General features: G+C 44.6%; 1 protein-coding gene across 3 annotated transcripts; it reads left to right on the top strand.

Moving 5' to 3' along the window:
* The first annotated feature begins 338 nt into the window (after positions 1 to 338).
* Positions 339 to 74,165, top strand: Papola (poly(A) polymerase alpha). 3 transcript variants are annotated; one of them, XM_045153884.1, is made up of 22 exons: positions 339 to 537; positions 15,200 to 15,373; positions 15,953 to 16,019; positions 23,251 to 23,332; positions 25,516 to 25,625; positions 26,732 to 26,785; positions 28,020 to 28,131; positions 29,412 to 29,501; positions 29,593 to 29,731; positions 31,231 to 31,303; positions 32,558 to 32,678; positions 33,728 to 33,812; positions 40,267 to 40,320; positions 40,848 to 40,967; positions 42,821 to 42,930; positions 49,595 to 49,716; positions 57,255 to 57,397; positions 60,126 to 60,226; positions 62,671 to 62,885; positions 64,970 to 65,032; positions 68,586 to 68,660; positions 72,017 to 74,165. In XM_045153884.1, exons 1-22 carry the CDS (start codon positions 530 to 532, stop codon positions 72,110 to 72,112), a joined length of 2,214 nt encoding a protein of 737 aa, XP_045009819.1. In that variant the 5' UTR covers positions 339 to 529; the 3' UTR covers positions 72,113 to 74,165. The 3 variants fall into 3 exon arrangements, with proteins under 3 accessions (XP_045009819.1, XP_045009818.1, XP_045009821.1); XM_045153883.1 differs by lacking the exon at positions 339 to 537 and adding an exon at positions 3,317 to 3,357; XM_045153886.1 differs by lacking the exons at positions 339 to 537; positions 68,586 to 68,660 and adding an exon at positions 3,317 to 3,357.
* Positions 74,166 to 121,896: the final 47,731 nt, after the last annotated feature.

Genomic DNA, 121,896 nt, shown 5'->3' with positions numbered 1-121,896 from the left:
GCGCGCCCCGCGGCGGCCGGGAAGGCGGGGCTTCGCTCGCGCGCCGGAAGCGGCGCCTAGCGGACCCGGGGTCCTAGGGCCGCCGGGGCTGCGTCGCCCTCCTCGGCCACGAGCGAGCACCCGCCCCGGAGCCAACCCGTCGCCCGGGCCCGCCCTCGACGGAAGCCACTTCCACCCCGGAAGCGTGAGCTCACAGTGGAAGTCGCCGGCACGAAGTCGCTCGGCGAACTACGTTTCCCGTGAGGCCGCGCGGCCGCCGCGGAGGCCAGCGCGCAGGCGCGCGCGCGGCGTGCGTGGCGGCATCATCGGTTCTAGAACGTTGCTGTGGTAGCGCTCGGGCGCCATGTTAGGACGAAGGGGAAGGAGGAGAAGCGCTTAAAGCGGCGGGAGCGGGTGCGGGACTGGGGCTGGACCCAGGGCTGAGGCAGGCCGCCCCCCTCCCTCCCGCCTCAGTGGATCATGCCCAGGGCGGCGGCGGCGGCGGCGGTTGCGGGGGGGAAGTGACTGGGCGGTGCCGGCGCCGGAGACGATGCCGTTGTAAGTGATGTGTGTGTGTGTGGTGTGGCACGCCGGCGGGCCTCGGGGGCGGCGCGGAGGGGCGCGAGCCGGCCCGGCCGCGTCCTGCGGCCCTTCCGTGCGCCCGGCGCCGCCGCGCTGCGCTTCCTGCCCGCCCGCCCGCGCCCCCGGCCCGGCCCGGCCCCGCGGCCCCCGCGCTGCGGTGCGTCCGCCGGGCCCGGAACAAAGCGGCGCGGCGCGGCGCAGGCAGGCCCGGCTCCGGCTCCGGCCCCGGCCGCGGCCCGGCGCGCTTCTCGCTCGCTCGCTCGCGGCCCGTCGTCGCTCGGCCGCTCTGTGGCCATTTCCAGCGCGGCGCGGCCCCACTTCCGCTCTCCTCGCCCGAGCCCCGGAGAAAGTCAACTTTGGAGCGCGGCGCCCCCTTCCTTCTCCCGCCCCAGGCCGTCCCGCCGTCCGGGAAGCGGGGCCCTGGCGGCCCGGCCCCGCACGCAGCGCGGGATCGCCTTCCCCGCTTTGTGTTGATGGCTTACCTGGCTGCTTCCTTCTCGGAACAGCACCCCTCATTCAAGCTTACAGCTAATAACTCGCTCTATTTTAGACGCTCGTTGCCTTAGGTTTTTATTTTTAATTCTGTTACATTTCCAACTCACCCTTTTTCCTACTAAGAAGGCTCATTCATAGATGAGATCAAAAAGTAGATTATCGCAGGGCGTGGTGGCGCACGCCTTTAATCCCAGCCCTCGGGAAGACAGAGGTAGGAGGATCCCTGTGAGTTCGAGGCCAGCCGGAGAATACAGAGTGAATTCCAGCTCAGCCTGGGCTACAGGCTGAAAAGCCAAACCCAAAGGAAAAGTAGATTTATATTTGTTCTCCTGCTTATGCATCTGTGTCGAGACCTGCATTTTTGAAGTTTAACATGTAGAGGTCTTGAAAAGACACATGCAGTTGACGACAAGGTTTTGCTAAAACTAAAATCCAAGGTACAGATCTGTTTTGTAGGCATGGAACTATAAACTTGATTTGTTTTAAACTGCCATTTAGTTAAAGAATTTATTTACCTTTATATTATATATACTTTTATTGACAACTGGTATACTTACAACAAACCATGGTATTTCCTCCCCTCCCCCCACCTTCTCCTTCATAGCTTTGCTTTCCGTCATATCCCCTTCCTCTGTCCATTAATCTCTTTTAATTTGATGTCATCTTTTTCTCCGATTATGACGGTCTTGTGTGGGTATTGCTAGGCACTGTGAGGTCTTGGATATCGAGGCCAAATAGTTAAACAATTTATTTTGCACTAGCATACAACGAATTAGGTTTCATTAGGGCGCTTTTCAAACATTACATAATTTTAAAACATTTCATGGCTCCTGCCTTCTCATGCCCGGCCTCACCCTCAACATTTTGTTCAGGGGCCTGTCAAACTATTTCTGTAATGAGAACGTTTGTCAGGCTTAATTAGCTGTGGTGTACTGATAGAAAGTCAAGCTCTGTAAAGTCCTGTTAGTTGATTCCTTCTTTAATGGAATGGGAGAAGAAGCACAAGGCGAACCTAGTCTAAACATGATCTTTCTGTTTTTCAGTTCATTGGGAACTCAGGTTTAAATGAAGTGGTGTCATGTGATGACTTTTTGTTAGCACATGTATTGCTGAGTTTGGAAACAGACTTTTCTTTCTGATGCTCACCTTAGTGATAGGAAAGGAACACTCAAAGCTCTAATTTAGAAAAATGTTGAGTAGCTTGTGTCTTCTGGAAATAAAAGTGTGAAGTAAGTTATAAATTAACATTGGGTTTTCACTTTACCAGCAAATACTAAAACTGCAATGATTCTGAGGTTAACATGGCCATTGTTTAAGGATGAAAGTGAGATTTTGTTTTGTTTTTCAAGGTAGGGTCTCACTCTATCCCAGTTCTGAGGGCTTTCCTTACCTTGCTGCTTCTGGTGTCACAGTGCCTTTGATTTTTATTTCTTTGGCTTGTTGATTATGAATTTCCCAGATAGTTTGTGTTTGCCTTACAGTTTGAGGTTTGTTTTTTCCAGTTTGATTTTTGGTGTGGCTGGTTCAGCTCAATTTAGGTAGGTGAATGTTGTTTGAGATGATGTGATCAAATGTCTTTTTTTTTTTTTTTTTGATTTTTCAAGGTAGGGTCTCACTGGTCCAGGCTGACCTGGAATTAACTATGTAGTCTTAGGGTGGCCTTGAACTCTTGGCGATCCTCCTACCTCTGCCTCCTGAGTGCTGGGATTAAAGGTGTTCGCCACCACACCCGGCCTAAATGTCTACTTTTTTAAAAAACTTTGTATAAAACGACATACCCAGTTTGAAAAATGGTAGAATATTTTGAGAACCACAGTAGTGAAGCTTTCAAAAAATATGGGGGAAGTTAGGTTGGCAAGGTGGTGCTCACTGTAGTCCCAACACTAAGGAGGTGAAGTGTGATGATGGCCCTGAGTTCCTGGTCAGCTTGGGCTGGAGTGAGATCCTGCCTTAAAAAAACAAAAATAAATAAGTTCTGGAGGAAAGCCATGTGGTGGTGCACTCCTAGAGGCTGGGGTAGCATTGTCAATTTGAGGCCAGCCTGCACTGTAGAGTGAATTTCAGGTAAGCTTGGGTTATAGTAAGACCCTACCTCAAAAAAAAAAAAAGTTACGGAAGAAACAAACAAAATAACACTTTAAGAAGTTAACAGAAGTAAGCGCTAGTGCCATTTATGCTACATAATTCCTGACACGGGCCTTTCCTTTCTTTCTGGGGCTTTAACAGCGCCGTGGCTTCTACCTACTGGATGCCAGAAGTCCCCAGAAATGTCCCCATGCTTTTCCAGCTGTACTCTGGGATGTAAAGTTTGCAGATTGAGAACTACTATGTCAGTGAAAACCACAGAAATGATAGTGTATTGTTGCCTGTTACACTGCTGGTAGATCTTTATTTGTGTCAGCCCATTTATAACTGTTACACTTGAAATAAAAAGTAAGAAAGGACAGTAACCAGTATTGGTGACAGCACCCATGCTCAGTACTTTCATATACTTCTAACAAGTAAAGTGGGTCTTGCTGATATAGTGATAGCAGTGGTTCAATGTGAGTTGCGGGTGCTTGAAGGAGATCCTTTTGGAGGACATGCAAGATCCAGATTGTGAGTACACTGATGTTTGCACTGATGGTGTGAAAGGAGTGGTGGTGAACACTAGCATCCACCTGCCCATATTGTACATAAGGTGTGTGATCTCGAGCCTCTGCAAGGGGGTACACACGTGTAATACCAGCACTCTAGAAACAGAGGCAAGATTTCAAGTTTCGAGGCCAGCCTGGGCTATGTATGAGCCCCTGTCTCAAAGACAAAAGTTCTGTACACAATAATGATTTGTTTTTATCATCGCTTTCAGTGTGCTGTGATCATATTTATCCCCACCCAACCATCTCTTGTCTCTCCTCTCTGGTCCCTCCCCAAAGAGGCATCATTTTACTTTCCATCCTCTTTCCTTTTCTTTTCCCTCCCTTTCCTTCCCCTCTCTTCCCCTCCTTTTATTTCTCCTTCCTTCCTTCCCTCCTTTCCTTTTTCTTTTTCCTTTCCTCTTCCTTTTCCTTTTCTTTCCATGTAGTCTCAGGGTGATCCTCCCACCTCTGTCTCCCAAGTGCTGTCATTAAAGGCTTGGGCCAGCATACCTGGCGCTAGCCTCCACGCCCATTTGTTTAGCCAAGATCTCACTGTAGTCTCACTCCAGGATCCCATGCTGACCTTGAACGCCCAGTGATTCTCCTTTCATGCCCAGCTTCTTTCTGATGCTTTGACAAGGTTTAACAATGTAGTTCCAGGCCCAGGTTGACTTGGAACTTGCTGTGTAGCCCACCTGGCTGCTAACTCAAATCTTCCTTCTTCAGCCTCACAAGTACTGGGCATGCACCACTTCTCCCAGCTGGAAAAGGTCTTTAACCATAAATGTTAATTGCAGCTAGGATAATTGCCCAGTGGTAGAGGGTTTGCTTAGCTTGAATGAAGCCCCCAAACAAAATACAAGATAGGCCCATTCTTTATTTTATTTATTTATATATTTTTTTGCATGTGTGTGCACGTGTGTGTTTGGAGGACAGAGATCAATTGCAGGCATCTTCCTTGTTGCTCCCCACCCTATTTATCGAGATAGGATTTCTCACTGAACCCCGAGCCCACTAATTCAACTAGTCTGGCTAGCCAGCTTGCACCAGGGATCTGTCTGTCTCCACCTTCTTGAGTGCTGGGATTATGTGTCATCCCACGCCGTGCAACGTTTACGTGAGTGCGGGGCGTCCAAACTGCGCTCCTCTCAAGCACAAGTGCAGTGACTGAGCAGGCTCCCCAGTCCCCAGGCCTGATGGGCGTGCAGCAGTATGAAGTGTTTGATGAGTGAGAGTCCGCGCTGCTGTTGTAACTAATCTTGAGGAAACGGCCATGTGCATTTTAGTGTACTGTCAAGAAAGCTGTCCAGTTATTTGAAACAGCTATTTTTTTTTGTCATTATAAAGCAGGTATGATACCGTGTTACCTTCCTGTGCGTCCACCAGAACATTGTAATGAAACAGATTGAATGCAGAATTAGGTAGAACCCAGCTGTGCTTTGTTTATTTAGCCAGATTTGAAATTTGCAAAATTTTATGCCATTCTTACTTTTGTTTGTTTGGGGGAAATATTTTTCTATTTCCTTTCTCTTTCAAAGTTAGCTAGCATGTTATGCACTCCTTGTTATTAAATGAATATTTTCAGTTATTTCCAATGCCGTAAATGTTGGTAGACATAGCTCATTCATGTACGAGCTTTTGGGTGTTGAGTGAATTTTACAAGTTAAGAGATAGGACAAAAAGCTTCAGAGGGGGCCTGGAGAGATGGCTTAGCAGTTAAGGCACTTTCCTCCGAAGCCTAAGGTTTGATTCTGCAGGTCCCACATAAGCCAGATGCACAAGGTGGCACATGCATCTGGAGTCAGTTTGCAGTGGCTAGAGGCCCTGGTGTGGCCATTCTCTCTCTAATAAAAATAAATATTAAAAAAAAAAGTTTGAAGCCAGGCGTGGTGGTGCACACCACGACTCTGTCTGGGCTTACCTTCACAAGTGGGATGTGTGTGGACAGGTGCTCCCAAAATGTGCTTGGTGTCTCAGAGCTGGTTCACAACCCTGAGCACAGGTACTGAGCACCTACTGTATACCAGGGCTGTAAATTCCTTAGGCCAGAAGCAGATCCCCTGCAGGAGTCTTGCTCTACACCTTCACTCAATCCATCCGTCACCAGAAGCTGGCCCTTTAAAAAATACTTTCATTTTGATGCATACCTTTAATCCCAGCACTCGGGAGGAAGAGGTAGGATTGTTGTGAGTTCGAGGCCACCCTGAGACTACATAGTGAATTCCAGGTCATTCTGAGCTAGACTGAGACCCTACCTGGGGGAAAAAAAAGAGCTTGAGAGAGAGCTAATAATAGCTGCTTAGACAAATATGTTTCCAGAGGTGCACCTGTGTTCTCCTTTCAATGTGTCTGATGGCATGTGATCTCTGTGCAGCATGTCTGATGACATATGTTCTTCATGCAGTGTGCCTGATGGCATGTGTTCTCTGTGCAGCGTGTCTGGTGCCCTGTGTTTTCTGTGCAGCATGTCTGATGAGTTAGGTTTTTATTTTATTTATTTACTTTGTGTGTGTGTGTGTGTGTGTGTGTGTGTGTGTGTGTGTGTGTGTCAGTCAGAGAGAGAGAGAGACAGACAGAGAATAGGTGCACCAGGGTCTCTAGCCACTGCAAAAGAACTCCAGATGCATTTGCCACCATGTGCATCTGGTGTGCTTTTGGTTTACATGGGTTCTGGGAATTGAACCTGAGTACTTAGGCTTCACAGGCAAGTGCCTTAACTGCTAAGCTATCTCTCCAGCCCAGATTTTTAAAAAAATATATTTATTTCAGAGAAAGCAAGAGATAAATTGAGAGGGAGAATGGGTGTGCCAGGGCCTCCAGCCATTGCATATGAACTCCATATGCATGTGCCCCCATGTGTATCTGGCTTACCTGGGTCCTGGAGAGTCGAACGGGAATCTTTTGGCTTTGCAGCCAGACACCTTAACCACTAAGCCATCTTTCCAGGTCCCCCCTTCTTTTTTTCCCTTGAGGAAAGGTCTCACTAGTTCAGGCTGACCTGGAACTCACTCTGTAGCCCATGCTGACCTAGAGGTCACAGCAATCCTACCTCAGTCTTCCTAGTGCAGGGTTTAAAAGCATAATCTAAATGGATAGAAAAACATAATTTCAAGACTTTTTTTTACAGTGGGTTTTAAAAAAATTATGTATTTGAGAGAAAGGTAAAGAGAGAGAATAGGCACACCAGGGCCTTTAGCCACTGCAAACAAACTCCAGACCCATGTGTCACTTAGTGCATCTAGCTTTATGTGGTTCTGGGCAATTGAACCTGGGTCCTTTGGCTTTGCCAGTAAGAGCCTTAACCTAGTGCCATCTCTCCAGCCCCACACTGGGTTTTTAAATATATGTGTGTTGATGTATATGTGTGCTTGTATGCGTGGGGGTGCATATTGAGGCTCCATGTTGACTTAATATCTTTGATCACTTTCCTCTTGATTTTCAGGTGAGACCGAGTCTTACTAGAGCAAGCACAGAGCTCCCTGAGACAGCTAGTCTCGCTACTGACTCATGGATCTAGCCTCTGACCTCTGAGAGCTGGGATTACAGCTGCCATGTCCACCTGGCAGTTCATTGGCTGCTGGGAGACTCCAGTCTTCTCAGCAGCTTTACCTACTGAACCCTGAGCCGCCTCCTTAGTGCGCGGTGATTTTATTTTTCTGTAAAGCTGCAACTGCAGCACATTTCCTATGTCTTTAAAAGAAATACAGCAAAATAATAAGGCATTGTCAGAGATCAAAAGTAGATCAATAAAATTGAAATGTTATTGCTGGGAGTGCCGGCACACACCTTTAGTCCCACAACTCCTGAGGCTGAGGTAAGAGAATTGACATGAATTCAAGGTCAGTTTGGGGCCACATAGTGAGTTTTAGGTCAACCTGGGCTAGAGTGGGACTTTGCCTCAAACAAACAAAACAAAATAGAGATTTTTCAAATGAAGAACAAGCTGGTAGATAGATAGCTTTTGAGAAAAGTAGCTGGAGAACATGACTCATTCAGAGTTGGAGGCTTGTGTGGTGTGAGGATTGCTAGTTGCACAGTAAATGTTGGATATGGTTTGTGTAGTCCACTGTTTTATCATGGTTATGGGCATAGGTATGTCCATTCTCTTTCTCCTCTCCTTGCAAATAAAGAATATTTTAAAAACAGAATTTGGGCTGGAGAGATGGCTTAGTGGTTAAGGCTCTTGCCTGCCAAGCCTGAGGGACCCAAGTTAGATTCCCCAGCCCTTAACCACTATGCCACCTCTCTATCCCCCAAGGTAATCCTTTTTTTGGGGGGGGTTCGAGGTACGGTCTTTCTGTAGCCCAGGCTGACCTGGAATTCACTCGGTAGCCTCAGTGAGGCCTTGAACTCATGGCGATTCTCCTACCTCTGCTTTCCAGGTGCTGGTATTAAAGACATGTGCCACCACGCCTGGCGAAGGTTAATCTTTTTGAGACACGGTCTCACTGTATAACCCTGGCTAGAACTAACTGTAGCACTTGAACATAATTTATCTCTTTAAAATGTTAGCATAAACAGCTTATTTTTTCCTTTTCTTAATTGTTTTTGGATGTAACCCAGACTGATCCGGAATTTACTATGTAGTCTCAGGGTGCCCTTGAATTCATGAGGATCCTTCTATCTCTGCCTCCCAAGTTCTGGGATTAAAGGTGTGTGCCACCATGCCTGGCTCCTTTAGTGTTTTTTTTTTTTTTTAATATTCATTTGCTTATTTTGAGAGAGAGAGCTTGGCTGTGCCAGGGCCTCCAGCCACTGCACTTGAACTCCAGACTAATGTGGCAACCTGTCCATTTTTTGTTTTTTGCATTTGTGGTTACTGGGGAATTGAACCTGGGTCTTTGGGCTTCGTAGGCAAGCACCTTAGCTGGTAAGCTATCCCTCCAGCACTGCTTTTGGGTTTTTGAGGTTGCGTCTCCTGTAGCGCAGGCTGACCTCAGACTTGATATGTTGCCATCATTTGATATGAATGCCTGATCCTTCTGTCTCAACTTCCCAAATTGGGAGGCAGAGGTAGGAGGATCACCGTAAGTTTGAGGCCACCCTGAGACTACATAGTGAATTTCAGGTCAGCCTGAGCTACAGTGAGACCCTACCTCGAAAAACAAAACAAAACAAACAAAAAAACCAAACAACCCACTTATGAAGCCACATGTGGTGGTGCATGCCTTTATTTCTAGAATACAAGAGGCAGAGGTTGGAGGATTGCTGTGAGTTCCAGGCCACCCTGAGACTACATGGTGAATTTCAGGTCAGCCTGGGCTAGAGTAAGACCCTACCTCGAAAAAACAAAACAGAACCAAACAAACCTAAATCAATTTTAAAAACAAATAATACCACTTAGAGCTAGATGTGGTGGCACATTCTTGCATTCTCAGTGTTCAGAGGCTGGGACAGAATGATCCCAAGTTGCAGGAGCATGGGCATAACAAGACCCTGTTTCAAACAATCATTTATGAAAAGTATTCATAAAACCAGCATAATCACGGAAGGCTGTAGTTTACTTGGAGAAATTCCATGAAGCAGTATTGCAGTTAGGTTCGCGTCACTGGCAGAAAACACCCGGCCCAAGGGCAGCTTGTGGGAAGAAGGGTTTATTTCGGCTTATAGAGTAGAGGGGAAACTCCATGATGGAAGGGGGACATGGTGGCATGAGCAGAGGTAGGACATTGCCTCCTGGCCAACATTAGGTGGACAAAAGCAACAGGAGACTTGTGCCAAGCACTGGCAAGGGGAAACTGGCTATAACACTGGTAAGCCTGCCCTAACAATACACTGCCTCCAGGATGCAGTCATTTCCAAATTGCTGTCAGCTAGGCACCTAATAGTCAGCCTATCTAAGTATATGGGGGACAGCTGCATCAAATCACTACATGCTGATTCACACAAAGTGTAATTGTAAGCCCGGTGTGATGTGTATGGTGTTAAGTGTGTGGTGGCTCACACTTAACATCCCAGCACTGGAGAAGATGAGGTAGGATTGCTGTGAGTACAGGGCCAAAAAACAACAGGGGACTGGAGAGATGGTTTAGCAGTTAAGGCATTCACCTGTGAAGCCAAAGGACCTAGGTTTGATTTCCCAGGACCCACATAAACCAGATGCGCAAGGTGGCACATGTGTCTGGAGTTCGTTTACAGTGGCTGAAGGCCCTGGCACACCAATTCTATCTATATGCCTCTTTCTGGCAAATAAGTCAAATAACTATTCGGGAAAAATAACTCCATATATGGTGGATAGAGAGATGTCTGAGTAGGTGTTTGTATCCAAAGCCTGGTGACCTGAGTTTGATTCCTCAGTACCCACGGAAAGCCAGCTGCAAAAAGGGACACCTGTCTGGAGTTCATTTTCAGTGGCTACAGGTCCTGGCATGTCCATTCTCTTTGCCTGCCTGTCTGTCTGATTCTCTCAAATATATATATAATTTTAAACTCACAATTGTGCTAGGATATGTAGTAAGTCAGCGTTATAACATTTAAGTACTTTGGGGAACTTTTGGAGAAGATGGTTTGAGTCTACTATGTAACTGTCCTTGAATTCATTATCCTCCTGCCTTAGCCCTTTACAGTGTTGGTGTGCTTTCTGAGTAATGATGTACCATCACATCCCACTTTAAATATATTAATAATAAAGGTGCCATACTTTAAACATTTTAGAGTTCTCTTGGGCTGGAGAGGTGGATTAGTGGTTAAGGCATTTGCCAGCAAAGCCTAAGGACCTAGGTTCGACTCCCTAGAATCCATGTATGTCAGATGCACATGGTGCCACATATATCTGGAGTTCATTTTCAGTGGCTAGAGGCCCTGGGGTGTCCACCCCCCCCCCAGAGTAAATAAATAGGGCTAGAGAGATGCCTTAGCAGTTAAGGCACCTGTGAAGCCTAAGAACTCATGTTCAAATCTCCAGGTCCCACATGGCCAGACACAGTAGTGAAGCACACAGTGTCAAACATAAGTTCTCATGTTAATTACTCTTGCTACCACAAAACAGGAAAAGCAAGGACACTAGGAAACTCAATGGGTGTGTTTACTACCTTGTCTACCAAATCATACACTTTTCATTATTCTGATACAGTAATTACATCCAAATGAAGATAGAAAAAGCCACTACCATTAGAACATAATACTTTTTCTGAGACTTACTAGATACAGTGAGAGAGAGAGAGTATTCTCATTTGGTTAGGAGGTGGTGGTGGTGTTTGAGACAGGGTCTCATGCAGCCCAGGCTGTCCTTCAGTATGTAGCTGAGTATGGCTGGCCTTGAATTCCTCCTGATTCTCATGTCTCTGATTCCTGAGTGCTTGGATTGTAAGTGTATACCACCATTCCCAGCATGGTCAGGCAATTTGAGGATTACATTATGGCATTAGGTTTTTGTTTATTTGTTTTTGTTTTTCAAGGTAGGGTCTCATCTAGCCCAGGCTGACCTGGAATTCACTATATTTTCAGGGAGGCCTTGAACTCAGGTTGGTCCTCCTACCTCTGCCTCATGAGTGCTAGGATTAAAGGTGCACCCGTGGCATCAGTTTTGAAGAGCTCTGATAACTTAATAACTTTGCTAGTTAATGGTAAGGGACCTTTAGTGCTCAAGACATTATGAGTTCAGTTAACAAGGATATTTCAATCATAGTAGGTTCTGTGTAATAGTAAAAAAAAATTTGCCAGGCGTGGTGGCCTACGCCTTAAAACCCAGGTAGAGGTAGGAGGGTCACTGTGAGTTCAAGGCCACCCTGAGACGACAGAGTGAATTCCAGGTCAGCCTGGACTAGTGTGAGACCCTACCTCGAAAAACCAAAAAAAAAAATTTTTTTTAAAGTGCTTGAGCCAGATGTGGTGTGACACATGCTTTTAATCCCAGTGCTGGGTCTAGGGGGAGTAGAGGTGGTAGGATCACTGTGAGTTTGAGGCCTGCTTGGGACTACAGAGTGAGTTGCAGGTCATCTTGGACTGATATGAAATCCTACCTTGAAAGAAGAAACAAGAAAAAGCTTGAGTATTATTTTGGTCTGAGTAGAAGTGGAAATAGCACATGGATCTGGAAACACTTATTAGAAGATAGCCAGCATAGGGCTGGAGAGATGGCTTAGTGGTTAAACGCTTGTCTGTGAAGCCTAAGGACCCTGGTTCGAGGCTCAATTCCCCAGTACCCACGTTAGCCAGATGCACAAGGGGCGCATGCGTCTGGAGATTGTAGTGGCTGGAAGCCCTGGCACGCCCATTCTCTCTCTCTCTCTCTCTCTCTCTCTCTCTCTCTCTCTCTCTCTCTCTCTCTCTCTCTCTCTGTCTGTCACTCTCAAATAAATAAATAAAAATAAAAATAATTTTTTAAAAAAGAAGATAGCCAGCATACATCTCACTGGCTACTAACAAGCTGTATGGGTCAGCAGAAGACATACAGACCTCACACAGCATAGAGTAGAACCCAGTGGGGTGTGTGTGTGTGTGTGTGTGTGTGTAAATGTGTAAATGTGTTAGGCACTTAAATAATTTTGTTGAACTACAAATCTTGATAAAATAAGTAAGAATCTTGGTATGACTATAATTCCCTTCATAATGTGTGTAGGCATACACTATTTTGTGCCCTTGAGAATGTGCATGTGGAGGCTAGAGGTTGATGTTGAGTGTCTTCCTTGATAACGCTCCTCTTTATTTACTGAGAGGCTATGTCTCACTTGAACCGCTCATCAGTCCTGCCATTCTAGCCAGCCAGCTTGCCCCTGGGATCGCTTGTGTCTGTCTCCCAAGTATTGGGATTACAGGTGGCCACAGCCACCACCTGGCATTTGTGTGGGTAGTTGAGATGCTTTTTAGAGAAAGAGAAAATGGGCACTGCAAACTCCAGGTGCACATTCCACATTGTGCATCTGGCTTATGTGGGTACTGGGTCTTAGGGATTCACAGCCAAGTGCCTTAACTGCTAGGCCATCTCTCAAGTCCTAGAGCTGCTGCCTATGCTTGCATTTTTGAAGCTTTATCTTTTTAAAATTTCTTATTCTACTTATTTATTTGAGAGAGAGAATGGGCACACCAGGGCTTTCCAGCCACTGCAGATAAACTCCAGACACATGAGCCACCTGTTGTATCTGGCTTAGGAGGGTCCTCGGGAGTCAAACCTGGGTCCACTAAGCCATCTCTCCAGCCTAGCAAGGACTTACTGAGCCATTTTACCAGCCCTCAAGTTGCCTTTGTGCCATAGGTTCCACTATGTGTGAGCTTGTTCATTGAGCCTAACTGCTATTGGGGAGTGTCTTATGTCTTTCACTGTAGGGTCTCACTCTAGCCCAGGCTGAACTGGAATTCACTGGTCTCAGGCTGGCTTTGAACTCACAGTGTGTCTCATACTCTGCCCCCCAAGTGCTGGGATTAAAGGTGTGTGCCACCATGCCCGGCTCACATTAGTGCATTTTTGCAGTTTGTCAATGCTTTAGAGATAACAGTGAGAGTCTGCCCTCCCCTTACAGAGGTATTTATAACCTTATAGTGGTGAGCTGTTTTCTGGTTCAGGTGAAACAGAGGGACAGCTGGTTGGTTAGGGTTAGGGGCTGTCTCAGGAAGAGGTTAGCCCTCACACCAAGTTCCGAGGGCTGAACTTGAGCATCCACAATGTTTAAATCCTGTGAAAGACTTCCTTCTCAGGAGTGGTCCCTGGCTCTTGGAAAAGCAAGCCTTTACAAGCTCCATTTATTTTTATTTTTATTTTTTTATTGACAACTTCCATAATTGTAAACAATATCCCATGGTAATTCCCTCCCTCCCCCACTTTCCCCTTTGAAACTCCACTCTCCATCATATCCCCTCCCCCTCTCAATCAGTCTCTCTCTTATTTTGATGTCATCATCTTTTCTTCCTATTATGTGGGTCTTGTGTAGGTAGTGTCAGGCACTGTGGGGTCATGGATAGCCAGGCCATTTTGTGTCTGGAGGAGCACCTTGTAAGGATTCCTATCCTTCCTTTGGCTCTTACATTCTTCTTGTTACCTCTTCCGCAATGGACCCTGAGCCTCAGAAGGTGTGATAGATTTCAGTGCTGAGCACTCCTGTCACATCTTCCCAGCACTGTGGTGCCTTCTGAGTCATCCCAAGGCCATTCTTTTTTCTTTTCTTCCCTCCCTCCCTCCCTCCCTCCCTCCCTCCCTCCCTCCCTCCCTCCCTCCCTCCCTCCCCCCTCTTTCTCCCTTCCTTCAGGTAGGATTTCAGTCTAGCCCAGACTGACCTGGAATTTAACTCTATAATCCCAGACTGGCCTCAAACTCATGGTGATCCTCCTACCTCTGTCTCTACGTATTGTGCTGCCATACCTAGCCATGCTCTTTTTTTTTTTATTTTTATTAACATTTTCCACGATTATAAAATATATCCCATGGTAATTCCCTCCCTCCCCACCCCCACACTTTCCCACTTGAAATTCCATTCTCCATCATATTACCTCCCTATTACAATCATTGTAATTACATATATACAATATCAACCTATTAAGTATCCTCCCCTCTTCCTTTCTCTACCCTTTATGTCTCCTTTTTAACTTACTGCCTAGCCATGCTCTTAATTCCAGCACTTGAGAGGCCAAGGTAGGAGGATCCTTGTGAATTTGAGGACAGCCTGAGACAAATTCCAGGTTAGCCTGGGCTAGAACAAGACCCTAACTTGAAAAGACCCCCCAAAAAAGAAGTAGTAACAATTTTAAAGATTTTTAATTTCTAAAATATTTTATACATTGCATTTTGTTTAGCTTTTCTTTTTTTGCTTTTTCCAAGTCTCACTGTAGCTTAGGCTGACCTGGAATTCACTATGTAGTCTCAGGGCGGCCTTGAACTCAAGGTGATCCTCCTATCTCTGCTGGGATTAAAGGTGTGCCCCACATGCCCAGCTCTAGCAATATATTTGATCTGAAATCTTATGCTTATTTAAATGTTTAGGTAGTGAAATTAAAATTCTTGAGGGAGTAGACATCACTTTTTTTTTCTAAATTTATTTATTTATTTATTTATTTGAGAGCGACAGACACAGAGAGAAAGACAGATAGAGGGAGAGAGAGAGAATGGGCGCGCCAGGGCTTCCAGCCTCTGCAAACGAACTCCAGACGCGTGCGCCCCCTTGTGCATCTGGCTAACGTGGGACCTGGGGAACCGAGCCTCGAACTGGGGTCCTTAGGCTTCACAGGCAAGCGCTTAACCGCTAAGCCATCTCTCCAGCCCAGACATCACTTTTTTGGTCACTTGCTTTCAGTTACTTTTTTTAAGTTTCTAGATAGGACAAATGTCTTTTGAAAGTAAAAATTTAAAAGGGGGCATGGTGAGATGTGCCTGTAATCCCAGCACTCTGGACAAGGTGAAGCTGGAGGATGATGAGTTTGAGGCCAGTCTGGGATATAGTGTGTGATCTTGTCTAAAAAGAGAGGCATGGTTTGGATTGCATGGCAGAGAACCACCTGTTTTCAGTGTGTTTCACTAACAGTATTTCTAGCATGTTGATTAGTTTCGAGTCAGAGAAATTTTTTTCAGTAAAGTAAATCTCCAATTTCATTTTCAGTCCAGTTACAACACAGGGATCACAACAAACCCAGCCGCCACAGAAGCACTATGGCATCACATCTCCTATCAGCTTAGCAGCCCCCAAGGAGACTGACTGCCTGCTGACACAGAAACTCATTGAGACTCTGAAGCCCTATGGGGTGTTCGAAGAGGAAGAGGAATTGCAGCGCAGGTAAGTTAGCTGTGTGTTCTCTGATTATAATGTCATGTTGAAGTCACTCACTGAGGAAGTCAGGTTATTCCAGACCTGTGTGCATGCTTGCCTTGCCGACACATGATACCTGAGTAAGGTAGCTTCCATTTTTCTTCTTCATAGAGGTCTATTTCCATAACTTGGACTTTTCTTAGGGGGAGGGGTGATCCTGGGGCCTGCATGTTTTAGGCAAGTACCACAGCTACCCTAATCCAATTTTAAGTTTTGCTGCCTTTTGGTTATAGTGCATAATTGTCAGGAGAATGAGGACTGTTTTACCCAGTGTGACAGTGCCAGTATGTAACTAAGTGTCTGGTAACTTGAAATGTGAATTTTAAAGCTGAGTATGGCAGCACATGCTTGTAATCTCAATGCTTTCAAGGCTGAAGAAGGAGGATCATGAATTCAAGGCCAACTTGTGCTACATAGCATGAGACTCCCATGAAAACAAAAGAAAACAAAAAAAGTTAAATTCAGAAAGCCACCTGTTTTTCTCTTGACTTTGTCAATAATGATGTGGAACTGCAACTTGATGGGTGATAATTGCTCTGTCAACAGGATTTTAATTTTGGGAAAATTAAATAACCTGGTGAAAGAGTGGATTCGGGAAATCAGTGAAAGCAAGGTAAGGTAACTGTTTTGTTTATGAAATATTTTTCCTATAATCTAACTTCACTTAGCAGTGACTATCATTTGGTCTTTCTTTTTTTCTTAATATTTTTTAAAATTTTTTATTTGAGAGCAACAGACACAGAGAGAAAGACAGGTAGAGGGAGAGAGAGAGAATGGGCGTGCCAGGGCTTCCAGCCTCTGCAAACGAACTCCAGACGCGAGCGCCCCCTTGTGCATCTGGCTAACGTGGGACCTGGGGAACCGAGCCTCGAACTGGGGTCCTTAGGCTTCACAGGCAAGCGCTTAACCACTAAGCCATTTCTCCAGCCCTCATTTGGTCTTTCTTAAATGAGTTTCAAGTCTTCAATGTGAAGTTCATTTTAGTTTACTGAGGGATTACATTTTGCTTCTATTATTTAATTTTAAAATATTTATTTGTAAATAGACAGCTAAGTGAGAGAGACAGAATGGCTGTGCCAGGGCCCACCTCACTGCTGCAAACAAACTCCAGATGCATGTGTCATTTTGTGCATCTGGCTTTGTATGGATAATGGGGAATCAAACATGAGCCATCTCCCCAGTCCTATTTAAATTTTAAAACACTTTTAAAGTAATTATTTTCAGAGGGAGAGAATAGGTGTATTTTCCCCTGCCAACAAGCTGTAGGTGCCACTTTGTGCATCTGGCTTTATGTAAGTACTGGATTCTTAATACCAGGCTTGCAGGCTTTGCATGCACATGCCTTTAACTGCTGAGCCCTTTTTCTAGCCCACATTTTGCTTCTTTTTATCTTGAAGGAAAAACTGAATTTAGTGATTTTTTTTTTAATTGCATTCTGTGGTTAAGACATTTCAAGTAGGGCTCAGTAATTGTGAATTGTTTCCTACTCTTGAGAGAAGCAATACATATTTTCCTAATTAAGGTGGACATGGGCCGGCTTTCGTTGTAATCTTAGCATTTGAGAAGTGGAGACAGAAGGATATAGGCCAGCCTGGGCTACATGAAGTCATGTCTCTAAAAAAATCAAACATCAAAAGTGGTTTTAAAGTGTTTACTATAAGCTGGATGTTATGGTGCATGCCTTTAGTCCTAGCACTTGGGATGCTGAGGTAGGAGGATCTTTGTGAGTTCGACATCCATGTGGGGTTACAAAGTGAGCTGCAGGTTAGCGTGGGCTAAAGTGAGACCCAGCCTCGAAAAAATAAAAATGAATAAATGGTTCACTATATTCATATCATGTGCAGTGTCCTAGATTGGATCCTCAGCACTGTCTACATACACAAGTGTTTACTATATTTAAGTATTTTAACTGTCCTTTAAGAAATCCTCTTAACAGCTGGGGTGTGGTAGTGCATGCCTTTAATCCCATCACTTGGGAGGCAGGCAGTGGTAGGAGGTTTGCTATGAGTTCAAGGCCACTCTGAGACTATAGAGTGAATTCCAGGTCAGTGTGGACTAGAGTGAGACCCTACCTCAAAAAACAAAACAAACAGACAAAACAGCCTGTAGCAGCTGTTTTTAATAAATATAGATGTATACATGTATGCATGTATACACACATATATTTACAGTTGTATGTACTTTCTGCACGTTTGTGGACAGGTGTTACCTTCAGGGAAATTGTCCTCAGTGGCCATATCTGCCATTTTGTTATGTGGGTACTGGGAATTGAATTTGTTCCTTTAGATTTGTGAGGTAGGCACTTTACCTACTCAGCTATCTTCCTACCCGGCAAATGTTTTCACTATTAGACTTTCATACAGAAGATCATTATTCACTCTGTAATGTTCTCTGAGTTGAATGAATGCTTGTCACACAACTAAGGAATCCATGGATAGGCTTCTGTAGAAAGAAATGTGTTTTTAGAGTTATGTGGAATTATTTCACCCTTTTTTTTTTGGTTTTTTGAGAAAGGGTCTCACTCTAGCTCAGGCTGACCCGGAATTCACTATGTAGTCTCAGGATGGCCTTGAATTCAAGGCAGTCCTCCTCCTACCTCTGCCTCCTGAGTGCTGGGATTTAAGGCATGCGCCACCACGCGCGGCCCCATTTGACCAATTATTTTTTTCTTGGTCATTTTTCCCCCCACTTTTATTGCCAAGTTCCAATTTACAAAGAAATTACAGTTTTCATTTCCACCCTTGGGTTCAGTCCCTAAGAAGCATGAGTCACAGTGGCCAAAACAGGTACTTCCCGAGGCTGGAAAGAAACGCCGGGCTTCCTGGCCCCCACTCCTCTCTGCTGGGAGGAGAGAAGGCGCGCCATGTGTTCTGCCCATCACGGCCACAGGAGAGCTCTCGTTTACGTATTGCATCTGGACAAGATAAGTGGACTCCCCGTGAATTTACAGCCATGCTTCTCAGAGGCCGGAGAAAGCCAGTGCTGCCCTCAGGAGGGGCGCTGTCACCCAGCCCCGTGGCATCTGGCACTGCAAATGTCTGGGTGGACATTTGACCAATTTTAAAATATGCTGTAAGTAGTAATTTTTCTACTATAGTAGAAAATGCAAGTGCATTTTGGTGCAGGACTGAGGGCAGAAGGACACCTCATTGGACAAGGAGAGAGGAGAGGGTTATTAGAAAAAAGGTAAGAGTTTTAGTTACATTTATAATGATTTCTTAAGACAGTGTATGTGTATGTGTATATATATATATATATATATATATATATTTGAAACAACTGGATGAAACTTAAGAACTGGAGTTTCCAAATGAAGAGCTTTGTACTGAGGATCTATTAAAAATAGTTTCTGATAGAAACTTACTTTTTTTGGAAAGATAACTAAGTAATAATTTTTTGGTATGTTTGATGTTAATATTCTATATGAAACACAGATTTACTTTAAGAGCTTTTTAAAGAAAAAATGTATTTATTTGAGAGAGAAAGAGGCAGAGGGGAGAGTGCATGTGCGTGCACCAGGGCCTCCAGCCACTGCATTCGAACTCCAGATAATATGCACCACCTTGTGCATCTGGCTTTAAATGGGTACTGGGGAATTGAACTTGGGTCCTTTGGCTTTGCAGGAAAGTGCCTTGACTGATAAAACATCTCTACAGCCCAAGAGCTTTTTTATTTTTAAAATAATTTTAAAAAATGTTTATTTACTTGAGAGAGAGAATAGACATGCTAGGACCGCTGTCACCTTCTCTCTCCCTCCCCTTCTACTTAACATATCTGCTCTACACTCAAGCCTTCTCCTCTTTCCCTCTCCTCTTCTCCCTCCCTCATAGTCCCTTCCTAGCTTCCTCAACTCACATACAAATCCAAACATTTTTTTGACAGATATTTTATTTTTATTTATTTATTTGAGAGAAAGAGAATGGGCATTCCAAGGCCTGTAGCCACTGCAAACAAACTCCAGACATATGTGCCCCTTTGTGTATCTGGTTTACATGGGTACTGGGGAGTTGAACCTGGTTCCTTAGGCTTCACAAGCAAGCACCTTAACTGCTGAGCCATCTCTCTCTCCAGCCCTATGTTTTTTTTTATGGATTTAAAAAATATTTATTTATCTGAGACACATACAAATGAACAAATGAGAGTAGAAATTAATGGGCAGGCCATTACCTCTTTTAAACTTTTTTTTTTTATTATTAGTTTATTATTTATTTTAGTTTTTTTGATATAGGGTCTCACTGTAGTGTAGGCTGGCCTTGAACTCTCAGCAATCTTCCTATCTACCTCCCTAGAGCTAGTATTAGAGGTGTGTCCCACTTTGCCAGATGACATCTCTTATATGTTGGTGCTGAGCGATTGAATCCAGGCCAGCATGCTTTGCAAACAAGCACCTTTAACTGCTCTCCCCAGCCCTGTGTTTTTGTTTTTTTAATTTTTATTTATTTATTTTGCTTTTTGAGGTAGGGTCTCACTCTAGCCCAGGCTGACCTGGAATTCACTATGTAGTCTCAGGGTGGCCTTGAACTCGTGGCGGTCCTCCTACCTCTGCCTCCCAAGTGCTGGGACTAAAGGCATGTGCCAGCACGTCTGGCTTGCCAGTCCTATATATACACTTTCATTCTATTGATTGCTGATCATTGTTTATTTTTTAAAATATTTATTTGAGAGACAGAATGGGCAGGCCAGGGCCTCCAGCCCCTGCAACAAACTCTAGATGTGTGCACCCCTTGTCCATCTGGTTTACATGAGTCCTGGGGAATTAAATCTGGGTTCTTTGGCACTGCAGGCAAGTTCTTTAAATGCTGAGCCATCTCTCTAGCTCTGGTCATTGTTTTTGTTTGTTTGAGACAGGCTCTTACATAGTCAGGCTTACCTTGAACTCCCTATATAGCATGGGATAACCTTGAATGCTGAGATTACAGTTATGTTTTATGCAGTGCTGTGTATCAAACTCAGGGCTTTGTGCATGCTAGGCAAGCAGTCTTAACAACTGAGCTGTACCCTCAGCCCCTGATAACCCTTTCCTTTGTGGGTGCTGTTCTTGGGTTATTGGGTGCTAGGCAGAAAACTCAGCCTTTCCTTTCCATTTAGATACATGTTCATTCCCTTGACCCTCTCCCCCATGTTTGACAGCCAAATATTTCTTCTGACATTGTCATATATTTCACAGCAGAAGAATCATTTCTTGCCAGGAAATAGTGATTTAATATATAGCTAGAAGAATGTATAATATTCTGAGGGAAAATTACCTCCCCCCCCTTATGTATGTACGTATGTATATATACATATGCATTAATATAACCATCTGCTAATCAGACTTGAAATTGCAATTAAAAATGTTTTTTCTTAGTTGGGTGTGGTGGCGCACACTTGGTTGGTATAGCTTTTTTTTTTTTTTTCCCTTCCTTCAAGGTAGGGTCTCCTGCTAGCTCAGGCTGACCTAGAATTCACTATGTAGTCTCAGGGTGGCCTCGAACTCAGGTTGATCCTCCTACCTATGCCTCCCGAGTGCTGGAATTAAAGGCATGCGCCACCACCCCTGGCTTGTATGGCTTTTTTTTTTCCCCTTAAGTTACCTAGTTAGAAAGAGTGAGTGCATGTGTGCTCCAGGCTCTTGATGCTGCAGATAAACTCAAGACACATGTGCTCACTACTTTGTATGAGTACTGGGGAATCGAACCCAGGCTTTGCAAGGAAGCACCTTTAACCACTGAGCCATTTCCCTAGCACATTTTTATTCTAATTTATTTTTCCCCAGTGCTGGACTCAAACCCTGACTTCAGTTCTGTGACTGTGGTAGACAAATGCTGTTATCACAATAGCTTTATTGTAAAAAGTTTGTTTTTTTTCTGTGGCCTGAATTATGTTATCTTCTGTCTTGGCTGCAATGATTTTGGCAAGTCTTAGCAGCAATATCTGGAGGTGTAGTAACGTAGCTGCCTGTGGCCTGCCTGTGGCTATTTAAATAAAACTAACTGTAAAATTAAACTTCGCTCAGTTACACTACTCACGTATCAGGTGCTCAGCAATGATAAGTGTAGTGGCTACTACATTGCATGGTGCAGGTACAGAGTGCTTACATACCTCCAGAAAAATTCTATTGTTGACTGCCCAACGATTTGGGTAGTCTTTCTGGAGAAATACACAGATTAGCATTTTAATGTACTTTCCCCTTTGTTGGCTTGTTTTCTCATACATCTTGCTGTCTCCTTTAAATAAATAGCAGGGCTTCCTCCAGTTGTTTTTTCTAAATACAAGAAAATCAGTGGCTTTGCTTTTTAAATAATTGAACAACTACATGTCATTTGTTGATTTTACATTGTGATTATTAAACTCATTCTAAAAAAACAAGGAAATCCCTGAATTTTGCCCCCCTTTTTTTTTTTTTTTAAGGTAGGGTCTCACTCTAGCTCAGGCTGACCTGGAATTCACTGTGTAGTCTCAGGGTAGCTTTGAACTCACAGCGATCCTCCTACTTCTGCCTCCCCAGTGCTGGGGTTAAAGGCGTGCACCACCACTCCTGGCTCAGTATTTCTTGGATTTTTATTAAAGGTCTTAGTTGGCCTTATTTTCTCTAGAATTCGGCAACACCTCATACTGTGTAATAGAGTTAGTATTCTTTTTAAAAAGGTTTTGGAACGTGAAGTACATCACATACATCATATATGTTTTTGTATTAGAACATCTTTTCTATGTTCTGGTATTGACTAGAAGCTTCTAAGAAATGAGAAGGGTAGTGGGTCATGTGGCGCATGCCTTTAATCCCATCACTAGGGAGGCAGGGGTAGGAGGATTACCGTGAGTTTGAGGTGAGCCTGGGTTGCAGTGAGACCCTATCTCAAAAAACTAAAAAAGAAAAAGAACAAAAGAAATGAGAAGGCTAAAAGGAAGAAAAAAAGTGAGACAAAATATCTGTCCTACCACTCATTCAAACTGTTTTGTTGGAACAGATGCTATTTTCATGACCAGGCTTATAAGCACTCAGTGTAATAGTCTAACTGCTAGGAGTGCTTAGGGATGTCCTGAAATTAAAGGGATTCCAGCAGTAGACCCATCACAGGATCTCCTAGAAGTATTTTTGTATTGCTTTCCAGAATTGTGACAAATACTTAGGAGAATTTGAGTCTTCACCAAAGAATATTTTATTGAAAGTTGAAAAGATGGCTTTGATTTCAAATTACATTGCTTGATGAAGGGCTGATATTTTTCTTCATCATATTTGTTTTCATTCATCAGCACTGTTAGATGTTGGTATGTTTTTAATACTTACAAATCTGTGATTGAGTATTTCCTACATATATGTACACTGTAATCTTTTGTTTGTTTGTTTTGAGACAGGGTCTGGTTATGTTATCTAAGCAGCTCCTGCTCACGTGATCCTTCTAGCTTGGATTCCCACTTGTGCCCCTTTGTATAGTATCAAAAGCAAATTTATAATCCCAGCACTTGGGAGGCTGAGGCAGTAGGATTATGAGTTTGATACCAGTATGGGATACATAGTAACACCCTGTGTCAGTATGTGAGGGCAATCTGACTGTGACATCTGTCATCCCATTGATTGCCAGGGTTGATTTGGCTGATCTGGCTGGCTAGGCCAGTGTCCCCTTCCTTCCTTACCACTCCATGTGCGTCCCTCTTGAAGCTGCATGCTTGGTCAAAGAGGACACTGTTCCCTGAGTAGAGGAGGAGGAGCAGTCTCTGGTGAAGGGTGTACAAGTAGCTGCGCTCCCCTGCTAGAACCTCCAGACAAGCTCTCAAGACCCCGTGTCAAGTAAATGAAGGTGCAGTGTGCTATTTGAAGTCACTTCCCAGGTGCTGTGCTGACAGCCATTGCTTTGTTCCAACAGAATCTTCCACAATCTGTAATTGAAAATGTTGGAGGAAAAATTTTTACCTTTGGATCTTACAGATTAGGAGTACATACAAAAGGTAAATATTTATCTTGAAAATAGTACCTCTTATTTCTTTAAAATAATATTTTATTGTGACTCTCAAACTTCTAGCATGGTAGAGGGTGCTTAGAGGAGTCTAAGTAATTAATAAAAAGGTTGTATAATGGTGCTTTCAATCCTTGAAGTAAAATAAATAGTTCATCATATATTGCAAGCAAGCACCTTTAACTACTGAGCCAGCCATCTCTGCAGCCACAGTTTATCTGTTGAATACTCGTGTATCTACTGGCAACTACATAGGAAACTTCAGAGCTAGAGTATTTCCATTGCAGAGTGTTTTTATACAGTGGTTATCTTTGCGTACCATTTCCTCCCTCCTGAACAATATTACTCTGGAAATTAAAACCAAAATAAGTTAAGGCTTTAAGCAAATCTTGTGATACTATTTTTCTCAGAACTTTAAAAGATAATTATAAATTGCAGCTTGGCAAAACCAAACCGTTGAATATCTTTTACCACTGATGATAATGTTGGATATTTTATTTACATTTTTTTCCTATGGAAAGAAATCAAAATAAGAATGCTACCATGACAAAGAACATTTTTTGAAGTATTTCCTTACCAAGTTGTGAACTAAGTTCTTAATTTTCACCTTACTTACTTCTTTTTTTAAAAAATAGTTTTATTTATTTATTTGCAAGAAGAAAGAAGAGAGACAGAGAATGGGCACACCAGGGTCTCCTGCCATTGTGAGCAAATTCCAGATGCATGTGCCTCTTTGTACATCTGGTTTTACATGGGTACTAGGGAATTGAACCCAGGTCATTAGGCCTTGTAGGCAAGCACCTTAACTGCTGAGCCATCTCTCTGGCTCTTATTTATTTCTTAAAAGTAAGAAATACCTTTTTTTTTTTTTTACCTTCATACGTTTGAATTGGAGACTTTTTAAATAAGAGGGTTAAGTCAACATCATAAAAAGGAACAGATCTATGTGGTCTACATAGTCATGTTTCAAAAAAATGAGATGCAGGGACTCTCCTGTGAAAACTGCTAATTTCATTCAAGAAAGCTGGTTATGGGCCAGGTGTGGGGGTGCACACTTTTAATCCCAGCACTGAGAGACTGGTCGGAGGATCGCTGTAAGTTTGAGGTCAGCCTGGGCTAGAGAAACCCTACCTTGGAAAACAGACAGACAGACATATACACACCATGAATTAACAAACACTTAACCCAGTTGACTGTGAATATTTGCTAAGAGGGAAGAAAATTTTTAGAGCTTGACAGTATTCTGTTAAACACATTATTTTTAAAAAATACATATTTTGAGGGCTACAAAGATAGATGGGTTACCAGTTAAGTTACTTGCCTGCAAAGCCAGAGGTGCCAGGTTTGGTTCTCTAGTTCCTACATATAGCCAGATGCACAAGGTGGCACATGTGTGTAGAGTTGGTTTCCAGTGGCTAAAGGCCCTGACGTGCCCATTCGCTCTCTATCTGCTCCCCTCTCTCAGGTAAATACTTAAAAGAAAATACTATTTTGGGGGCTGGAGAGATGGCTTAGCAGTTAAGATCCCATGTAGCCAAGCGCACAAGGAGGAACATGTGTCTGGAGTTCGTTCACAGCAGCTGAAAGGCTCTGACATGCCTGTTTTCTCCCTGTCTTTCTCCTTCTCTCAAAGATAAAATAATAAGAATATATATTTTGTGCTAGAGCGATGGCTGAGCAGTTAGAGTGCTTGCCTGTGAAGCTAAAGGACCCAGGTTCAGCTCCCCAGTACCCATGTCAGCTAGGTGATGCATATGTCTGTAGTTTCTTTGCACTTACTAGAGGCCTTGCCTCACCCATTTTTTTCTCTCTTGTCCATCTCTCCTCTCTTTAGTAAATAAATAAATAAAAATATTTTAAAAAGAAATTTCTAATATGTACATAATTAATTCTTGGTAAGCAGATAAGAGAATATAGGTATACCAGAGCTTGTTGCTGCTACAAAAACTCCAGATGCATGCATGTGCCACTCTGTGTATCTGCCTTTATATGGGTTCTTGGAAATTGAACCTAAGCCATCAGGCATTGCAAACAAGTGCCTTTAACCTCTGAGACATTGCTCCATTCCTCCATGCCCCCCCCCCACATATTCTTAACATGAAGATCTTGCCCTGATAAGATCCAAAAGAATTTTCTCATAATTGACTGTTTGATGGGATTGATTTTTTTTTTAAGGTGCTGATATAGATGCGTTGTGTGTTGCACCAAGACATGTTGATCGAAGTGACTTTTTCACATCTTTCTACGATAAGTTGAAATCACAAGAAGAAGTAAAAGACTTAAGAGTATGTAATTGTTGGGGGTGAGAGGGAAGGAGTTACAAAAATTCATTTAATCCCAGACTCAGGAGTCAGAGGTAGGAGGATTGCTGTGAGTTTGAGGACAGCCTGAGGCTACACAGTGAGTTCCAGGTTACCTGGGCTATAGCAAGATGCTACCTCAAAAAACAAAACAAAACAAAAAAATTAATCTACGGCTGGGCATCATGGTGACACATGCCTTTAGTCCCAGCACTTGGGAGGCAGAGGTAGGAGAAGGACTGTGAGTACGAGGCCAGCCAGCCTAGGACCACAGAGTGACTTACAGGTCAGTGTGGCTAGAAAAACAAAAACAATCATTCAGTGAATTTTGTGGTAGATCCCTCGTTTATTGAGCTGTTGTAATGTGCCAGGTGCTTCTAAACACTTGATGTGTATTTCACAGAAAACATAAAATCACAAATCTAGCCTGGTGTGGTAGTGTACACCTTCATTTAATTCAAGCTCTTAGAGGCAGAGGTTAGGATCACAGTGCATTTGAGGCCACCATGAGACTACATAGTAAACTCTAGGTCAGCCTGGGTTCCAGTGAAACCCTACCTTGAAAAAACAAACAAACAAAAAAATAACAAATTTTTGAACTTGCATATTAGGAAATTGAAAGAAGCAAAATGTGCTAGTAGCTGGGTCTGGTGGCGCATGCCTTTAATCCCAGCACTCACTGTGAGTTCAAGGCCACTCTGAGACTGCATAGTGAGTTCTAGATCAGCCTGGGCTAGAATGAGACCCTACCTTGAAAAAAAAAAATTTCTAGTAGTCTAGCCTAAGGTTTTAAATTCTTGAAAAGCTGGTTGGCTAAGAACTTACTTGGTGTTTGGTGTTACGCTAAATTATGTTGAAACAATTTCAGGTATTACATTTGATAGTAATAAAAGCAGAGCATAGTGCACCTTTGTAATCCCAGCACTTGGTAGATGGAGGAGAGACCATCAGAAATTCAAGGTTACCTTCAGCTATGTGTAGTTCCAGCCTGGGCTACATGAGAGCCTGTTTCAAAAAAAAATCAAAAAGGAAAAGTACTTGTCATGAACGTATGTGAGTTTCATAAACTAAACTTTTTACTTTTCTTGCAGGCTGTTGAAGAGGCATTTGTGCCAGTTATCAAACTGTGTTTTGATGGGATAGAGGTAAGGGTTAGTTCAAGTGTACAGTGTTTAGAGCAGTGGAAGTAAAAGATTTTATTTAAACTCATACTCAGCTACTCAGTTGGTTATAAATAGAACTTTGTAGATTATGGTGTTTTTTTTTTTTAAATGCCAACTGAAAGTGGAAGCTCTACCATAGAAGCAGTGAAATGTCATACTGAATCCAGCTATGAGATAGTCTTTGGACATTTGTTCTCAGAGTTAATGTTTTAATCTCACTATGACATGAAGCCAGGTCTTTTTGCAAATAGCAGTTTGCTTTTATAATGTATAGTGAAAGCAATTGGAACAGAATTGATATTGAGACAAGTTTAATTTTTTAAACTTTTTAGTTTTTTTGAGGTAGGGTCTCACTGTAGCCCAGGCTGACCTGGAATTCTCTGTGTAGTCTCAGGGTGGCTTTGAACTCATGGCAATCACCCTACCTCTACCTCCTGAGTGCTGGGATTAAAGGTGTGCACCATCACACTGGCAAATTTTAAAGAAATGATAGCTGGGCATGGTGGCACATGCCTTTAATATTACTCGCCACTTGGGAGGCTGAGGTGGGAATTTGAGGCCACTCTGAAATTACAGAGTGAATTCCAGGTCAGCATGGGCTACAGTGAGACCCTACAAAAAAGAAGAAGAGGTACTAGAGGGCTGGGGGAATGGCTTAGAGGTGCTTTTACCTACCAAGTCTAAGGGACCCACTTTTGACTCCCCAGAACCCACAGAAGCCAGACGCATAGGGTGGCCCATGTCTGGAGTTCATTTGTAGTGGTTTATAGTCCCTGGCACGCCCATATTCGTTCATTCTCTCTCATAAGTAAGTAAGTAGGGCTGGAGAGATGGCTTAGCAGTTAAGGCATTTGCCTGCAAAGTGAAAGAATCCTGGTTCAGTTCTCTAGGACCCATGTAGGACAGCTGCACAAAGTGGCACATGCATCTGGAATTTGTTTGCAATGGCTGGAGGCCCTGGTGTTCCCATTCTCTCCCTGTCTTACCTCTTTCTCAAATACATAAAATATATTCTAAAAAAAGAAGAAAAAATAAGTAGGTAAATAAATAAATAGATAAATAAAATTAAAAAAAAAAAAACCCTTTCTGGGCATGGTGGCACATGCCTTTAGTCCCAGCATTCAGGAGGTCCTTCTACTAAGTAGAATTGTTTTGTAGAAATGTCTTAATATGTAATTTGACATATATGGAATGTTAAGTTTTGTTTTTGTTTTAGATTGATATTTTGTTTGCAAGATTAGCACTGCAGACTATTCCAGAAGATTTGGACCTACGAGATGACAGTCTCCTTAAAAATTTAGATATACGATGCATAAGAAGTCTTAATGGTATGTCAAGAGCCTGCTTCCTTTTGTGCGTAGTTAGTGTTTTTCATCATATTTTGTAATGAAGATTTATGTAGCAATTTTGCTAAGGAATATAATAAAATACATGTTATACCTAGTAGACTACTGAGAAGTGTCTGGTAGTATATTATACTTATTGACACCTATATTTTTTTTCATTCTTATTAACATGGTGTGCTTTATGCATCTTGGCTTTATGTTGGGTACCTAGTTTGTCAGGCTTTCCAAGCTAGTGCCTTTAAGTGCTGAGCTCATGGTATGCCCCAGCCCATGGTGTGCTTTTCAGAGAAAAAGGCTTGACATTTGTTTTCTGTTGCTACTGAGTAGTTTTAATTGTGTAGCCTTAGTTAATTGTGATCTTGATAATTCTATCAGTTAAGTTGACATAGGCTTTTAAAAAATCTAAACAAAACAGCTTTTGTGTTGGGTTTATCTTTACTATCCATGCGGTTGGACAATTCTTGGGAAACTTGCTTTAGAATTTATATTTGTTGCCCATTTATTGTAATCACATTACTCATTATACCATATATATATTTATTTATTTATTCAAAAAAAATTTTTAAATTTTTATTAACATTTTCCATGATTATAAAATATATCCCATGTAACTTCCCTACCTCCCCACCCCCCACTTTCCCATTTGAAATTCCATTCTCCATCATACTACCTCCCCATTACAATCATTGTAATTACATATATACAATATCAACCTATTAAGTATCCTCCTCCCTTCCTTTCTCTTCCCTTTATGTCTCCTTTTTAACTTACTGGCCTCTGCTACTAAGTATTTTCGTTCTCACGCAGAAGCCCAATCATCTGTAGCTAGGATCCACATATGAGAGAGAACATGTGGCGCTTGGCTTTCTGGGCCTGGGTTACCTCACTTAGTATAATCCTTTCCAGGTCCATCCATTTTTCTGCAAATTTCATAACTTCATTTTTCTTTACCGCTGAGTAGAACTCCATTGTATAAATGTGCCACATCTTCATTATCCACTCATCAGTTGAGGGACATCTAGGCTGGTTCCATTTCCCAGCTATTATAAATTGAGCAGCAATAAACATGGTTGAGCACGTACTTCTAAGGAAATGAGATGAGTCCTTTGGATATATGCCTAGGAGTGCTATATATACCATATTTTTAATTTGATGTCAGTCTGAGAAAATTTAGTAGTATTGTTGTTACACATTTTTTTCTTTTTTTTTTTGTCATACTTTTAATAATGTAATACTCTGTTTCTTTCACTCCTATTGGTCAGGTTGCAGGGTAACTGATGAAATCTTACACCTAGTACCAAACATTGACAACTTCAGGTTAACTCTGAGAGCTATCAAACTGTGGGCCAAACGTGAGTTCAGAATTTGTTTCCTAGCTTATTAAACACATTTAAATGTTTTTTTCAACACTGACTGAACTTTCTGCTTTTCCCTTATCAACAGGGCACAACATCTATTCCAATATATTAGGTTTCCTCGGTGGTGTTTCCTGGGCAATGCTAGTAGCAAGAACTTGCCAGCTTTATCCAAATGCAATAGCATCAACTCTTGTACATAAATTTTTCTTGGTATTTTCTAAATGGTATGTTTTTAGATTATATTACAATAAACTTGGTTGTAGACACTGAAGTTTAGTCTTATTTCTATGACATTTCTGCAGCTGGTTTCAGATTCAAGTTTTAGTTTGTGGGTATAGCTCAGTGGTAGAATGCTTGCCTAGCATGCATGAGTCCTTGGGTTCAATCTACAGTACCACCAAAAAAGAAATACAAAATACTAACAACAAAGAAAACCTGACTAACTACCTTACCTCAGGATATAGCCACTTAATATTGAGATATCACAGTGAAGAAGATGGCAGACCTAAGTCCAGGTCTTTCCCTAGCTAGGCCAGTTTCAATAGGCAGACTTTGCTTGTGCTGACCTGCATCACCCTGTCCTCTAATAAACTTTAAATTCTAGCTACTGTAATGTTTGTTAGAATCCAGTTTATTAAATGTTTGGGCATATCAGTTACTTTTGGATAAAGTTTATATACACTACCACTTTCACTCTTAAACTGCTTCTCATAGGCCTTTATTCCTGTGGTTGTTTTTTGCCTTTTGCTTTTGCCTTTCCAATTTTCCTTGGCAAAATATTTAAAATGTCACTTTTGTAAAATGTTTTTAAAGTTATTAAGTGACTGAATGAGTATAGTTGCCAGGTCTTTTGAGATCAGTCACTAACCCATGAAAAAAGATTTGCTAATGTCTTCATTTCAAGATGTCTACCTTTGTTAGTCTTACTTTCTTTTAAGCAGAGTTCAAGATTACTGGTGTTCCATGATAGTTGTCTAGACCTCAAGAGTTCCAAGGGTTAATCTTCCTTGTTCTTACCTACTCTTTTCCTTCTACCAGCAACAACAACAACAAAAAGTTCTTTTCTAATAATTTTATGAAAGAGTTACTGGATACAATTTATAGCCCTGACACCCTTTACAATACATATTCTGCTAAATTGCAATATGATAGCACATTTTTAGTTATATAATAAGGTGTGGTATAATTAAAGAACATCAGAATTTCTCTGAAGGCAACACATAAAAAAACAAATAATGTTTTTATTAAGAAAACATGATTAGTTGGCTGGTCACAACTTTTGTTTCTAATCTCCATTACTGACAGAAATAACAGAAGTCATGCAATGCAGAAAATTTATCCTAATTGATCTTTATATTTATTCTTAGCGCTGCGACTATTCTCATATGTCTTTGGATGGAACTAGTGTGAAGATAGGATTTTTCTCTGTAAAGGGCATTTATCCTGTTCAAGGCTGAAAACATGTTAGATGTCTTGATGGTGCTTCTTAGTGCTTTGAGCAGCAGAGAAGATTTTGGCGTCAGTTTGATAAAGCTATCAAAGGGTTGGAGTTTATGGAGGAAAGATCATTCCAGTAGTCTTACATCAGCAGACAGGAATGAGAGGTTATGTATGCCAAAGTGAACAAAGAAGCATCACATTCACAATTGCTGTATGTTGTAAGAAGTTCGTATAGATGGTGATATCCAGTAGTCTTATCAAGTGCTACACTCTTTTTAAACAGGGAATGGCCAAATCCAGTGCTTTTGAAACAGCCTGAAGAATGCAATCTTAATTTGCCTGTATGGGACCCAAGGGTTAGTGTATTATTTTTTCCCCTACAAATTCACACTGTAAATAACGAGTAAAGGTCATCTGTATAAGCTCCAAGGAGACTTCCCAGTTTTTCACAGATGAGTGGGACAAAGCTGTGTTGCACTCTCTTCTAGCTAACCTCATCTATAATCATCTGATGTGAGAAGCATAATGATGTGTCCTGTAAACCACATTTAATTGTACACAGTTAATACAAATTTCACTAAGACTTTAATTCTATATAGAACTACCTTGTAAGTCCTCAGTTGTGTGGGCATTTGTTCTTAACAAAATAAAAGGATACTAAAAATCCCTGTTTTTTTTTTATTTGATTTAAATATTGTTAAAATTGGATTGTTGTAGAGAAGCTGTGACTTAGTGTCTGTATGTGACAGGTAGCTTCTAAGCAGTGTCATTCTAGTAACCATGATGTGTTGCAAAAATTGGTTTAGTTACTTCAGAGAGGACAAAAACATGGGTGAGTTCAAGAAGAGCTTCCATTTCATTTCTTGGAAGTTAAGACATTTATTGTTTATGCTTTTTAGATGTTAGGACTAAGAACTTTAGTAACTGAGAAAAGAAATTAAGATTTGAGCAAGACTTTTTCTAGGGTTGTAAATTGAAATTTTCCTAAATTAAGTCATTGTATTACAATACTGAAAGCTTCTATTGAACCCTGCATCAAGGTGTGATTTTTCGTTTTCTAAGTGTTTCCAAGTATTTAAGGGAAGGAAGGTGTGAGTTTACTGTTTTTCTTGGTGGAAATTAGACAGTATGCAGTTTAATATCTTAAATCATTTCTTTATCACTTAAAATGACATCAATTTAGCAAATATAGTTTCATCATATATTAATAAACTTTGAACTTTTTATAAGTTGAAGGTTGAAAAATTGAATATGACAATTCTTTGAAGTATAATTGTGTGGGCATCCCTGTCTCTGCCTGTCTTGGATAAAGAAAAATGTAGATTTCTACAGAGCTTTTCTCCTTTGTCTCTTGCTCATCAGGTACACATAGTAAGATTGTCAAATAACCATACCCAAAATCATTCAAGACAGACTGGCAGATTAGACTAGGTCTTTGGTTCTGTAAAGAAGTCTATGAACACAATTATCTCCTTACATAATTTTTCTTTCTCAACTCCAGCTATGAATGAAATAAAATTTAATCATTGGTTCGGTTAACAAGGGGTAAAAAGTCCAAGTGTCTATTGCATATGTACTTGAAGAAACTGATTGGCTGTTGTTGTATGTAGGTAAACCCCAGTGATAGGTACCATCTTATGCCTATAATTACACCAGCATACCCACAACAGAACTCCACGTACAATGTGTCCGTTTCCACACGGATGGTCATGGTTGAGGAGTTTAAACAAGGTAAGTGTTCATGCTTATGCTCTCCTTTATACAGGAAGGATTGCCTACTGTTGTACACTCCCCGTTAGCTAGCCATGGGAGTTCATTGATGAAGCAGTTCTCAAAAGTGAGATTTGCCCTGCTTTATTTGATATTTGGGAGTTGACTAAAAATTTCTTTTAAGGCAATTTATTTTTGTGTGTATGTTGGAAGATTAGCCAGCACTCAAAAGTAGGCCTTTCTGAGATGTTTTAGTGCAATGCCTGTTTTCCGCTGGGTAACAAAGAGGGGTGTTCAGCAGGCTTGGTGCTCCTACTAAAGGACGTTAAGCAGGACTGGAACCAAGCTCTTTATTTGAGATCTTTGATGTTGCACCCCAGTTTGATCATAAACTTAATAGTATTGCTACTGCCATTTGGTCTTTGAGGAATGTTGGTTTTTGGGGGGCTTTTTTTGTTTGTTTTGTTTTTTGAGGTAGGGTCTCACTCTAGCACAGGCTGACCTGGAATTCACTATGTAGTCTCAGGGTGGCCTCGAACTCATGGTGATCCTCCTGCCTCTGCCTCCCGAGTGCTGGGATTAAAGGCGTGTGCCACCACACCTGGCTCTTGAAGGAATGTTGGAATAGGCTTGATGTGGCTGGAAGCCATCCAGGACACTAAGAAAAGCTTTTCTTTTATGCAAAAGGACATGCTTTAGAAATAGCTGCTAATTTGATTTGAGAAAAACAAGAAAGGAAGCATGTGGGAATTTTTCTTTATTAATTAACCACAGAGCTTCAGGTGTTTTTTTTTTTTTCTTGTTTTTGAGCTTCAGTTTTGAACAAGGTTTCTAAACATGACATTGTATAATAATGGCACTTTACCAGAAAGTGTGGCTCTCAAGGAATTGCCTGCTTTTTTGAAATGAGTGTATATACAAATATGCTCTAAGGCTATGAACTAAAGTTTCTTTGTAAAAGGTACTATTTTAGGAATATAGTGAATGCATGTGGTATGTGTTTAAGATTATTTAAAACTCTACATTGCTGGGCAGAAGTATACAAACACTCTACTGTGTTTTTAATTTAGGTCTTGCTATCACAGATGAAATTTTGCTGAGTAAGGCAGAGTGGTCCAAACTTTTTGAAGCTCCAAACTTCTTTCAGAAGTACAAGTATGTATTTAAGGCATGTCAGACCTGTTGCTCTTAAGTGGTGGTTTAACAGTAGTGCATATGACGTCCTTTCGCAAGTACAACTATGTATTTTAGGCATGTCAGACATGATGCTCTCAGTTGATGGTTTAACAGTAATGTGTATTACACCTTTTCTTGATAGATTAGTGCAGCTTTGCATTTCCCCTTCAGAGTGTAGAATGTTACTTCCTCTCACCAAGGAATTAACAATTTTAGTGACCCTCACCCCACACTTGAGATGCTTGACCTACCTGAACTCTGTCTGCGGCAGCATCAGTCCTAGTCAGAGTCTGTCATTTCTGATCAGAGCAGCAAATGTGTAGACCTGATCAAGTGGGTCAGTTGTTAAAAATCTGTAGTTAAGATTTTCTGCTAAAAATCCTAATTACATGCAATTCCAAAAGCTCAAGATCCTTTTGAAAGCATAAGTAAGGCGAATAAAATGTCACTGATAAGATGTTTTCAATAATTACAGCACATTATTGATCTACCATTTATGCCATTGTTAAGCCCCTTGAAATATTTTTGTAGTTTTCTTGGGATTTAAGTGGATATAATGATTTTGATTAATGGTTTTAATATAATGGTTTAGTACCTTAGTAGAGGTCAAAAGCCTTATTAATTGTGTTGGTTTGATGAAAAATGTAAGTTATAATAAATCTTAATTAAAAAATAAAACATGGACTCGAACTTTTATTTGCCCTGGGCTGAAAATTTACTAAAGTCCTACTTAAATTTTTTTCTTTAATGCTTGAAACTTTCCTGACCATTTGCTCTTGTGTTGGATTGTGTTTTGTTATAATAATATAAGCAAGATTACTTCATGGTTTCCCCCCTGATTAAAAGTAAGAATGGTGACCTCCATGGTGTCTCTGTGTTTTGTTTCTGCATGTTGCATGAGGAGGTGGTGACGGAGCGGCTTCAGCGTGTGCTCCAGGAGGACTCTTGTTAGCACAAGTTTAAGTAGCATAGTCTTGGAATGCTTTTGTTTTATTACTTATTCCCCATAAATTTGCTTTCTGTTTGATAATTCTGTATTTCGATACACTTAATAAACATATATATACTGCTACGTTAAACCTGCCCTATATGAGACATAATAAGGGAAAGAATAAAGGTTTTAATGAAACATACCAACATCCTCAATTCTTGAGTTTTTTTCTTTTCCCTAGATGTCCTTGGTGGTGGACATGAAAAGAAAGGCTGTTTGAAGTGTTAGGAAGAGGGTGTAGGAACTGAATAGACCTTCCTACAGCCGTTTCATCTGAATATATTGACATTAGAACTTTGTTGTTTGAAGGCATGTTTATGATTTTTTAAATGTTTTCATACTTCAGTCTTTGCTAGATTGTACGTACAAGGTCTTTGGCTGGCAAAAAGATAACTGATATTTTTTCTGAGTCTTGAAGCAGTCAGATCTAAGTGTTCTGGAAAAACTTAAGATTTAACTGTTCTGCAAAAATGTCCCTTTTTTAAAATTAATATTAATTTATTTATTTGAGAGCGACAGAGAGAGAAAGCGGCAGATAGATAGAGAATGGGCACGCCAGGGCCTCCAGCCACTGCAAATGAACTCCAGATTCATGCCCCGCCTTGTGCATCTGGCTTACATGGGACCTGGGGAATTGAGACTCGAACTGGGGTCCTTTGGCCTCATAGGCAAGTGCTTAACCGCTAAGCCATCTCTCCAGCCCCCCAAAATGTCCCTTTTAAAGGTACAGTAATAACACTTGTTGGGCATTTGAAGCTATTCATAAATTTGAAGTTTTTTTTTTTCCTTTTTCCCCAAGATAGGGTCTCCCTCTAGCCCAGGCTGACCTAGAATTCACTCTGTAGTCTCAAGGTGGCCTCAAACTCATGGCCGTCCTCCATGTCTCTGCCTTCTGAGCACTGGGATTAAAAGTTTGCCACCATACCCGGCTATCTTCTTTTTAACTTAAAAATACATGAAATACCTGCAAAGATTGGATGTACAATTGAATTGGAATTCACAGTTTTCTTGTAAGCATGTCCTGAAAACATTTTAATTTGCTATATTTAAAGTTGTGAGAAATACACTTGCCATTCTTGGAAATCATTCAGGAAATTTCATTTGTCTGAATATCAAACTCAAGGTCCAAAGGACAGTGTCATTTCACCTTGTGAGAGGAATAGTATTGTTCTGTCAATTTTTTAAAAAGTGTTTTTATTTATTTGAGAAAGAGGGAGAGAGAGAGAGAGAGAGAATGGGTACATCAGGGCCTTCAGCAACTGCAAATGAACTCCAGACACATGTACCACTTTGTGTATCTGGCTTATGTGGGTTGTGAGGAGTTGAACCTGGGTCCTGTGGCTTTGTAGGCAAACACCTTGACCACAAAACCATCTCTTCATCCCTGCTCTGTCAAATTTTTACTTCAAAGGAGTTATTCTTTCTCCCTTTAAGATTTTTTACTCAAGTGAGTAAATTAGTAATGGGTGATTGACATTAGAAAATGTAATACTCACTCTAGGCATTACCTTTCACTAGGAAATGAAATGAAATGGGAAGTTGAAATGTAAGATATTAAATTGAAATGTAAGATATTAAATAAGGGGCATAACAGCTTAGCCTTAAAATGCTGTGGCAAAACATGCCTGCAGTCCTAGGATCTCAAGGTCAGCCTCAGCCACATAGTGAATGAGAGGCCAGCCTGGGCTACATGAGACTTAATCTCAGAAGATCTTTTAAAAAATTTAAATAGTTAACTAACTCATTTATTTATTTGAGAAAAAGAGAGGCAGATAGAATGGGCTTGCCAGGGCCTCCAGCTGCTGCAAACAGACTCCGGACACATGAGCCACCTTGTACATCTGCATTACCTGGGACCTGGGGAATTGAACCTAGGTCCTTTGGCTTTGCAGACAAATGTCTTAACCACTAAGCCATCTCCAGCCCTCTTTATTTTTATAAATAAGAGGTTCCTCCCATAATTGCTTTATCTAAGCTGTGATCTCTCCAGAGAAAGTCTTGAGGATCTAATGGCTAGGAAACCTATATGTAAATGCATTTTCTCTTCCTTCCTTTCTGTAGTAACCAAATTGAAGTGTTCTTAGGACTTGAGATTTTAATTCTTTCAGTATATATCATAAATTTGAAGCTTGCCTGTGCTAGTCTAAGTTTGGGGAAAAGGTAATGACAAATTGCATTAACTTGAGTCTCGGAGTTGTTGAGTCAGCTGATGCATGGCAGCTGTGAAATGGGGAGCCCATAATTTTATTTAAGCAGAGTCATCTACAAACATTCATGTTTGCTGTGCTGATAGTGGCCTTGGAAATTGAATACCAATTCTGTTTTTTTTTTTTTTTTCTTCCTCTTGTTTTTTGAGGTAGGATCTCACTGGCCCACTGGAATTCACTATGTAGACTCAGGGTGGCTTCAAACTCACAGTGATCCTCCTATCTCTGCCTCCTGAGTGCTGGGATTAAAGATGTGCGCCGCCACGCCCGGCTCAATTCTGGTTGGTTGGTTTTTTTTTTTTTATAATGCCAATATTTAGGTGATGAAGGTAGGGTTTTTAAATTCTTGAATGTCTTTGTTTTTCTAATGACTCACAAAACATTTTGGCTTGTTTCTATTAAACTTAATTGTTACATCAAATTTGCCTAAATGTGTTTGCATAAAAATTTTATCCTCACTGTAAATACTTGTATAAGCCCCATTAAATATGTAGATACACGCAGTTGTGCATCAACACTATGCAGAGAAGAGACTTAAAGTGAAAAAGAAATGCTGGATTTCTTTAAGAATCAAATTTGATCTGTGGGCTTCAAAAATTTAAGTTTGAATTGCCAACAGAATCATGTTGAGGTATTTCTTGTCTTTGTAGTGAGAAGTCTTGTGCTGAATTTCTTTGTGAAAGCTCAGGCTGTTATTACAGATTCACATTTGTAGCTAGAGAGACAGCTCCATGCATGGAGCCTTCATTAAAATGTCATGCCATGGTGTTGTGTACCTGTGATTCCTGGAGCTTGCTGGCCACCAGCCACTCTGGTGAGCGCTCAGCAAGTGAGAGGCCCCAAAACTAAAGGAGGTTGTTCTCCGAATTCCACACATGCATACAGGAGACAGTATCAGTTTTATGGGGAAGAAGGGAATCTAATACTTTGTTGTGGCCGGGCTTGGTAATACATACCTATAATCCTGCACTTGAGGGGGAGACAGGAGGATCAAGGGTTTGGCCAGTCTGGGCTATAAAGTGAAAGACCGGATCACAGCAATAATTTGGGAAGTGTTTTGTTTGTTTGCTTTTTCAAGGTAGTATCTTGCTCTAGCCCAGGCTGACCTAGAATTCACTGTGTAGTAGGAATTCATGGCAGTCCTTATACCTCTGCCTCCCAAATGCTGGGATTAAAGACATGCACCCACCACACCTGGCTAAAAATACATTTGAACAATGTGATGAAAAGTTTTCAATGCTGTGTTGTATAAAGCCCAGACAGTGTGGCATTTGCATGCTTGGTTGTCTGCTGTCAGAGTTCGGTCTCATCTCTTTTTATTTCATGTTTCAAAATTAGTTTGCCTTTTTTTTTTTAAAAAAAAAAACGTGGCTCAGTTACCTAGGAGTCAAGTTATTGAGTATATTGAGTTAAGGTTTTTAATTTAATTTAGGGCACCTAGTATGAGTACATAAGCTGCATGAACTTTTAGTGTTTTTATGTGATGATTAGTCTGTACATTTGGCTTCTTTTAGCTAATGCTGAACAAATGGGAAAGAAAGTATATGTTTCTTTGGATTTGGACTACATGTTTTGTGTAGGTGTTTCCATGTTTTCACATATATACACCACAGACCACATTTATACAGTTAGATAAATCATGCTTTTTTGTATACTTTCCTCTGCTTAATTTTAGAAATACAGCTTTTGGAAGTTAACTTTGTTAAGTACTTGAAATACTTCTGCCAGCAAGAAAAGTACTCTTTCATTTTAAGAGGGAATGAGACTTAGTTGCTGAGGTATTAAGAATTATAACTTTTAAATTGGGGGACTTTTTTTTAAAGGAGTATGATTTAAAAGATGCTTAAATTTGTTAGATTTTCATTAACCTTTTTAAAAATAGCCTAGATAAATCTTTTTTTTTAATTTTTTTTGTTCATTTTTATTTATTTATTTGAGAGTGACAGAGAAAGAGGCAAATAGAGAGAGAGAGAGAGAGAATGGGCGCGCCAGGGCTTCCAGCCACTGCAAATAAACTCCAGACGCGTGCGCCCCTTGTGCATCTGGCTAACATGGGACCTGGGGAATCAAGCCTCGAACCCGGGTCCTTAGGCTTCATAGGCAAGCGCTTAACCACTAAGCCATCTCTCCAGCCCTAGATAAATCTTTTAAGTGGAAGGATGTTAGGGGAATCTGTGATTGTATTTTTTAATGCATCAATTGCACAATATAAGAGAGATCTGAAAGCTTTCAAACTTCAGGAAGAGTAAGATGTTAATTATAATGTCACTTTCCAAACTAGTATGTGTACTAGGTAATGATGCTGGTTTGCCTTTTAAGGTAAAGTTCCTCTTATGAAGTTAGGATTAGTATTTGGAAAGATCTGTTCCACTAGACTCGTATTAGTGTGAGAACAATGAATTATGTAGCAGGTTTTTTATGTGTAGTCATTTTTAGATACACAGAAATAGATATTTCATTAGGATGCAATTTTCTGAAGTAAAAATTTTTCTCTATTTTGTATGAGATTGAATTCTGAATAGAAATTACATTTCCTTCCCCCCTCCCTCCAGGTAGGTTCTCACTCTAGCCTAGGCTGACCTGGATTTCACTGTGTAGTCTCAAGGTGGTCTTGAATCCTCAGCAATCCTACCTGTGCCTCCCGAGTGCTAGGATTAAAGGCATGCGCTACTATGCCCGGCAGGCATTAAATTTCTTTAACCCAGAATAATAATGTCTCTGTTTCAGAAATTTATCCTATCTTTGCTGGGGTATAGGCTCTGACATCAGCATTTAATTTAGTTGTCAGTCTCACTTAGTAATAACCTCAAAGCACAACATGTTTAACGTTTGATCTTAGTTGTCATACATGTGTTAATGATCTTGTTTATCTCCTATTAAAAGACTTTTTTTTTGCTAGATATTTCCTTGAGACTCTCTTTAATTTTAGAGGTTGAATATGCCAGTGGAGTGTTGAATAAAATTATCAGTTCATGCTTGCTCAGCCTTTTTGCATTTAGCTGCTTTTTCCACAAATCTTCATAGTCCCCCCCAAACTCCCACTTGCTAGTAGTCGGGAGCAGGCAGATCTTAGTTCCTGTGACAGGGTGGCATAGGTGTGTACGGGCTCACAGCTCAACTTCCTAGATTAATGCTGGTCTATAGCTTGATGTTGGTGAATCTTGTTACATTATGGTTTAATATCCAGCACAGCCAAGTAAATAAAATAAATAGCATGTTGTCTTTATCTTCCAAGGCATTATATTGTACTTCTAGCAAGTGCACCAACGGAAAAACAACGCCTAGAATGGTGAGTAGTAAAATCAGATTTTATCAAAGTTCACTTCCAAATGAATCAGATAGCCACAATACAGAAGGAAACGGGAAGATGTGCTTAAAATACCCACTATGCTGTGACTTGTTTCTAAATGGAACTTGTTTTCTAGTGATGGAAGAAGCGCTTGGGAATCTGTCCAGTTACCATTCTGTGTTTGCTTTATAATGATCCACATCATTTATTGACTGTGTGTTTAGAGTTGTTTGGATTTATTACGTTGTTAATTTCTCTTTTAAATATGTTGGGATATGTTTTATACGCTTCCTGTTTGGATGAAGTATGCCTTAGTTAGTTCTCTTTTTCCCCTAGTTCACTCTTTTTGGGTAGATCATAAACCTTTTGATTTTACTGTGGAGAAGTAGGCCAGTCAGTTGAACTTTCTTGGTATGTGTTTTAAATTATATGATATTTACATTACCTTTTTACTATAAAATTTGATTTGCACATGAGTTTTTTAATACTTTCAGAATTTTCATTAATATTAAATGGCATTTGTTCAGGGTGGGCTTGGTGGAATCAAAAATTCGCATTCTGGTTGGAAGCTTGGAGAAGAATGAATTCATTACATTGGCTCATGTGAATCCCCAGTCATTTCCTGCACCCAAAGAAAATCCTGACAAGTAAGCATTTTCATTTACTCTTAATTTTCTGTAGACTTTCAGTTTTACTCATAGACGCTCTTACGGGCAGGTTGCTAGCTTTCTTAAGAGACAGAGTGAGTATGGATACACCAGGGCCTCCTAGTGCTGCAAAAGAACTCCAGGTGCATGCACCACTGTGCGCATCTGGCTTTATGTGGGTACTGGGGAATTGAATGTCAGCTGTCAGGCTGTGCAAGCAAGTGCCTTTAACTGCTCAGTCATCTACAGCATGCATGGCAGGTTGCTTTTGAGACAGGGTGTCTGTATGTAGCCCAGGCTGTCCCGGAATGAGGATCCTTTTGCTTCACCCTCTTGTTTGCTGGGATTACAGGTGTGTGCTGCCATACAAGGGTTCTTGTTCGATTTTGTACTTTTTAAGGAATAATTTTATTAACAGGGAAAGAGAGGGAGAGAGTATAGGCACACCAGGGCCTCCTTCAACTGCAGAGGAACTTCAGATGCATGTAGTAGTCTTATTTGCTTGGTGGGTACTGGGAGATCAAATCTGGGCCATCAAGTTTTGTAAGCATTTTAACCAGTGAGCCATCTTCCATATCCAGATATTTTTTATTCGTACATTTTGAGGTAGGGTTTCCCTGTATCCCAGGCTGACCTGCAACTCTAGCTCCAGGCTGCCCTTGAACTCACAACAGTCCTCCTATCTCACCCTCTCAAGGGTTGGGATTAAAGGTGTATGCCATCATTTCAGCTAGACCCAGGGTCTCTGTCTCTCATGTATGGGACTAAAAGTGTGTGCCACCATGCCCAGCCAGACCCAGATTTTTGTATTTAGAAAACCCTTCTTTTTCTTGTCTCAGAAATTTTTTTTTAAAAAGGATTATTCTTTCCCCCTTACTAGTCTGAACCCCCTCTTTTTTCCCCCAATTAAGTACATTTATTACTTTAGCATCATTATAAAAACAGTAGAAAAAGTAATCTGTAGAGATGGCTCAGTGTATAAAGTGTTTGCCATGTAATTCTTGAAAGAGTACCTGAGTCTTATCCTTAGACCCCCACATAAAATCCAGAAGCTGTGGTGGGTCTCCGTGATCCCAGAGTGCCTACTGTGAGAAGGAAGATGGAGTCAAGAGAATTTTTCTGAAGTAAATAGGGCACTGGTGAATGAAGTATTACCTGAAAATAAGTGGAAGCTATGACCAACCCAGAAGTTGTCTCTGACCTCTAGGCAAGCGAACACACCAGAAATTAAAACAAAAAAAGAATAAGTAGAATGAAAAAAGAGCCAGGCATGGTAGGCCTTTGATCCCAGCACTCGGGAGGCGCAGAGGTAGGAGGAATGCTATGAGTTCGAGGCTGCCTTTAGAATATAGAGTGAATTCCAAGTCAGCCTGGGCTAGGAGTAAGACCCTACCTCAAAAAATAAAATAATAAAATAAAAGATAAATTGGACAGGAGGGATACCTTAGTGGTTAAGGTGTTTGCCTGCAAAGCCAAAGGACCCAGGTTCGATTCCCCACGACCCACGTTAGCCAGATGCCCAAAGGGGCGCATACGTCTGGAGTTCATTTGCAGTGGCTGGAGCCCCTGGCGCCATCTCTCTCCCTCCCGCCTGCTTGCTCTCTCTCTCTCTCTCTCTCTCTCTCCCCCCCCCTTCTCTGTCAAATAAATATAACAAACAACAATAATAAAACATACAGAAAGTCAAAGTACATTGTTTTGGAAGTCTATTTTAGGAGTCTAGATGACAGATGTGGGTAAAGGTGTTGGTTTCAGAACTGGTTTGCTTCTAGTTTAGCATTACAGATTTCCTCCATAGCCCAACAATCACTCTCCTGAATCCTGATGTGTTGTGGTAATGCTCTTCTTTGCAGGGAAGATTTTCGCACGATGTGGGTAATTGGGTTAGTGTTTAAAAAAACAGAAAACTCCGAAAATCTGAGTGTTGATCTCACCTGTGACATTCAGTCTTTCACAGATACAGGTATGTTTTCACTGGTTAATCACAACAGTTGAACTTGCCTTGTCGTACACACAGTATTTGCAGGGTTTTTAGTAACTGAATTTCTTGGTCTTTTGAACAATAATTAAACTATATAAGTGACTTCTGTTGTAAATTAAGAGCCATTTATATTTGAGTTGTCCAGTTATTTTTGAATTAGAAAAATGATTACTAGAGTTCCGTGTATTACTGCGTCTGTTTCTATTCACTTTAATCATCTTGATCTTTAGAAATCAGCAAAGCTAACATTCTGATAAAAGGATTTGAGTTATTAACAGGGTGATTAGTATCCTTCTGTGTAGTGGATTTGTATCTTTAGGTTAAAGGTAGTATGTTTTATTTATGTATTTATTATTGTTTTAATGTTTGGTTTTTTAAGGCAGGGTCTCACTCTAGCCCAGGCTGACCTGAAATTCACTATGTAGTCTCAGGGTGGCCTTGAACTCATGGTGATCCCCCTACCTCTGCCTCCCGAGTGCTGGGATTAAAGGCGTGCACCACCACACCTGCCCTTTTAATTAATTAATTTATTTATTTTAGTATGTTTTAATTAGACCTAAATGGTGGGTGTAGTGTCAAAATTCAAGACTACCATGTTGCTATACCACATTTCAAGGAACTGGTAAATGGTATGAGGACAACTACACCTTCCTTAAGGACTAATTTATCATTTCAGACATTGGCCAGGTCCCACTAATTTAACCTTTTTATTAAAGAGGAAAAGTGACAGTTTGCTAAAGTATTATACACTTAATTGTAATGTAGAAGAGAAATACAGATATTGTATTTTCCCCTGTTCTTTTGATTTGTTTTCTAAAGTTTTGGTTATGCAAGGTCAGTTCAATCTGTAAAAAGTAAATGGAAAATCCCAAAAGTAAATTATCAATTATAAATTGTATGTTAGTAGTCTCATTAGACCTTGTGCTGTACCGTTCCGATCTGCCTACCAGGAGAGTTGTCCCTTAATCTAGTTTAGCTGCAGCTTATTCTTTACCTGTTATCGCTTAGTCGCCTGGTTATTTGGCAGCCATCTCTGTCATGTGAGATTAGGCCTGTGGTGCAGGTGGTAGAGAGTTCTGAAGGCACAAACACTACTGAAGTGCACTCTTAAGAAAGCAGACAGCAAGTTGCCAGAAAGGGGACCTTGATGTTGAGAAGGAGAAGTGATTTGTCCTATCATCACTAGATGTCTGTGAAGGCCTATGTCTGAGATTACAGGCAGACCTCTTGTTTTCCTTTTAAGTAGTAAGACACCATGTGTCTTTGGGGTTAGGCTCCAGATGTGTATGTTAAGATAGCATGGGCCAGGTTCTAGATAGTCACACCTGATGGTTAAAAGTGTGAGAATTTTGCTTTTGCTTTTTGGTGTGTACAGCATAGGTTATCAGACTGCTCTAATACTGCAGTGCTCATGTTGGAATAACCATTACATGGTAGCCAGTGCAACACGAGTATGTCTGGATCATTCACCGTAGGTCATTTTGCCACATAGGTATTATATTGTCTTAAATTCCCACAAGTATAGGAAAATAGGATATATTGAGTGAATCCACATTTCATATAGCTTTTAATCCCAGCAGTTGGGAGGCAGAGGTTGGAGGGGTTGCCATGAGTTCGAGGCTACCCTGAGACTAATTCCAAATCAGCCTGGGCTCCAGTGAGACCTTACCTCGAAAAAAAAAGATGATGAGTTTGACCAGTAGTGGGAGCAGAGAGCCGACCCCAGAGAGCCCTGAGGAGCCCCACCACCGCTGCCGCCACCTCCCGCCTAGTTACCATCACACTCCAGGGGGAACCGCAGCCCACCCAGTCTCCATTACTGCAACCACAAACAACTATGTCGAGACTTGGCAGCTGCCCTCAGCACTGCTGGCACCAAGCCTGGCACCAGGGCAGTGGCAACCCAGGCGGCCTGCTGGTGGGGACAAGAAGGTCATTACAGTGAAGATTTTGAGAACAGTAAAATGGTTCAGTGTGTGGAATGGATATGGTTTCATCAACAGGAATGACACTAAGGAAGACATATATGTACACCAGACTGCCATGAAGAAGAACCCAGGAAGCACCTACTCAGCGTAGGGGATGGCGAGACTATGGAGTTTGATGTTAAAGGAGAAAAGGGTGTGGAGGCCACAGATGTTACAGGCCCTAGTGGAGTTCCAGTTCAAGGCAGTACATATGCAGCAGACCGTAATCATTATAGACACTATCCACATCGTAGGGTCCTCCACAGAATTACCAGAATAGTGAGAGAGGGAGAAAGAACAAAGATAGAGGAGTGCTCCTGAAAGCCGGGCCCTGCAACGCTGGCCCTACCACAGGTGACGGTTTCCACCTTAAGGCATGAGGAAGCCCTATGGGTGTCGACCACAGTATTCTACCCCTTGGGTACAGAGAGACATGATGGACATGCAAGAGAGCAAGGTTGACCAGTGAGACAGAATATGTATCTGGGTTATAGACCATGATTCTGCAGGGGTCCTTCTTGCCAAAGACAGCTCAGGGAGGATGGCAATGATGAGGACAAGGAAAATCAAGATGACACCCATGGTCAGCAGCCACCTCAACATCGTCACTGCTGCGACTTCACTTACCAACGCAGATGCTCGGGGAATTCTAAACCACAAGATGGCAAAGAGATAAAAGCAGCCCATCTACCAGCTGAAAATTTGTCTGCTCCTGAGGCTTTGCAGGCAAGCGCCTTGACTTCTAAACCATCTCTCCAGCCCCATATATATATATTTATTTGCAGGCAGGCAGACAAGATGACACATCAGGCCCCCTAGCTGCTACCAGGTGCACGTACCACTTAGTACATCTGGCTTTACATAGATAGTAGAGAAATCAAACCTGGGTGGTCAGGCTTTGCAGGCAAGCGTCTTAACCACTGAGCCGTCTCTCCAGCCCCTCACATAGCTTTTGATAAGTTTATACTGGTTGGTGTTGTTTTTGTTCCCCCAACAGGCTGTCATGCTGTGTATCCCTTGAGGGTAAGCAGTGACTGTTAATGTGCATTTCAGTATGTAAATGGGTAGCGTAGAGTGACGTGGAAGATGCACACAAAGTGGAGTGAAGCAGTCTACATTTTAGGTCCCAGCCCTTAGGAGGTACAGTCAAATGCATTTCTGGTTTCCAGGCCAGCCTGGGCTGTATGTAGGTCAGGTTACACTGCTTCACATAATGATACCCTGACTTAAAGGTAAAAAATTGAGAAAAACAATACCAAGTGATGGTACATCTGTTAATTCTGATTGGGGTAGGTGTTATTAATACACTGAATGCCATCAACATTGTTGCCTACATTCACATGGTTAAAACAAAAGTTGCAAAAGAAAATAAAACCCTATAACCCAAAAGGTTAAAAAAAAAGTGTTTTTTATTTATTTATTCGAGGGGAGAGGGAGAGGGAGAGGGAGAAAGAGGTAGATAGAGAGAATGGGCAGGCCAGGGCCTTCAGCCATTGCAAATGAACTCCAGACATACGTGCCACCTTATGCATCTGGCTTACATGGGTCCTGGGGAATTGAACCTTGGTTCTTTGGCTTTGCAGGCCTGTGCCTTAACTGCTATGCCATACCTCCAGCCCTTATTTTGTTTTGATATACATGGTAGTTTAGATTTTTTTTAAATTTATTTATTAGAGAGAGAGAGAATGGATGCGTCAGGGCCTCTAGCTTCTGTAAAACTCCAGATGTATACGCCACCATGTGCATCTGGCTTATGTGGGACCTGGAGATTCGAACCTGGTCCTTAGGCTTCTTTGGCAAGCACCTTAACTACTAAGCCATCTCTTCAGCCCGAGGTTTTTTTTTTTTTTTTTTTAATGTAAAATGAATTTCTTTTTGGTCTAAATGGTTACTAAATAAATTTTTGTCTTTGGGTTGTAGGTTGCACATGCACAGTTCCATTGGTGGACCTGTGCACATTTACAGATAACCCTTAATCATTGTCAGAACAAAAGCATCCTATAGATTTTTTTGTTTTGTTTTTCAAGGTAGGATCTCGCTCTAGTCCAGGCTGACCTGGAATTAATTCACTATGTAGTTTTAGGGTGGCTTTGAACTCATGGCGGTCTTCCTACCTCTGCCTCCTGAGTGCTGGGATTAAAGGCGTGTCCCACCACCCCCAGCTTCCTATAGTTTTTTTAAAATGCTATCTACAGAGTAGTGCCCCTTCTTCTGAGTATCTCTGGAAGGAAGCTTCTATTATCAGCTTACTCTGCTTCATTATAAACAGATAAACCATGGAGAGATGTTTGTTGTAGAAATCAAGTGAGTGTTGTAGGTTAAGCTCTGTGTTAAAGATTGTGCTAATGAATCAGCAGAACTTTCTGGAATCTTCTAGGGATTTGGGGAAGGAAATAGGTAGTTTCTGTATCATGAAACGTTTCAATGGAATACTATGTGGTTTGTTCATACAGCAGATAGGATATTTTGGTAACATAATACAGTCCCTTCTAGTAGCTTAGAAACCTTGATATGTGATTCACATTTTCCCCTGGTTGTCATTGATCTACTTTGGAGTTGTTTTTCTCTTCTTTCAGAGTACATTGAGATTCTGCTTTTTTATTTCTGCTGATAGCTCATGCCATTCATACTGGTGTATTGGGTTTCTGCCCTTGCTTACTTTACCTTAAGCATCCAGATGGCATTTATAAACTAAACCATGTGTTGTGCATGTCACACAGAAGAAAAGTCCAAATTCTCATTGTGATTTGCAAACCCCACAGCCCCATTGTCCATACGTTTTTGGACTAGAGTGCTATCAGGAAGTAATACACCCAGCAAGCTTACTGGAGCAGCAGCATTTGGTAATTACATAGCATTTTGTGGAAAACCATTCATACTTGAGTAGCAAAGGGTAAAGGCCAAATAGCTACTAATAGTTAAGATCAGGATTTTTATTTTGTTAGGTCACTTTTTTTTTAAATTTTTTTTTTTGTTGTTGTTCATTTTTATTTATTGAGAGTGACAGAGAGGGAGAGAGGGAGAGAGAATGGGCGCGCCAGGGCTTCTAGCCACTGCAGATGAACTCCAGATGCGTGCGCCCCCTTGTGCATCTGGCTAACGTGGGTCCTGGGGAATCGAGCCTCGAACCAGGGTCCTTAGGCTTCACAGGCAAGCGCTTAACTGCTAAGCCATCTCTCCAGCCCTTGTTAGGTCACTTTTGATGCCAGTCTTAGAAAAAAACCTTGTGCTAAAAGTTGGGTGTGGTAGAACATTCTTTTAAGCCCAGGCTGAGGCCTGAGGACCACCATGAGTTCAAGGCCAGCCTGGGGTGGTACAGAGAGTAAGTTACAGGTCAATGAGGTGTAGAGTGAAACCTTACCTCCAAATACCAGCCAACCAAGCAACAATGACAAAAAACCCTACTGTTAGAAGTTCAAGGACTTTCAGAGTTGCAGAAGGAAGAGTGTGAGTTTGTGCTATGGCAGGGTTGTAGCTCTTGGCCTCAGACTCGGGATCCTCCTGTCCCAGCTCCCACATGTAAATCTTCAGACAAGTGCTAACTAATCTTCCAGGCTGCCCTTCCTGGCTGGTCCCTTACTCATTTTCCTCATAGTAGTTAATCACTGTCTTTTTTTCCACTATAGTGTGTAGCTCTTTTGTGCTCCTTAATTTTCTGCTGTATCTCTTAGTTTCTACATTGTGAATGCATTTTCAATATAGTATAGTTCAAATGATATTTTTAATGGCTAGACTGAATTTCTCCCTGTTGGTTTTTTTAGTCTTTTATAGCTCAGGCTGGTGATAGATCACATTGCTGTGGCTGAGGATGACTTTAGTTCCTGATCCTCCTGCTACCTCCCAAGTGCCAAGATCCTAGACATGGGCCACTAAGCCTGGCTTGAGTTTCCTATATTGAGGCTCTGCGAAATGTAACTCACTTGGTAGGGTACTTTCTTAGCATGCACAAGCCCTGGGTTTGATCCTCGACACTGCATAAAACAGTTGTCTTGGCATATGTCTCTTATTCCAGCCAACACTTGGGAGGTAGAGGTAGGAGTTCAAGGCCAGCATGGGGTATGTGTGACCCTGTCTTTTTTTATTCTTAAGTACTTGTTATTTGTAGTATTTTCTTTTTATGCCTTGTGATCTCTGTTCAAAATTACTTTTTGTAGTTGAAAGTGTATCACTTATTATCTTAGTTTATCTTACAGAGCCTTACATCTTTAGGTGTAATTTAATGTTTGGCTTTTATGTTGCATGTGTTACATATTGGGTACAAAAATCTTTAGTCATACTGCCAGTGTAGATACAGGTTTAAGAATTCCACTTCTAATTCTAGTGTTTCCTAAAGAGTTACTTGTTAATTTTGGTGCTTTAGGCCCTGTCCTGTCTGGCCTTTGAAGGTCTTTGATGGGTTTGGCCTGGTTAGTGTCTGTATGTATGGGAGGAGCTACATAAAAAGTTACTACAATCAAAGATTCAATGTACTTTGTCTGTTTTTCATTACATGCACCTTGTGGGCAGTTTGCTTTGGCAATGTATTGCATCTGGTTAGGGATAGGTCCTGATCTGATAAAGTTACAATTATACAGAATTGATGGAAGAAGGATCCCTATTTAGAATATTTCTCCTCAGTGAGTTTAAACGTGCTTTTATTAAAATGTTTCTATTTCTTGTAACAATTTCTAATTGTGTAGTTTATAGGCAAGCAATAAACAGCAAGATGTTTGAGTTGGATATGAAAATTGCTGCAATGCATGTAAAAAGAAAGCAACTCCATCAACTGCTACCTAATCATGTGCTTCAGAAAAAGAAAAAGGTAAACTTGGAAAGTACTTAACCAGCATCACTAACAGCGCCCTGTGAGCTTGCGTCAGTGTGGCAGGACGGAGGTCCGGAGAGTGCTCGGTGTGAAAATGCTGGCGTGGTTCGTCATGTGTTGTGGAGCGGTTCTGCTCGGAGAGATCGTGCTCTGTTTCCTTTTTGCATTCACTTGCCTCCAGATGTAGAGAGTGGTGATGCTTCATGTCCTTACTTTTTACACACCCACATTTTCTTTTGTTAAAAGGCCACTTAAATCTAAATTGCTTTCCTATAAAGAGAAAAAAAAGTGCCGGGCGTGGTGGCGCACGCCTTTAATCCCAGCACTCGGGAGGCAGAGGTAGGAGGATCGCCGTGAGTTCAAGGCCACCCTGAGACTACAGAGTTAATTCCAGGTCAGCCTGGACCTGAGTGAGACCCTACCTCAAAAAATCAAAAAATTAAAAAAAAAAAAAATAAGAGAAAAAAAGTAAATTGCACATTAAATGAATGATTTTTGTTGAGGGTTGGGAAATATATATGTATATTAAATAACTAAAAGTTAAGCCGGGCGTGGTGGCACACGCCTTTAATCCCAGCACCGGGAGGCAGAGGTAGGAGGATCACCGCAAGGTCGAGGCCACCCTGAGACTCCATAGTGAATTCCAAGTCAGCCTGGACCAGAGTGAAACCCTACATTGAAAAAACCTTAAAAAAAAAAAATACTAAACTAAAAGTTAAAGCCAGTTGTGGTGGCACACACCTTTAATTCTAGCACTCAGGAAGCAGAGGTAGGAGGATCACTGAATTCAAGGCCACCCTGAGAACTACATAGTAAATTCCAGGTCAGCCTGAGCTTAAAAAAAAAAAGTTACTGGGCTCAGGACCAGGGATGTACCTCCATTGATAAGTGTGCTTGTCTAGCATGCACAAGGCCTTGGGTTCCTGAGCACCATGTAACTGTTAGGGTAGTAAACACCTATGATCTCAGCACCAAGGAGATGAGGACAGGGTCTGAAGTTTAAGGTCATTCTCCATTATGTAATGAGTTTGAGTTAGCCTCCAACTCAAACATGTTTTGATTGCTTGTCTCAAAAGGTACTGTGCCCAGCGTGGTTGTGCACTCTGGTTTCTCAGCACTTAGAAGAGGTAAGGAAGATTGGGAGTTTGAGGCCAATTCTTCGAGCGGCTAGTGGCCAGTCTCAGCTACAAGAGACCCTTGATCAATTAAAAAAATAAAAATAAATGTAAGACAAAGGAGATAACTCTGTGCCACCAGAGGAACAGTTTCGTTTATTGTTCTGGTGTTCCTGCTTTTCAATCTGCAAGCATTTTTACCTTCTTGGAATTTATAGCAGGTATGCAAGAATTTCATTAGGTGGTGATTTAATTTTTTTTAAGTGGCTTTAAAAATAGGTGGTGTATTCCTACACTAGAATACCGTAATATACATAGTGAATAGTATATGAATGAGAGTTTCAAGTGCTAAGAAATAGGAGAGTATGAAATAGCATATGCTAGAGAATGATGAGCACCGTGTTCAAGAGAACGGTTTCTGGGTCTGGGATTGGGAGGAGAAGAATGAAACAGTACACAAGCATGCATTATCCTCAGCCTTCCAATGGCCAGGATTACAGCAGGGTTCCATCTTGCCCAGTGATAGTGTCTCTCTTTTTTAATGGTTTGTATGCATGTGTATGTTGGCACACTAATACCAGGTTCTCTTGCCACTGCAAAGAAATGCGAAGCACATGTGCCACTTTTGTGTTGCTTTACATGGGTCCTGGGGTGTTGAAGTGTAGCCAGCAGGCTTTGCAAATAAGCCCTTTCCACTACGGAGCCATCTCCCCAAGCGTTAGTGTCTTGACTAGCATGTATTAGGGCACAAAGACACTGACGTTTAACACAGGGATTATGGAGAAGACTGGTTCAGAGTCAGGTTCTGCAGCTGTGTCTTTGTACTTTGGTTACATTAAGTAACAAATGTCTTTTCTTGATTTCTCTTATTGCTCAATAATGGCGTTTTTACCTTCCTTTGGTATTTCATAAGAATTAATGAGTGAATTCATGTGAAGACTAGCTTAGCTTTTTGCCTATCACATAGGCGGTGCTCATGCTAGCTTTAACCGTTATTAACACTGTCATCATTTACAGTTTAGGGATAGGCACACAGATTTTTTTTAAGTTTTTATTTATTTGAGAGCAACAGACACAGAGAGAAAGACAGATAGAGGGAGAGTGAGAATGGGCGCGCTAGGGCTTCCAGCCTCTGCAAACGAACTCCAGACGCGTGCGCCCCCTTGTGCATCTGGCTAACGTGGGACCTGGGGAACCGAGCCTCGAACCGGGGTCCTTAGGCTTCACAGGCAAGCGCTAAACCACTAAGCCATCTCTCCAGCCCCAGATTTTTTTTTTAATAGAATAGGTTTTCAGATAACATAATGTAAACTAAGGATGGCCTCAGCCTTCCTAGAACTGAGACTCCAGTGTGCAGTACCACGTCTGCCCCTAACATGGTCACGTTAAGTGCTTGAAAATGATGGCACCTGTTTTTGTTTGCTTTTATCAGTGCTGGGGATCAATTTGGGATATAATGTGTGCTAAGTAGGTCCTCTATCACTTTACAGTCCTGATATTATTAATGGGTCATCATAATTGTACCTGTATGTAAATTTACTAAAAAATATAAAAGCCTAAAAAGCATTACGTATTTTTAGAAGAGAATTTAGATTATGTTCTTTAAGGCGTAGCTATTTCCATTTTTCTACACTTATCATTAAAATATTTAACAGATTATTAGGTTTTCCATAGTTATAGATTCATATTTTCTTTTATACTGTTACTCTTAATGACAGTATTGATATTGGACCAACTAGCATAAAGCATAAATGAATTTTACAATGCTTTGTTTCTATTTTACTTGTTAAGGTAATGTTTCCTTAGATATAGGCAACTCTCTAAAATATAAAGAGGAGTTGACTATTTAGTTCATTAATTTTATTTATCCAGTGAAGTCTTATATTTGTTGATCTTTTTAAATTTTAAAGTATTTTTTATTTATTTATGTATTTAGAGAGAGAGAGAGAAAGAAAGAGAGAGAGAGGGGGCATGCCAGGGCCTCCAGCCACTGCAGAGGAATTCCAGACACGTGTGCCCCCTTGTGCATCTGAAATTTGTTTGCAGTACAAGATGCTCTACATAATACCCATTCTTTCTCTTCTGTCCCTCTCCCTTTCTTTCACAAATAAATAATACTTTTCATTTTTAGAAGAACCATCCCAGTAGTGTGAATTGTGCTTTGGCTTGACTGAAAAGTGTGTTTGTTTTTCATTTAGTATGTTCTTTGTATTTATAGTTTTACTAGGAAGATTTGGCAAGGCTAAGGAGGTGGCTCAGCAGTTAAAGGTGCTTGTTTGCATTGCCTGCTGGCTTAGGTTGTCTCTCAACCACGCGCACAAAGCCAGATGCCAAAAGTAGTGCAAGTAGCTGGCATTGGTTTGCAGTGGCAGGAGACCCACGTTGTTCCCATACACAGACTGCATGGAAGTAAAATTAAAATGTAAAGGAAAAGTTGTACGGTATTCTCTGATTCTAGGGTTCTTGCTGTCAGACTGATAAGAGACAGAACCAAAAGGTGTAAAGTAGCTTAGTGTGGTATTTTGTGTCCAGACCAATTAATTAAAATCTTCACGTTCGCAGATTGTGGTAGTGGCCTCACAAGTGTTTGAGTACCTGATCAGGGTGGTAATTATACAGAATTGAATATAATTGAGTTAAATATAATTTAATTCCTGTAAAAATCCCCTTTTAAATTTGTTTTTTATTTATTTATATTTATTTATTTGACAGAGAAAAGGGAGGAGGAGAGAATAGGTGCTCCAGGCCGTCTAGCCACTGCAAACGAACTCCACACGTGTGTGCCCCCTTGTGCATGTGGCTCACGTAGGTCCTGGGGAATCGAATATGTCTCTTTCGGCTCCACAGGCAAATGCCTTAACTGCTAAGCCATCCTTCTAGCTCTGTTTTTTATTTTTTGGGGAGAGAATTGGTGCCCCATTGCTTCTCAGCACTACAATCAAACTCCATATACACTACGCCACTTGTGTGCATATGTTACCTTGTGCACATGGCTTATGTGAGTCCTGGGGAATAAGGTTTGATTGACAGGCAAGCGTCTTAACTGCTAAGCCATCTCTGGATCTGTTTTTTTTTTTTTTTTGCATATTTGGTCAGTTGGGACAGCTGGAGAGCAGAGGATGCACATCAGAGATATTTGTAATGGATCTTTTGTCAGCAGTTAATTTTCATGAAAATTTTCTATTGAAGCTGGCCACGCACAGTTCATTTTAGAATGCTTGCCTAGTATGTGAGACCCTTGGTTTGATTCCTAGTACAGCGGAAACAATATAAAAAACACCAACTCCAAAGTTTCTGTAGATTGTGAACACTGAGGCTGAAGATATTTGGCCAAACAAAAACAAAACCTGAATCAGTATTCTATGGTAGTAGCACTTAAAATTGCCATTTAGGGCTGGAGAGATGGCTTACGTTTAAGACACTTCCCTACGAAGCCTAAGAACCCATTTTCAACTTCATAACTCTGACGTAAGCCAGATGCACATGGTGATACAGATGTATAACGTTGCACATGCACTCATGGTGGCACAAATGTTAGGAGTTCAGTTGCAGTGGCTGGAGGCTCTGGCCTGCCAAATCTCTTCCCTTCACTTCTATGCACATGCTTTGCCTCTCATTTAAAAAAAAAAAAAAAAAAAACCTGGCCAGGCGTGGTGGCATATGCCTTTGATCCCAGCACTCAGGAGGCAGAGGTAGGAGGATCACCATGAGTCATTTAGGTAGCAGTTTTAATCCTGTACATCCATTACAATTGCAGTGAGATTTCCACAGATCTCTTGCTTTTGAAGATTTTTTTTTTACAATAAAGCAGGATTGTTTTCTGTTTTCTCGAGGTAGGGTCTCACTCTAGCCCAGGTTGACCTGCAGTTCACTATGTAGTCTCAGGGTGGCCTTGAACTTGCAGTGATCCTTCTACATCTGCCTCCCAAGAGCTGAAATTAAAGGTGTGCACCACCACGCACAATTTGTTCTTGTTTTTGAGACTGATTTTTTCTAAATAACAGCATGGCCCGATCTGGCCTTTAACTCAAAATCTATCTGCCTCAACCTAGTGAATGGCGGAATTACAGGTTTGCCTAGCTTTTTTAGCTTTTCTTTTTTCTTTTTTTCTTTCTGCTTAACGTGTGCTTGTGTCTGCACATGTGTGTGTGTATAGGTGAGTGTGCAGGTGCGTGACTGCAAGAGGTTGCAATTGCACATCTTCCTTGGTCGTGCCATACCTTACCTGGGGGCCTGGCAGTGAACCTAGAGCTCACTCAATCTGTTAAGACATGGTAGCTAGCAAGCCCTATGGATTCCTCTGTTTCTGCCTCCTCGGTGTTAGATTATAGGCACATACAACCATTCCTAGCTCTTGTGTGGGTGCTGTGGATCTAAACTTGGGTCCTCATGTTTCTCATGCTTGGTGCCAAGCATTTTACCCACTGATCTGTCTCCCTAGGCCATCCCCTTTTTGTTTTTGAAATACTCATTTGAGAATAAGAGGGAGGAGAGAGAGAAAATGGGTAAACCAGGGCCTCCAAACCATGCAAATGAACTCCAGGCATGTACGCCACTTTGTGCAACTGCCTTTTATGTAGCTACTGGAGAATCTGATATGGGTTATCAGGCTTTGTAAGCAAAGGACCTTTTAATTGCTAAGCCCTTGCTCACTTCTGTCCCCACTTCCACTCCCACCCTTCCCCCCCCCCCCCCCCGGGGTAGGGTCTCAGTCTGGTCCAGGCTGACCTGGAATTTACTATGTAGTCTCAGAGTGGCCTTGAACTCAAAGTGATCCTCCTTCCTCTGCCTCCCAAGTGCTGGGATTAAAGGTGTGTGCCACCACACCCGGCTCCCACTACCCCTTTTTAAAATGGAGTCTCCTGTAGCACAGGTAGCTAAGGGTGGCCTTAAACTATTTATTTATTCTTTGCTTTTCAGGGTAGGGTCTCACTCTAGTCCAGGCTGTCTTGGAATTTACTATGTCGTCTCAGGGTGGCCTCAAACTCATGGTGATCCTCCTACTTTTGCCTCTCACATGCTGGGAGTAAAGGTCTGTGCCACCACACCTGCCTTGTTTAACTTTAAAAAAAAAATTTAAAAATTTAATTTATTTGTTAGACACACAGAGAGGGAGAGAGAGAGAGAATGGGCACACCAGGGCCCCGAGCCACTGCAGACGAACTCCAGACTCAGGCATCACCTTGTGCATCCGGCTTACCTGGGACCTGGAGAACCAAACCTGGGTCCTTTGACTTCGCAGGCAAATACCTTAACTGCTAAGCCATCTCTCCAGCCCTAGTTTAACTTTTTATTACTATTTATTTATTTGACAGAGAGGGAGGAAGGGAGATAGAGAGAGAATGAATATGAGCATGCCAGGGCTTCCAGCCACTGTATACGAACTGCAAATGTGTGCACCCTTTTGTGCATCTGGGTAACATGGGTCCTGGGGAATTGAACCTGGGTCCTTTGGCTTTGCAGGCAAACGCCTTAACTGCTAAGCCATCCCTCTAGCCCTTGTTTAACTTTTTAATACCAGAAACCATCCTGGCCTTATTTCCTTCCTTAATATTATGAGGCAGAGCAATATAACCAATCTACCAGCTTATTAAAAGATTTAAACTCAAATTATATTCATGTCATAGTATTACTCTTGATCCTCCTGCCTCTACCTCCCAAGTTCTAATATCATAGGCCTGTTCTACCACCGTGCCTGGTTGTTTTTTTTTTTCCCCCCCCTGGTTTTTCGAGGTAGGGTTTTACTCTAGTCCAGGCTGACCAGGAATTCACTCTGTGGTCTCAGGGTAGCCTTGAACTCACAGCAATCCTTCTACCTCTGTCTCCCCAGTGCTGGGGTTAAAGGCGTGCACCACCATGCCTAGCTCCAGCTTTTTTTTTTAAGTTGCGTAATTTGTATATTCATTATGGGATAATTCAAACTGCTACAGTATGCTGTATGTGGTGTTGTGCACTTACAATCCCAGCTACTTGGGAGGGCGGAAGGATTGCTTGAGCCCAACAGTTTGAAACCAGCTTAGGCAACATGAAAGTCTCCTACTAAGGAAGATAGAAAGCACTTAAAATCCCGCAGCCAGAGGCAGTTATTGTTAGTTGTGCTTATTGAGATTTCCCTTGTATTTGTGTCATACTCTGATTGAAGATTCTTATGTCTTCATATTACAGTGATTTTTAATTTGTACTGTATATATTTTAATGTAGCATTTTTTTCTCCTTATTTTCTTTCACGTAAGAACTGTAGTTAAGAAGCACATGACTCCCCAGTTTGTCTTTCACAGCCAGCATAGCACTTAGGGTTTTTGTAAACTTACTAATTAGTGCTTTTTAGTAGAAACCACATATAAATTTAGTAAAGAGTTTTCATATTTCCAAAATCTTAGTGAATGAAGATTTTCCAAATAATTATATTGTTGATTGCAGCATTCAACAGAAGGAGTCCGGTTAACAGCGCTGAATGACAGCAGCCTTGACTTGTCCATGGATAGTGATAACAGCATGTCTGTGCCTTCACCTACCAGTGCTACGAAGACCAGTCCATTGAACAGTTCTGGCAGCTCTCAGGGGTAAGGAGCAAGGAAACCAGAGGAGACACAGTGCATGCATTTTCTCTTTGAATCTTTTTCTACCTCCCAGTTTCTTTACATTTATTCTTATATGAGCATACACCAGTTCACACATAATAATGATTTTCGTTGTGACATTGTAGGCACACATGAACAGACTTTCATCATATTTACCTTTCCTTTCTCTTGGCCCCTATTCTCTTTCCCCTTATTTATTTCATTATTTGTTTGTTTGTTTTTAGGCAGGGTGTCATTCTTGCCTAGGCTGCATTAGAGCTCACTCTAGCTCAGGCTGGTTTTGAAGTCATGGTGATCCTCCTACCTCAGCTTCCTGAGTGCTGGGACTAAAGGCATGTGTCACCAAACTCAGCAAATTTATTGTTTTGAATAGCACTTTAACTCTTAGTTTGGGGGAATGGTAATTTTTAGTTTTATCCTGATGTATATACTTGTATTTCCTTTTCCATCCTGGATTTACTTATTAGACAACTACTGACAGTGTTGACTGCATATCGTGTGCTGAGGAGAGTAGACAGACTGGACACAGCTGCCTCTCTGTCTTAGAGATAGGGCCTTATGCCATGGGAACCTAACCTGGGTACCTTCACTAGTCCTTCAAAGAAGTTTAAGATTCGTATAGTGACTGGTTTTAGGTTAAAAACATTTTTTTTTAAAGAAGGATATCTAAAAACATTAAAGCAGTTAAATAATTATTGTGAAAGATTTGTTAATGATAGTAAAAGAACATAATGATGATATTTATATCTAACTTTAATAATACTTTTTTTATTTGTAAGAGACAACATGTGTGGGCACACCAGGATCTTTTGCCACTGCGAATGAACTCCAAGTACATGTGCCACTTTGTACTTGTGGGTTTATCTGGAGACTTGGGAATTGAACTCAGGCTGGCAGGTTTTGCAAACAAGTGCCACTAATTGCTCAGCCACTTCCCCAATCCTATACCTAACTTCTTTACATCTTATAGCACATCTGCCTTGAATTTTCTTTCATTTTATTTTACTGTCCTGGTAATTTTTTTCAGCAGATGCAGTTATTCTAATCACTTTGTTAATGTGTTGACACTTAATGGTAATTTTTTCTTTTTTTTTTCCTGAGGTAGGGTCTCACTCTAGCTCAGGCTGACCTGGAATTCACTATGGAGTCTCAGGGTGGCCTTGAATTCATGGCAATTCTCCTACCACTGCCTCCCAAGTGCTGGGATTAAAGGTGTGCGCCACCACACCTGGCTTCCTTTTGGACTTTGAGCTCATATAAGTAGTGACAAACCAATGACACATAATCTGAAGACAGCATAGCTGCACATGTGCACGGCCTGCATTTCTTGTAGGCTTTTTGTTTTGATTTTGGAGGTAGGATCTTTTTTTTTTTTTTTTTTTTTTATTAACATTTTCCATGATTATAAAAAAAAAATCCCATGGTAATTCCCTTCCTCCTCCCGACACTTTCCCCTTTGAAATTCCATTCTCCATCATATTACCTCCCCATCTCAATCATTGTACTTACATATATACAATATCAGCCTATAAGTACCCTCCTCCCTTCCTTTGGAGGTAGGATCTTACTGTTGCCCAGGCTGACCTATGGAGTCTCAGAGTGGCCTGGAACTCCTGGCAGTCATCCTGCTTTTGCCTCTTGAATGCTGGTATAAAAGGTGTGGGCCACCGTGCTCTGTGTATTTTTGTGGTTATAAACTGTTTCCAAGTTATAAGTGACTTTCTTGAGGTGACAGGAGTTACTGCATTCAAGGGTGGGTCAGGGCCTGTAGCCACTGCCAATGAATTCCATACGCATGTGCCACCTTGTGTATCTGGCTTTATGTTGGTACTGGGGAATTGAACCCCAGTCCTTGGGCTTTGCAGGCAAGTGCCTTAACTACTGAGCAACCTCTCTAGCCCATTTGGTTATTTTTGAAGTAGGAAATAAGGTCATTTGCTGAGATAAATATGTGAAAACGGGAAACGAGTGAGGAAAGTGAAGGTACAAAAAAGCTTTAAAATTACTCCTGAAATGACACATTGAAATGCATTCTTGGCATTTGAGCTGTTCTTGTTTACCTTAGCCAGTGGGTGAGCTTTCAGGGTTTCTTCATGTACCTGTGGATTTTGTACACAGAAATTTCAGACCATTTTCTGACTCCTTTTTTTTTTTTTTTTTTCGAAGGAAAAGTTTTTGGTTTTTCCAAGGCTGCCCTTAAACTCGGGCAGTCTTCCTACCTCTGCTTCCTAAGTGTTAGAATTAAAGGCGTGTACCTACACACCTGGATTTTTTACTCCTTTTTATAGGATTCTGTTACACTTAAATCAGTGAAGAGCAGATGTTATAGAGCCATTTAATTTAATGTACAATGTAGTCACAAAGTGTATTTGGCAGTTTTTAAATTTAATTAAGTCAAATTAATAAATGGCTTCTCACTAGCCATATTTCAAATACAGAACATTTATGGTGATTATTATCTAATAAAACATATCGTTACCACCAGCACTGTGTGGTCAGGGCTGCTCACACTGCAGGGTAGAATTTACTTTTGAGGTTTTTTTTTTTTTTTTTAGTTAGTTACTCTACATGTGTACGGGGGGAAGACCAAACACACATTTACTTTATATTATTACGTACTAAACATTTGAGTAGAGTTTATACTTGTTTTTATTGTTTGTTTAAAAAAGTCAGGTTTTTTTTATTTTTAATTTGTTCTTTCCCTTTTTAGCAGAAACAGTCCTGCCCCAGCTGTGACGGCAGCATCTGTGACCAACATCCAGGCTACTGAAGTTTCTGTGCCACAAGTCAATTCCTGTGAAAGCTCAGGGGGTAAGGAGTTTGCTTTGCTGGGTATGAAAATTGTTGTTATATTTGTGTTTTGCCTGTTTTTACAGATGAGTTTAATTATGTGGTTTGGATTCCGAGTTTCCCCTCCAAATTGTCAAAAATAAAATAAAAATTTGGATGTGTTGTGCATATAGGTGTAGGTTAAAGGATAACTTCAGATTGTCATTCTTAGGAATGCTGTCCACTTCTTTTTAACACTACTCCTCTTGGGGTTGGAGAGATGGCTCAGCAGTTATAGGTACTTGTTTGATAGTCTAGGTCAATTCCCCAGTAACCACACAAGCCAGATACACAGGTATGTCTGGAGTTCACATACAGTTGCAGAAGGCCCTAGTGTGCTCATTCTCCCTTTTCCGTCTTTTCTCACTCTTGGGCTCTGGTGCATTCTCTATGCTTGCAAATAACCCATTTAAAAAAGGTTGGGGCTGGAGAGAGGGCTCATTAGCTAAGGCACTTGCCTGCTAAGCTTAACCAGGGTTTGATTTCCCAGTACCCATGTAAAGCCAGATGCACAAAGTGGTGCATGTATCAGGAGTTCATTTGCAACGGCTAGATACCCTGGTTTGGCAAGCTCCAGGGATCCTCTTGTCTGCGTTCCACTGTTTAAATTATAGGCATGTATCACTATACTTTTAATTTTTTTTTTTAATTTTTATTTATTTATTTGAGAGCGACAGACACAGAGAGAAAGACAGATAGAGGGAGAGAGAGAGAATGGGCACGCCAGGGCTTCCAGCCTCTGCAAACGAACTCCAGACGCATGTGCCCCCTTGTGCATCTGGCTAACGTGGGTCCTGGGGAATCGAGCCTCGAACCGGGGTCCTTAGGCTTCACAGGCAAGCGCTTAACTGCTAAGCCATCTCTCCAGCCCCTTTTAATTTAAAAAAAAAAAAAATTTTGTTTTTTTGATGTAGGGTCTCACTCTAGCCCAGGCTGACCTGGAATTCACTATGTAGTCTCAGTGTGGCCTCAAACTCTTGGCAACCCTCCTATATCTGCCTTCCAAGTTCTGGGATTCAAGGTGTGCACTACCACACCCGGCTAAACACACCTTTTGAGATAAGGTCTCCTTGGAGCTCAGGCTGCTCTGAACTCACAGTGATCTTCCTACCTTGGCCTCCCAGTTGGGACTTGAAGGCATGCACCACTGTGCCCGTTTAGAATTGTATATCAGTTGGAGTAAAAAATCAGTAGCAGAAACCAGTATGCTAGAAAAGGGTTATAAGAGAGGGGGGATTTAAGGAGAGGGTGTTGTACATGTAAGTAGATAAAACAGGTTACTGGGGGTGCAATGGCCTAAGCAAGGTCATGGGAAGAGATTGAATAAAAGAAAGGTGGGGTAGGTTTTGTTGTGAATAAGCCATATGATAACCTGCTCTTTAGGATAATGGCACACCCAGAAGCTATAGACTATTACTGGAAAAATGTCAGTGCCAGGGATGGGATATCTTCCAGTGAGTTGTTGGCCGGGAAGGTCCCTGATGCCTCCAAAATATTACAGGTTGTTCCCAATGCTCTTGGTTTCCCTCCATCGATAGATGGTAAGACCCTATTGCTGAAGATCTACATGCCTGGGCTGCAAGGTCACTGAGAAATCAAACTGGATCTGAGTTGTGAGCTTGCATCACCTGTGTGTCTGGTTTATGTGAGACCAGGAGAGTTGAACATGAGTCCTTAGGCTTTACAGACAAGCACCTTAACTGCTAAGCCATGTCTCCAAACCTGGAAGCTTTTTTTAAAAATTAATTAATTTGAATTCAGGTGGGGTTTTTTTGGTTGTTGTTTGTTTTTAAACTTTATTGTATTTGAGAGAGAGAGAAAGAGGCAGAGAGAGGGAGAAAGAGAATGGTCGTGCCAGGGCCTCCAGCACTGCCAAAGAACTCCCGACGTGTGCTACCCCTTATGCGTCTGGCTTACATGGGTCCTGGGGAATCGAACCTAGGTCCTTTGGCTTTGCAGGCAAACACCTTAACTGCTAAGCCATCTCTCCAGTCCCCTGAATTCAGGTTTTAATGCCATGTTTTTGCTTTTTGAGACATTTCATCATGTGGTTCAGGCTGGCCTCGACCTCCCTAGTGTTGAGATGAGTTTTATTTTTTTGTTTTCTTGAAAGTTTTCTTTCTTTGTTTATTTGAGAAAGAGAGAGAGAAAGAATGGGCTCAACCAGTGCCTCCAGCCACTGCAGACAAACTCCAGTGGCAGGTCCCATCTTATGCATCTGTCTTACATAGGTACTGGTCCTTAGACTTTGTAGGCAAGCGCCTTAACTGTTAAGCCATCTTTCCAGCCCTTGAGATTAGCTTTTAATGCTATTTTATAATTTCCATATAAAATTCTATATGAAATCAAATTCAGAGAAATACAAGTTTTACTTGTGAGTTGATGTTTATGATTAATTTGTATGCACTCGCCCATTTGCTATTTAGGTACATCGAGCGAAAGCATTCCTCAAACTGCCACACAGCCAGCCATTTCTCCACCACCAAAGCCTACGGTCTCCAGAGTGCTCACACGTCTGGTTAACCCGCCACCTAGACCTTCAGGAAATGCAGCAACAAAAACACCTAATCCTATTGTAGGAGTAAAGAGAACATCCTCTCCTCACAAAGAAGAAAGTCCCAAGAAAACCAAAACAGAAGAGGTGTGTATGCATATGTGTAGATGATATCTAAATATGTGAAAATGTTTGCTCTTGGAAACCCCAGCTCCCCTGACTATGCAGCACCTCTCCACGCTTCTGCCCTAAATTACTTTCTAATGCCCTGTTAGTTACTTTTATTGATTTTTCGATGGTCACATCTGACAGGTTTTTTTTGCTTCTATGATTCAAAGGGAGATTTTAGTTCTACTTTTGGTATTACAGGATCACTGAATGTTAGCTGGGTACCTGAGGTTGCCTGGATGGAGGGTTTTGTACATGCTAACCATATCACTCTCCTCCTCAGCAGCATCCTGAGTCCTCAGGGCTTTCCTTGCATCCTGTCACACATCTACAATTTATAATGCACTCTTAGCCAGTCCCTTTATACTCAATTCTCTCAGCCTTTTCCATTTCATCTCTAGCCAGGTTGTTCAGGAATTATGTCACCCAAGCTGACCTCCAATAAGGCAGTAATCCTTCCTGGTTCAGCCTCTGGAATGGTGAGGTTACAGGTGTGAGCCACCATCACAGCTGTGATTTGCTTTTGTCCTTTAATCCCAGCGCTTGGGAAGCAGAAGTAGGATCGTCATGAGTTTGAGGCCACCCTGAGACTATATAACCTGTGCTAGAATGAGGCCCTACCTTGGAACCCCCTCCCCCTGCCAAAAAAAAAACGAACAAACAAGCACATCAGATGGAAGTACTGTTAGCATGCCTAGAGTCAGGTTTTAGAGACCAATGTAGTTTAGTTTCATGTTCATATGTCATGAAAGTCTTTCACTTAGAAAAAGTGAAAATAGAAAAGTTTGTTCTGTCATCAGTTATGTGGCTAAATTGAACCGCATATATTTTTAAAGCTTATTGTTATTATTTTTGAAATGTCTGGTCTTGTACATAAGCACTCCTACTGAACCTTGTCCTCAAACCTATAAAACTTTTGTGTGTATAGAAAATTTCAGCCATGTCCATAAGTGTACCGAACTGTCACATTGGCCTCACCCTGGCTTCAGTAGTGACTCACAGTCAGCATTATTTATTATACCCACACTCCCTTCCTCTCTTGTTTAGTCACAGACTCCAGGAATATCATTTCTATCTATCATCAGTCGTTCACTACATCTAACAATAAAGGACTTGTAAAGAACATGTCAGTGAAAGTATCACAACCAGCGTCAATACCAACTCCATAGTGTGAATTCAGTTAGTAGTTATGCAGTTGTAACATAAATTTAACTTCTTTGTTTACAGATGACAAATAAGGCTATTGTTACAATTAGTTTTGATTGTAATAAATCTCTTCTGATTTATAATTTAACTGTAGTTTCTTCTTTATTTAACATTATTTAAACATGTTTATTTAATATTATATAACATTAAACTTTAGTTATATTTAGTAAATTTAGCTGAGGAAAGTGTCGGTTTAGTTTTAAAACCTAAGGAGCACATATCTCAAACTTTGCTTTTTTTTTTTTTTTTTTTTTTTAGGGTACTAATGAGTTTTACCAGGAAAAGTTTGTTTGTGCTTATGCATGCACATGTTTCCAAGGTTAATTATGTTTGGGAAAGTTAAAGTGGTTATTCATTACAGAATCTCATGAACCTTTATGTGGTAATATTTGTGTTTACTTCTATGGCTATTACAGTACTCCAGTTGTTTAACCTTACATGATCAAGGTATTCTCTTTTCCTGACAAATGAGAGTTCATAAACTTAGTGTTTGGGGAATGTTCTTTATTTTAGGTGATGGTTATCTACAGAGAGAGAAAGAGAGAGAATGGGCACACCAGGGCTCCAGACATTGAAAACTCACTCCAGATGCATGTGCCCCTTTGTGTATCTGGCTTTACATGGGAAATGGGGAATTGAACCCTGGTCATTAGGGTTTGCAGACAAGTACCTTAACTGCTGAGTCATTTTCATTTGGAGACCCCTTTCAAAAGAGAACCTGCAATCTCTTAAGGCTATACTTCATCTTATATGATTGATTATACTTTGAAAAACATTTCTAACTTTGAAAGCATTAATTGGCAAGTGTAAAATTTTTATTTTATGGAATAAAGCTTTTTTTTTTCCCTTGTAAACAGGATGGAACAAGTGAAGATGCTGACTGTCTGGCTTTGAGTGGAGCTGACAAAACAGAAACTAAGGTATACCAACGTACCCTTTAGAACCCCACATAGTTAAGAGAATTAAGATGCAATAAAAAGTGTGTAGAGTGTCTCACTATGGTTTGCACCATTGATTATATATTTCTCTTATTGTTTTAGAGATGTGTTTTGTTTGTATTTTTTAAAGATTTGTTTTTATTTATTTATTAGAGACGGGGTGAGAGAGAGTGAGAATGGATGCTCCATGATCTCCAGCCACTTCAAACTAACTCTAGACACATGCGCCACCATGTGCATCTGGCTTACATGGGATCTGGAGAGTCGAACCTGGATCCTTAGGTTTCGCAGGCATGCACCTTAACTGCTGAGCCATCTCTCCAGCCCTTGTTTGTATTTTTTAACAGTGAAGGGACTATAGTGATGAGAGAGGCTTCTTCTAACCCTTCAACACTCAAAGAAATACCGCGGAGTTAGGTACGCTCTGTGCAGTGAGATAGAAAAGATAACATGGTGTAGTAAGTAGTTACATTACTAAGTCAAGCTGGAGTCACTGAGGATTGGGGACCATGGGACCAAGAAAGGAGTGCAGTGTTCTGATGACAGAGACGATGAAGTGCTTCCAGGAGGAAAGTTTCATGTCGTTCTTGAAGGGTTCATAGTTCTTTTTTATCTTTCATTCATTTAACTTTTTTATTGATAACTTCCATAATTATAGACAATAAAACATGGTAATTGCATCCCTTCTCCTACTTTCCCCTTCACAAATCTATTCTCCATCATACCCCTTCCTCTTCTCATCAGTCTCTTTTATTTTTATGTCGTCTTCTTTTCCTTCTGCTGTGTGGGTCCTGTGTAGGTAGTACCAGCATTGCAGGGTCGTGGATGTCCAGGCCAATCTGTGTCTGGAAGACTGTATTGCAAACAGTCCTACCCTTTGGCTCGTATATTCTTTCCTCTACCTCTTCCACACTGCACCCTGAACCTTGGAGGATTCATGGTTCTTGAGGGCAGTGCATGTGAGAATGTGACCTTACCATTGCATTTGACAGTATGATGTGACTACATAAATTTCTTTTGGCCTATACTCGAAAAAAGGTAGGTGAAGAGATTGTTTTTGACCTAAGTCCAAAATCTAGAATGACATTTTTAGAAATTGAAATGTTCCTTCCCAATTCATCCAAATTTTCATGAAGAATATTCTGGTGTCTTTTTATACCTTCGTGTACTTGCATATACTGATGCCTGTGCTTCCTTATTTATCTATTTTGCAAACCAAGAAAATATGCTCATGTTATATAATCTACCACAATTTTTTTATAGTTTTATTTATATATTATTTGAGAGAGAGGGGAAGAGAGTGGGTGCACCAGGGCCTCCAGCCAGTGTAAACGAACTCCAGATGTGTGTGCCCGTTTTGTATCTGGCTTATGTGGGTTCTGGGGAATTGAACCAAGGTCCTTTGACTTTGCGGGCAAGTGCCTTGCCCTCCAAGCCATCTCTCCAGGCCTACAACAATCTTTTTTTTTTTTTTTCCTCAATTTTTATTAACATTTTCCGTGTTTATAAAAATTATCCCATGGTAATACCCCCCCCCCACTTTCCCCTCTGAAATTCCATTCTCCATCATATCCCCTCCCCATCTCAATCAGTCTCTCTTTTATTTTGATGTCATGATCTTTTCCTCCTCTTATGATGGTCTTGTGAAGGTAGTATCAGGCACTATGAGGTCACATCTCTCCAGGCCTACAACAATCTTCTTTTTTTTTTCCTCAATTTTTATTAACATTTTCCCTGTTTATAAAAAATATCCCATGGTAATACCCCCCCCCCACTTTCCCCTTTGAAATTCCATTCCCCATCATATCCCCTCCCCATCTCAATCAGTCTCTCTTTTATTTTGATGTCATGATCTTTTCCTCCTCTTATGATGGTCTTGTGAAGGTAGTGTCAGGCACTATGAGGTCATGGATATCCAGGCCATTTTATGTCTGGAGGGAGCATGTTGTAAGGAGTCTTACCCTTCCTTTGGCTCTTACATTCTTTCCGCCACCTCTTCTGCATTAGACCCTGAGTCTTGGAAGGTGTGATCGAGATGCCTACAACAATCTTTTAATGGCTATATTGACAGTTTAGAAAATATTTTATGTGTTTGCTGATGGCTAGTAATTCTTTCCATTATAAACAAAATTACACTTTGCTACTATAGTTGTGATCGTATAAATAATCTATTGTTCATACATATTTACTTAGGATAAGTTGTTGAGGGAAATATTAAAACATGATACAGCCAGTCGTGGTGGCGCAAGCCTTTAGTCCCAGCACTTGGGAGGCAGACATAGGAAGATGTCTGTGCATTCGAGGCCACCCTGACACTACATACTGAATTCCAGGTCACCCTGAGTTAGAGTGAGACACTACCTTAAAAAAAAATCAACCAAACAAACAACAACAACAACCCAAAAAAAAACATGATACAGCTAGGTATGGTGGCACATGCCTTTAATCCTAGCACTTGGGAAGCTGAGGTATGAGGATAGTTGTGAGTTCGAGACCAATCTGAGACTATGAATTCCAGGCCAGTCTGGGCTAGAGAAAAACACTACCTTAAAAAAACAAAACAAGGGGCTGTTGAGATGGCTTAGTGGTTAAATGTTTGCCTGTGAAGCCTAAGGACCCTGGTTCAAGGCTTGATTCCCCAGGACCCATGGAAGCCAGATGCACAAGGTGGCATGTGCATATGGAGTTCATTTGCAGTGGCTGGAGGCCCTGGTGTGCCCATTCTTTCTCTATATGCCTCTTTCTCTCTCTCTGTCTGTCACTCTCAAGTAAATAAAATAAACAAATATTAAAACAAAACAAAAACATGCTGCACGTTGTCAGATTTTCATCTTGAAATACACATTTTCCATTCTTACCCTTTTCAACCACAGGAAAAATACTTTATGTTTTTGTGGTTCCATATACACTTTGTGTATTTTCATTTGTGTGTTCATAGGTACTTTATACACTTCTTTGTAAGTTAAGTGCAATAGAATGACATGGTGTCCTGTGTGTTTTAGTACAGATACAAGGCAAAGTTTGTGTGTAGGGGTAATGTTAATAATACTGAATGTTTTTTTTTCACACAATTAAGAACTTTCTTTGGTTTTATATTCTATTAATTATTGTCTATGCTGCATTTCCTAGTTATAGTTTGTTTAAAATGTCCAAGTTACTGAGCTGGGTGTAGTGGCTTACACCTACATTCCAGCACTTAGGAGGCTGAAGTAGGATGATTGTGGAGAGTTCAAAGCCAGCCTGGGATACAGTGAGATCCTGCCTTTAAAAAAAAAAAAAAAGAAAGAAAGAAAAAGGATTAAGTCAGAGCTTAGAGTTCTTTGGGAAATCATGAAATTTTGCCCATGACTTATTATTTATCTGAAATAGGGGAGATAATTTATAACAAGGCTCAATAAATGATTTTATAATGTAGTTACATCTTTCTTTCTCTCTTGATCCTTTCGTTTTCCAGCTTATTAGCCGTGTACCCTGTTGTGTTTTCTTAATTATTTTTTAAGTCGCTTTTCCCTCTCCTCATCCTTTTGTTTCATAGGAAAAACTCGATACAGAGACGAGCATGAGTCCGTCAGAGACAATTCAGACAGCACCTTCTCTGTTGGCCTCTCAGGTACTGAATGCAAAAACAAGGAGAGTTTGGCCAGTTTTCTTGGCATGAATGTGACACTGAATTAATAAGAGCATTCATATTAAACTACTAAATTAAGTTAGTGAAAGTACTTCATCTGTAGATGTATTTATCGTAGTTCAGAGGCAAGCAGGGCCTTTAATGAGTTGTTCTTAGCAGTTGTTAGGGTGGGTAAGTAGCCAAGATAGGTGGTCTACGTCTATAGATGCTAGGCTATTGTAAGTAGCTGCGAGGCGTGGTACACGCCTGTCGACGGTGGGGCATGGTAAGTAGCGGAGAGATGGTGTATGCCTATAGACGTTAGGATGCTGTAAGTAGTCCCGGCTCCTCACAGCTTTCCTTGAGATGGAAACGCGCCTGGGTAGCATAGTGAGATGGAAATCTCTCAAAGAAATAAATAAAAGATGGCTGTAATTCATCTCTGTGTGTATTGCAAACCATTTAAGTCCTGAGTCACCGAGTCTAGTTCATGGAAAGTTGTTTTTTTTTTAAATGTTTATTTGCCGGGACAGGGCAGCGGTTGGGCAAGTATGGGCATGCTAGGGCATATAGCCACTTTGTGTATCTGGCTTCATGTGAGCACTGGGGAATTGAACCCAGGATGGCAGGCTTTAGTAGTAGCCAGCTCCTCTAACTGCTGAGATGTCTCCCAGTCCTTCAGGAAAGGTTTCACTTACAGGTAAAAGGGTGAAAGGAAAGAACTAAAAATGATTCTTACATATTTTATTTGCAAGGCTCACATCATTTTATTTTATTCTTTTGTTATTTAAGCTCAGCTTATCTTTTTAACTTTTATTTATTAGAACATTATACTGGAATTATCTAAAGCCTGCTCCTAACTACTGGCTTCAGTTTTGATTATCTTGACTCAGTAATGGCATAACAAATAAAGCATTCCTTCTAAACGGACCAAAAAAAAAAGGAAAAGAAAAGAAAGAGGGGCAGGTAGGGAGAGAGAAAGAGTGGGTTTGTCAGGGCTTCTAGCCTATACAGACAAACTCCAGAAGCATGTGCCACCATGTGCATCTGGCTTATGTGGATACTAGGCAATCGTACCTGGGTTCCTAGGCTGCCAAGCACCTTAACTACTATGCAATCTCTCTAGCCCCATCAGTTTATTTTTTGAGACAGGTTTCACTGTGTAGCCTACACTAGTCTAGAATTGATATCTAGTTGAGATGACCTCACATTTATGATCCTCCTGCCCTATCTTCCTTATCTTTTTTTAATTTGTTTAAAATGTGTTTCTGTTTTTAGTACTCATTGTTATTTGATTATTTAGTATAAAATGCACAATTCCTTTGAATAATGTTTTATTTGGACCAGTGATCCTACTTGTGATAGTTTCTCATATACAGTGGGCAAATGTAATCTGTGAAATTGATTTGCACACCTTAGTTTTGTTTGTGAAACAATTGTTTTTTTCTTGAACTTTTTCAAATTGAATAAGCTCTACAGTCTAGATTAAACTCTGGTTTAAAGTAAATACTTTCTTGAAGTAGATATTAAACTGATAACTCTGTACAGTATAACCAAGGCAGCTGTTGCCTAGAAATGTTGCTGTTCTTAAACCATGATAATGTTTGCTGCTTGTGGTTCAGCATTAATGTGATCATTAAAATTATGTTTTTCCTGAATGTTAACTCCTGAAATCTTCAAATAGATCTATTATACTTAATTTCTGGATTTTTTATTTTAAAGATATTTATTTGAGAAATAGACTATGGGTGTGTCAGGGCCTCTTGAGGCTACAAATGAACTCCAGTGTATGTGCCACATTGTGCATCTGCCTTTACTTGTGAACTGGTGAATTGAACCCAGGCCTACAGGCATTACAAGCAAATGCCTTTAATAGCTGAGCCATCACCCTTTTCCTAGATCTTCTTCCTTTTTTATTTTTATTTTTTTACTTCCGTATTTCTAACATAAAATAGCATAAACTTCACATTGGAACACAGATAAACTTTACCAGACTCTTCACTGTGTTGGCGTCTTTGGTTTGCCACATTCTTTCCTAGGAACCTGGTGGCATCATTTTGTTACATTGAATGAATGAAGCCCTACAGGGTTAAGGGCCATGGACATTTGCCTTTTGTTTGTTTGTTTGTTTGTTTGTTTGTTTGTTTGTTTTGAGGTAGGGTCTCACTATGGTCCAAGCTGACCTGGAATTCACTATGTAGTCTCAGGGTGGCATCGAACTCATGGTGATCCTCCTTCTTCTGCCTCCCAACTGCTTAAAGGTGAGTGCCATCACGCTCAGCTTTATTTTTGTTTTTTAAACTAGAATTTTCTTCCTACTGAAAGGTTCTACAAGTGAATTAGGGGAAACCCACCTTGTTACAAAACAAGTGATTGTGCTTATTTTTAAAAATCTATTCTTACGCTTTGTGATTTTGTTGTTTTTTGATTTTTATTTGCCAGAGAGAGAGAGAGAGAGAGAGAGCGTGCGAGCCAGCATGCCAGGGCCTCTAGCCACTGCAGACAAACTCCAGACACATGTGTTACCTTGTGCAATTGGCTTACATGGGTCCTGGGGAATCCAACCTAGGTTCTCAGGCTTTGCAGGGCAAGTGCCATAAGTAACTGCTAAGCCATCTCTCCAGCCCTATTTTGGGGGGCGGGGTGGGCCACATGTTTGTTTGTGGGGAATTGGTTGTGTCTAAAAGTTGTTTTGAGGTAAATCTTAAAGGATTTACAGATATGTTGATAGAATTTCTTGAATGTGCTTCAGGATGATCCAGATACTACAGATTAGAAGATGACAGATTGGCTTGGATCTGAGAATTGATGAAGGGCAATTATTAATGCTCTCTACTTGTGTATATGAAGGATGTGCTAACAAAACATTTTATAATTTATGTTTATGAATGCTAAAGAAGTCTTGGGATTTAATCTATTTACTAAAATTTTTCTTAATATTTAAGATAATTCTTTTTTATTTGTATAAATTAGTATTATAATTTACTTATAACTGCTGCTTCCCTGTGTAAGCCACATGGGGGTGCTCTAGTACAGTTAATATAACAGCTGTTATTGCTGTAAGCGCAGTTCAACATTAATTTATAATTATATTATAAGTGATTGTTAGGGAAATTTGTTTAGAGCTGTATTTGAAATTACTTGGGTTTTCTAAATATTTTAAAAATATTTGTGTTTATTTGAAATTTTCTCTAAGCATAGTAAATATAGAGTAATAGGTTTATTTGCATTGCATTTTATATAAGTACTTTAATACTTAGAAGGCTTTACCATTTCCTAGGAAGTGAAGCCATGGGCCCTCCATCCCACAGGAATGGCAGTACTGTGGATAACCATGTCTTCTTTGCTTTTGTTCTCAGAAAACATCCAGTACAGACCTTTCTGATATCCCTGCTCTCCCTGCAAATCCTATTCCTGTTATCAAGAATTCAATAAAACTGAGACTGAATCGGTAAAACCACCTCAGGGGTCCATTAACAGTATCTGCCAACTCCACCTGTTGTCTTCAGATGCTAAAACAAGGAGAATGGAGGATACAAGACTAGACGTGACTGACAGTGGATTTAGGTTTTTGGTGACCTCCCTCACTGGGCTGATCGGCACTTGATCGGAAGTCCAGGTTAGTATGTGGAAGTCAGGAGTACTTGTTAGTACTGTGTTAGCAACAGTTGCATTAACTATTTCAAGAAAAATTACTGCCTTTAAAAAAGAAATAAAACACACACACACACACACACACACACACACACCCCTCAAACTATATTTGTGTCCATAATTGACATCTGGATTGAATTTATGTTTGATGCATTGTTTGGAAAATTTGCAATACAAACTGGCATAAGAATTCCTTATTCTGATGATGCACTTTTACGTATTTTTTTTTATTAGAAAGTAGAACTGATTTTAGATTTTCAGTTTAATAGATTTTTTTTTCACAAAGAATCTCCTTTACCATTGGTCTTGGAAGTGGGTCCTGCTGCGCAGTGGTGCACTGTAGCACTTCAGAGGACGTCTAGGTCAGTCCTTCCCAGGTGGCTGTAACCCTTGAAATATAGTACCAACTCTAGGGCATACTTTTGACACTGAAAGAATAATTAGGACATACTTGGCTTTGATGGGGTTATGATTTAAAATGTATATTGGTTTTATTTATGGAATTGTTTAATAGTACATACAAATCAGCAATCAGCCAGCAAATATATTTTTGAGCTCACTGAAGCTCTGTAATTTTTGCCTTTAATCTTTTATCTTTGAAATAAAATTAACTTTTTGACCGTTCCCTCTTTTCCTTTTTGCTTCGTATGCATGTGGTGAGCCTAGTTCACAAAAGCCACAATGCCAGTATTTTCTTAAGCCATGACGTGAAGCCAGTGACCTTATGGCAACATGGCACAAAACACTAAATTTTAGTCCCATGGCTGAAACTTACGAATAACTAAAAGTAATGTCTATAAAACATACCTGCTTATCTTGGGTGGAGATTTGATCTCTTAAGAGGAATTTTGTACATGCCACAGAACTCCTATTCCTGACTTACAGAAATTGATTTTCATTTTTAAATGTATACAAAATGCATTTTCTCCTAGATTTTTAAACTAATTTTTATTTTTAACTGGTTTATCAGAATTTGTCAGTAAATTTTACATACAGAAACATTTTAAAAAATCATTTCTAGCAAGCACTTGGCATTCAGTCAACTCTCTGCTTCTACATTTTGTTTTGTTCTATCAAAAGATTAGGAGCTCCTTTAAAGAAAATAACTTCTCATAATTAAGCAGCAGAATTCTCATCCATCTTTGTGAAGGGTGCCAGATGTGAGTAAACTTACTCTTTGTTAATCTGGATAAAGCAAACGAGAGATTTTTCCTCACGAGCATGTTCTGTGAGCCTTCCTGTGCGCTCTGTGCTGTCACACGTGCATCTTCATGTTGAGCTACAGTTACTTAAACTCTTCCCGTCCTTCTAAATTAATTTCCACAGTTGGAATGTAGTCCCCCCTCATAGGCTGTGCATTAATTAGGCTTTCTTTCCACCATGACTTTCTAATGTTCAGCATACAATCTTCCTCCTTTCCACGTCTCTGCTCCACTGTCACCTTGCCCGCCCTCCCCACCTATGTAAACAAGATGGTCAGCCAGCAGGTGAAGTGTAAGGTGTCTGTGTAGCTTCAGAGTTAGATTGACATTGCCAGGCACAGATTTAGTCTTGTCGTTTTGTTTACACATTGGGGGAAAAATTCATTTTATTAAACGTTTCATGTAACTGCATCCAAGTTTTGCCAGGCTAGAACCTTGGATCTTTTCTGTGTAGTGACTTTTTAATTCTAGTTTTCATAACCTGGAGATCAGACTGTTGCTTTCGCATGATGTAAGTAGTGTCTCATGACTGGAGTTTGCTTTGTTTTATAGTATCTGTACTCCTTGTATTTTTCAAGAGCTATTTTGTAAACAGATGATGTATTTCTCCATTGAAAACACAATAAAATTAAAAAAACAGCACAATTCCATAGTTGGCTGAATATTCTTTTGACTATTTTCTTCTTCATTGACATAATTGGTTCTACTTGTGTAAGTTTGCAGTATGGCTCTAAATGAAGATTTGGAAGTTAATTTAGTGTGCTCATATTGGCAGAGACGTTTCTGGTTAACCCATTAACAACCCAATGTTAATTTCTGTCACACGTAATAGTCACGTTTTTGTTCTTCATATAATTGGTCTTTAGGGGAGAAAATATGAATACAGCTACTAAGAATTCATTTTCTGGGGCTAGAGAGATGGTTTAGTGGGTAAGGCTTTTGCCTGCAAAGCCTAAGGGTCCATGTTCAGTTCCCCAGAACCCAAGTAAGCCAGATGCACAAGGTGGTGCATGTGTCTGGATTTCGTTTGCAATGGCTGAAGGCCCTGGTGTGCCCATTCTACCTGCCTGTTCCTCTCCCTCTTCCCCCCACTTTTTTTCTCCCTTGCCCTCTCTCTCATAGACTCAAATAAATAAATAAATGGGGCTGGTGAGATGGCTTAGTGGTTAAGTCACTTGCCTGCAAAGCCAGAGGATTCTGCTTCTACTCTCCAGGACCCACATAAGCCAATGCACAAGGGGGCGCATGCACCTAGAGTTCATTTGCAATGGCCAGAGGCCCTGGCGTGCCCATTCTCTCCCTACCTCTCTCTCTCTCAAATAGATAAATGAATAAAATATATTTAAATAAATAAATGAATGAATAAAATATATTTTTTAAAAAAGAATTCACTTTCTGCTATTCTAGCCTCTGAAGTATTTAGCTGAAGACATTGTAAACTATGTGTTTATTCTGTACATGTAGACAAGTGTCCTGTGAGCTCCTAATTCTGAACCGGCTGCTTTTCAAAGCAGCTGGCACTTGACTACAAATATCACCAGGTGGCACTGTTGTTTTTTTTTGCAAATTTCTAGTTGTAGACCACAACCAACCAAGATCCTGTTTCTTAATTTACTAAATCCAATTCTTTTTTTGTTTTTCTTTCTTTCTTTCTTTCTTTCAAGGCAGGGTCTCTGCTAAGGCTGATCTGGTACTCACTCTGTAGTCCCAGGTTGGCATCAAACTCACAGTAATCCTCCTACCTCTGCCTCCAAAGTGCTGGGATTAAAGGTGTACACCACCATGCCCAGTTTACTAAATCCAATAGACATTACTTTTCTTACATTCCCAAATGCTTAACATTGCTGGCCCACCTCGTGGATTGGGAGTGCTGGGACTAAAGGTGTGCACCACCATGCCCAGCTTACTAAATCCAATACAGACATTCCTTTTCTTACATTCCCAAATGTTTAACATTGCTGGCCTGTCTCGTGGACTGGGGGTGAGTTGTTCTGTAGCTTGTTGTGATGGCCAGCTTTTGAGTACGGTTCTCTTTAAGTGTGTGTGTTTGTTTTTCGAGGTACATTCTCACTCTAGCACAGGCTGACCTGGAATCCACTATGTCGTCTCAGGGTAGCCTTGAACTCAACAGCAATCCTCCTGCCTGTGCGTCCTAGGTGCTGGGATTAAAGACTAGCACCATCATGCCTAGCTTCTTTAAGTGTTTTCAGTGCAGAGATGGACTTTTTATGGAAAAACCATCTTGTAAGGGATATAAAAGGTATGCATATTCATTCTAACCCCAAAACTCAAAATTCTTTTTAATAATATTTTACTATTTATTTATTGGGGTGTGTGTGAAAGAGGCAGAGAGAGAGAATGAGTGCGCCAGGGCCTCTAGCCGCTGCAGACAAACTCCAGATGCACGCACTTTCTTGTGCATCTGGCTTATGTGGGTCCTTAGGCTTCGCAGGTAAATGCCTTAACTGCTAAGCCATTTCCTCAGCATGCAAAACTCAAAATTCTTACACCTTCCTTAAAAATATGACTTGAGTGAAATAATTTCTGTTGAAGCAAAATCCAGTTTGGGGGCTTATTCCCCAAAGGTGAAGGTATTGTAAACTTTACCCCTAACTCCGTTGTCAGCACCGACAGAATTGAGCTTGCTGCACCTCGACCTGGACCAATAGCTAGACTTGGTCTAATCCCAGCACTCAGGAGGTAGAGGTAAGAGGGTCGCCGAGAGTTCGAGGCCACCTTGAGACTACAAAGTGAATTACAGGTCTGCCTGGGCTAGAGCAAGGTCCTACCTTGAAAAACCAAAAAAATAAAGAGCTGGACTTGTGACTGGGTGTCGTCACACTTTGAGTCTTGTCACCCACTGAGCCTTTAGGCATTCCGTGCATCTTGCTGAACTAGTAAAATGAAAATTGAAAGTTGAGTGTTTTGTGACTGTGAGTAGCTTGTGGAATAAAGTTTTTATTTTTCTAATTAGCACCTCCTTTCTCTCAACACCGAGAGTTCTCTTGAAGCTCCGCTGTCTGCGCGGTGGCGGTGTGACCAGCAGCTCCGGCACGAGCTGGAAGGTGAGAGGACAGAGCGGCACTGCACGCAGACTTGAGGCGTGCCCTAGTTTAGAAGAGACGCCCCTTCTCCAAAAGGCAGTAGAAAACTTTTGGATCTTTTGTCTATTTTGATTCTAATAAAAATGCTTGCCTCTTAGTGTGAGTTGCATGTTTTACTTTTCTAGTTGACAGTTCAACTAGCTTTTCTAAATGCTAAAATCACAAGTCTTGGGTCTTGACTCCAACCTGAGCTGCTTCTGTAATACTGTAATACTCAGTCACACAGCAGCAGGAGATGTGCTGAGTTCTATGTGACGTGTTTCTCATCACTGCAGCCTCTATTTAGTTACCCTTCATTACCCGCTTCAACAACTCATAGTAGAAAAGAGAAAGGAAGGGTTATCTTGTCAGTGTTTTAAGTATTGCATTTTTGTTGTGTTGTTTTGGTTTGGGTAAGCTAGGAATGGAACTAAAGGGCTTCTGTGACCACAGCCCCCAGCCCAGCATGCTTTGTGTTTTTAAAAGAAGGTGCAAACAACTTAGACATGATTGGCAGTCATGGAAACTATTCATGACAGAATGTGTGCTTAGTCTCAAAACTTGATTAGTAAATTTTTGTTACATTTTGATAGCTTTAGTAGTGCCAAGTGAGATGGCATACTATTTCTGAGCCATGTATTTTAGACACAGTTGTACTTTATTCTAGAAAGGATTTCATGTACTTGGGGAAATCATTCTGGCCTCTGTTTTTCTTCCTCAGAGACATGTTTTTGTCTCAGTATTCTGGTAACATCCTTGAGTTGATCAGATCACAAGAGCATTCTGATGAAAGAGATGGGATTTTTTTATTTGACAGAGAGATGGAGAGAGACAGACACATGAGTATAGGCACATCAGGGGCTCCTGTCACTGTAGACAAACTCCAGACACGTGCCACTTTGTACACCTGGCTTTATGTGAGTACTGGGGAATTGAACCAGGGCCCTCAGGCTTTGCAAGTAAGTGCTATTAACAGCTGAGCTATCTCTTCAGCCCTGAAGAGATGGAATTTAAAGTCCTTTGTCCTCATCCTCTCAACTCACAGGCTTTCCCCTGAAAGGTGAGACTTAGGGCAGTGCTCAAGTTCATGCCTCAGAACCCTCCCAGTTTGTTTCATGGAACGCTTTGACTACTGCTTTTTACACTCAGAAATGCCATTGTGCATCTAGCTAAAAGTCCTATCTGCAAAGGGTGCAGTAGTCCACACTGGCCTTTCAGCTTGATCCTCCTGCCTCAGCATTCTAAGTTCTGGGCTCATGGCATGCCGTCTTTTTTGATTTTTTAAGGTAGGGTTTCGCTCCAGCCCAACCTGACTTGCAGTTCACTACATAGTGTCAGAGTGGCCTCAAACTCATGGCACCCTCCCACCTCTGCCTCCTGAGTACTGGGATTAAAGGCATGCTTGGTAGCTTTTGTTTGTTTCCATCCTTTAATATCACTAACACAGTTTCTTTTTGATGCAGGTGGTTGTTACAGGCCAGGCTGCCCTAACTTGCCCTCATCCTCCTACCATGGTGCTGTGAGTGCTGGCATTGCAGGTCCAACTGACTTGCGAGTCTGTGACCTTCCAGTAGTGTAAGAAACGTGTTCAGATAAAATCCAGAGCAAGAGACCGGAGCGATGGCTTAGCAGTTAAGGCACTTGCCTGCAAAGCCAAAGGACCCAGGTTTGATTTCCCCAGGACCCAAGTAAGCCAGATTCACAAGGTGCGTGTGTGTCTGGACTTAATTTGCAATGGTTGAAGGCCCTGGCATGCCCATTCTCTCTTCCTCTATCTGCAAACCCCCCTCCCCAAAATAAACATAATTAATTAAAAAAATTAAAAACAGAACAAGCCTTTCTTTTTTGGTTTATTTGAGAGAAGGAAAGAGAGAGAGGCAGATATAGTGAGAACAGTCACCCTAGGGCCTCCAGCCAGTGAAAGCGAACACCAGATGCTTGTGCCCCTTGTGCGTCTGGCTTACACGGTTACTTAGGAATCAAACCTAGGTCCTTAGGCTTTGCAGCCAAGCGCCTTAACCACTCTGCCACCTCTCCAGCCCAGCATGCATGTTTTAATCAAAGTGTTACAGTTTTAGCTTTGATATTTCTAAGGTTTGGCATGATGCTCTGTGTCGGCCAGCTCAGTGCTTGTGTGTTCATTTTCCAGTGGTGAGAATGGGCTTGACATTCCTCCACAAGCTCCAGGATGTGTTGGTTTTAGTTTACACTGTGCAGTAAACCCTGAGTTTGGGGTGCGGGCTCCCACCAGCACTTTGCTCTTTGCAGCTGCTTCCACTTGAACATAGCATCACAACCCTGAGATACGCCACAGCAAAGTGCATGGCTTCAGAACATTGAACATTATAAACTCAGTTAAATACAAGCACCAGAATCTCAAAACTCTTTTGTGAAGTTTGCCTCTAGCCATTGGATGAATAATACTTTCATTTTGTTTCTCTGTCACATTGCTAGATGGAAGGTATTAGAATAAACTTGGACTGTGGGAGGGCTTCGTTTTGTACTAGATATAGGTAGTTGTCATTTGGGAAAGACTGAGCAAGGAGGCTGGATATCACCTAATAGTTGGTACTGTTCAGATAGTGTACTCATTTGCAATTTATCATGAGTGCTTGTGTGATCATGACCTGATTTTCTTTAAATATACGTCTTAAAATATTTTACAAGCCTTTCCTTTAATTAATTTATAAGATGTTATTTTTGATTCAACAGATTTCATGCTGAAAATAAGTAGCTTGAATAATTCAAACTGTTCAGTTTTAGGGGTTTCTTAACTCTCATTGCAGACATTTATCTCAGTCTTATGTTTTCTAATAATGTCATGTAGTCCTAAAATAGTTAAAACTTTCAGAGGTTTTGAAAAGGGATGTCTGATGCAGTTTGGCTCTAAAATGATTTCTGGAACTACAAAGTAGCAGGGATTAAGGTGGCTCTTGACCACTGTTCTACCCTTCTCAGTCACCATGCTCACGTGGATATTTGGATTCATTTCAGATTGTAGGCATAAGAGAGTAGGCATATATATTAGCATGATAAAGTAAATGTCCCGGCTTTGTGCTTTTTCCTTGTAGATGCTGTCTCTCTTGGCACAACACCCTCTTCACAAACTTTCACACTGTGTAGTGCCTGGTGCTGTGTGATTTCCAGAAATCTGGCATGAGAATTGGTCCTTGTTTGCGTTTTCTGACTGCCGTGGAGCTGTTAATAAAGAGATTGATGATAAAGTTGTCGAAAAGAGACAGTTGGGCAGAACTGCTCCCCATGAGTGACAGAGGGCATGATCTGCCTTCACAGCCAAGAAAGCTGCCCCCAGCAGAGAAGCGGCCGTGCCTGGACGCTGTGCCAAGACTGTTAGAAGCTTTGCGGCGTCTTCCCTGATGTAGGCTTGCTTCACAGGCTCAGCTTTACCTTTTCAGCTCAGGAGATGCTCAGAACATTGGCAGACATGACACTTGTGCACCATACAAAAATGATTTTTCTTCAAATTCTTTTAAGTACTTAATTTCTGCATGAAAATTACCAATTTCCCCTTTTTTTAAAAGATGATTTCACTCACCAAAGCCTGGTCTGGAACTTGCTATGTAGCCAAAGTTAACTTTCAAGTATAGAAGCAAAATCTCTTTTTTCTTTTTTGAACTTACATATAAATTTAGCAATGGTGTATTATTTTGTATGATCCCCAATACCACACATACACATATGCATACAATTCTGATTTATAAAATCACAGAATATTAGGGACTTAATGGGGATTTAATGAACCATCTCATTGGTTATATTCATGACAGCTTGGTCTCAGCCAGTAGCATCTAGAGGAATTGGCATTTCATAATCGTCATTCTCTGGACAGCATTTGAAGTTTCAGGTGGGGCCAAGGTTTCTGTTCCCCAGCCAGTCACCTTTAGACAAGTTCAGGCGAGTTCGTGGTGGTATGGTTGTAGACCCAATCACCTTCGGGAAGGAAATTCCGGCCTGTCTAATGTGAGAGAGCCTTCCTATCAGCTCAGGCTGATCTCAAACTCAGTCCTCTTATCCCGGCCTACCAAGTACTGGGATTATAAGCCTGTACCAGCACTGTGCTGGACCCTGGCTTTCTTCCCTCAAGTGAAACCATATGTTGGCATGTGCTTTATGCCTATACTGTATTAGCACATCATTCATGCCCTTTAATTTGTATAGCAGCACTCTTAACCATGCATGCGTCCATTCATTCATTCATTCTCCAGTCTGCTGGCATGGAAAAATCAGGCTGCTTCTTTTCTGGGTGTGTCATCATGAGGGTGAAACAGTGCTTTGTTCAAGAGGAGAAATGTGTGCAGGAGGGGCATGTTGAGTTCTCTTTTAGGCCTTTTCAAAGCTGTGGTAAGCATGTGCTGCTGCTAAGCCAGGAACCCATTCGGATGGGATGAGGAAGGGTATGGTATGCTCACAGCAGAAGGTAATGACTCTGTCTGGCTGACTGCTGTTTACTGTCTTAACTCACATTTGACGTGGGAGAAAATAAACTGGAAGGTCTCGCAGAAACTCGGTATAGGGCGTGTGTGCAGTTCTGAGACCTCGCTGGTTCCTGTCTTCTGGGCAAAGGAGGGTTTCTTTCCAGAGCTGGCTGCTGAAGTAGAGGGCAGGTTCTGCCGAGTCGGAGGAGGTGCTGCTGGCAGGAGAGTCTGCCACTCCTTGTCTTTTGTGCTCTATGGGAAGAGCTTTGTATGTGGCCAGAGGGAAGTGAAAACCACCTTCCAGTGCCAAAAGAAGTTGATGTCTTAGGCTTTTGGGGTCTAGGGTCAGGCTGTGGTGTGTCTATAAGCTAGTGCAACTGATATGGCGAAGGACGTGTATAGTGACTTGAGGCCAAAGCATTAATGTAATGTAAGGTAATGTAATGTAATGGTATCCTGGTTTGTTCCAGTTTTCTCTGTGCCTAGACCTCTCTAGTTGCTAGTCTCACAGAACTTAGCTTCCAAACAAAGTTAGTTTTTTGTTAGTGTTGTTATTAGTGATGTTTAGTGTATGGTCTAGCCATGCAAATTGGGAAATTTTCATTAAAAAAAGCTCCTTCCTGCAGGATATCAGGCAAGGAAGAGAAAGGGAGGGAGGACAGAAGTGAATGGATTAATCACGGGTGGGGCAGGAACTGCCACTCAGAGTCCTGTTCCATCCTAATCACAGCCATAGGGGCCACAGGGCTGCAAGTAACCTTTCCTGGTTTGTCAGTTGAATCTTGCCAAACCTTGATCTTTCTGGTTGAATTGTATTATAGCTTTCCTGAAGTATATGTGTATTACATGGTTAATGTTAAGAAGAAAACCTTGTCCAGTGATTTTTGATCACAAGCCCTGGTGTTCTGGAAAGACATCCTGTCCTGTCTACCTGGGCTTGATGATCAAAAAAACTGCCCAGAGCTGGAGAGATAGCTTAGTAGTTAAGTGCTTGCCTATGAAGCCTAAGGACCCCAGTTTGAGGCTCAATTCCCCAGGACCCGCATGAACCAGATGCACAAGGGGTCTCATACATCTGGAGTGCGTTTGTAGTGGCTGGAGGTCCTAGTGCGCCCATCCCCCCCCCTTTGTTGTTCTCAAATAAATAAAAATAAATTTTATAAAACTGTCTCTCAGCTTCCTTTCAGTTTCTGAGTAGAATATAATTTTCTTCATAGACTTCTTACTAGAACTCTATATGGGTGAGCAGGTGGCAGGGATGTGTCTTAAGAACTTCATTTTGGGCTGCAGGTGTGGCTCAGTGGCTGACATGCTCGCCTCACAATGCATGAGGAGCTGAGTTTGCTCTCAGGTACCAGGTGTAGCACAAGCCTGTAGCCTACAGTGGGAGACAGGCTGAGCACTCTGGCCAGGCAGTCTAGCCCACTGGTGAGCTTCGGGCCAGTGAGAGACCATGTGGATGGTGTCATGCAGGTGACCTCTGAGTTCATCTTTTGTTCTCCAAATGCATGCACACAAGTGCACGTGTGTGCACAAGCATGCACACAAAACAGAAATCACAGTTTGTGTTTTAAGCATTAGGCCGAGTGTGGTGGCATGCGCCTTGAATCCCAGCACTCAGGAGGCAGAGGTGTAGGATCACTGTGAGTTCAAGGCCATCCTGAGACTGAATAGTGAATTCCAGGTCAGCCTGAGCTAGAGTGATAACCTACCTCAGAAAAAAAAAAAAAAAGTGTTAGGATAAATCTACTTTGGCTTAGGACTTATCAGAGGGGCTACAGACAGAAATCTCTGCACACCCTCCCGCACTCCCAGGGAGCTTTTCCTGCAATGGGGTGCAGGCAGATGAGAGCAGGGAGAAGAGCACCCTTAATCACAGTGCATGGAGCACGCAGACCTCTCTCTCTTTCTCCTCTCCCCTCCCCGCCCCGCCCCGCCCCTCTTCTCTCCTCTCTCAGGATTTCTGTGCTTTCTGCCCAGATAAGTGCAGTACTGTGTGTGTGAGAAGGTGGCCATGCCTGGTTCTGCTTTTGGTCAGCACTACGGACAGTTCTCCGAGGCCCTTTTTGGGAGCTGTGCCTATTAAGCAATATGTATTGTCTGACAGGAAAACAATGACATTGTAAAGACTGTGACCATATCCAGTTTGCCAGAGTACTTTGCCAAATTGATTTTAACCTGGGCATTTTCCTCTACTACGATGTAATCTTGGGGCTGGAGGGATGACTCGGCAGTTAAGACACTTGCCTGCAGAGCCTAACAACCACAGTTTGACTCCCCAGCACCCACGTAAAGCTGGATGTGCAAAGTGGCACCTGCATTGCGCCTGGAGTTCGTTTGCCGTGGCTAGAAGCCCCACTTGCGTCCGTTCTCTGTCTTTTCTCCGCATGTCTCTGTTTGCAAATAAAAAAATTTTTTTTTCAAAAAATATGTACCAAAAAAAAAAGTTATAATCTCTAAGTACAACTGTTTTTCCACTCTGGTGTGGTCTTTGAGAACTCTGTGGGTGTTTTCTTTGGGAAGGCTCTGGCAGTTCAGCTCTGATTTGACTGTTGCAAAGGCAGGTCTTGAATAAAGTTGAGGCCTTGGCTAGTCTGAGTGAACCAACTTACACCTAATTCATTTTCTGAGAACGTTTTCAGTTTAGACATATTTTTAACAAATTAAAACTGGGATCCCTTTTTAAGACGCTTAACTATTTAAGCCAACTATTTCAGGGCAAGTGGAAATACACTACACACAGCTTAGAACTCATACTGTCATACCTGAGGCTGGTTAGGAAGAAATGAGCCCGACATGGTGGCACAGTCCTTTAATCCGAGGCAGAGGTAGGAGGATCACCATGAGTGTAAGACCACCCTGGGGCTACATAGTGAGTTCCAGGTCAGCCTGGGCTAGAGCAAGACCCTACCTCGACAAACCAAAAACAAAAAGAAATTAAAGTTGAGCTGAGGGTGGCTGTAGCTCAGTGCTTGCCATGCTTGCGTGCAGCCTTTAGGCTTGACATCCAGGACCATGCAACCCGTGGTGTTGCACGTTGGGGAAGGGAGAGGCAGGAGGATGAGAAGTTTCAGTCCATTTTCAGCTATCCACTGAGTTCATGATAAGCCTGGTTACATGAGACCCTGTCTCAGTAACATTAAAATGATTTTCATTATGTTGAACGTAGAATAACTGTCCAGATGCTGTTTTAAATGTGCACTGTCATTTGAGAGAGAAAGAGGTAGATAGAATAGGCACGCCAGGGCCTGTAGCCACTGCAAATGAACCCCAGATGTATGCATCACCCTGTATATCTGGCTTTACTTGGGTACTGGGGATGGCTTTGCAGGCAAGCACCTTAACCGCTAAGCCATCTCTCCAGCCCTTCACTGTCATTTTAGGTGAATTGTTTTCAAGCAAATTTGATGCTCTCTTGAGTTTGCAAATACTGATTATTTATTGTTCTGGGCATGATGGGTCTGTCTATAATGGTGCTGGACACATGGAGGGTCTGCCTGTGACACAGGGCTAGGAGACAGGAAGATAGATGTTTTGAGAATACATTGCCTGGGTTGTAAAACATGGTCTATGAAAAACAGAACAAACAAAAAACAAAACAGGCATCAAGAAGGAATAATAATTGTCTATAGCCGTCTTTCTGAGAGAGGTTTTATGACCTTTGCAAATTTTCTTTCAAGCTTTTTTTTGCATAATTGAGATCATACTGTATGTTTTATTAGCACCACACTTTATAACCAGCTAAGCCAGTGGGCCAGATGAACACCTCTGTACTCTTAGTTTTATACCAAGCTTTCCCCCTGGAAGTGGTCTTGACTACTGAATAGAAGTGGTGAGCAGAGAATGTCGTGGGTGATCTCCAACAAGCACTGTGAGGCGTGTGTGTGCTCACAGGAGATATGTGTGCCCCCTTTATCCTAAATAGGCTTTGGCCTTGAAGTGTAAGGAAGCAAAGTCTGAGGGGAGCATGGTGTGGCCTCATTCTGGAGTCTGGGCTTGGGCGCGGCGATGCGGCAGCAGCTCGGCACTGCGGGGCCACTGGGGCTCTCCCATACAGGGCGTGCCGCTTCTTGGCGCCCTGGGGAGACTGGGAAATGTGATGCTCCTCAAACAGTAGGGCCAGCAAGGGGAGAGGAGCATTCCACGTGGTGTGCCCAGGAGGCCTGGACAGGTTCCAGAAGCGAAGCAACCATGAAGCCAGAGTGTGGCGTGGGTGGGAAACGGTAGGTTAACCAGAGAGGTTTTGACTCAAAAAAGAGTTAAACATAACCAAGACCTGGCCAAGCTCTTGGTGGTGGTCCAGCTAGAAGGTAGAGCACGTACCCAAAAGTCCCCAGGGTAGACACTCGGGTCCCAGCATCCTGATGGGAGGGTGTCAGCTGGAAGCCCACCTGTGTGGGACCTTAGCACGCGCGTCAACACTACCTAATCCCCCGGCACCTTGCTACCCCCACTCACTTCCTGGGCTACTTGGCTGCCCCCTGCCCCGGAACTGTCAGCAGTGCTGTGTTCCAGCCGTGTGGGCTCCAGTCACCTGACACCTGTGCATTTGGTGTTCAAGCACACGGGATGCCTGTCACCGAGCCAGCGAGGGCTGGGAGTAGTGTGTTCTTCCCATGTTAACACTTGGGACTAGAGCATGCCTATTCAGGCAGAGGTCCATGTTTCTGAAGTTGTCCCCAAGAAAGCCTTTTCAGGGCTAGAGAGATGGCTCAGCAGCTGAGGCGCTTGCCTGCAATTTGATTTTCCCCAGTACCCACGTAAAAGCTAGCTGCACAAGGTGTGGCACACATCTGGAATTTGCCGCAGGTAGAGGTCTCGGCGCATCCATTCTCTCTCTGTCTCTGTGTATCTGCCTGTTTCTCAAATAAATAAAATGTATTTTAAAAAAGAAAAGCCTCTTAAATCCCTGGTGTCCACCATGAGTCTACTTAAAGTTAGAAACAGCTTTTCATATTTCACTGGCACACGCGGTGCCTCCCACCCCCATGTGCCCCTGCCACTGCACAGCCACTGGCGGCCCAGGTTCCTGTCAGCACCCCACACCACCACTGGGAGATGCTGCGCCTGACCAAAGGGCACCCGCTCCACTTCCAGCCTGGCCACTTGAAAGCCAACTGGAAGCTACAGGAAAACCACCTTGCAGGCACTGGGGAAGCACTGGGTTCTGTCTGCCTGCTGATTCTAATCACAATTTCTACGGAGGCTGAAGGGAAGGCCCACACCTACCACTGAGCAGCTCAGCCAGGAGAGGAGTCGGGGGAGGCCGTGGGCGGGAGCAGAAGAGTAGAAGTGAGGGCAGAGCTTGAAGGACTTTTGCTGGAGAGGCAGTAGGAGTGTGGCCCCAAGGCTAGGCCCGTCCACCTCCTCACCCATGTGTCCCCGGGAAACTCAGCAGGACTGGAGCACGCCTTCCTTTGTTCCTGTCCCAGACAGCCTTGCTGCTCAGCAGCCCTGGCCTGCACCTCTGAGGGAGGATCTGGGTCCTCTGGGCTTATGCAGCCTGGTTCTGGTGTATCCTGTGAGTCTTGCTCCCCAAGCTGCCCCCTTTTTTCCTGTGTTCACTGCTGTCTGTAGTAGAGGGAGTGGCTCATGTCGGTTGTTTTCCCTGTCAGAAGCAGCTTAAAGATGGAAAGGGCTTCTTACTATTATTTTGATTTTTCAAGGTAGGATTTCACTGTAACTCGGGCTGACCCGAGTAGTCTCAGGGTGGCCTCGAACTCACAGTGATCCTCCTACCTCTGCTTCCTGGAATGCTGGGATTAAAGGTGAGCGCCACCACGTCTGGCTCAGGCTTACTATTTTTTGCTTACCGTTTGGTTGAGGGAAAGTCCGTCATGGCAGAAGCAGGAAGCTGGGAGGAAGAGAGCGATGAATGCTGCTGCTTGGCCAGTTTTCTCATTTTATATACAGTCCGGGACCCAGGCCCATGGAGCGGTGCTCCCCACAGTCAAGGTGGGTCTGAACTAATCAAGGTCATCCACAGACATGCATAAGCTGAGCTCGCTATTTCCTCACAGGTGATTCTAGGGCCTGTCGAGTTGACAGTGGAAACCATCAGAGAAAGCAGGCAAGGAGGAGGCGGCCTGATGTTGGCAGTGCCCTGGCCGGGTGCTCCGGCTTGCTACCTACCCATCAGTGCCTCCAGCCCAGATGCCTGGCCTGAGTTCAGGCGTGTGTGAGAGGATGCTGCGTGGCCTGTCCAGCTCCCACTGGCTGCTGTGTGGCCTTCTGTGTGCTTGGAAGCTCTTGCCACAACTCCTTACTCTGCACCCTTGACCTGTAGGTTGGACCTTGCACATACCTGCTCTGAGCTAGCTCAGCTCCCTTTGGCCCCCTAACCTTGGTGTGGGGCTGCCGCACAGGGAAATGGCTTCTGTATGTCCATGCCTGAAGCGCATGAGAGCGGAAGAGGGATCCAGGGCTGAATTCTATGCTGGAGAACTTGTGCCAGGGGATGTCAGCCAACGTGTAGGACCGTAGTTCCCAGACATGCGTAAGTCTTCTTGCACCCTCCCAGCGAGCCTTTGAAACGGTTCCCCTGGAGAGATGGAGCAGAAGCACCGACAGGAGACTGTCCAAGGTCCTATACCATGGGATGATGGAGCCAGTTGCTGAGCTAGGTCTTACTCAGGGTGATAGACTGCGGAAGGGCACCCAACTACCGGGCACAGTTCCAGTACTTTCCACAACATTCAATTCTCAAAGCAGCCTGTAGGAGGATTTTCATTATGTGGGGCCTGAGAATTCAGAAACAGTGACTTGTGTGAACACCAGCGGGGAGTGCCAAGATTCAAACCCTTTGACTTCATAAGCAGACAGGTCTGAAGACATGATCTTGGGTCCTGTACTTGAACCCCAAAGGTAGCCTCTGGCTAAGCAAGGGCCATCTGCCTGTGGTCTCCCCCACCGTGTTGTGAAGAGGCCCCTGTTTACAGTTCTCATGGCTGTTTACTGAGTAAAATGGGACAGGGATGTGCTTCGCAGCTTGAAGGTCCTTAAAGAGAGATGGACTACTGTCAAACCTTCCTCACACTAGGTCTGACCGGAAGTCTCCCAGTCCATCCCCTGGCTATGGCAAGTTTTGACAGGTAAGCAAATTTAGGGTTGGACCAGATGAAACCAGCTTAAGGAATTTCAAGAAACCACTTTTGACTGTGATTTAAAAGGAAAAAAAGAAGAAGAAAAAGAAATGTCATGGCCCTATTTCTTACTTTTTTATTTTATTTATCTATTCTTTGTTTTTTGAGGTAGGGTCTCACTCTAGCCCAGGCTGACCTGGAATTCACTATGGAGTCTCAGGGTGGCCTCGAACTCATGGAGATCCTCCTACCTCTGCCTCCCGAGTGCTGGTGTGCCACCACACCCGCCCTTTCTTCCTTTTTAAATTTTTTTTTTATTTGAGAGTGACAGAGAAAGAGGCAGAGAGAGGGAGAGAGTGGGCGCTCCAGGCTTCTAGCTACTGCAAACGAACTCCAGATGCATGTGACCCCTTGTGCATCTGGCTAACGTGGGTCCTGGGGAACCGAGCCTCGAACCGGGGTCCTTAGGCTTCACAGGCAAGCGCTTAACTGCTCAAGCCATCTCTCCAGCCTGTTTCTTTTTTAATTGGTTGCTAAGGCATTCAAGGGAGAGCAATGCCAAATCCACATTTAGATTTAACAGTTTGTCCTTCCGAGGAGCAGCCTGACTTCAGAGCCATGCCTACGATCATCACAAATGGAGTTGGTGAGGGAATTTAGGGCAGCCAGTGCACACTGCAAGCCCACGCTTATTTATCAGGACTCTGGCTCACAGAGGGTCTGGTGTCCCTGTGGAACGCAACCCCTGGACTCTGAACCAAGCAGGAAGAGAGAGGGCTGTGCTGGGGAAGAAGCACACTGAGGCAGCACACCAAGGTCATGCCTGTCCCCTTTAGGTGCCTGGGGCTCCGGGGGCTCCCTCGTGTGCAGCGCTGGCTCTTCCTTGTACCGCCCACAGCAGATTAATCTTATCCAGCGTGACTCCAGCTAACCTTATGCATCTGTGGTAGGTGTTGCTACACACCTGATCCCGTTTCCTCCTCCCAAGAAATGGGCCTTGTTAACTGTATTCTACAGACTGCGAATCCAGACGAGAGGTGTCTAGCTTGAAGGTTGTGTATGGCTGGCGCAGACAGCTGCTTCTCTGATCGATTTGCTAATTAGGGTGAGGGTGGGGAAAGTTGTTTTTTTGGCCTCAGCTGACTTCTTTTCTCTCTCTCTCTCTTTTTTTTTTTTTCTTTTTTTCTGGTGCTCTGGATCAAACCCAGTCCTGATTCATGCTAGGCAAATGCTCGATCACCAGGTCACACCTCAAGTCTCAGTTGCCTTAAAAAAAAAAAAAGGAAAAGAAAAGAAATTACGCCAGGTGTAGTGGCACACACCTTTAATCCCAGCTCTCGGGAGGCAGAGGTAGGAGAATCGCTGTGACTTTGAGGCCAGCCTGAGACTACGTAGTGAATTCCAGGTCAGCCTGGGCTAGAGGGAGACCCTACCTTGAAAAACCAAAAAGAAAAAAATATATATATATTTGTGTGTGTGTGTGTGTGTACACACACACAATGGTCTCTTGCCACTACAAACACACTCCATACATAAGTGCCACTTTTGCGTCTGGCTTCACATGGGTATTGGAGAATGGAGAATTGAACCTGGGCCATCATGATTTGGAAGCGACTTTCACTGCTGGGCCATATCCCCAGTCCCGTTTAACTTTTTTTTTTTAAAATGAACCAGTGAGTTTTGGGGTACTTACAGATCAGGGTGAGGGGTTGCTTACAGGAGCACCAGATGACTCAAGGGCAGCTGCACCGTGAGAGCACACATCGGGTCCTGCGTGACGACCTCCCCAGACCCGTTCCACTCACCAAATCTGCATTTCCGAGCACACCGCTCAACCTGCAGGCCTCTCCAACAGTGCCCCTTTGCCTTGTTTACTGATAAGCATCACACATACGCATAATGTCTTTTGATCGTAATCTGCCCCCTTATCCCCTTTGGCTCCCCTCCCCCACCCTCCTCCGCTGCATCCACTCTTTCCAGCTAGACTCTCCGCCACTTTGTCTTTTGTTTTTTCACCCTTCTCCGTCGTCCTTGATGAAGTGTTGGTGGAACGAGTGCGGCCCTGTGCAGGTCTTGCGTGTGTGACGGTAGCAGCTCTCGGGTCGTGAATGCAGAACCCCTTCATGTTTGGAAGACGTTGTTGCAAACCACTCCCCCCATCCCCGACTCCCACTCTTCCCACTACCTCTTCCGTGTCACGTCCCCCGGGCCTGGGAGGGTCTGCAGGGTCGCCTCATTCATTGTGCAGCCCTCGGCACTTTGATGAGTCTCCCTGGTGGCGACTGCCATCTCCTGCCTGTGTCTCAAGAGCAGCACACTTTGTCAGAGGAACGCGCATGGTGCAGGAAGGGGGCTTGGGGAGAGCTGTGTGGGCTTGGCGAAGAACTGCACAGGCAAGTTGGAGTGAAGCTATGCGGTGGTGCAAGGCCTCTCGCCAGCTGCCCGGCGCCCACTGCGCCTGATTCCCTGACCCATGCCTCACACGTAGCATGGACATGTCATGACAGGCGTCTTGCCCCTCTTACTATGGTTGCCACATGGGCATGGCCACACCTGAGACTCCTTTAGTTGTTTATGCTGTCGCCCAGTGCAGAGCAGATAAACATGGGCTTCCTGGAGCTGTCTTACATGAACAAAATCCAAATTAAACACAACTGTATTTTCATAGGAACAAAATAACTACAACTGGAGTGTATGGCTCTCAGCAAATTATTTCTCCTCTTGGAACCTCAGTTTTTTTATTTTAATTTTTTTATTAGTAAAATGAGGCCCTTAGCTAGGGGTTCTTGGAAGTTCTGGCTCCAGGCCCCCCCTTGTTCTAAGATTCCTCCGCTGGGAATGCTAACTGTCCCTGACAAAGACTTGGTCCCTCCTTCTGTTCTGTGACAATGACCCCTTTCCCACCATGTCCCCTGGTGAGCCCCACCCACCTCTTTGTTTGCTGGCTCTGGGAGAGAAGGATCCTGGCCCCTCCTGGCTTCTCAGAAGTCCTGATGCATACAGATACAGCCTCGTTTGCATATTAGCGCTGATGCCAGTCTGAACCCAGCTGTGTGCAACGTAAGGTGAAATATAGATTTCCCCAACCCGGCCACGGCTTCTCCACGCGACTAATGGAAAAGCCTTCTGAGTGGGCCCACATTGCATATGCATAAGCTCGCCCTTGGCTTCGGTGGGCGGAGGACGAAACACTTTTCCCACCGAGTCCTTGTAATTCCTGGGCTTTCCTTCAAGATTAACAGGCCACCTGGACAGTGTATTTGCTTGAAGTGACTTGGATGGGTGCTGGGCAGGCCTCGTAGGGGTCTCTGAGTGTTGAACCCACACCCACCCTCCTGGCCACCCTGTCAACATGGCGATCGGAGAATGAGGTGAGGGTCCTTTCATCTGCTGGGTGAAGGTCACACTTATGACCACTTTGCAGCCCCTGAGTCTGTTCACTTGCTGTTCCTTCTGCCTTCCCATGTGGACATGGGGGTGCGAGGGAGGAGCACCCACAGTCCTGTGTTCCTGGTGCCGGTGTGCCCTCCTCCTGGAGCTCCCCTCAGCCCCGCTCCAAATCTGAGCATCCCCAGGGCCCTGGTCTAGCACCTGCACACAAATTACGAATGCTCACTGTAACCCTTCTATCATCAGTGCTGGGTTTCATGCTAGGGAGATGCCTCAGTGGTTAAAGGAGCCGGCTTGCAAAAGGCTGCCGCCTGCGTTTGGTCTCCGGTTCAGGTTCCCAGTGCCCACGTTAAGCCAGGCGCGCAGCGTGGGGAGCGTGTCCAGGGCACACCTGCAGTGGTGGTGCTACAGCGTCTGTGGTGAGCCCAGGAGAGCCCTGGAGCTCCCAATCCTGAGTTTGTGCTGGTATTCAACCAAAGAATTCAAATCAAACGTAAGGATTATTATTATTAAATTACCATATTTATTTAGGGAAGTACAAAATCAAGGAAAGGAAAGTACATAGACCCATGTGGTCTGAGAACCCACGTGGTGGGCCTGGAAGAGATGTAAAATGCAGTGAGAGGAGAAAAAGAAGAAAGTACAAAGAGCTCCTGCCGTGCCAAGGGCAGGAGGGGCAAAGAGCCCATATGAGAGTCGGCTCTGGGCGTCCTCACTTCACCTCAGTCCAGCGAGGCCAAGGGGAAACCAGAACCTGGAGGTTCAGGAGTGATGGTCAGGCGGCCCCAAGAGACTTCGCATCTATTTCTAACCTACAACCTCATTGTGGCAGGTTATGAGGTAGGCCAGAGTGAGGGGTGATGGGTCTGGGCTGGGGGTTGGCTCAGGAACAGGCCAGTCAGGATGCCAAGTTCTGGGGGCTGAAATTGACCAACCAACCACAATGCCAGGATTAGATTTAAATTCTAGAAAAGGTGACCTCCCTTCCAGGAGGGGCACAGGTTGTTTGTGGAAAAACAGATCTAGGGAACATCTTTAGGTGGGAGATAAGAAGTCCCATCATTCTTTGATCTCTAGCAAAGTGGATATTACAAGAGCAGACATTCCTGCCTTACTAACTAACTAACAAAGCTGTCTGACTCCCTCTTATTGGGAGGTCCTGGTGTGCCCATTCTCTCTTCTTACATATAAATAGAATACATGTAGACATATAAAATCTCTATATTTATATACAGATGCATCTCTATATGTATTTCTAAATATTTATATTTATTAGAAGGTAGAGTCTTACTCTTGCCTAGGCTGATCTGGAACTCACTCTAGTCCCAGGCTGGCCTCAAACAGTGATCCTTCTATCTCTGCTTCCTGAATGATGGGATTAAAGGCATGTGCCATTACATCCAGTTTGAATTTTTTTTTTTCTTTTTCTTTTGGTTTTTCAAAACAGGGTCTCACTCCAGCTCAGGCTGACCTAGAATTCACTATGTAGTCTCAGGGTGGCCTCGAACTCCCAGCAATCCTCCTACCTCTGCCTCTTGAGTGCTGAGATTAAAGGCATATGCCACTATGCCTGGCTCCAGCTTGAATATCTTACTTTATTTTATTTTATTTATTTATTTGCAAGCAGAGACAGAGAGAATGGGCCCACCAGGCCCTCTAGCTGTGCAAATGAACTCAGATGCAAGTGCCACTTTAGGCATCTCGCTTTCCATGGGTATTAAGGAACTGAACTCTGGTTATTAGGCTTCACAGGCAAGCACCTGAACCACTAAGCCATCTCTCCAGCCCCTTGAATACTTGTTCAAAAAATAAAAATAATAAACTGCCAGCTTTCAAACTGCTGAATCTTGCCCCAGAAGCTAAGATTAGGAGGGAAAAGCTGATCATAGGGGATCATTGGAACCCTTGAGCAGAAACCAGGAGGTGTGTCACCTGGATGTGGGGCTCCCCCCACCTTCCCTTTGCCCTCCATCTGCCCCTGCTGGTACCCTAGGCACCCAGCCCTTCTACTCCTTGATGAGAAAGCAGGAACAACAGAGGGGCTAAATTGGGTTTATATAGCTTCCCCTGTATATATTTAGAGATAAGAAGTTCATTTAGGGATTAGGGCTGTTTCTTGTCTATGCACCATTAAGCATACCACATCTGCTACCGAGCTAGCAATCAGCAGAATATTGAGAAAAGTTATAAAGGAGTCTTTGCATCCCTTCATTTTCATTCCCGTCTCCCCGTGTCCTGGCTCGCAGACTTGAAGCAAGTATCCGGGAGCCAGGGCTGCGGGAGCCCCGCCTCGCGAGCTGGATCTGGACTCAGAGAGGCGAACGTGATTCACCTTTGACCTGCTGTCTTCCCAGGTGTGCGGGCCCACTGTGTACACGCGTGTGAGCACGTGTGTGCATGGCGGGCTTGCAAGGAGGGCAGATCACCTGGTCGGGAGCCACGTGACCCATGGTAGTCTTGCTCACGGTTCGGCAGTCAGAGTCTGGGGCTGAGGGTCAGGCTTAGGCGCTGTTGCTCTGGGCAACGTTGGCTGCTTCCCCTCCACAGTCTCCTGATTTATAAAACAAGGGCATTGAACTGGATGGTCTCAATTTTCTGAGTGACACAGAGGACTGGGGAGAGGATAAGGGTGTCACACAGAATGGGATCGCGATAGGTGGTTACCCCATGGTGGCTGGCCAGCACTTGGACTCCTGCTGTTCCTACCAAGCACAAGCCCCACAGGCCGTGGCCTTCGCAAGGTGGAGGCTGAGTGGGGAGAGTAACCGCTGTGTGCTTCTGCAAGTCCTAGGCTGGGAGCTAGGGTCCCAGGGACCCCACTGTCCCTCCCAGCAGCTGTCCTGCAGAGTGACATGTAGCCGGCCAAACTGCAGGTGTCACTATTCGCTCTGGAATTGGGTCTCTGCTGGCCAGCATCTGGGCAGCTTACAGAGGAATCTGGCTGGCCATGTGGGTGGGTAGCTGGCAGGAGATCCCTGAGACCAGAGTGCCTCTTCCCACACAGCCCTTGCCCAGGCCACTCAGAAGGTGCCCATGCATAGAGGTAAGACTGAGCAACTGCAGCATGCCCCAAGAAAGCACTGAGGTCCCCAGGAGAGTGACGGCTCTGCCCATGCCTGCTCATTAGGAGGAAGACCAGAACATCTCCCCTCACCCCCTGTCCAGGGAGGTGGGCACTTGCTGAATCTGGTGGGAGGCCCCAAAGCTGAGATCTGCAGTGGGAGTGTGGAGGAGCCTGGAAGTGACAAGTAAGGGGGTGACCTCTAGGACACTGGTCTCGGAGCCACAGGTGAAATAGGCAGCCTTTAAAAGTCTGGTTTTAGGGCTGGAGAAATGCTTAGTGGATAAAGTGCTTGCCTGCAAAGCCAAAGGACCCAGGTTCAATTCCCCAGGACCCACGTAAACCAGATGCACAAGGGGGCACACACATCTGGAGTTTGTAGCAGCTGGAGGCCCTGGCATGCCCATTCTTTCTCTCTCTCTTTCTCTCCCTACCTATTTCTCTCTTTCTCTCAAATAAAGAAAAATAAAATATTTTTTAAAAACATCTGGTTTTACATGGATGCTTGGGAATCAAAAGTACCGCATGCATCTGGAGTTCGTTTGCAGTGGCTGGAGGCCCTAGTGCACCCATATTCATTCTCTCTCTCTCTGCTTGTAAATAAATAAATATATATATATTTTTTATGGGTGTAGACTGCTTTATTTATTTTTTTATTTATTTTTAATTTTTTACTAACAACTTCCATGATTATAAAAAATACCCCATGGTGATAACCTCTCTCCCCCAAAATAAATATTTTTTAAAGTCTGGTTTTATGGTCTGGAGAGATGGCTTAGTAGTTAAAAGTGCTTGTTTGCAAAGCCTGATGGCCCAGGTTCGACTCTCCAGTACTCATGTAAAGCCAAATGCACAAAGTGGTACATGCATGCCCATTCTCTAAAATTTTTTTTTTTTAGGTCTAGATTTAAAAATGGGTAGCAGAGGGCTGGAGAGATGGCTTAGTGGTTAAGACACTTGCCTCTAAAGCCAAAGGACTCAGGTTCAATTCTCCAGGACCCATGTAAGCCAGATGCACAAGGGGGCGGGTGTGTTTGGAGTTTGTTTGCAGCAGCCAGAGCCCCTGGAGTGCCCATTCTCTCCCTCTCCCTCCCTCTCCTCTACCTCTTTCTCTCAAGTAAATAACTAAATTTAAAAAATGACTAGCAGAGGGTGTTTATTATTTTACTTATTCTTGAGCTTTTTATTTAGCTAGAGAGTGTTTGCTTTGTTTTGGGGGCTCCCTGTGTAGTGGAGGCTGCCTTTGAGCTCCAGGTCACCTGCTTCGGCTTCTGCGCCGCTTTCTTAGTTACAAATTGTTCCTAACCCCAGAAATTGCAGCCTCCTGGTCCTCCCGCCCTGTCCTGAAGGACACTAAGGAACAGCCCCAGGACAGTCCCCCAGTCCCGGCCAGGGGCTCTAAGTGGCTTGGGGATGCTCATCTGGTCTTCATTCTGGACTGGGCTTGCTTAGTGCCAAGATGTGTCTCTGATTTGCCCCCTCTCCTTTTTGCCTTGCATTTCACTGGGCACCCTTTCACTCTTGGACATGAAAATCAAAAACAAGACAAACAACCTTTCTGCGAGGAGCGGAATTTAGTGGGCTTTCTTATCTATCTGGGAACCTGCCCCGTGTCCCAAGAGTGCAAGGGCTTCTTCCTTCTAATTCCTATTTTAAAAGAGAAAGATCTGTGTGTGCCTGTGAGTTCATGTGTATGAGCATTTGTGTGTGTGTGTGTGTGGGTGTGTGAGTTGGTGGGGAGCAGGGGCATGGAATATTTCCATACCTAAAAAGAAAACAAAAGAAGAAAAATAAATTTTCAATAAGAATGGTCCATGTCCTGTGACTGCAGGCAAATGCAAATGAACGCGTGTTTTCAAACAGGGATTCCTGCATCCTTATTAGTTCTTGGTGGAGCCTGCAAGCAGGACATTCCATATTCATGAGTGCAGGGACCGTGGTTGCCCACCTAGGTGTGGCCTTCCCCGCCCCCGTGTCCGATTAATCTTCAGACCTGGAGAAGGAGTAAAACCCACCACCAGCCGCTTTTCGGTTTGTTTTCTTCAGTTGCTAAAGTGTTAAGGGACGAGGAGATAAAAAGATGCATGCAGAAAAAGCAGCCGCTGCGCTCCTCCACAAAGATCTTTTTAGTGTCAACTTAAATGTACACAAATAGCAGATGATGATCTCTTTTATTGGACTAACATTTATCCAGTAATATCCACACACTTTTAAAACCATTGAGGCCTCCTCTTCAGGTGTTCATTTGAATAGAAATAGCTGAATGAGTGTTTTTATAATTGATCCCCTGAGAACTGAATGTCTGGTGCTGCATAACCAACATTTTCCCATTGCTGGTTTTTTTTCCCCCCCAAATTGCCACTCTGCAAAATTAGGATTTTGTACAGTTTTGATAAGAGAATTAACCTTCCACGCGCCAAACTCCCTGCTTGAGAGGGGCTCCTAAGGAACCAGCCTGTGCCGCTCACCTGTGACACAGGCCGCTTTTCAGCTCAGTGACCACCCCCCACCCCTACACTGAGAGGAAGGTGGATTTGAGTCAGCCACTGACCAGAGAGGGCTTCCTCTGGTGCTGGCTAGGAGTCCCCTATCCCACCCTTCCTTTCACATAGGCCAGAGACAGTGAGCGGAGCAAGCCTGGCTGGGTGGCCTCTGGAGACAGGGAGCCTTCCTGAATCATCGCTGTACTTTCCAGGTGACAATTATGTCATTGGCTCCTTGTAGAAAATTTGGAAAATGTGTAGAACTATAAATTCTCTCAACTTCCAGCACAGTTTACAGTTTACACAGGTTTTTTAAAAAAAACTTTTTTTTTCAAAGTAGAGCTCACTCTAGCCTAGGCTGACCTGGAATTCATTATATAGTCTCAGGGTGGCCTCGAACTCATGATGATCCTCCTACCTCTGCCTCCCAAGTGCTGGGATTAAAGGCGTGCGCCACGACGCCTGGCACAGCTTATTTTGTGTGCTGTTTGCACTTATATTTTCCCTCTGGTCTTTATCTGTGGATAACACACACACACAAACACATGGAATTAGGGTCCTATCCTGTACCTCTAATCTGTAACCCACTGAATCCTTTCCTGGCATGTACAAAGGCGTCCCTGGAGCCCGTCATGTTGGTCACAGGCAGCCCAGCCGGCCCGCAGCCGGAGTTTCACTGGCCTCTACTGCAGGAGCGCTGGGGCGGGGGGGGGGGGGGGCTGTCTTTTCTGACTGTGAGAGAGGAAAAGGTTTGTTTCTGGCCATGTAGGATGGCCTGGCTGCGGGGTTAGTTTTATTTAGAAAGACATTTCCTCTGTGTCCTGGAAGTGATGGGAAAAACAGACACTGGCTGCTACCCCCGCACCCTGCAAGACAAACTGCAGTTCTGGAAGCCAGATGCCGCGTCCAGCCTGGCCAGTCCAGACCTCCCAGTCTTCCCAGTCCACCAACCCTGAGGCTACATAGGCTGTTTCCAGCTGCAGGGAACAGAACCTCAGAGGATACTGTCACACGATGGCACTGTCTGAGGTGCCAGCTTCAGGTTGGTTCATTTAGGCCCTGTGAGACATCTCTGACTCTCCCTGGCCCCTCTGAGCATATCACCTTAGCCACAAGCTGTTTGTCCTTCATGGTGGTAAGTGGCTGTCCCAGCTCAGGCGTGACACCCAGACACCATGGAGTTCAAAAGTAGAAAGGGGCAGTGTCTTCAAAGGAGGTGGCTTTTTTTTTTTGAGACAGAATCTCATAGCGCAAGCTGGCCTTCAGCTCACTGTGTAGCTAAGAATAACTTTGAACTCTTTTTTTAAAGCTTTTTTTGTTTATTTTTATTTATTTATTTGACAGCTACAGACAGACAGAGGAAGAGACAGAGAGAGAGAGAGAGAGAGAGAGAGAATGGGCGCGCCAGGGCTTCCAGCCTCTGCAAACGAACTCCAGACGCGTGCGCCCCCTTGTGCATCTGGCTAACGTGGGACCTGGGGAACCGAGCCTCAAACCGGGGTCCTTAGGCTTCACAGGCAAGTGCTTAACCGCTAAGCCATCTCTCCAGCCCAGCTTTGAACTCTTGATTCTCTGCCTCCATCTCCGAGGTTCTGGGGTCACGGACGTGCACCACCCCACCCAGTTTGTGCGGTGCTGGCCGTCAGGCCCACAGCCCCAGGCGCGCTCCGCGAGAGCTCAGCGTGCCGAGCTACAGTGCCAGCTTTTTGTTTTCTTACGAGGCCTTTTTTCTCTTGTTATCCGAAGGCCTACCCTTTCACTCCATAACCCATTGGTTGTGGAAGTGGACTCTTTCAGCTGCAGGCTCACACAGACCAAGGCCACCTTTGTCAAGTGGTCAGGACTCTGGCTTTCTCAAAGCCATCAATCAGCTTGTGGGGGCCCCTGGGTCTTCCTGAGTCCCATGGGGGAGAGCCCCAGGAGCTCAGGGATGGTCCTCCTGGGCAGGGTGCCACGAGGTGTGTCTACTCCCGGCCACACGCTTTCTCAGAATCCCTTTTCGCAAGCAAGAGCCTTCAACCACTGAGCAATCTCCTCAGCCCCTCCCTCGCCCCTTTTCGTAAACTTAATGCAGCTCTATGCAGAGGAAGTCCACCCTGAAGGGACACTTGAACTGAGGGCTCCCCACCCCACTCTGGCCTGTACAAAGTGTCCGCATGCCAGCGACAGCCGAGCAGCTCACACTAGGCCGTTTGGTCAGGGTCACAGGCTCTCAAGGAGAAATGGCAGATGGCCCAGGCCTGCGCTGACTGGTGAGGGTACCGGCTGATCTCCGGCCTTTGTCCTTTACCCACCTCGTCACTGAAACCTCACCTCGCCTCCTCACCAGGCAGAGAGCTACAGATGTGTTTGGAGGCCTGCACCTGTCCAACGCCTGCTCCCCATGTGAGTCGCCACTCATTCGGAACCTATAAATGCCACTGCAGTCCCGAGTGCCCACTGGAAACTCTGGGGAGCCTTGTTCTCTGTCTTTCCAATGACTCCGCGCATGCTCTCCTTCTGCCCTCCATTCTATGTGACAGCATCATGAAGAACTGAGAGCCACTGGTCAGGAGGGTTTTGGTGACCGCTGCGTGTCTGGTGCTCTGACACCAGGCCCACCCATAGCCAAGAAAGGCTCCGTTGCTCCTAAAGCCTGAAACACCAGGATGGGCCTGGGGTGCTGGTGGCCAATCACAGAATCAGGCCCTGATGGTAACTATGGGGACAGGCACGTGGTCCAAAACTGGTCCGTGGTAATCGCTCTCTGGATAGCTGCTGGAGTTCCTTCTTTTCTCCAGGATCCCCAGGACGTGAGCCTGGAGTTGGTGGTGGTCACCTTCTCACAACCACAGGGGCAGTCTGCTTGAGAGTGAGGCCATGGAGAGAGACAGGTCCCCATGGCGTCCGTCAGGGTCCTGGGTCCCACTGGGCTAGAGTGCTGCTCCGGCGTGATCACTGGCGGACACCACACCTCTCCTGACGCACCGCGGGGGCCGGGCTGGGCTTCTGTTGAGACCCAAGGTCCCAAGTAGAGCATGAGTTCAAGGGGCAGCTGTTCTGAAACAGGGGCTCCACGCCCCGCAGCACTGCTCACGTGTGCCACACTGGCCCCAGCTCCTGTGCCGCCAGTCCAGCCTGAGGCCGGGAAGGTGGCCCAGAGCCCGTCTTTGCCGCTTTCTCTGGGCCCTGAGACCTGGGCATCTGGATTCCGGGCAGCATTCTGCAGCCCACATAGTATCCATGCAAAGGCTGCTGTTAGTGCCACTGTGGGGACGAAGAGGAGGCAGGCGACATTCTTCCCTCTGCATCCACCCGAGCCCTGTCTTTGGACCAGGCTTTCACAGGCTGCAAAGTTCCGTGGCTCTGTTTATGCTTGAGAGCTCCAGCTCCCCCCCCTGCACCCCAACCTCAGGCTGCTTTTCATGCCAACATCCACATCACAGTTTGGCCAAGCATGGCAGGTTTCTGTGGCTCCTCCTTTTTCATAAATTTCCCCTCCAGGCCCCTGGTGCCTCACACAGCTTCCAGGGCTCTTTGCAGGAATCATAGCTTTGGGATGTCCTTAAAGGCTGTGTTCCTGGCCAAGTGCCCCTGGGGCCAGGAACAGAAATGATGACTGAGATAAATAAAGGCTGGTGTAAGTTGGTTGGGTGGGACTCAGGTATGTGACCTACCCAGCAGGCAGCTGCCTCGCAGGGCCAGTCGGTTGTCACCATTGGGAACCAGACAGTGCAGAAGCTATGATTTCCCAAGGGAAACTGGAAATCCATGGTTCATTCTCTCTCTCTCTGTGTCTTCCTTCCTCTCCCGCCCTCTTTCCCCCTTCTTCCCTTCCTTTATTCCCTCTTTTCTTTCCTTCCTTCTCTTTCTGTTTTTCTTTTTTGACAGGGTCTCACTCTGTAGTCTTGGCTGGCTTGGAGCTCACGGTGTAGCATAGTCAAAGCTCGCCTTGAACTCATAACAATCCTCCTGCTTCAATCTCTGAGCGCTGAATGACAGGTAGAATTCTGGCAAAATCTGTTTTTAATGTGAAATTTACCATAAATGTTAAATGTGGAGGGGGAGGAAAGAGGGCAATGGGGGTGAATGTGATCAAAATATGCTATATACATTATGAAAATGTCATAATGAGACCCATTATTATATATAATTAATATATGTTAGTACAATTTGAATAAAATACATCAGGAACAAAATTAAACAACTGAAATGTTGTGAAAGTCACCTGGACCACCAGATTGTGACCTCTGGCTTAGGGGATTAGTGAGCGACAGGGTCAGGCACCGAGAGGAGGGTGGCCTAAGAGGGAGCAACTCTCAGCGATCCTCCTACCTCTGCCTCCCGAGTGCTGGGATTAAAGGCATGTGCCACCACGCCCTGCTCCCCAGTGTATTTTCTATTTCTCCTTTTTCTTCCCTTCCCTCCCTTTTTCTCTCCCCTTCCCTTCCCTTTTCCTTTTCCTCCCCCCTTGCCTCTCAGACCCCAGGTAGTAGCCAAATCTGTGGCGGGCTTCTGTAACCCCAGAGCGCCTATGGCAAGAAGAGAGGCGGAGACAGGAGAATTTCCCAGAAGCTTGTGAAGGCAGCAGTGAGCAACAAGAGACCTGCCTCAAAGGAGGGGGAAAGTGAGGGTGGACCCCGTGCCCTCTGACCTCCACATGCATGCTGCATGCTGGGACATGCACGCACTTGCACACACACACACACACACACACACACACACACACACTCACACCCCACATAAAGAAGTAGACAGAACTATAATGAATGTGGGGCCATCACCCATTCCCCTGTCAGCAACTCATGGTCAGTCCAGTTTCATGTGGGCACCTCAGCCTGCTATTTTAAAGCATATGGACTGCAGGCAGCATGCCACTTTTTATGAAGCAGGCTGTCTAGCCCAGGCTGACCTGGAACTCACTCTGTAGCCCAGGCTGGCCTCAAACTCATGACGATCCTCCTACCCCAGCCTCCTGAGTGCTGGGATGAAAGGCTTGTGTCCCGCTCACACGCCAGTTGATTTGGAGATGTGACCTGTGACTAAATGAAGGGACTCTTTGCCTTCACTGCCTGTTATCACTGCTGGATTCACTCAGAGTGTGGAGACTCCACTGTCACACCAGGTCAATTCTGTGCCGACTGCACCGCTCACTCACCCTGATGCCCAGCTCCGGAATCAAATGTCCTGGGTTTTAGTCCTGGCTCCCTTTCTAGCTGGGTGACAATGAGTGAGTTGGCCAGAAATTCTCCAAACCTCAGTTTCCTTATCTGGAGGCCTTTCTCTTGTAAGCTCCTAGCCTTTTTCCTCAGTGGGTCTTCCATGAGCAATGTAGTGCTTTTCTGATGGGGAGAAGACCTCATGATCCCCTTGGTAGTGTGGCCCCCAACTGCAGCACACCCATCTCGAGTGGGACTTCTGACTGCCTCACTTTATCCCGAAACCTCAAACCAGCAGGCCGCATACAGATCCAGGTTGTGAGGGCCTGGAGCTCATACAATTGAGATCAACCTCTTTTTTTTTTTAATTTTTATTTTTTTATTTGAGAGCGACAGACACAGAGAGAAAGACAGATAGAGGGAGAGAGAGAGAATGGGTGTGCCAGGGCTTCCAGCCTCTGCAAACGAACTCCAGACGTGTGCGCCCCCCTGTGCATCTGGCTAATGTGGGACCTGGGGAACCGAGCCTCGAATCGGGGTCCTTAGGCTTCACAGGCAAGCGCTTAACCACTAAGCCATCTCTCCAGCCCGAGATCAACCTCTTACAAAACTACCAAATTCTACATTTAGTCCTGGGCCTTGGGAGGGGCCTGGCTGGTGAGAGGTAGGGGCCCTTGGGCTTCGCAAACACTCATTGTGATCTGCGTGTTAGAATGTTGCCTGCAAGCCACCAGGCCTGGGGCCTCTGTTTGTGCACCTCAGGCCCAGCCCAGCCTCTTCCTTCTGAGTCCTCCCTTGGTGGTTTTCTGAAGGCCCCTAGAGTGGAGCCTGGGCAGGCCAGGGGTACAGGAAGGGAGAGGGCAGGGGCGGGCAACATCCATGACTGGGCCATTGGTGGAACTAGGGACCAAGGCTGCTCTTGAAATCCCGCTGGCCTCCGTCAGCTCTTTCTCCCCTGGCCTTGGCCATGGGGCCCTGGGTGCAGCCTGGAAGCCAGATCTGGGCACCAGGACGTGGCCTGTCGGGCCCCCCTGAGTGAGTGCAGCTCCAGGTGAGGCTTCGCTCCGGGAGGCCCGTGGCTCTCTGAGCCCTCTTTCCTCTTCCCCTCCTCTGCCTCCTCCCAGTCCTCTTTCCTTCCTTCTCTGTCTTCTCTCCTCCTTATCATGGCTTCCTTGTGCCCAGTCTTCTCCCTCTTTCTCTTTTCTTGGACCTTGCCAGGTAGCTGCGCTCTAGAAGCCTCTTCTCTGAGGGTGTCCGCTGGAGTCCTCCTAAAGGACCACACCGCCTCCCTCCTCGCTCACTCAGCCCTTCCCAGGTTCATACAGCCCCCTCCTCTCGGGCTCATGAAGGTCCCTCGCAGGCTGACATGGTTCCCAATCCCAGACTCATTCAACCCTCCCATGCACACTCAGCCATCCCACCCCAGGCCCACACAGCTCCCCAGGGCCCTACAGCACCCCCCCCCTCCAGGCTCAAGCAGTGCAACCACTCCAGATTACCCAGCCCCCCATGCTCGCTGCTCATTCAACCCCACCGCCAGGCTCCCGTAGCACCCCAAGGCCATCGCAGCCTCCCAGGCTCACTCAGCCCGCCCCCTGCTCACACAGATCCGCTGAGACACCCTGGTGATGAGGAGCCGCCCAGTCGCCTGGAAAGGGCTGAGGCAGACACAGCCCTGGTCGGCAGAGCAGGTCCCCGGCCAGCTGGTGCAGATGGGCCCGAGCCAGGCCATTATTGCCTGGTGCAGAGGTCGAGAGCCGCAGAGCGGCCGACACACTAATGAAACACAAATGGGACATCTGTGTTCAGGAGTTCAGCAAACCATGGAAAAGTCAACTTTGCCAAGAGCTTGTGAACTATCCAAGGCAGAGTGCGTCTGCAGTGAGGGAGCAGCGAGCGGGCGGCTGCCCCACTCCATCTCTGTCTGGAGGCGGCTTCAGTCCCTAACCCCCAGGAACTGCCAGGGTAGACGTGGTTGGCGTGGGTGAGCGTCCCTGTGGTTCTGAAAGCCTGTGGGCCTGGGCTTCTGGGCATGTTGAGCGGAACAGTGGAGGAGGTTGGGCGGCTTCCGCGGGGACCTTCATCTCTCCCTGCCTTGTCTGAGCTTGTCACCTTCTGGCTGCCAGGATGCATCCCGGAGCCCAGGTCCAGGGAAGGGTGGAGTACTGTGCATTTGGGAAGCACTAGGGGGGTGTCAGAAAGAGGCTGAACAGGGGCTAGAGAGATGGCTCAGTGGTTAAAGGCACTTGCTTGCAAAGTTTGATGGCCTGGGTTTGATTCCCCAGTTACCAAGTTAAGACAGATGCACAAAGTGCTGCATGCATCTGTAGCCTGGAGTTCCTTGGCAGTGGCAAGAGGGCCTGGCATGCCCGCTGCCCACCCCTTTCTTTTTGCAAATTAATTTTTTAAATCTTATTTGTTTATTTGAATGAGAGAAAAAGGCAGGCAGATGGAGAGAGACAGAGTGAAAGAGAAAGCTGGAGAGATGGCTTAGTGGTTTAGATGCTTGCCTGTAAAGTCTAAGGACCCATGTCTGACTCTCCAAGTCCCACATAAGCCTGATGTACAAGGTGATGCCAGAATGCAAGGTTGCACAAGGCAGCACATGCTTCTGGAGTTCGAGTACAGTGGCTGGAGGCCCTGGCATGCCAATTTTCTAATTCTCTCTTTCTCTCTCTCTCTTGCTCTATTTCACATTAAAAGAAAAGGTTAGTCTGGGGCTGGGGAGATGGCTTAGTGGTTAAGTGCTTGCCTGTGAAGCCTAAGGACCGGGTTTGAGGCTCGATTCCCCAGGATCCACGTTAGCCAGATGCACAAGGAGGCACACGCGTCTGGAATTCATTTGCAGTGGCTGGAGGCTCTGGTGCACCCATTCTCTCTCTATCTGACTCTCTCTTTGTCACTTTCAAATAAATAAAAATAACCAAGAAAATTTGAAAAAAAGGTCAGTCTGTTGAACTTGCCTCAAAAAAAAAAAAAAAAAAAAAAGGAGAGAGAGAGAGAGATTGAGTATGGGCATGCCAGGACCAGGACACATGCATCACTTTGTGTATCTGGCTTTAGGTGAGTGCTGGTGAATCAAACCCAGGCCATTAGGTTTTGCAAGCAAGTGCTTTTAACTGCTGTGCAATCTTTCTAGCACAATAGAAATACATTGTTTTAAAAAACTGAAAAAAGGAAGAGCAGCCATGCCAAGAAACCTAGATTCCTTCAGGCCTATCACTCTGCTGGGCTCACCCCACAGCCACATTTGTTTTTGGCTTGGTCTTTCGAGGTAGGTTCTCACTCTAGCCCCGGCTGACCTGGAATTCACTATGGAATCTCAGGGTGGCCTTGAACTCACGGCAATCCTCCTACCTCTGCCTCCCGAGTGCTGGGATTAAAATGCGACACCGTGCCCTGCTGCGGCACAGCTTGACACGCACATGTAGTCCTGGCAGCTGGCGTGCCCCAGACCCTTGCTGGGTTGGGCGCCCAGGCCCAAACGCCTAGAGTTGATGGCAGAGTTGGGCCTTGACTGTCTGTCATTTGCTGGGCTCAAGGAGTGGCTGCAGAACTGCCCCTGTGACCTGTCAGGGATGGAGGTGGGTTTCAGAGTCTAAACCTGGGCAGAACATCCCCACACAGGCGGGTAGGGGGTCCCAAAGCCAGTCCTATGGAAGTCTGTCCCATGGCCTTGGGCTGTTGCTCTGGGGCCAGTGCCTAGGGGGCGGTGTGGAGCACAGCTCAGGTTGGGAGGGTGGGTGTGGCGGGTCCTGGGCACCTGACCGTGTTGGGACAGAGTCTGGGCTGCACCAACTAGAGGGACGTGGAAATGGAGAGAACACACGCAGGACCCCCACAGCAGGCTGCTCTTTACTGGAGAGCAGTGGGTGAGCAGCGAAGCCGAGCTGACAGGTAAAGGAAGGGATGGCGGGCAGAGTGGGGAGGAGGGCCGCGGGATGTACCCGCCCTTCCCTTTGCTGACCTGCTTTCCCAGGCAGGACTCTGAGGTTTGACTGGCTCTTTGATGGTAGCTGGTTTACAAGGCTCCTGCATGCTGCAGGTGACCTTATCAGGCTGTGGTTTGGGAAGTTGTTTACAACCCAAAAGAACTTCCTCTGTGGTAAAGCTTGTTCCAGAGCCAGCAGTCCCAGTCATTTCTGTGACTCCAATGATTGCTGGGACCCCAGACTCATTAACCCTTACAGACAGCTCTGGAGACCTCTTCTCCCCAGTGCTGGGGCTTCCTTCATAAGCCCTGACCTGGAGGAGGACGGTCTGAGGCACTTTCCAGAACAATGCCTTCTGTAGACTGAGAGCTTGATTAGAGGCTAAGGTGATGGGCCACGAACCACCAGGGACTGCTGCTACTAGAGCGACTGTGAACCTGTGCATGATGTCTAAGGTCAAGCTTGTATCTGTCCCAGCAGTGGTTAAACCAATTCCATCATTACTTTCTCAACATTTTTACAAGGTACTACAACTCCCTTGCGAGATGTGAGGTGAGGGCCTTCACATTGCAGGCCCTTGTGTACCTAGTGAGGAGAGGGTGTTCACACTCCAGGCCCTTATGTTCTTTGTGAGGAGAGGGTGTTCACACTCCAGGCCCTTATGTTCTTTGTGAGGAGAGGGTGTTCACACTCCAGGCCCTTATGTTCTTTGTGAGGAGAGGGTGTTCACACTCCAGGCCCTTGTGTGCTTTCAGAGGAGAGGGTGTTCACACTCCAGGCCCTTGTGTCCTTTCAGAGGAGAGGGTGGTCACACTCCAGGCCCTTGTGTACTTTGTGAGGAGAGCGTGGTCACACTCCAGGTCCTTGTATACCTTGTGAGGAGAGGATGGTCACACTCCAGGCCCTTGTGTCCTTTCAGAGGAGAGGGTGTTCACAATCCCTTGTGTACTTTGTGAGGAGAGGGTGGTCACACTCCAGGCCCTTGTGTACTTTGTGAGGAGAGGGTGGTCACACTCCAGGCCCTTGTGTAGTTTCTGTGGTGAGGGTGCTTGCATGGCAGGCTCTTGTGTGAAGGTTTGGCACACTGAGGTGCCACCCCTCCCTGCTCTAGATTCTGCCGTCCTCAGGTCTGTCCTCATCCAGCTGGCCAGCTGCGAGAGCCTGTGGTGCTGGTCTCAGTCCCCCACTCCCGTCAAGGCGGGAGCTGGTCGGCACACTTCCTGGCTCATGGGCACCCTCCTCATTTCAGCCTTTTCAAGTGGCGATTTCCTTGCAACCTAAGGCACCTGCGAAGCCTGTGTGTGAAGAACGACTGTTTTCACAGGCGACTGACTGCAGGGAACAGTGCGGTCTAAACAGGTTGCAGGGACGCCGTCCAACTGGGTCCCCGCAAGCTGGAACAGGAGCACGTGGGCACAGCTCCCTGTGCGAGCCGGGGACCAGCCCTCGGCTCAGCAGTGTGAGCGGCAATGGGGGTGTCCCACCACCCGAGAGTGCAGAGCGACGTCGACCTGACCCAGGAGCTGCAGATGCCAACATTGCTGGGTGGTTAAGAGTGACTTAATCATAACCACTGCACCACTGCTTAGTTGCCTGCTGTATGCCAAACACTGAAAAACAACCCCCACTGTATCCCTAGAAGTGTTTTTTTTTTTTTTCTTAAAAATACTTTATTTACTTGCGAGCAGACCTGTGCCCAGTGCTTCCCTGGGTGGCAGCAAGAGGGTGGCCACACTGGCCGAGGCGCCCTACTGCTTTTCTAGAAAGAACCTCTACTGGGACCTGAGTCTCACGGGGGCCCGGGGGTCACATCTGAAGCACAGCACTGTCCGGGCAGTCTCGCCCTGAGGTCGGGTGGCTCTGGGCTGGCACAGTGCCCGTGGGCTCTCTTGCCTGGGACCCGCCGCAGGGATGGTGGGGTCCGGCCTCGAGCTGCTGCCGGTGAACTCTGCAAAAGCGCTCGGTCGGCAGAACGGGAGCCGCGCGAAGGCTCCGCGCTATTTCCGGACTGCTGCCCTGAGCGTCTACCACTTCCCCGTGCGTGTAATTTGCCTGATGACTCAGTTTCATATATTTTAGCTTCCAAAGATAAACAGTTTTTGCATATTTCCTGAAAATGGGGGTTATATTCAGTAATCTCTGGGTACGAGGCCTGGAGGCAGGGGTAGGAAGTCAGAGGAGGGGCAGAGGTCTGGGCTCTTGGCACGTGCTTAGAATGTGGGCAGGGGCGGTTTTCAGTCTGTGAGACCAGCAGGAAGAGGTGATCAGAATGGCACAAAAGTAGAGATGATTTTAGATGTGGCTGGTTCTGGTGAATGGAGGCTTTGGTGCCTGTGTGTGAGGTCAAAGAGCACTGGGCATTGCATGGGTTTAGGACTTTTGGCCAAGGGAAAGGAGTCCTCCTGCTTCTGCCTCTGCCATCCTACCTTCCTCATGTTCTAGCCCTGGCCCTGCATACCAGGGAGGCTGCATGCCAGCCCTGCACACAAGCAGGTCAGGACCAGAACGGTGATCTGCTCTCACCATCCTTCCCCCTTGAAGACAGTCAGTACTTCAGCAGGCACCAGAGCCCAAGGAGATAATTCTGCCAACAGTGCTGGCAAACACGGGCTTCAATTCCAGCTAGCACTGACTCCGGTGTGACTGCAGATAGCCTCACCTTTTTGAATCTGTTTTTAAAAATATTTTATTTTTATTTACTTATTTATTTGACAGAGAAAGAGGGAGGGGGAGAAAGAGTGAGAGAGAGAGAGAATGGGCGCGCCAGGGCCTCCAGCCACTGCAAACAAACTCCAGATGTGTGTGTTCCCCCTTGTGCATCTGGCAAATGTGGGTCCTGGGGAATCGAACCTGGGTCCTTAGGCTTTGCATGCAAATGCCTTAACCACTAAGCCATCCTTCCAGGCCCCTGGACTCTTCTGTTCCCCAAAAGAATGGACCATTGTTGTGGTGGTTTGATGCAGGTGTCCCCCATAAACTTAGGTGTTGTGAATGCTAGCTCCCCAGCTGATGCTATTTGGGAATTAATGCCTCCTGGAGGGAGTGTATTGTTGGGGGTGGGCTTATGGGCTTTATAGCCAGTTTCCCCATGCCAGTGTTTGGCACACTCTCCTGTTGTTATGGTCCACCTTATGTTGGCCAGGGGGTGATGTCCACCCTCTGCTCATGTCATCATTTTCCCCTGCCATTGTGGAGCTTCCCCTCGAGCCTGTAAGCCAAAATAAAACTCTTTTTCCCAGAAGCTGCTCTTGGTTGGGTGATTTCTACCAGCAATGCGAACTGGACTGCAACAATTGTTTACCAGCAGTTGAACAGACTGGACACTTTCCACTCTTTCTCTTGTTTCCTAACATGCTTTTTCCCTTCTAGAGCTTTCCCTGTTTTCCCATGAAGACCTTTCCTCCAGCTCTGACCAGCACATTTGGCAGTCCCTGGTGGTCCATCACTGAGAAGCAGCTTTTCCATTCCAGGGCAGTACTTGAAGAATGACATTTGCTATCATAGGACAGGCTAGTGGCCATTTGGCCACTCTCTTAGGCTCCCCAACATCAGAACCTTTAGTCACTTTTCCTAAACACTCCCCTCCAAGGATAGTCTATCTCCAGGGCCTCTGGGAGAAGGAGGGATGGTTAGGGAAGGATGAAGTGTCATCCCGGCTGGAAGGATTTTGAACCAAGGAGCTGTGAGGTACTGGGGCTCCTCATGTTCCCTGTGCAGACCCCCATTTTTATTAGGGTTTCCCCTATGCCTGGGACTGTTGAATATGTGCCTTACATACTTTATTTCATCTTCCCACAAAGAAAGCACATTACAGTCAGCAACGGGAGTGGGACGCACAAGTTCACGGGAGCACAGAGTTGGAATGGGAGAGAGAAAACCTGGTAAGAGAGTGTCAGCCTTGTCCTGACTTCCCTGGACCTGCCCCTGCGTTAGCACTTGAAGGTCAGCATCTCCAGACGTCCCTCAACCTCAGGAAGAGCCGAGCAGCCTGTGTCCCTGTCTGGTGGATTATTTCTCCTCCTGTCAACTTCCCCCATCCTCCTGTACTTGCCACACCTGTCCTCCAGCTTTCTGACATCCTTGGTCCTGGCTCCAGAGCCTCTCTCTCTCTCTCTCTCCCTCTCCTCCCCCACCCCCCCGTGTGTGTGTGTGTGTGTGTGTGTGTGTGTGTGTGTGTGTGTGTACTGTCCATCCTTTGAAGTCAACTAAGCTCAAGCCCTCAGGTCAGCCAAGTCAATTCCTATGGTCTTCTTCCAATTTTTTTTTCAAGGTAGGGTCTCAGGCTAGCCGAGGCTGACCTGGAATTCACTATGTAGTCTCAGGGTAGCCTTGAACTCATGGTGACCCTCCTACCTCTGCCTCCTGAGTGCTGGGATTAAAGGCATGCACCACCATGCCCAGCTTTCTTCCAAAATTTTATTCACATTTCTCATATGCCAGATTAGCTCCCTGTGTCCTTTGCCTCTCGCTCTTTTGTTCTGTTATCATCGCTACAGAGGGCTTCCTGACCCTTGCAAAAAGGTATGTGTTTAGTCTTCCCTCTTTCCTGCAAACCCCTTTGCAGTTTTAGCTGTCATTTATTAGATGCCCAGCTCCAAGGCCAGCTGGCATCTTTCCCCTCCCCACTGTCCACCCAGTGTTTGTTAATATTAAGAACTTCTCAAAAGTTCTCCTCCTCTCCTCTCTTCTCCTCCCCTGTTCCCTCCCCTCTCCCCTCCCTTCCCTTCCCTTCTCCCCTCCCCTCCCCTCCCCTCCCCTCCCCTCCCCTCCTCTCCTGTCCTCTCCTCTTTCCTCTCTCTCTCTCTTTCTCTCTCTCTCTCTCTCTCTCTCTCTCTCTCTCTCTCTCACACACACACACACACACACACACACGTGTTGTGATTTATGCCTATAATACCAGCACTTGGGAGGCGGAACCAGAGAATCACTATGAGTTTGAGACCACCTTGGGCTACAAAATGAGTTCCAGGTCTGTCTAGACTAGAGTAAAACCCTGTCTCAGAAAAGCAAAATAAAACAGAACTTTTCAAATCCATTCCATGGCTGCTGAATTTTAGTTCTATATTTATTTAGCTAGTGTTTTTTTTTTTTTTTTTTTGTAGGGTCTCACTTTATCCCAGGCTGACCTGAAACTCATTCTGTAGTCCAGGCTGGCCTCAAACTCATGATCCTACTACCTCAGCTTCCTGTATGATGGGATTAAAAGCTTGCACCAACGTGCCTGGCTTTAATTCTGTCTTCTTTTTTTTTTTACGTAGTGTCTCGCTCTAGCCCAGGCTGACCTGGAATTCGCTATGCAGTCTCAGGGTGGCCTTGAACTCACAGCGATCCTCCTACCTCTGCCTCCTGAGTGCTGGGATTAAAGGGGTGCGCCACCACGCCCAGCTAGTTCTATTTTTTTTTTATTTTTAATTTTTTAATTTTTATTTATTTGAGAGTGACAGACACAGAGAGAAAGACAGATAGAGGGAGAGAGAGAGAATGGGCGCGCCAGGGCTTCCAGCCTCTGCAAACGAACTCCAGACGCGTGCGCCCCCTTGTGCATCTGGCTAGCGTGGGACCTGGGGAACCGAGCCTTGAACCGGGGTCCTTAGGCTTCACAGGCAAGCGCTTAACCGCTAAGCCATCTCTCCAGCCCTAGTTCTATTTTTAAATGGACCAAATCCCTGCCCATGTGTCTTCCATTCCCTTCCTTTCCTGGGTCTTTATGGGATGGCTGGTTTCGGTTCCTGGCATGTTTTCATGGGCTGGGTGCTGTATTCCCGGCTCTTTCCATGTTTGCTACATCTCTTTGGGTTCTGATTCTTGTCACTGTGGCACCTGGATCAGCACCCCTGTGCTTTCTGGCGTGGAGCATGCTCAGGAGTCTTGACCAGGTGATCTTTCTTGTGCAAGACTTGCTTTTTCTGTCCTGGCCTCTGAAAAGCTCATTTTCATTCCTTTTGTTTGTTTGTTTCTTTCTTTTTCATTCTTGGTGCTGTAGAAATTAATTGTGCAATGGTCCAGGGCTCTGAATTACATTGTATGGTGAGTACAGTGAACATGCATCTACCCGTGTGTGTGCACATGTATGTGTGCTTGTGTGTACGGGCCAGAATCCAACAATGAGTGTCTTCCTTGATTATTCCCCACTTTATTTATTTTTGAGACATAATCTCTCACTGAACCTAAAGCTCACCCACTGGGCTAGACTAGCTGGCCAGCACGTTCCAGGAACCCCCCTACCGCTGCCTTCCCAACCCTGGACTTCAAGCCCGCCATGCCCACCACCACGCCCAAGTTTTTATGTGACTGTCAGGGGTGTGAACTCGGGTCCCTGTGCTCAGATAGTAAGCACTTTGCCAGCTCAGCTAGATCTGTCATGCAAATGCATGAAAACTGACCATAAAAAAGATGTAAAAGTCTACAGGTGTGGTGGCACACACCTTTAATCCCAGCACTTGGGAGGAAGAGGTAGGAGGATCACTGTTGAGTTCAAGGCCACCTGGAGACTACATAGTGAATTCCAGGTCAGCCTGGGCTAGCATGAGAGTCTATCTCAGAAAATAAAAAAAATTAAAAAAAATGGGCTGGGGAAATGCAATTGCTTGCAAAGCCTGCTAGCCTGGGTTTGATTCCCCATTACCCACATAAGGCCAGATTCATAAAGTGGCACATGTACCTGGAGTTTGTGTGCAGGTGGCCCTGGCATGCCCATGCATGCTCTGTCATAAATAATACATAATTTTTTAAATTGAAAAAAAAATGAACAAATAGCTGATGAATAGTTATATTAAAAAAGTTACCTAGGGTGCACGTGGCACATGCCTGTAGTCACAGCACTCAGGAGGCTGAGGCAGGAGGATTGCAAGCCTGAGGCCCATTTGAGCTAAATAGTGAGACCTTGTCAAAGAAGTTATTATTTATAAGAAAACTTCTTGTGTTGCTTCTTTATATCTTGTGGTGTTGGATTCTTTTCTTTCAGTACCCACATTTCCTTTGCTTTTTGCTCTCAGCTTTCTGAATTCTCTTGTCTCTGCTAAGTCACCTGATCTGTTTTGCAGTCAGGGTGTTTCTTAGGCATCTGCAGGGAGACAAGCTCCATGTGAAGAAGGTCTTCCATCCCTCATCTTCCCTTCTCTGTGCTCGCTCAGGCTCAGGAAGCGCGCCTTCATCTCCCGTCACTCTTTGTTTCCTCTATGTGTTCTTGTTTTAGTGAGTTACTGTTCTCACTGGCTGTGCACTCATAACCAATTAGCTTATTGTCCTGAAGTTGTGACTTCTTTAGGTCAGGGCCTTGGCTTTCCTTGGCCCCTGTCTTTCTTTCCTCCCTTTCTTCCTCCCTCCTCTTTTGCTCCAGAGGTCCCTCTGCATACTGTCTGGTGGTTACTTTCTCATTCCCGTGGGGCAGTTCCCTGCAGACTTCCAGGCTATGTGGAATGCACTGTGTGTGTGGTGACCACTTGGTTTTGCCCATGTGGCTGAAACTGTCTTCCTTCTTCTTGTCCTCCCTCCTTCCCTCCTTCCCTTTCCTCCTTCTTCCCATCCTTCCTTCCTTCTTTCTTTTTTTTTTTTCATGCCTTCTTGCTTAGTTTGCTTGTTTCACAGTCTCACTATGTAGCCCTGGCTAGCCTCAAACTTTGAGTAATCTTTCTGCTTCAGCTTCCAAGTGCTGGGGTCACCAGTGTGAGCCACCATACCTGGCTGTTTGTTGTTGGGGGAGTGTGGAATTCTGTGCGATGTTTGGTAACTAGGGCATGGCCGGGTGTTGTAGTCAGCTCCACATTGCTGGGATGAACTTACAAATATACACAGCCTACGGGAGGAACAGATTTATTTCAAACTTATAGATTTAGGGGAAAGTCCATTGACGGTAGAAGAAGCTGGCCCCTTTCCAAAGATCCAATCAGAGAGAGACACCATCAAACAGCCAGCACCACAAGCAAGCACAGAAAGGGCAGCAAAGAGTAGGGAGCTCCAGGCAGAGCTCAAGTGCTCTTCGTACCGTCAGGCCGGAAATCAGATCTGCCCCCAGTGGTACCTCCTCCAACCAGGTGGCTGGAGACAAGCTTTTCTAAAATACATGCGTCTATTGGTGGACGACCATTCAAACTACCACACCAGGCTAGGCAGGGGTTGCCCTGGGCAGGCAGGTCTCATCTCATCAGGCAACTGTCCTCTATAAGAGTTGCCCTTTGGTTGGGATTCGTCCCTTTCCATGCTGGGCTTCAGGTGGCTCCCCAGTTCTGTGAGCCTCAAGAACTCCCTTCTGCTGATTCTTGGGGTCCCTTCTGGCATTGTTTCCAATGGACTGTTAGGGGTTGGGGCAGAGTAAAAGGTAGCATGTGGGCTGTTGGAGGGGGGTGTAAAGAGATGTCTGGGCTGGGTGGCTAGACACTTGGCTAAGGTTGTGTCCAGCTGACAGTGGATAACACCCCCTTGAATTGTGAGATGTGTTCAATCCACCTGTGTGGGCTCCCTTTGGGAAGGAGTGGGCACGGGTGAGCAGGAGGCTGGCACGTGTAGGTCTGGAAGGAGAGTTCTTGGGAAGGACATCGTCTGAATGCATGGGAGCTGTGGGGAGACAGGACGAACCTATGTGGTCTGAGCTGGAGTGGGCGAGGAGAGTCTGAGCTCTAAGACTGTCCTCAGAGGCAGCGTGGCTTGAAGCACCGACTTCCCGGGCCCGGTCTCCCCTCCTCTCTGTGAGCATAGCTCTGGGGAACCCTCAGGCTCCTGTGAACCCAATGTGTCCTCAGGCCGTTGGTGGATGAGAGGGAAAGGACTGTGCATACCCAATCATACAGCAGCCTGAGGAGAAAGGGGCGCGGGGTGTGCCCAGCAGAGTAAAGTGCGTCTCCCCCGTGCCCCACATCTGCTTTGCAGGCGTACCCTGGCTTATGTGCTTTTACTGGGAGATGCTCAGAATAAAGCCGCTGCCTCTCTTTCATCTGCCCTCTGCCATCCTTTTTTTTTTTTGCATGTGTATGTATGTGTACATGGGTGTTTGTATATATTTGAGCTCGCTTTTGCATGCTGGTATATGCGGAAGCCAGAGGACAACCTTGGGAGTCTCCCTCAGTGTGCTGTCCAACCTTTTTTTAAAGTTTATTTTATTTATTTGAGACAGAGTGGGGGTGGGAGAGAGAGAGAGAGAGAGAGAGAGAGGGAGGGAGGGAGGGAGGGAGGGAGGGAGGGAGAGAATAGGTGCTCCAGGGCCTCTAGCCACTGCAAAGGAACTCCAAATACATGTGCCACCATGTGCATCTGGCTTATGTGGGACCTGGAGAATCAAAACTGAGTCCTAAGGCTTCGCAAGCATGTGACTTAACCCCCAGTTTTTTTCCCAAGGCAGGGTCTTGCTCTAGCTCAGGCTGACCTAAAATTTATTATGTAGTCTCAGGCTGGCCTTGAACTCACAGTGATCCTCCTTCTGCCTTGCAAGTGCTGGCATTAAAGGCATGTGCCACCACGCCTGGCTATGTCCAACCTTTTTGGGTCTCTCAGTGAAGCCTGGAGCTTACCAAGGAGGCTAGACTGGCTGGTCAGTGAGCTCCAGGGATGTGCTGGGATTATGCGGGTGCTACCACTTACACAGAACTGGAGGTCACGCTGTGCCCCTCATGCGTCAGAGGCAAGCACTTGACCGACTGCGCTATCTCTCTGGCCTGCCTCTTCTTGTCCCCTTGTACTTGAGGCTCAGAAACTTCGTGAATGCAAGTTCCACTTCCCATTCATCCTCTGCCTAGCGCACAGTAGGTTCTGGGAAATGCGCATCAAATGAGTAAGCCAGCCTACTGGAAACAAACAGGTCTCCTCACCTTCTGGGGCGCCTCTGCACGTCCCCACACAGCCCAGCTCACACGCATGGGGCGCACCTTTCACGCGGGAACCTCTTTAAGGCTAACAGGATTCGATCATAATTATATAGTTAAGTAAAATTTATGTTTGGTGGAATTAGCTGAGCTCCCTGAGGGCAGCATAAACCGGAGCGACACTGCTTCAAAGGCCCAGCTCCCTGTTGAAGGTGGCTTGTCATTCTTCCGTGGCACCAGTGGCGAGGTCCTGCAGGCACACGCGCGCTTATTTACTGGCCCGCAGATGACGGATGGAAGATCCCCACGTCGTTTGGAAGGGAAAACCTGAGCAGCTTGTCTGCACCTCTCCACTCGGACATTAAATCAACATGGCTCTATTAGTGGCCTTGGGATGCCAGCTGAGCTGTCTCTGAGCCTGTCACCGTGATGTCTTCATCTGTAACCAGAGCAGACGTGAGCTCCTGGCAGCTTCAGGAGGTGACAACAAATCCAATTAGCTCCTCTCCACGGCGCCGCGGTACCACTGCGGAACGGCCTGACGGGGAGGGTGGCTGGAGTGCCCCGCACAGTGGGACACGGTGTTTGCAGTTAGGAGGGAGAGAGAGAGAGAAACAAAGGACTGAGCTTAATTGTTGGAGTGACTTTCTCTGTGAGTGGAGGGCCTGTGCCAGGTTGGCCAGCCCCTCCCGTGCCTGCACGGCTGACGTGGCTGCCAGGAGCCCAGCTGATAGTCAGTCCCTCCTTGGAAACCTTGTTTGACTTTGATGGTGTTTATCTTGGAGGACAATTAACTACCCCGTTTCCCTCCTCTCCCTCTTTCCCAGCTTCCTTCCTTGCTCCTCGCTCCACGCGCGGCCCCTGCAACTATGGATGACGGCAGAAGCGCACACGACACCTTTATGTCGGTCAAGGAGGACACCAAGAGGCAAATGCTCCCCTTGGAGGTGGGTGGAGGTGCGGGCTGTATGGGGAGAGCCACAGGGTAGGGGTACTGAGGCAGGCTAGGAGGCGCCTTGGAGAAACCTGCAGCTTGAAGTGTCACGTGGGAACTGCCCCCCACCCCCCGAGAAGCCCCCGGGGTGAGGGTTGAGACTGGGTTGTTGACAAAAGGTTCGAGTGGTGAAGAACATGGGCGAGAGAACCAGCTCGGAAGACATCCCAACTTGAAGCAGCGCGGGGAGCCCGGGAGTTCACTGAAGTTCCCGAGAGGAGCGCAGCATTAATGCTTTCTTGGGTCATTGACTTCCTCAAAACGACTCCCTTGCAAGCTACGGGACATTTGCAGCCATCCTCCAGGCCCCGAAAGGCATTCTGGAACCTGGCATCCTCTGTGCTCCAAAAATAGCTGAGGAGAAGATGAGGAGAGGGATGCAGGCATGGGGACAGTCCCACAGAAGGGGCCCTTGGGGTCTGGGATATGAGTGTGGGGCTTAGGGAAGAGAAGCCAGGAGAAGGGGTCTAGAGGAATGAGTGGGCCTCTGCCAATGCCAGTTCCGCCCAGTCTGCAGGGCATCTGCACCATGGCAGAGGGACCGAGGAAGAGGGGTGAGAAGCAGGTACCCTCTTCAGGCTGGGGTGGAGCTGGGGGGGGGGGGCCTTGTCTGAAGTCTGGGGGCCTTCCACACCTGAGCTTCCAGAGTGTTCCATTGTGAAACAGGGTGAGGAGCACAGACAGTCCTCCTGGGGCTGCGGCAGGTGACAGCAAGAGGCGGATGGCCCCCTTCTTCCCTCCTGCCTCTGGGCACCTCTTGGCTCTCATCTTCCTGGCTCTTTGGGGAGTCCCAGGAGGGGAAGGAAACAGGTCTCTGCTTGCAGAAGAATGACTCTGGAGTGTCAGAGTCATGAACTGGGCCAAAGTCATGTTCTGGGAAGGGCTCAGCACCAGCACTTTTGCTGGAGAGAAGCACTGGGCAGGAATTTGCGGGCCTTGCTGCTGGAGCCAGCAGGACTGCAGTCAATGGCTAATGGCTGGCAGTGCGGCGCTCTCTGCTGCCAGCTCAGTGGTGGGCTGTTGCTTTCTGCCACAAGCTGGTACCATCTACCTGTAGGGGCTGGCAGCAGCAGGGCCCTTGGGGTCAGAAATGGATTACGTGCAGAGGCAGGGGAGAGGGGAAGGGACCAGGAAGCGCTTTGTGATCCTTCTTTCAGAAGCAGGTTGTTGCAAGTGTGCCTATCACAGCCAACTCATTCCAGATTAATTGGGCAGGATATAGAGGCATCTGGCTGTCGCACAGAGCAATGGAAGATTCAGCGGGCACTGCATGGCCGGACAGCTTTTGGAACCAGCCCAGTGCTGCCAGGCACAATTATTTTCAGCAATGTCTTTCTGCCACAGAAACTTAGGACTGTGGACTTTGGCACGTGAGTTAAGTACCGATTTGTGAACTCATAAACTGACACAATCCTTGATGCACTGGACAGGGGGTGGGGGAGGGGAGGTCCCATTCCCCCTCTGTCCCCTGCCAACTACTGTTGAGTATGTTTGGAGGGAGGGGTGTGTGTGTGTGTGTGCATGGGCGTGCGTGTGCACGTATGTGTGCATGTGATGCAGGGGTATGATAGGGTAGAACAAGGCTGCGGTGCCCAAGGGCCAGCTCTCAAGGGGTCTTGGAGGCCAACTTCAGCTTTGTGTCAGAGAGAGACCGCTTATCTCTCTCATCAGTGCTACCAAAATGCCATGCACACTGCCTAGGATGGTCAAGTGACCTCACACTTTGCCATAATGCCATTTCTATTTAATTTTGGTCTGTAGCCTGATGATTCATTCATTGCCATGAGACTTGGTACTCTTTGGGGGAACCATGTTTCGTCCTATCAATTTTCCAACAGCCAGCACAGTGCAGACACATACCGGACACTCAGCTGCTGTGGGAATGAGGAATCTAAGCTGGGTGGATGGACGGTCGGGCACGGTGTGGGAGAGAGGAGCAGTTGAGGACAGGAGACTATTCTAAGCGTTCTATTCACAGAGCATAGCTTGGCACTGCACCCCCACTATATTTTAGTGCTGACAATGGGCTACACTTGACCTAGAAGCGTCCTGCCTGCCTTTCTGACACTCCTTTTAAAGCCAGCTGACTTTCTAGTTAGGTGGCCTCCGGGCGGATGGTGGCCAGAGGCAAATCGAGGGTGCACTCTCTTCCCGGGTGGGCCTCTGTCCTAGGTATGTCTTGTAGGCAAGAGGCCCCAGAAGCGCCTTGGAACAGTGTGCAGTGGACTTGGGTGTGGCTACTCTGGATTAGCCAGAAGGGACGCGTGGCGTTTGCTCTCCTGCTTGAGGTAATAAAGTGGGGATGAGTAGAAGGGCAGGGATCCCTCTGGGAGGGTTGGAGCTGCCTTGGGGACAGCCACAGAGAGTGTAGGGGACTTTTTCAGGGGCGCTGTGGTCAGGGCCTCTCCCGCAGTCTGCTTGCTGGCTCCAGTCTGGGTCTGGACCCTGCATTATCCACACCCCTGCCTGTTCGCTCTCCCCATTGCCCTTGAGTGAGCCCTTGTCCCCCAGAGCCGCTTGTCTGGGAAAGACCAGGGTCTGGGGAGTAAATGTGAGATGCCAGGGTTGGAGCTTCTGAAATTCTGGGGCCATCTTGGCTGGCCATTGCTGGTTTCTGTGAAGCTTAGGCCTTAGTTTTCCTCCAGAGCTACAGACTGACAAGGCAGGTCCCCAGAAAATGACTCAGGGTGAGCAGAAAATCAGGGTGATGCTGAACGCCACCCCCAGGCATCCCTTCTGCTGGGGGAGCAGCTCAGAAAACTCCACTTCGCAGGATGAAAGCATTTGTGGCAGCCCCCTTATTCACACGCATCCTGGGGTGCTTTGCATGGATGACCCCCAGTTGATTCAGGAGTTTATTTAAGCTTATAATTTGGATCGCCAGCCACCTGGCTAGAGGAAGTGTCCCTGGGAATTCCAGTCTTAAGATATATTAAGTGCTTGAGCTAGGCCTGGAGTTCCTCATGTGTTTGCATGTGCTGCTGCTGGTGGCTTTTCTCTGCGCGTGGGCCTGAGGCAGGGGGCCAACATCTTCTGCCATCATGGGACGTCCTCTGGAGCTGTAAGCTTCAAGTGAATTCCCCTCATCCCGTGACTGTGGAACTGTTGGAAGTTCATTCCAGGGACACGAGGCTGTCTATTATACAACCCCTGACTTTATTTTTAAGAAAATAATAATAGTTATTAGATACTCCCTTGCGTGGTTCCAGGAAAATGATACTTTAAAGAGACTGACACACTAAGATTACCCTTCTCCTCCCTGGAGGACCTCAGGAAGCAGCCCAGCCTCGTGGTCTGGGAATTTTCAACTCCTATGCTATGGGTTGAAGGTTGCCCACGCTTTCAGGGCTCCTGGTCCCATCATGGCCCGGAAGGTTAAAACATACTCTCCACAGAAGTTAAAACAGAAATTGACAGACAAGCAAACAGATTCAACACGACACTTCAAAGAGAAGACACGCCACGAGTAAGGAGCTGCGGAGGGCCCCAGTCCCCAGTGCTGGGGAGGAAAGGCTGCCCGAGCATGCCCAGGGCTTGGCCACCATCAGCTCCTCGCTGGGAGAACTGGGGACAGGTCTGCAGGGACAGCGTGACCAGTTACTGCCCTCTCCGTGCCCAAGCACTCAGAGGGGCTAATTAGTGCTTTTAATATGCAAATCAGAGCCTGGACAGATTAAACCTAGAAAAAAACAGCTGGTGAATATATTATTTTAATTATAACTCTGAAGGAGATATGGGTCTGGTTTAAGGGGATCTGCAGATTGGTAAGCATGAAGTTCTTACGGCGAGACCTTGGTTAATAGGAAAAGCCTGGCTTGGCAGGGTGCTGGAGCAGGAGAGGGGTGAGGAGCTGGCAGAGGCCTTACAGATCAGGCTCATGGCTTGAGCAGGTGCCTACGCCTACTGGGTCTGTAATTCTTAATGCAGAGTCTCCTCCTTACCCTGAGACCTCTCAGACTCATCAATGGTGATATTAGCATACTACAAAAAAGAGCCACTTATTCATTCATCCATCCATCCATCCATCCATCCGTCCATCCATCCATCCACCCATCTGTCCTTCCAATGGATATTTCCTATGACAGGCACTGTGTCAAGTTTTGGGGATAGTACAGTGACCAGCGCAGCAAGGCCCTGTCTTTTTAGAGGAGTGGCTGTGACAAGTAACACAAATAAATCAACTGCAGAGTGACCGAGGAGCTATGAGGAGAGAAGCCAAGGGAAGAGAAGCAAGACCGAGAGACTCTTCCTTGGGTGACAGGGGCTCGTCACTGGACATGCCACGTGAGCTGAGTGAGGCCCAAAGGGTGAAGTGGACCCAGGGGGTACGGATAGTTCCAGTCCTTCCAGAAAGCGCTGGATGTTCCCATGACACTCCTGTGTGACTCCAGTTCATTCTCACTGGACCGGAAGAGAAGCAGTTGAACTTATCCTGACTCACTTTCTGTTCTGCAGCTTGAACAAGAAGGGACATCTGACTGGGGGCCTCTGTGCTCCCTGTGCTGTGGCTCCAGGCCCAGAGAAGCCGTTATATTCTTGTCAGGCCAAGAATATGTCTACGCAGGGCGTCCCTTGGGTGGGGCTTGCTGTTCACACTTTGGTTGGAAACCTAACTGTGAGCTCCCAGAGCCTTGGGCACTGGAGTCTACACAGGGTGTCCCTCAGGTGGGCCCTGCTCCCTACACTCGGGGTTCCTGCAATGTTAGACACTCAGATGGGACTTTGTAACAAGCCCTTGTCCCCCGCCAGGAATTGAACCTGATGAGGCTCCTGTCCTGCCACACTGAAAACAGGCAAAGTCCACTTCGTGTCCCCCAGCTCACCACTCTGATTCTCTGCCTAGTGCCGACTCACTCTCTGAGTGAGCTTGACTTTTGTGGGAAATGATAAAACCAAACGTGGAGATCAAGCTGTGTCCCCTCTCTAGTCACATATAGAAGGACCTGAGTTCCACTGGCTTGGGCAGAGGAGCAGAATAAGGGGAAAACAA

The sequence above is a fragment of the Jaculus jaculus genome, chromosome 7 (genome assembly GCF_020740685.1).
Source record: "Jaculus jaculus isolate mJacJac1 chromosome 7, mJacJac1.mat.Y.cur, whole genome shotgun sequence".
Classification (NCBI taxonomy): domain Eukaryota; kingdom Metazoa; phylum Chordata; class Mammalia; order Rodentia; family Dipodidae; genus Jaculus; species Jaculus jaculus.
Note: the sequence above shows the minus strand (reverse complement) of the source record. Positions and strands in the feature narration are given on the sequence as shown.

Bases quoted from the DNA above. Each gene is read 5' to 3' on its own strand.
- Papola (XM_045153883.1), top strand. From the start codon at position 3,332: ATGCTTTTCCAGCTGTACTCTGGGAT. The intron at 23,333-25,515 runs GTAAATATTTAT...TTTTTTTTTAAG, and splicing joins ATTAGGAGTACATACAAAAG to GTGCTGATATAGATGCGTTG. The intron at 40,321-40,847 runs GTGAGTAGTAAA...GCATTTGTTCAG, and splicing joins GAAAAACAACGCCTAGAATG to GGTGGGCTTGGTGGAATCAA.